The sequence below is a fragment of the Balearica regulorum genome, chromosome 6 (assembly GCF_011004875.1).
Source record: "Balearica regulorum gibbericeps isolate bBalReg1 chromosome 6, bBalReg1.pri, whole genome shotgun sequence".
Taxonomy (NCBI): Eukaryota; Metazoa; Chordata; class Aves; order Gruiformes; family Gruidae; genus Balearica; species Balearica regulorum.
Window position 1 is genome coordinate 20,472,288 of NC_046189.1, and position 116,517 is coordinate 20,588,804.

General features: G+C 37.1%; 3 protein-coding genes and 1 long non-coding RNA gene across 13 annotated transcripts; 2 read left to right on the forward strand and 2 right to left on the reverse strand.

Annotated features, from left to right (window-relative positions):
- Positions 1 to 7,831: 7,831 nt before the first annotated feature.
- HAT1 (histone acetyltransferase 1) lies at positions 7,832 to 29,479 on the reverse strand. The gene is made up of 11 exons (XM_075756675.1): positions 29,346 to 29,479; positions 28,070 to 28,141; positions 25,477 to 25,552; positions 23,530 to 23,650; positions 17,540 to 17,719; positions 17,181 to 17,302; positions 16,576 to 16,680; positions 16,127 to 16,233; positions 13,436 to 13,587; positions 12,008 to 12,124; positions 7,832 to 8,227 (listed from the first exon to the last, which is right to left on the reverse strand). The coding sequence occupies exons 1-11, from the start codon at positions 29,350 to 29,352 to the stop codon at positions 8,060 to 8,062; spliced, it is 1,227 nt and encodes a 408-aa protein (XP_075612790.1). The 5' UTR covers positions 29,353 to 29,479; the 3' UTR covers positions 7,832 to 8,059.
- Positions 29,480 to 31,954: 2,475 nt separating this feature from the next.
- On the forward strand, positions 31,955 to 81,248 carry SLC25A12 (solute carrier family 25 member 12). Of its 3 annotated transcripts, none has more exons than XM_075756663.1 (18): positions 31,955 to 32,049; positions 33,011 to 33,064; positions 38,287 to 38,429; positions 43,592 to 43,707; positions 52,660 to 52,799; positions 55,061 to 55,207; positions 56,253 to 56,391; positions 57,732 to 57,825; positions 58,451 to 58,535; positions 62,489 to 62,573; positions 63,041 to 63,199; positions 66,485 to 66,537; positions 66,728 to 66,808; positions 75,082 to 75,222; positions 77,229 to 77,367; positions 79,660 to 79,818; positions 80,012 to 80,102; positions 80,633 to 81,248. In XM_075756663.1, the coding sequence occupies exons 1-18, from the start codon at positions 32,026 to 32,028 to the stop codon at positions 80,820 to 80,822; spliced, it is 2,040 nt and encodes a 679-aa protein (XP_075612778.1). In that variant the 5' UTR covers positions 31,955 to 32,025; the 3' UTR covers positions 80,823 to 81,248. The 3 variants fall into 3 exon arrangements, with proteins under 3 accessions (XP_075612778.1, XP_075612779.1, XP_075612780.1); XM_075756664.1 differs by lacking the exon at positions 31,955 to 32,049 and adding an exon at positions 32,337 to 32,440; XM_075756665.1 differs by lacking the exon at positions 31,955 to 32,049 and adding an exon at positions 32,619 to 32,641.
- LOC142602358 (uncharacterized) lies at positions 40,630 to 41,724 on the forward strand. Its single transcript, XR_012836107.1, has 3 exons — positions 40,630 to 40,711; positions 41,321 to 41,384; positions 41,604 to 41,724. It is a non-coding gene; the product is annotated as an uncharacterized LOC142602358 (long non-coding RNA).
- A 190-nt stretch (positions 81,249 to 81,438) lies between the features above and the next one.
- Positions 81,439 to 114,582, reverse strand: DYNC1I2 (dynein cytoplasmic 1 intermediate chain 2). Of its 8 annotated transcripts, none has more exons than XM_075756667.1 (17): positions 114,364 to 114,582; positions 112,430 to 112,547; positions 110,453 to 110,567; positions 106,870 to 106,960; positions 102,387 to 102,446; positions 101,071 to 101,186; positions 91,990 to 92,079; positions 91,561 to 91,723; positions 91,369 to 91,468; positions 90,718 to 90,843; positions 89,605 to 89,751; positions 89,163 to 89,276; positions 88,648 to 88,781; positions 87,487 to 87,631; positions 86,499 to 86,639; positions 85,394 to 85,519; positions 83,961 to 84,720 (listed from the first exon to the last, which is right to left on the reverse strand). In XM_075756667.1, the coding sequence occupies exons 2-17, from the start codon at positions 112,535 to 112,537 to the stop codon at positions 84,607 to 84,609; spliced, it is 1,890 nt and encodes a 629-aa protein (XP_075612782.1). In that variant the 5' UTR covers positions 112,538 to 112,547; positions 114,364 to 114,582; the 3' UTR covers positions 83,961 to 84,606. The 8 variants fall into 8 exon arrangements, with proteins under 8 accessions (XP_075612785.1, XP_075612786.1, XP_075612788.1 ...); XM_075756666.1 differs by having other exon boundaries at positions 114,354 to 114,568; XM_075756668.1 differs by lacking the exon at positions 114,364 to 114,582 and adding an exon at positions 114,210 to 114,310.
- Between the last annotated feature and the right edge of the window lie 1,935 nt (positions 114,583 to 116,517).

Here is a 116,517-nt window from a genome sequence, read left to right on the forward strand (position 1 = left end):
GAGAATGATAGCTTTTTAAAAGAAGAAAAGTTCAGCTAGAAATAAATGAAGAAATAACATTGCTAAGCTGCCCAGTTACACCTTGTGAGAATCATTACCCGCTGCTCACTGGTAAGAGGTATACATACATTTCATCTGCAGGGCAGAAATGCACATGTCTTCCTCTTGTTCCTAATTCTACAACATAGTATGGTCTTTCAGAAGTTTGAATCTCATCAGGGATCATTTTATCTTATTTTCTACCTTGGCAAGGCAGACACCCAACCTTTGGTTGTAAGACAACAATGTACAGCGTAAAGCAATTGCACATTATTGCTGCTTGCCATAAATAACGACATGTATGCTGGAGTGGGTGTGCTTGTGTGCGCCCAAGAGATCAGCACACTTCCCATGAAAGTAGCCATGTATGATGAGTAAGTCACCATCTTTTCCAGCACTGTTATTAGAGAGAAACAAAGCGCTCTAAGGTAGCCTAGTCTCACCTTTCTTATGTGAGTCAATAAGTATTTCCTACTCAGTGGAACGAGAGGCCACAGTTGGAGAAAAATAAAGCAAACGTTTGGCTTTTGTCTGCAGCCATAGGACCAAAATTCTATATTGTAACAGCCTGAAGACTGGTTGATGGCATAACAAAATGCAGGAACTGGAGACAGTACTAGTTATGCTGCTACCACCTTTGTAATCACCTTGTCCTTAAGTGTCAAGTTCTTTCACAAATACTTGTAGGTGCGTGCTAGTGGTTAGACTGGACTGATTCCTTTTGCATATCAGAAACCAAGAGGGGATCAATTGAATTACAATCGATTGCATTCCAAGAGAACAACTGTAATTTTTGCAGTCTCTGGATGAATCTTAAACCCAACAACAGTCATTATTCAGCAATCTCTAATTTATGCTTAGATGCAGGTTTTCTTCTTTGACTAAGAAATATAGATAAGAGATACAGGTTTGTTAGGAGCTTTATATCAGTAAAATGAGGATGAGTATCTTAGAAAAGGAGAGATACACCATATCCTAACACAGCAAACCTGAAAAATCATACTCTGCCGCGTTCAAGTTCTGTCACCAAAAGAACATACGTCACTTTTTCCTCACGTATATAATTGTCTTTTGTTCACATTTGGCAAATCCTCTGAAATGTTTAAGATGGACAGTGATGTCTCAAGCTGTCCTGAGCTTCAGGTTGAGAGGCAACTTTGGAGAAATAACTTTTTTTTTTTTTTTTACCAAATCTGAGTGTTATGTTCTTCAAGGAGAGTCTCGCACATCCCATCTCACTTAGATTGGCTCTGTGCTGTCAGAGTCAGCAGGTTCTAAATGTTGAATCTCAACTTTATTTCATCCCAAGATATTGCACAGGCTGATATTAAAATAAGCAGAAGATGTTCTAAGGAAGATATAAAGCTAGGCTTTTTAATGCAAGTTTGAAAGCAGTCTGTAACAGTCTATAAAATAACAGAGTTATGCCTTACTTATACAGAAAATTTTACAGAAAGCAATACAGAAATATGCTTCTTGTTTAAGTGTAGCAGCTGGATACTTCTGGGATTAGGCTTAGATTGCTTAGACTTTCCTATCTAAGATTGTCTGAAAAGATGATTTAGTTCCACAGCAGTTTTTACTGATGAGGCTGGTGCTATTTGGGTCCCGCTCTAATCACAAATAGGTGTCCTTTTTTCAGCACTGGTGTTCATCTGATCCACAGTGAGATGGTTTGGAGCCCTGAACTTGCAAAAAACCAAAAACCTCCTACGTCAGTGATAGAGAATATGTATAATCAGACAAAGCTACACCAACTGTCACATCACAGCTCTTGGGAAAGAAAAATGACATATTCACGGTCCCTACCGTACTGAACTCCTTCCAGTAAAGGTTTTATCTTTTTCAGGAAACTATGAAAGTTTTAAAAGTATGAACATCCCATACAGTTCTGAGGAAAGCTTAACTGGAAGACTGACAAGCATCTAAAAATAGCAGCTATTGAACATGGAATACCTCCCTTATTGCCATAACATTTAGAAACAAAAAAGGGGATGTAAAGCTCTTCCCATTGATCTAGATTTCCTTTCCTCTTCAGCTCAAACTGTGCAACAACTGTAAATGGAACACATACCTCCTATATAAAGAATGTTTGCAGCATTACATGTTCTTTATTTACTAAAGAAAGAAGCTAGTGCTACTCTTGGAAAAAACAAGCGCACAGTACTGCTCCTGGTATATAGATTTTTTGCAATGGCAAAGAGGGAATTCTGCAGTGTTCTTCCCAAGGCTTTGTCTTTATCGTGTTGTTACCTGAGATTCCGTCAATGTGGATGAGAACCTTATGTCTGAAATGAGCTTTGAACAGTGGAAGGAGGAAATTCCCCCCCTCCCTTTTCTCTTTGCTTCTCTAGTCTGGAGAATTAAAAATATTTTGAACATGGAAATCTGGAAATTGTTAGTTTAGTAGTCCTTTTTACACTTGCTTGTACCGTTATAGGTCTATAAGGAAGCTCAGATACAGAGTCTGTAGTCTTGTTTCTTGCAATAGCTGTTACTGAAGGCTTTAGTGCAAGGAACAAAGAACTTGAGTAGTTTTGAGTAGAAACTGGTATTTGCATTATTTTTCTTTTTACATTGTAAAAAAGATTTGAGTGATAGGGAGGCAAGCCCATTCCTACAATTTTCCCTCCACAGATATAAGCCAGTATGATGGCAGATAGCATGCCCTGCCTGAGCAGAGCTTGCACCTGTTCGTATCGCTTTGTGTAACAGCCTTCCTTTTTTCCTGGTTGCACTAAATTTTTAGCCTCACAATTCCAAATACTGCCACTGGTGTGGCTAATAGGCTTTTGTAAATGAAATGTTTTAATAGATAGAACTCAGGGTTTGATTGAAATCTTTCTGATCATTGGAGAAAGAACTAGCAGTGTAAAATGGCTGGAAATACTGATGGCCTGGGGAGAAAGATGTTCCCCATGACTTTAAGTTGATTTTTTTTGAGAAAACTGAAATATCTGCAACAGATACTTGCTTATGAGATACAGATTTTAATATTTTACCATGCTGTCTTTTTGTCAACTTCAAGTCCAAATTATCCGAGCAAGCAATGTTTCACAAAGCAGTAGCATTAGAGAATAATAATTTTCAATTTGAAAGCTGAGATTCCAAGCTTTTAGGCGATAGGCTTACGAATATAACAGGTATTTCTAGCTCTAACAGTTTGATACTGATGAAATCAGGTCAGAACTGACACTGGGAGAAAAGGTAAAATAGCAAAATATGCAACCTAAGATTTTCAAGCCTTCTAGTGTCTGACAGTCATACAATATGATAAAGGAAAAGCATAAAGAGCAACAAAGTCTCAGTGAGAGACAAAAAGGAATTGAAAAAAATGATCTATATAAGCAGACGTAAATCCTTCGTATAGACATTATGGGCTGCTTACCCTCCTGCTGACATTGCAGAGAGAGACAATAGGTCAGTCTTGAATTGCCTAAACTGCCACATAGCAGCTTTGTGTGTTTGTTCATAGGAGGCACGGGCATTTGCTGCCCAAGTTACTGCTTCAGCTGCATAGATCTTTATTCCCCCTACTACAGCAAGTAAAGTGTCCTTCAAATCCTGCAGCTTCAGGTACCTTGCTTTCTCAGTTCCGAAACTATAGGTATTCTGTTGTATTTCTTCAAGTTATTAATTGTTGAGCTAGAAGTTGTTTCCTAGTATCTGCAGTAGGTAACTTTTATGTTCCAAAATATGTAAGAGGGAAGTTTGACCCAGGTTTCTAAACAGACACATTTTTCAGAGCTTGATTTAACTCTTGGGACAAAATCTTGGATTTGCACCATTAGCAATAGCTTTGTCTCTACCAGTTGAACTAAATTCACCATTTTAGATACTCCACTGAATTTCCTTAAAGTAGATTCACCGTTGCTGTGACTGGACTTGTAAGTGATGGAAGGGCAAACCAGCAGCCTGATGCCAGCAGCGCCCTCCCTGAAGAACTTTAAATATACTTACACATCTTACATACATTCTGCAAAGAATATTCAAATGCACAAAATTCTTTTAAATGCTGTATCAGTATGTTGTGCAAAGTTTCACTTGATGTTTGAGTGAAGTGACTGAAGAATCTGGATTTAATCAAAATGCAGAAAAAATTACAGAGTAAATTAAATCACATAAACCCCTTATTAGTGTTTGCTCTAAGTTCCTGTTAGTATGTAATAACTCAAAAGAAGAACAATAACAGCTTAAGATAAGAAACCTAGGATAAGATTTTATGTTTGAACAAAAACAATTTTTATCCAGGATTACTTTAGTGTCCTATTGTGCCCAGAATAGCAGAGGGCTCTACCTAGCGTTCAGCTGCAGCTATCCAATTCCTACACTCCTAACATCTAGAGATGAAAAGTTGCTACTAAGCCTCAGTGTTCGTCAGCTCACACATCCACAAAATGAGATCCCCCCCAGTACCTAATTGCAATTCTATATAGACAGCTGATATTAGTTCACAGGTCCTCTCTCAGCATGCACAAGTCAGACAATACTAGTGATAGCCATGCTGTTTTCTATACTAGACTGAGAACTATTTGTTTAAATATAGTAGGAGGTCCCTGTTTTTAATGACATTAATATGGGTATATAAACAGGACTTACATGAAACTTACTAAACTTTTATAAACAGTATTAAACTTTTTTATTTCATAAATATGTCTGACTGAACAGCTGGGGTTGCTGCTGTGTGTACTTCAGAGACTAGAATCCTGCAGCTCACTTTTAGGTGAAGCCTGTTATCCTGTTGAAAACCACAGAACAAAATATCCAGACTGGCAGGTCAGAAAGCTAGGAGTTTGTCTAGTAGCATCCACTGACACCTGAGTGTTTAGTCAGCTTTACCATTAATGCTTAGCTCCTAAAATGTTAGGTCAAACAGACTCACCCCAAAAGCCAACTGAACTAAACAGGCATATGCTCCCCAAGGAGTTGTGTCAGTAGAACTACGCTGTTCTCTAGCTGTTATAGAAGAGATTATTGCCTTTCTCGCTGCCAAGGGAAAGGATAGTCCAGACACTTCTTAGACCACTTCAGGCAAAGTCAGCAGGGCTAGTTTAATTTGCTGATGAAGGTTGTTTCAGATAATTGGCTTAATTAACTGTAATGGATTAGGGAGTACTCACATGGTCTTTCCTGGCAGCAGTGCTGCAGAAGCTGTAATCTGCTGCCGGATGGCAGGATTCAAAGTGCCTGTATCACAGAATGGTTTGGGTTGGAAGGGACCTTAAAGATCACCTAGTTCCAACCTCCTGCCATGGGCAGGGACACCCTCCACTAGACCACGTTGCCCAAAGCCCCATCCAACCTGGCCTTGAACACTTCTAGGGAGGGGGCATCACATCAACTTCTCTGGGCAACCTGTTCAGGTGCCTCTGTTTATTCATAGCTTAGGTGCCAAGAATTAGTGACAACATAGTTCCTGTAAACCAGGTCATAAGTTTTGCTGTCCAACAGCTTAGAATGTTTCCAGCCCATACGGGAATGAGAAACAATGCTCAGCCCAAGACTGCACCTTCACCACTAAGGGAACTGAAAGAGGTGAGCTAGTGCTTCCTCTAACCATGTTAACATAAAAAAAAGGAAAAAATACCCTGATAGGTTGTAAAAATATTAATCTGCCCTAATCAATGTATGAAAGTTTCACTATTTGTCTGAGGAAATCTCAGTAGCTTCTTTCATATTCATTCTGTACCATCAACTGAATATGGCAACCTTCGTTACCTCTAGCATCAAGCCTATACTTCATGACATTTCTCAGGCCTTTTAGGACATCCGTATAACCTGGGGGTGATAGCAGACAGGATATTTAAGAACCAACCTCAAGCCTGAGAATGGATAGCAGAATAGTCTGGAACTATATAAAGGCATACACTTCCCACAGACATGTATGTTTCTTACACTAGAAAAAGCGCTTCTGGAGTCCTCACAAAGTCTTGGCTGTTTCCCCCTGTGTTGGTTTTGCGTGGCAAGGTTTTGGTAGCGGGGGGGGTACAGGGGTGGCTTCTGTGAGAAGCTGCTAGAAGCTTCCCCTGTGTCTCATAGAGCCAATGCCAGCCGGCTCCAAGACGGACCCGCCGCTGGCCAAGGCCAAGCCAATCAGCGCCTCTGTGATAACATATTTAAGAAAGAGAAAAAAACAGTTAGAGAGCGCTTTTGCAGCCAGAGAGAGGAGTGAGAAGATGTAAGAAACTCTGCAGACACCAAGGTCAGTGCAGAAGGAGGGGGAGGAGGTGCTCCAGGTGCCAGAGCAAGATCCCCCTGCAGCCTGTGGTGAAGACCATGGTGAAGCAGGCTGTCCCCCTGCAGCCCATGGAGGGAGGATGAGGGGGTGTAGCGATTCCACCTGCAGCCCGTGGAGGACCCCACGCCGGAGCAGGTGGAGACACCTGAAGGAGGCTGTGACCCCGTGGGAAGCCCGCGCTGGAGCAAGCTCCTGGCAGGACCTGTGGATCCGTGGAGAGAGGAGCCCACGCCAGAGCAGGTTTGCTGGCAGGACTTGTGACCCTGTGGGGGACCCACACTGGAGCAGTTTGCTCCTGAAGGTCTGCACCCCATGGAGGAGACTCACGTTGGAGAAGGCCGTGAAGGACTGTCTCCCGTGAGAGGGACCCCACGCTGGAGCGGGGGAACAATGAGTCCTCCCCCTGAGGATGAAGAAGCGGCAGAAACACCGCGTGATGAACTGACCGTAACCCCCACTCCCCGTCCCCCTGTGCCGCTGGGGGGGCGGAGGTTGAAGCTGGGAGTGAAGTTGAGCCCGGGAAGATGGGAGGGGTGGGGGGAGGTGTTTTAAGATTTTGGTTTTATTTCTCATTCCTCTGCTCTGTTTTGCTTAGTAATAAATAAGATGAATTCCCTCTCTAAGTTCGGTCTGTTTTGCTCGTGATGATAATTAGAGAATGATCTCTCCCTGTCCTTATCTCAACCCGTAAGTTTTCTTTCATTGTACCTTTTCTCCCCTGTCTAATGAAAGAGGGGAGTGATAGAGCAGCTCTGGTGGGCACCTGGCCCTCAGCCAGGGTCAACCCACCACACCCCCACTGCAACATATTTTCCTGAAATAATTGTCCTGGTTCTGGCAAGGATAGAGTTAATTTCCCAAGGAGCCAGGACAGGTGAGCCAAGCTGGCCGGGGGCTATTCCATACCATGTGACATCATGCTCACCGTAAAAGGGGGCTAGGCGGGCAGGTTCGGTGTGACTCTGGGATGGGTCGAGTCAGAGATCATGTCAGATCGGTAAATTGTTCTCTGTTATCACCCATTAGTTATCAGCACTGCAGTTGATTGTTTCCCCCTCCCTCGCTGTCCCAGTAACCTGCCCTTATCCCAACCCTCGAGGCTTTGCCGTTGTTTTTCCGTTCTCCTCCCCAGCCCGCCGGGGGAGGAGTGAGCAAGCGGCACGTGGCGCTTAGCTACCGGCCGGGGCTAAACCACGTCAATAATGAACCTGAAGACTCAGGGGTTTGAAAAAGAATATGCTCAAGGCCCTTTAGAGGCTTAAGTAGAATGGTGTGATAAAACAGGATCCTGCTCCCATAAGCTAAGAGAAGGCAGAACGCAGGTGCCCAGGAAGCATGCCAGCCAGGCCACAGAACCAGTCTCGTACTCTGCTCACATGACATTAAACTGGAGTACACCGGCCCTACAGAGTACAATAGGATCAAGTTAAGAGCAATTTGAGATGTGGTATTTATATTGCTTAGATTTATGTATTAACTTGCTATTCAGGTATCGAAGTCTTGAGGCAAAAGAGAAGGGTAAAAGAAAATTCATACAATTAAAATGAGACTGTATCTGAGAATCTACATTGTTTATTTCAGCAATAAGTGCCCCCAAACCTAAAGTACAACACTTAAAAATCTACAACACAAAAATAGAAAATATTCAAAATGCACAGAAACACAAGTCACCTTTAATGTGATTAAAACGTCACATGAGTTTTTTTGCAGTTAAGTAGCAATTAAGGATGTGCTTTACAACACTGTATAGAAATTTGCAAGTTTCCTGTACAGGCAGGATCCTCATGCTTGTGCAAGTCGTTCTAGGACTCTTCGGTAATCTGAAACCAGTTGTTGGAAGCTCTCTTCTAACTGTTCATGTTGCATGTTTAGGTCTATTTGGTTCAACTGATTCGTCAGTTCCTCTGGCCTTAGGCACCTTCTCATCTTGGCAAGTTCTCTCTGCTTCTTCTAAGCAATCAAACAAATAGTAGTTTGAATACAACCAATAATCATCAAGCATATGGCATTTCATTAAATTTATTAAATTTCACTATCCAGTTCTTTAAGATGTCCCTAATCCTAGGAAAAAACAGTAACAGTATTTGACTAGGACATCCTTCCTGTTAAAGCCTCAGTTTCTGTATTACCAACAAACCAGTGAAGTGAAAAACTGTTTCAAAGTTTTCCCTTAACCCAACAGATCAGGTCTAGTGATACTTCTACTACTGAAGATGTATGGCATAAAGAAAACTAGACTGTAAAAAATTGACCATGATATTCAGTTCTATGCTGACATTAATCACACTGGTGTCCCATCATATGGTTCTTCAGTCAACTAATTTCCCCATAATTGACTATTAAAAATTAATTTTAAGTCTCCTATACACAGAAAATACTTCACAAGTTGTTAAAAGTTATTCAAAAGTTACCAGGGATTAGCAGTAACAGCACTGAAATGCAACAAGATTATTTACAAGCATAACATTTGTACAGCATGAAGATGAGGAGTTCCCCTGGCTGTGTCACATGTGTGATATTTTTACCTGTTTATTAAATATGAAAGTATTTTGAAGTGATTTTCTTTTCCCCAGACATACTTTTATACAGCTGATATCTATTTCCAAACTGCTCAGTTCCTCAGTTACTTTCTATTCTTCAGTCTTCCCTCGCTTTGTAAGAGCAGACTGTCATTCAACATTTCATTAAAAAAAGAAATATATGCATTATGTATGCCTGGCATCTTATGAATAAATCTTTGCAATGCCAATGGAATCAGAGTTTGTTAAAATAAAATTTTCCCAAACTATTCTACTTCTACCATGAGTCTCAAAATCAAAGCCCTTCTGTACTGTATTTTATTTTACACTTATCTCTCAAAGGAAAATTTGTTTTCTTTCTATGATTGATGCTGAGTACAGTAAACTGTAAACAAGTAAGATCAGTCAATGAGTAAGATCAGAAAAACATTTATAATCTCCCACAGATAAGCAAAGTTCAGTTCAGAAAAGGAGGTCCTGTATCAGAGTCCTGATGTGGCATCCAGGGACATTTCTGGCCAATAATCAAGAAACATTTCCTTGTAGAAAGGATGTCAAAAACAGCATAGCTGTTCATATTGTAGATTCATGTTAGCTCTATCTAGTCAAAATGAGTAAGATACTCAAAATGTGATGAGTTGCCCAAATGAAAATAAAGATGAGTACTTTCTGAGTAACCTTCTGTCAGTAGAAAAAACTAAAAACCCTTATTCTAGAATTAATGCAAGGTCTCCTTAACAGGAATATCTGTTAACATTACAAATATTAGCTCTGAAAAAAGGTGTCAGCTTTTAAATGCCCATTATATCTGACACTGTAGCATTAGGCCATCTCTTTAGTTCCAAGTTCAGGTAAATAGCAAACTCCCTCCACATGTTTCAGGTAACCAGTTGTTTCAATATCATTTCCTTCCAACTATACTACCAGCATATCCAGGTACACAAGATTCTGAAACCTACAATCAGTGACATTTTACCTGGGCAGTTTTAAGAGGATTCTTTGAGAGTAAGTTATTGGGCTGGGCAGAAAAGTATATTCTACTCAAGTAGCAAACACAAACAAAGTATTATGATTAAGAAAAGCAGCACAGCAGAGGTATTTACTTCCAAAAGGGATGACATGAAGAACAAAGACATGATCAAGGAGACACATCTACCAGCACAGTCCACTAATGAGCATAGAAAGCAGAGTTCTTCAGAAATGGAAAAGCCACAGTGAAACTGAAATTTCACAAGCTTCTTACCCTTTGAAATACCTTTAGAGCAATAGTCTGTTCACTACGATACCAACTTTTTTACTTCCTGTATTAGTAATACTTCTGCAGAGAACAACATAGCTGGCTGTATCAGTTATTCCAGTCTAGTGCCACCATATACATAAAAATCTCGGTATTTTTAGCAACAGCCTCCTTGTGAATGTGAAGACTTCAAGGGGAATAGATGTATTGCAGGTTTTTTCATCTGAGGTTTCTGCATACATAGTTTTGTTTCTACTACTGTTAGCCAGGAAATAGCTGTAAGATGTAATACTCTTTTTACGAAATTAAGGTAGTGGCAATTTAAAATTATTCTACATCTGTACAGCACTATTCAAATGAAGCTATCAACTGCTTTATATTAAAAAAATGATACCAGCATTAGAGTATGCAGTAATATTCCTGATTCTTTATTAAAATTTGCTTCTCCTCCCTCCAAATTACTGTACATACACATATTAAAAGTTAGTTTAACTGCAATTCTAAAGTCTTTGAAAAGAGCACCATGACTAAAATTTATTGGAAATACTGTTTAAAACTAGTGCATAAGCTGTTTACTAGGTAGAACTACCATAAACAGAATAGCTTGATTTCAGAACATGAAACAAAGTCAGGGAAAAGGTGTTGGCTGCTTTAAGGATTTTTTTAAATCCTCATTGAAGTAACTGAAAAATTAAAAATGCAATGTTATGAAGCAGCAATACTGCATATCTAGCAATACAGAATCCATTTCTTATTAATGCATTTATTGTATGCAAAGACTGAAGTGGAAATATCTGCTAGAAGCACTAGAACTGAAGCTGCTTATGGAATTTTGGATTTCCCCCACAGGACTTCAGTGCTGAGTGCATGAAGTGAAACCATGTAATGGTCATTAGCTGAAAAACATGGCCTTATTTGTAGTGGACACTGAGTGATATTTAGCAAATGAGACCAGACACTCAAGAAAGAATAGGCAGTGTTTTGATTAAGGTCCTGCCGCTCAGCATGACATGGTGTTATCTCCAAATTAGGCAAGTATTTAATACAGTGCTGGGTTCTCATTTCTGCTAACAGCCCCCCTAAGTCCAACATGAGTACAATCAAAGTTTTCCTATTTTGGTATAACAGGGTAAGTACTGCTTTAGGAAGGCTGGCAAGCTAATCAAGGTACTTCTCATACTTTGTGAAGCTTTCCCAACAGGGTTTTGGGTTGCTTAGCAAGTACTTAATTGAAGAGAGTAGCTAACATACTAGTTATTGCACTAACCCTAGATCTGTTGTGGTCTTTTGACTCTTAACACAAAGACTGATGCCACTAGCAACGAGGATATAGGTTTTTTTAATCTGTATCTCAAAGGGTCAGTTTATGGAACATGGACCAACTATACTGAAGATCCTGAGAAGTGTACTTAATAGGAACTAAGAAAATTACTTTGCACTAAGTTTAGTACTTGCTTGAACTTTACTGCTGAAATTATTTTATATTCCATCTGCACAGAGTTCTATGTTGACATGGCTTGATTACTTCTAGCAAGCTGTTTCGTTAAGACCTAACTAACAAGTAGAACAGGAATCTAAACTACACCTAGTCTGCAGTGTCAGCTTATTACAACATTTACCTCTCCAAATATTTGGCTTGTCTAAGATTTTTTTTTTTAACCTTTTCAAGAAATTAAGGTTTTTTCCCCCTTAAGCCTACCTGGGCATAATGCCACTTGTAGCTAGATAACGTAAGCTTAGTAGTAACTTCCTGCTGGAACTGGGCAGGAAATAGTCAGAAGCCAAACACAAGATCTTCAGCACTGCTATATATGAATGTTCTCTGCATCTGTATACATGTCAGTTGAACACTGCATAACTAATAGTAGTTGATTGGCAACATAATTGGCATCAACTACATTTATGGAAATGAAAGTAAAATCAAGTATAATTAGCCTTGAAATAAATATTAAATGATACTTAAGTCATATACACCTTATAGGGGCCAATCAGTCTTCTTTTAACGTCCAACCGATAGCTTCTGGACTGTTCTGCATCACCCATATCTGTTGCACGCAATCGGAGAATTTCATAAACTCGTCTTGTGTGTTGCTAATGCACAGAAAGGAGAATAAAAACCATGTCTGAATAAGGAAGTCACTCAATAGAACTCAAAGTGGAGAAATACTGAAATATTAGAGTAGTTCCTCAGTTTATTGGCAGTCAGAGGCATGGACAAAGCCTCTGTCAAACCTGTCTTCCTATCTGGTGGGTTAAATGAATAGACATTCCTGTTTTTTCTTCAAAACCATTTTCTTCCACACAGCCAGTCTCTGATCTCTGAGTGCTGCACCAGCTGCACTTCAGGTGCTTCAAGGACCTGCCGTAAATAAGCAGCAGAAAGTCCAGAAGCCAGAGTCCAAAAATACTTCAAAGAACTGAAGGATTGCAACCAGAGTGACATTAAGCAATATTTTACAGTATCTATTTTGCTAATTTTAATAATCTCCAAATACCTACTGCCTTTCACAAGGTCCCCTGGAAGTTCTAAATATGAGAATGAAACCACAATATTTAAAGTTTTCTGTTTACTAGGGAATGAAAGAAAATGAAAGAATTAGTAAATGGAAAAACTGATATGCTTTTGGAACCAGGACCAGCTAGTATCACACCTAGGAAGAAAAAAAAATTATGTTGCTACTATAATACTATTAACTGTTGCATCTGTATGAAAACAGAATTTAAGACCAAGTATTCTTTTGCTGAGCAACAGAACACAAATAAGATTGTTTGCTACACTAGCACATATTTAGATACTGTTAAAAACCCCCAAACTCAACTTACTCATCCTTTCAGGTTTAAGATACCAGACATAGAAGACTGCAGATGTAGTTTCCTTATATAAGCCATACCATTTTCATGAACACATTTGAATATGGCTTCACACCCCCATCCCTCAAGCCTCAAAGTTTTCATTGAGTCACACTGAAATACATTTTTAATGAAGCAACTCTGCCTTTTCACCCCCATACTCACTAATGAGTTTAATCACTTACTGATATTACCAGCAAATTTAATTGTTCAATCTAACCGTTTAGTTCTCCAAGTGTTTAGAGCTGCCTTAATAGCAGTTGTTTGCTACTTAAGTGTTCTGCATTCCCAAAACACTACTTGTTTTTTGCATAAATATACTGGAAACAAATGGAAATCACATCAAATTCTATTACATCAACAGAATTAGTAGGTAAAAAAAGCATTAATCTAAAACCAGAGCTAGGTATCTCCCTTCCAGATATATCCTAAAAAAAAATCTGTTGCAATAAGCCAGAGTGTGTAAATTCCAAGTCTCCATCCCTATGTTTAAATTGTTATTCTACTAGTTTGATAAGAATATGTCCAACTACAACTGTTCTGATTTAATACCTTATTTATTTTCAGTTTTTGTTGAGCTTCCATCACCATTTCTTGACTGAAACCTTGCATTAACTTTCCTGGGGAAAAGCAAAGCAAATCTTGACAGAGCTTTACGTGAACAAAGTCTCTTAGCTTCACATAGTTTTCAGATGGATCTTCAGCTAGAAAGAATAAAGAAAAGCATGTAGTTAGTATCAGCATTATTTGTTTCCTCATCTCTGGTATGTAATTAGAGAACTATGGAAAAGTATTCATCAGTATATGAACAACTGATGATTAAGCATAAGTACTGCTATCAAAGTTTTAGAAGTTTGAAAGTAGACATTAAAGAGCTTGCAGAAAGAAAAACTTCTAATATTTTGTATACTGTACAGTATTATACATGCATTTAAGAGACTGATAATAAACATGTTTAAGCCAATTTAACTCCTTGGGAAAAGACAATTACTCTATGTACAAATGCTTTTTCTTGTATGTTCCATCTATTCTATATTTGACAGAGTGGTAGAACTACTAGAACACAAACTTACTATGTGGAAAGAGACTGGTGAAACTATCCTACTGTATACAATTAAACTAGATGAAGATGTTTATTGACCAAAAGTTATAGTCTTTGTTAGCAAGGAAGATAGGGAAGGGTACAAGGACACAAAGGACAAACTTATCCAAAATTAAAAGGCTGGGAGGGCCTAAGCAAAAGCTGATCACAATTTCAAGTTACTTCTGTTTTGCTTAAAATGGTAGCATAACTATCAAAACTGTAACTTTAGAAAAAACACCTAAATTGAGAACTAGCTTTGATGGACATCAACATGGTCCCGCATGCAACTTTGTTACCACTGATGAACTATATAGAAGGAAAATGCTTACAAGGTTGTGAATATATTTCTTCCTTACTTGTTTAGCCAGACTTACTGTGTATAAGTAGCAGGGTCATGTTCACCCCAATACTCATTTTTCTGTGGACTAGCACTGTGGAATTTATTGCTAAACAGCTTATAACCCAGCTGTGTTTTTCTTTAGTTTTGAGGACCACTGCAAATAGTTGAAATTTGCTGTTTAAGGGTGATCAAAAGCTAGTAAGTTATTGAGAAGAACCGGGACAGAAGTTTTTGCTGTGTATATGCAGCGCTACGCAACTGGCAATTTATTTTTTTGGGTTGGAGAATGCCTATGATTGTATCAGTTAAAGTGTTTTGTGCATGAGTGGCCTAATCTTGTGTGGCAAGTCTTACAGCACTTATTCTGCAAAAGAAATTGGAGAAGCTGTACTAAAGCTATTTGATTCCATTCCTTTTTGCTCAGATTAAAAGAAGGATGAGGCAGTTGCTGTATAGTAAAGCACAATCAACATATATTTTGCTGGTGTCAGTTAGGATGACAAGTTAAGCAGAACAAAATATTTGTTGTAAATGGGAAACTCCAAAGTAATTTTTTTTTAAAGCATTAGCTCTTTCAAAGAAGTTAAATAGATCTTCATTTCCTCTTTTCAGAAAGGTTAAAGGCTTTACTTCACAATTTTAGATGCTATGTAACTAAATATCCTGGCCATATCAAGGTTGTCCAGTCTGATTATTCCCTCAAAAAAGACAATAAGTAATTTTGTAAAAGCCTTAATTTCCATAACTTGAGTCTCATGTAGAACGTTGCAAGCTTTCTCCTGCTTTATTCCATACAGAAATTAAAACTTATTTTAGTGCATATTTACTGTTTGCTGCAACCTTGCATTTAAGGCACTGAGCCATAAACATGTCATATGATTTAGACAGTACCAAGTTAAGACTTTGTTAATCCTCAGCTATAAAAGCTATGTAAAGCTTTGTATTAGTAAAAGGAAAAAAAGTAAATGCATGATGCACATGATTTCCTGTTGCATAAATGAAGTTACATTTCCTTAGGTTCCTAGGAATAGGATTAAAATTATGAGGTGGATTACTTTGTAGGATTATCCTGCAGCAATGCATTATGAAAGCAAGTGTTCTATTGTATTTTAATTAAAATGGGGGAGTTATTTCTAACTAAGATGAGGTCTGAGACAGCACCTAGAATTGAATGGTCAAGTCATGCGTTTGAACTGCATTTCTTCCTATGTTGGACTTAAAAGCCATTTATTATGTTTCATTTAAATGCACATATACTCTTTTTCCTCTCTGCCATTTCCTCAATATTTTTTTCTTTTTAGATATTTGTGCACCTACCTCTAATATCATGGGTGCCTTCAGCCAGCAATACATGCTCCTGGAGCACAAATTCTCTACAGATTTTTACTGTCTGTAAAATTTTGGCCTGCACACTAATATTAATATGCTATTTTAGTTTGGTGTCATCGCCCCCCCCCCAATTTTGAGTTTTGGCTAATAGGAGTAAGTTGAACAAGGAACTTGACAAAGCTTGAACTCTTGGCAAACTCAGCTGTGTATCTCACAATAAAATGGCTAATTAGCTGGTAATCCGTTCATGCTAGGGATTTTAATTTTCCTGGTGTGCTGTTCTCTAAGTAAAGGATTTAAGGAGCTACATTATATACAGTTCTTCTGTAAACCAGGGTACTTTTAATCCTGAACTGAGCTGAAGCTAAATCTTCAAAAGGCCATTTAATTCTAACAAATGAACGTGAAAGTTAGTTTGTAGGCTAACAACCCATGAATGCTACAAGTTGCTTATTAAACAGGTGAACCGAGTTAAAAATTTAACACAAACCTGTTATATCAAGTACTGTAGGAGAAGACATATAGTATCTATGAACTGTTTCAAGCAGCTGAGCACCATGGCCTTCTCCTTGGAATGGGGGCAAGATCAGCATCTGGCTACAAACAAAGGAATTTATTTTCTGTTCAAATGCATGCATTTGCAAACATTATAATGTAAAGGCTTAAAATGAAATGGTATTTCATTTGAGATTAAAGTACATGTAGCAATCTTCATGTTAAAATATTATTTTTAACAGAGTCTTAAAATTGCTAAATATGCAAAACTTGTTTGAGATTCCCTCTGCTTCAAGAAGGGAACAATGAAATAAATCAGTGCATAGCCAGCTAATAATGGGGATTTTTTTAAACAAATCAACACCATTATAAACAAGTATTGGGAACTTCAGCAGTTCCCTCTTCTGAAATAAAAGGCAAGGCACGAGTTACGCCGCCAATTACCTTACACGTGGCCGGGTTTTGTCTGGGTACACATAGTAATTATAGACTGTCATGTAGCCTACGGTCGCAAAGAGCGTAGCTCCATCCTTATTATACTTCTCAAATCTGCAGATAAAACAGAAAGCCAAGCAGGTCAATTACAGTCGCGCTCCCATGCAGTGTCCATTTTCTTTTCCATTCTCCAACTGAATTTTCAGTGTCAGCAAGCTACTCTGTGAGGGCCCAATGGGTACACCTGCTATGTTCTGAATGTACAATTCACTTAATTGGTGTGCAGCAACTTGGATAAATCAGGCCTCTTTACAGCACTTCAGTGCACTTGCCTATTATAAAGATGAATAGGTGGCAAGTAAAAGAAAACACAGGCAAAGCTCATTTTACTGTTTAAGCCTACATTCAGGGCTCTAACGGACAACAGCATTTAATTCAGCTCTATTCTCAAGCTTTCCCAAAGCATAATGGAGGAAAACTCAAGCCTCATAAACAATGGGTTTTCTTTCCTGGGAAAAATATCATTATACTGCTCCAATAATTGGCCAGCCACAATTAAAATGCAGGCTTTGTGGAGGTAATAAGGTCCACTGTTGCTTTAGAACTGTACTTACACTAGAAAGTAGTTCCATCTTTCATCATCTACATCAATAAAGCTAGCAGTTTCAATAAACCACATCAAGAACGTCTGAAGCCTTTCATGATATTCTCGAAAGCCTGGACATGTCATGTCAGCCTAGGGAAAAAGCCAGGAGAAGTCAGGTGAAACCTATCACAGATGTAAGAGGGAGGGGGGAAAAATGTAAAACCTAATTAAATTCTCCAATATGAAAAAGCATGCTTATAATTATTAATAAACCGGTAAAATGATAGTGTTTATATATCATAGTTGAAACATTAGTGAAAGTGCATCACTACAAAATAAAATTTAATTTGGTTGCTCAAAAGCAGAAGTTTAACTTATTTTTCATACCTTGTATATCTGATATGTTATATCTTCACCAGCTTCCTCATTATGGACAGAGTATGTATGTAGCAGCATTCCAAAGGGCTTAAAGTTGACCTCCTTCTCCAGCAAAGACACAAAGTCATCTGTGTTTGTGCAAAAGCCAGGAGGAATGATTTCTCTAATTTTACTTGCAACATCATCTGCCTGGAGATTACAAAAGGGGGCAGGATCAGTAAAATATTAGAAAGAGATAGCATTGATGTCAGTGTTGTGCTATAAGAAATGAATAAGAAAGATGGTATGGCCTAAAGTAATTTAAAAAAGAAAAAAGAAAAAGCAAACATTCCTGTTGTTCAGTAGTGACCCTCCAGCAAGTAAAGGAGCTGCACTGACAAGATCCAGAATGGTCACAATCCAGCCACTGTAAGCATCAAAAAGCTCTTAGTTACAGCTTTTACAGTTCTTGAACATTTTTATGTTTAGAGGTTGTTACATTTGTCCAAGTAAAACCTAAGAGTGTTGACAGCTATTCTGAAAGTGCAGCATATTCAGAAGCCAAGACTTTCCAGCCAGCAATTCTCCAAGACTATGCTACGCAGCCTGGTGGAACTCAGGTTTCCAAACAAGCAGCTTACAAGAGGTATTAGGTGGTGCAGAACTAAGTGGAGGAAAAGGGACGAAGACTAAAAATGGTAGCTCCCAAACAGGAAAGTGACAGCTAGCACACTCTTGCATTCTTAAGTCTTCCTGCTTGAAATGCCTGCCTATAGGATCAGCTGCAGAACACATTTCAAACCCAGAAGACAACATCCCATGTTCTAATCAAAGAACATTTTGAAAATAAAGTTTGACATAAAATAATTAAAAAAAATAATTTAATGATACTGTCAGCAAATCTAACCTGTAGTCTAACATACTGGGGAAGATGAAACATTCTGACACCAAAATTAAATTCAGAGATTAAAATTACTCTTTTCAGGTATCTAAAATGCAAGTTAGAGCCTATCAGCTGAGCAGACTTCATAATCCTTTTCAGACCCCAAAAAGACGACTTGATTGAATACATTTACTACTTCTTTTTAACCATGAATATTTGATGAAGTTTCACAATAACGTATTACTGCTTCTCACCAGGCAATAAAACTTAATGAATTGGTCTCAACTTAACAAAACCGCAGTCCTCAATACAACCCCTAAAAGCCTGACATTACATTCAACAAAATGAGCTTACATTCAATTCAAACTTTCTTCTGGACAATGAATCCAGGTTTTTACTTAATGGAGTTTGCCGTGAGTTCAGCTGTAATGTTTGTATTGTATCTATTTCCACAAGGACTGACACAAGAACACTTTGTGTTAACTTACTAAGCAGCTCTTTCACACCGTTTACATGCATGATGGGTATTAGTTCAAAACCAAGACCCTTGCTACTTAGCATTCAAAACAGGGAAATTAAGATGCTTAGAACAAAATACACTACAAAAGGCTAATACAACATGCTACTAATTCCTGTCCTTTCAACCACAGTCCCTTAAGTAGAAGCAATGCACCTGCAAATGAATAGCACTTTATCATTCAGTATACATTTTTAGTGTAGAGAAAGATGGATGTAGTTCAGCACAAACAAGTTTTATTCTTAATGGTTTGGTACTACCAACATTTATATTTATATGAGAGAACTATTAAGCAGTTAAAATATAGCTCTACAATACTTGGTGTAAGAACCCAGTCAAAATGCATACAATCTTTACATCCATTGCATGCTCAAAACAAAGGAGATGCATTTATTGGAACCTTTGCTATTCTTAAAGCAATATTAGTCAAACATTTTCTTTACACTTACTGATTTAACCGCATTACACAAAGTCAGCCATTCTTTCAGAATCAATGAATTCCATAAAGAAAAAGTATTTTTATGGAACACATTTTAGAAATGTTTGTGTTTTGTTTTTTTTTTTTTTAAACTGTGCGAGTGCATTGTTTACACAGATCTTAAGTCTGCACTGCCAACAAAGCTGTAGGAAACCACAGCTAAGAATCTGTAGTGACTTTCATTCTATGTATCTGAAAAAGGCATGTAAAAATAATCTAGAATTAAAACAATACTTCCAAGCATCAGTTCAATAATTCAGACTATGTGGAAGAGCTCTAAAAAAGGTGAATATGCAGTATGAACTATTATATAAATAACGTTTAAGCAATTTTGCTCCCCTCACATTTTTAAGTTTACTTCATTAGTGGTAAGAAGGAAGACAAACTTTCACTTGCTGAAAGCACATAAGATAATGCATCCATCACTGGCTGCCACCCCAGAAAAATCTTGTTTTCCATAAAATAGAAAGAATTAAATCATGAGAACAGAGGCTAAGCAGATAAAGCAGTAGATAATCCTTCTTAGTTCTATATGACTACAACATTTTCACCTACTGCCTCCTAAAACTTCTCACTCCTCGAAATGGGGCCTAACATAATTTAAGAAAAACTATATTCTTCAGTTACTTTTAGGGTTAACAAGATCTCCCTTTCTTCCAGAGGAAATCCCAGAATCCTCCATTTCAGTGATACAATTTTCAGTTAGTAAGTTCTGTAATACTGGAATCTTGAAATATCAACAGCATACAAATAATTCGTTTCATTAATACTTGTACTTTTTAATGGAAGCAGCCATTACTTAATAGGCATTTTCCAAACACTTCTCTCTGAGGTACTCATAATACAAGGAGTTACCAAAATTTGTTTACTGTATTTCTTTGCTATTGGTGAGAGGTTCACTTCTTATCAGAGCAAGGCACTCCTATCTTACCAATTGGCATGGACGCACAAGATGACACACAAGTTTCTGTTCAGAAAAACAATCCAGCTGACTACTGCAGCAATGTTAAACATAGGCCAAGCCACTTACAATGAAGTGTACAAAAACCTGAATGAAGCCAGCCAAGAGTTGTTGAGCTGATGGTTGCTGGTAGTACTGCCTGCGATATATTACCTTCATAATCAGAATCATGAGAGGTGATGATGGGGAATTTGGTATAGGCTTGTAACTAAACTTGATTTGTAGTAGGACTACTTAAGTTGGCAGTATCTCTTTGTACACTGCATTCAACTCTGGATAACTTTAATATAAAGATTATTCTTGTACTAACACACAGTTATGACATTTGTATATCATACAGATGATGTTTCAACATGACTTAATTTACAATAATTATAGAAACATATTTGAAAGCTGAATTTCTCTAACAATTACATGTATTAATTCCAGTGGGGAGCAATGGAGTGATCAGTAGTATTACTTCAAAAAAAAAAAGATGGTCAACATTAAAATTACAATTTTTCAGTAACTTTTGTGTAAAGCAAACATATTAGACCAGCTGCAAAGCAAGATGAATACATTTACAGTAAAGACTGTTTCAGAGGTTAGTGAAATACTTTCCCCTACCTCATCATAAAATATAGATGAAAAGGAAGATACTTGACCAGCTGCAAATCTCAAAGCAGCAAGAAATTTGGAGGTCAATGCTATTAATAGTTACGCTAGAAGTAGCTTCTCTTCAGATGTTTAAAAGAATCAATTCCACATGATAAACCTGTCTATTTTCATTAAATGAAGTGCCAACTTCTGTTCAAAACATGATCATACTTTGCTGAGCCTTTGCCACTAACATGGTTGAGATCCATCTTTAGGGACATGATATTAAGATGCATAAATATGACTGGAGTTCTGGCTCTTGAAATTTCAGGATCTTATCTTATCTCGTATTGGGATGAATATTTCTGTCAGTCCCTAGCAGAGATTGTAGCAGCTGATTTAGCAATAACAGAACCAAACTTAATATCACAGAATAAAGCCACCTGCTTTTCCTGGGTCTTGTGTGGGTATTTAGATATAAAATATTAAGCTGTGAATAATTTGCAGAGTATTAAAACTAACTTCTCTCTTGTAACCAGTTAAAGGCAAAACTGCTGTCCTTTCCTAAACCCCATCTATTCACAGCACAAGAATTACCTGTCATGTATGGCAGATAGTCCACGTCTTAGTATGATTACCCTGAATGAGCCAAGATCAGCAACCAAACAGTTAACTTAGAAAAGTAAATGTTAATATGCATTTAAATTAACACCCTGCTGTAATGACAGCTTATGTTTTTAATCTCTGCAAATGCATTCATATCTTAAGGTCATTAAACTACTAGCAAATACAAATGCAGAACAAGATTGATGACCACCATGCCTTTCTTCTACTTAGGTTTAGATATAGCCATATGAGCAGCCTATTTGGATGTACAGTGTTAACACCAAGGGAAGCACAGGGTAAGCTACCACATTCTTCCGATTCAGTCAAAGTCTGGAGATACTCTGGAAAGCATACAGAAGCCTTGTTCAAAAAGATCCTCTTTTTTGTCCTCACCTCAATCTCTTACACAACTGGAGGAATAATTCAGTATAAGAAACAGGGTGTGAAGGAAGCAAGGATTCTGAGCGATCAAAAAAATTGCAGAGTGTGCTTAGGGCAAGACAGACCTTGTTTACCTTGCTCATACCTCCAGAAAAGTAAAGCGGCTTTGCCATTTGTACAGAAAATAGACTGAGTAAAAAGGTGCTACGGTGTAGATTCCTGTTGTAACATGATTTTGAAGTTCTATTGCTGAGAGGTTGGACTGGTTGATTTTAATATGATTACTACTTTGCCAACAGGCTTTCCTTTTTCCCTTATTTCTAAAAACCTTCTAAAGATTGAAGACCATGACCTTTCACTCCTAAGACATGTTGCCCTAGCCTCAAAAGTATTTCAGACATGTCCAGGCACTTCAACTAAGTATATTCTAATACAACTTCAGAACAAGGAAGGGCAGATCTTTAAAATTCATTTAGCAAAGTAACTTCAATTTTTTTTCCTTTACAATAGGTTTTTCCTTGAAGATATTTAAATTAACTCTGATGTATTTGAAATTAGAAACTTAAAACACAGCTTCAAGTCATAAAGATGTTTACTTATTTAAAAAAGCTTCTCTCAGGCAGAGTAATTTGAAGTCAGTGCAAATATATAGCCATTTCATGCTAGAGTATTATGAAGATTCATCAATAATCATATCAATAGCTTTTTTGGAAAGAAATAAACTCAATTTTTTCTTCCTTATAACTAAGAAAAACTCAGATGATACTAAGTTTTCTTAATGCATCAGAGACCACTCTGAAAAACTGAGTTTTCTAAATAACTGTACAGGTTAAATACAAGTATTTAACAGTTAAAACCATTGTTAAGAAGGTATTTCATTCCTATAAGTTCCATACACCTTTCTTCAGTTGGCTGAGAGATTGATTAGCTTAGCTTTTGTGGGGTTATCTCAAAAATATTCAAAAGCATATAGGCAGAAGAAAAATAATCTTTTCTACAAGTATTCTATAAGGTTGGAAAACCTGTAGGCAAAAAGAAAAAAGTAAAAACCCAAAAAACTCAAAAAAACAAACAAAACATCCTGCTGGTAATTGTATTCTTGTCCTCCTTTAAGTAATATATAAAACACACATTATACCCAACCAGAAGTTTCTAATCTCTTTTCTGCCTTACTTGTTCTCCACATTTGCCATTTAAAGAGACACAGTCAAGTATCCTACCTCATGAAGTGTTTACAGAAACTTTTATATTGAAGAGAATTCAGTAAAAAGGAAAACACCAATGCTAGTCCTCCTCCTGTAGACAGTTAACACAAAAATACATACTTGGTAGGTTGTTGTGTTTTTTTGTGTGGAACTGGCTTTGCTATTAGCACCTTATGTTTGACTGTACTGTTTGACACAATTTTGATGTTACTGCAGTCAAAAGAGGAACAGTGGGAAAATGCATAGATGAAGTTCAAAGTTTTTTTTCAGCTTAGCAATACAGGAAGCTTTGTTTGTTTGCTTTTAATTTAAATCATGTTTGGGCAGGCAATTACTAAAGCTAGAATTCTTGTCCATATCCTGACTAACTCTTCTCAATAATATTTTAAGTACAGGTCTGGTTCTGTCTTTACCTCCACACAGTCAAACTTTTCATTCACTTTAGATTTATATTCGATGCGGAAGAGTGTTGACAGGTTACCAGCGATATAGTACAAGAGGATCTTCAGTCCCTTGTAGCCAAAGGCAACTTCACTGAAGAAGGAGAAAAGAACAATCAGGAACTCTTTACACGGCAAAACATTAACATCACAGAGCTTTTATTTAATACACTTTGAAGTTCACATCATCTTTCCCAGTGAGGTATATTAAGCTTCCTAATAGGAAAAGGGAATTAAACTGGATGTGCACTATCTAAACAGAGATAATGCTTTACACTATTTCTACCAGTTATTTTGCTCCTCTAGTGGAGAAATAGAACATATTCCTGAACTCAGTCAAGGCAGTGTCTGTGCACATACTATGACAGCTCAAGAAAGAATACCTAAAATAGCTAATACTGCATTTATGTTTTTCGGTATCTTAAGCTCATTAACATTTATTTATATTAATTGACTAATAACATTTATTAAAACTTACTTTGCAGTGTGGTATAGTATTTTGGAATACACTACTGCATTTTATACCGTATAAAACAGACAGATAACCAGTCATAGCGCTAAGTGTGGTTTCGGTGGACAGTTTCTATATAGTTATCCAATCCAAACAGAACTGAGTAAATACCCCAAAAAAAAAAGGTATGGAATACAAATATATTTTCAAAGTGTAAAAAAAGGCGAGTTGCCTGGACATAAATACTACACTGTTGTGAAATATAGAGAATTTATTTTCAGGCAAAAAAAATACCTGCAGAAAATGGTAATGTTCAAAGAAACAGGTTCCTTTTTTGTTATTTTAATGCATAGTTGTTTTTTTTTTTAACTGAGATGTTTCTTTTATGACAGCACATTTATAATTTTAAATTTGAAGTATAAGTGCCAGAACAAGAATTTTCTTGTTAGTTATACTGACAGATTGGAGAGTTCTCCCATTACTAAAAGTATAATTATTATCAACAATAGTTGCAGTGTAATAGTGTAACTAATTTTATTACCATTAATATTGGTAGTTCATCCTACTTGGAGTACTTAGTATGCTTTTTAAAGGAATTGGAAATTAAAAAACTTAACTACTTCAAGAAGTCCACAGATACATGCATGTGGATTTTCCTTAGTGTTTTGTTTGGTTGGTTTTGGGTGGGTTTTTTTGGCTTTTTTTTTAAACTATGGCCAGATTGTTGAATATCACTCTAATGAAAATATAAAAATGACACTTTTGCAGTAGGGATGGAGTGGTCAACTTCCCTACAATACTAATGGTCAACTTCCCTACAATACTAATGAATGTCAGCATACTTCGGGGAGGGGGGATGGGGAGAATAGGACACAACACACCACAAAACCCAAACCCCATACTTTTCTGTAGTTTCTGTAACCCCTGCATGTCTAACTCTTTAGAAGTGCACATATTAGAGAAAATAAACCCCTGAATTCAATACAGTTAACATTCGATGATCTAGAAGAGCCAACAACGTGAGTTTAAGTTAATACTCGACTTATGTTTTATTCATTAAAAATCTCACGTAACCGTAAAAAATAAATTGATATACTGTGGCTAGATATTGGGTTTTTTGTACACATTACTGTGAAAGTTTAAGAAAGAATTATCAGTTCTTGCTACTACCTTAGAAAAATGCCATGAACACAATACCAACTTAAACAAGTAATTCTGATTGCAAAAATAAGGTATTTTATTCTCTGCTAATCTACCTTAAAAATAGCATATAAAATGACTACAGGCTCAAACTCTATGAGCTAGGCACCAAGGCCACTGTTGAACTATACAGTCATAAAACTGTTTGCTGTATCATTGCTGTATCATTTAAAATAGCTTGGTATGACAGGATTTCTTGTTTTCTAACAATTTGGAAGCAACTTCCCCCTTCCAGACCTATTAATTTGATTCTGGATGCTTTAACTTACTCATCTCCAAACACTTGATGGCTATACTCTGGATTAAATGTTGTGTTGTCATCCTCCAAATCCTCAGGAAAGCGAACTAAGCAAAAAAAAAAAGCACACAACAAAGTCATCAGCTTCAGTTTGTTGAGCCATAGATGCCCTGCTAGGTGTTCATGCATTCTTTCACTACAGAGTCAGACAACTTCAATTATGAACCTATCCATGTTAGGCTGGCATACAAATGAAATAAAGATATCTTGTGCAACTTAGGTGCATGTTATCTGATCTGAAGAGATCAAATCATTAAGCAGAATAAAAATGAGAAATTGACACAGATGTATACGCGTAGATATATTTATTTTTATATATATATAAAATCTGAATGTTACTGCCTTTAACTTCACCTTGAACACTGAGGACACTGCTGACACTGCCCAGGTGGATATTACCCTATTAAGCCAGGCTGATCATGTAATCAATGTTGCTTTCTCATTCTGTCATTCTTCTCCTACATGCAGGTGAGAAGACTTCACTCCAGACAGTTTTTAATGGAGTGATGAATGGAAAGAAATGTTTATGCGTGTTTATGTTCATGTTAAGGTTTTGGAGAATCAGCATGTATACCTAGAAAACAGCTGCACCAATAGTATACTGGTACTTGTACCAATATTACTAAAATAATTAATGATTTTTCTTTCCTGACTCTTCCTCAAGGCCTAGTATTAAACAAGGTCTTTTCTGATAGTGTAAAAATACTTGCTACAAGGGCTTCTGCCCAAACTCAGTAACTTATCGAACAAGCATTTTATTCATGCTTATAGTTACAGCAGTTGCTCCACAGTAATTGTGACAGTTGTTCTTCCATCATAAAATATATGATTTATGATTAGTGGATGAAATTAGAAATTAAAGTAGGATTTTTCTAGGGAAAATTTTAGAAGACCGAGATACTTGATTCACAAACATCCTCTGTGTATTTGCAGTTAAACAAATTACCTAAAATTGGAAGGGATTAAAGTGATGGTTCAGCCACATTAATGAGGCATAGGTAGCTCAAGACAAGTTGCACATTTTTAGTGTTGAAAGAGTCAACATTGCATGCTCATGCAATATTGTAGGAGTTAAACTTTTTAAAAGCATGTGGAATATTGAACTAAAGCTCCATTGCTGCTTTACTGTAGTAAAACTGGAGATGAGAAAAAAAGTTTTTTTCTGATAATATTAGAAAGGAATTATTCAAAGAGAAATATGCAAATGAGTGTTCTAGTGACAAGATAAAAATTTGACCCTCTCAAAAGCAAAAGAAAATGGCTGCTCTTGTCTTCTCAATTTTAATTCAGAGAACAACAGATTTGAGGCAAAGTAACAGTGTTAAAAAACAAACAACAAAAAGCAGTTCTGAATTGTCACAATGAAAGAAATTAGGACCCTGAAGAGGCTAGTGTATGACTGCTTTTATATGCATGTAAGAAATACATTTTTTTTTTTTAATGGTGCCACTTCATAGCTTCTCATCTTTTCTCTGAATATAATTTGTATATGGAACACTTACACCCTCTGAAATAAAAAGAGAAGCTAAAAATATTAGCTAAGATTGGCAATGGGTACCTTAATTAAAAACTCTAGCAGTCTCCCTGAAAGGTGATACAGTAGCTCCTCAGATTTTTAAGCAAAATTCACTCAGATATCATTATCTCTCATTCTTTCCTTCAGTTTTAGGAAGGTGGAAAAGAAAAATAAACCTTTAGATCTAGTCATAAAACCATTATTTGAAATAATGTTTAAGAAGAAGAGAAATACTTCACAATTATAGTGGCTTAAAAACTTAAGTATTTTGGTTATAATGACATTTTGGCTCACATGCCAAAAGTGATTGTGTATTAAAAATGCTATTAAACTATACAGAACAGATTGCTAGTAGTAGTTCTGAAAAGTGCTTAACAGGTTCATTACTTTCATTTCCTTAATGAATTATGGCATTTGTACTGCCCAAGGGAACAAAATGCTGAAGGGCTAGAAAGATTAAAACTTAGACAGGTATGCTTTATTCTTCAAGTTATTACTGGTGCATGTAAGTTTGAGATATAAGCAAGTCCACCAAGAATTCAGTAATTCAGTCTGTATTCTGGGTGTCCCAGTAAGCAAATTAGCTATAGAGAGCAATAAGCATTTCTCAGAAGAGTGAGAATTTTTTCTACTTAGATTTTAAGCAATTTTCATTAAAAGCGTCTTGTGTAATCCAGATGTTGGGGGAAGGGCAACAAAAAACCTTACCCAACACCACTTTTCAGTTTTCTTTCTTTTTTCCCCTCAAAGAAAGAGGAAAGGGGAAGATGTTAAAGAAAGTAAGACAAGATATAATTCCAATGCAGTCTGGTAACATGCTAATAAAGTGCTGATGACATTATTAGGCAGAGACAGGACTGAATTTCTAAATTGTACTTTGATTATAATAGACTCAGAAAAATTAGACTATGTATTCCTATTCTTATGTTGGTATGTTTACGTTAATAAGTACATATTAAAACCTGCATGATTTTAAGTAATAAGGAAGTTTCTTAAGGTACTCAAATATTCCAATATCAAATGCACAGTATTTACAAAGTGACATTACCTAATTTCAGCTGAATTGCTTCATTTGTATTACACTTGTATTCAGCCAGCTTCTTCTCCATAGCAGTAAGTCCTGAAGAAAAAGATTTTTTTTTAAAAAGGGTTAAAATATGTGCAATCTATGTGTCACTATTATTCAAGGAACATGCTTAGAAAAAGGTTCTCAAAGCCAGAAAAAACACACAACACAAACCCACCAAAAATGCTGAACAATGAGGTAAAAAAGCTACAGTGTATAAAAGGAATATAGATATTTATCTCAAACACTTTTCTGGAACTAGAAAACAGACCACAGGTACCTCTCTTTTTAATTTCTGAGAATGAAGGGCATTACAATAAAATATTTAAACTTTTAAGTTATTACCAGTAAAACATATTTGAAAGACATAAGTATAAATCAAGAATTCAGTCTAACAGATGTTTCTTTTAAAGAACCTGTTAAGCAACACATTTCAGGGTATTTCAAGTGCTTGCACTAAGTCATGTTCATAAACAGGTGTTCACAAACCACAGTGGCATATATACAGCAGCAATTATCAAGTTACCACTTCTCTTCCAGAGCGGATGTGGAAAGAAATAACAAACAAATTGTATCTAGTCTGTTTTTTAAAGCATAATCCAGGGCAGAAAACACATATCACTCATCATACTATTTTTTCAAGTGCTTTACAAATCCAGCTCCCTCCCTTCATTCCAGAAGTCACATCAGAAAGTTCTTCCTCTAACTTCAGATAATAAGCTTTCCCATTCCCCCTGCCCATACACTAGTGGACATGGAGGTATATACTCTGGCTTACCACTGCTAAGCGTGGGGACCGTGACCCGTGGATGCCTGCCTGCCCAGCAGCAGCATGGCCATAGCAACAGCGGGTGCGGAAAGTCAGCCGCGCTCCCCACCCAGACATCCGATTCCTCGGTCGCCCGAGCTCACCGCCGTCAGCCCTTACCGGCATCCTCACCCGCCGGTCCCGCCACGGCCGCCCCGAGCTCACGCTCCGCTTCCTTGCTCCAGGTCCCGGCCACAGTGCTCTCCCGCGCGGGCGGCACAGGGGCCTTGTCAGCGCCCGCATGAGCCCGCCGAGGAGGCACAGTGTCGACCGTCCCTGGGCCCCACTCCCCTCACGGAGAAGCGACGGCAGCGCCCAGACCTGCTCCCCCACAGCACCCCAAAAGCCCCCAAGGGGCCAGACCGCCGCCTCCCCTCCGCGGTCGAGGTGGCAAGGCGGGCCCTGCCAGTCCCCGGAGCGCAGGCGGGCAGAACAGGCCCGGGAACTTACCCGCCATTTCCGAAGAACGGCGGCCGAGTCACCCGGGCAGAACGAATCAACCCGCGCGCCCACTCAGCGGAAATGAGCGCACGCGCATACACTTCCGCTTCCGCCCGCCGAAGGGCAGTGGGGAGCCAATAGCTGCACTGTGCGAGACACGTGGCCCAGGCACACGCGCCACACCACGCTGAGCACCGCGCGGTCCCGGTGGCAGCCTTTAAGCGCATCCGCGCGATCGCTCTTTTGCATAGCCCCGCCCCCAGGAAGCTGCTGCCGGGAGCCCGGGCTGACTCGGACGGGCCAACGCACATGCGCAGTGCTCCCTACTGCGGCGGCGCCACTGCGCAGGTGTGAGGGGCGCGGCGTGCTGGGGGAGCGGACTGCGCCGGGCCGGCCCCGCCGGCCCCTCGCTGTGACTTGTTTCCGGTGTAGGAGCGCTTTCTCCTGGGGCAGCTGAGCGCCTTGGACGTGGGCAGTCTAACCCGGCCCCAACCCGTGGGCTGAACTGAACGTTAGCCCTTTGCGAAGAGGCCTGAGATACACCATCTTCCCTTCCCGCTGTGGAGCGGGCAGGACAACCTGTTCTACTTGCACTCTTTCTTCACATACAGACGTCATGGCTCAGTGCCGCTGTTACACTTCAACCGAGGGAAAAACTAGATCTTTATCATTAGTAAAAAATAAAGCCATATGCTGAACCACTTGTTACAGCCACTGCTGGAAGGACCATGAAGATCTTCCAATTTTAAAGGTCTGTTTGCTGCAGTTACTCTGCAACTAGCATATACATGGACTTGCAGAGCAAGATGGTTTAGAGGTCAAATTCTTGGTAAATAGGCACATATATAGTAAAACTATTTCTGCTGTTAGCTGGCATGTAGGCACATACATAGTGTGTGAGGTCCAAGTTATCTTCAGGAAGTTTTTGTTGACCTGGAGCCAAAAAAAGTTCTGCTTTCTAGAGAAAATTACTTGGTTTAAACTTAGAGACGAGTCATTGTTTTGTGACTACCATGATAAACTCCCAACTACTACATTGTAGTTTTATATCTCACTGTGTTATCTGAAGTATAACAGAAGCTGTGCTTTTTGTTTTCCAGCAACAAGTGCTAAAAGAGATCTTGGGCCCTTGAAATAGTACAGCAAGACAAAACATGCATTATTATTTAAGTCAGGTTTTATAAGCACTTACTGTGATTGAACTGTCCAAAGTATACATTTCTGCTTTCTTGAGGCTATGGCCTGTATGTTTCTCATTTTGAGGTATAAAGCAAGTCAGCGTGCTCTACTACTAAAGCATTATGAAAATCTGCCAGAAGCTACTGAATTCCAGCCAGAAGTGATTACTTTGTGCCTCTGTTTGAAATGGGCTACTACCACTTTGCAGCCATGCTGCCAGAATATTGGTCTATAAACAGTTTCAGCAGCTGGTATCAACAGGTACAGCTTTGCTGACCCTCAAGGGAACAGCTGCATCTGTTAAGCCAGAAATTAGTTTCAGCAGCATTTTAAAAAGTTCAGTTTTGCACTATATTGGGTTTGCATGGCAAGGTTTTGGTAGCGGGGGGGCTACAGGGGTGGCTCCTGTGAGAAGCTGCTAGAAGCTTCCCTCACGTCCAACAGAGCCAATGCCAGCCGGCTCCAAGACGGACCCACTGCTGGCCAAGGCCGAGCCCATCAGCCACAGTGGTAGTGCCTCTGGGATAGTAGAGCTAAGAAAAGGAAAAAACTGCTGTGCAATGGCAATTGCAGCTGGAGAGAGGGGTGAGAAGATGTGAGAGGAACAACTCTGCAGACACCAAGGTCAGTGAAGAAGGAGGAGGAGGAGGTGGTGCTCCAGAGGCCAAACAAAGGATTCTCCTGCAGCCCATGCAGAAGACCATGGTGAGGCAGGCTGTTCCCTTGCAGCCCAGGGAGGAGGACTGTGGAGCAGATATCCACCTGCAGCCCCTGGAGGAACCCATGCAGGTGGATGTGCCTGAAGGAAGCTGTGACCCTGTGGGAAACCTGCGCTAGAGCAGGTTTGCTGGCAGGACTTGTGACCCCGTGGGGGACCCGCCCTAGAGCAGTCTGGTCCTGAAGGACTGCACCCATGGAAGGAACTCACGCTGGAGCAGTTTGTGAAGAACTGTAGCCCATGGGAAGGACTCACATTGGAGAAGTTTGTGGAGGACTTTCTCCCATGGGAGGGACCCCATGCTGAAGCAGAGGAAGAGTGTGAGGAGTCCTCCCCCTAAGGAGGAAAGAGCAGGAGAAAAAACTTGAGATGAACTGACCACAACCCCCATTCCCCAGTGTCACTGCAGGAGGAACAGGTAGAGAAATCGGGAGTGAAGTTAAGCCCAGGAAAAAGGGAGGGGTGGGGGGAACTGTTTTAAGATTTGGTTTTATTTCTCATTATCCTACTCTGATTTGATTGGTAATAACTTAAACTAATTTCCCCAAATCGAGTCTATTTTGCCCATATGGTAGTGGCTGATCTCCCTGTCCTTATCTCGACCCATGAACGTTTTGTTAGCTGAGGAAGGGAGTGATAGAGCGGCTTCGGGGGGGGGGGGCACCTGGCGTCCAGCCAGGGTCAACCCACCAAATGCCCTATGGCGGTGCTACCAGCAGCCCCCAGCAAGGATCCACAGCCGCGCTCCTGGGGCCTTTGTGGGGCGGGTGATGTGCCGTCCAAACCGCACTAATGGGGTTAACCAACATCCCCGCGGTGAGTCCGGGTGGCGGCTAACGCGGGGGCCGAGGGGGTAAGCGACACCGCTTCTGCCCTGGGCGTCCGCCGAGGTGCCCGGCCGAGAGCCGGCGGGGCAGAGGTGGGGCTCGTCGCCGGCCGAGGTTACGGGTCCGGGGCAGCGGTGTGAGAGTGCGGCGAGCCCCAGGCTGGGGCCGCGGCGATACCGGTGGGCTCCGCTCCCTTGCGGCCGGCGCTGCGGCCGCTGAGGGGAGCCCGCCGAGAAGAGCGGGCCGCGCCGGGCGGGGCAGGGCAGGGCGCTTAATTACCACAGCGCTGCACTGAGGCGGTGGCTGTTGCGGCGGCGCGGCGGGTGGGTAGCGGCGGGCGGCTCCTCCTCCTTCTCGCTGGGAGCAGCATGGCGGTCAAGGTGACTCTCCCCCTCCGTCGCTTGTCGCAGGAGGAGACGGGCGGACCCCTCTCCCGCCTGTCCGCGCGGTGCGGCCCGGTGGGAGGCGGGAGGAGGCAGCAGCTGCTGCTGGGGGCCGGGGGAAGCCGCAGGCGGGGGCGGTGATGGCGAGGCGGCCCCGGGGAAGGGGCAGCGCAGCCTGCCCTGCCTGCGCCTCCTGAGGTGAAGCGGCGAGGCTGCGGGGGCGCGGGCCGAGGGCCCGGCGGGCGCGGGGCGTCCCGGGGCGGGCGGGGCCCGCAGAGCGGAGGGCCGTTACCCGGCGCGCGGGCGGTAACGGCCGGGCCCGCCGGGCGGTAACGGCTGGCGTCGCGTGGGGCCGGGGCGCGGCGCCTCTTCCAGGCAGCCCGGAGTTTGACAGCTGTCATCCGCGCTGGAGGCTGTGGCGTCCCGCAGTAAGCACGGAGGGGTCCTGGTTGAGTTCCGTTAGATACGGGACCCGGCGTTACTGCCCTTGTCCGTGCAGAGGCCGTGTTTTATCTACGTTCTGTCAGTAGCCCGGCTAGCGAAGCATTAACTTGCTTGTGTTTACAGGTGCAGTCAACCAAAAGAGCGGATCCTGCTGAACTACGAAATATTTTTTTGCAGGTAAAAAGAATGTTGTTTGATTGACATACTTTTATTTTTTGGCCTTTCGGCAGTTTGCCATGGCATCATGCGTGTGTCATGCTTGTGGGACGCTTAGAAGTTCACTTTGCAGGCACAGCGTGCTGAAAGGGCCTTCAGGCATTGAGGAGAAACTGCTCCTGATGCCAATTGTGATTAACCATTTCCAAACGATAATCTGAAATAATTTTCAGAGGTATTTTCTAATTTCCCATAAAGCAAATAATTACAACCATAACTAAACATCATTATTTTTTAAATACACGTTTGCAGGATTCTAAAAGACTTCTTCCATGGCTGTATGTTTTGTCCTTGGGGTTTATATATGTTCCTCATACAAATGGATGGATGACTGGCAATGTTTTTAGAACTTAAAATTGATTTCTTAAGATTGATGTATTTTATGACATTATCCCTTGCGGCGCCTTAGAATAAACATATATAAATAACAACATGAAGCTTTCTCCACTCCCCTTAGTTACATTGAAGCACAATCTGAAAGGAAAATCCAATCAGTCCTTAAACTTTGACCATAAGGTTTGAGTTGGGCAGATGACATAAGAACAATTATGTTTCAGGTCCATAGATGGACCATTGATATTTCCAAAATCACTAAAATACCTCTTTTCTTTTTCCTTTATGTTATTACACAGTATATTCAAGAAGCTTTCCTCTATGAAAAGGGAAAGAATATAAAAGTGTTAGAGCTAATAATGTAAATAATAAAATCTATTATTTCATCTTTCACATTTGTCTTTCGGTCCTGAAGTATTATCTAACAGTTTCCACATATGATAGGTAGACAGAGACACCTTTTTGCCTCAGAGAGAGAAGTTATATCCCAGCAATAACTTTGGCATATTTTTGCTTTTGCATACTGGTCTACACTGGTAACAGTGCTTGAGTGCTAAAACTTAGAATGCTGGAATCAAACTGTGAAAGCCCAGGATTTAGTTTCTAGTAAAAAAATCTTCCCTCACAGATTCATTTATTTTTGACATGACATTTAGCTTTTGTAGGTAAGGAATACAGTAGAGTATGTTAATAATATAAGCAACATATAATTATTATTTTTTAAAATATATATTAATACAATACAAAAATGTGTGGTTCTCCAACATCACACAACTCTTTTCCAGCTTTTTGCAAGATACTTTTGCATGTTTGATTACAAAAAAATGAAATGTGGTATCAAAATAGTCTATTCAACTTGTAAATGTGGACTTTTTATGATTCTTGACTTCCAGTCAGTAGAAGTGCTTTCTTCTGGAAATAAGTAAATTGTTTAAAGTCCTTGATTTTGGTCATATAGAGAAAAGTGGAGAGGAAGAACATTGTGCAACTGGATCTTGGAATTGTCTCTCTGACTATGCATGTTTTATTGACCTAAAAAGCAGACAGTCTGGTTTTACAACAGCTTTTTGGTCTTCTCAATGTCTGTCTTGTAATCTTCAAAGAAACATGCAAATTAAATTGTAGAATGTTTTGTGCTCTGAGGAATGAAAAATAAAAAAGCTCTCCTGTCTCCTCTTGCGTATGTGAGATTTGCAGTAAAAAACCCCAAAACAATACATACACCACTGGCATAGAAAGTTTATATTTCTTTTGGATTATATTTTATTATAATTGAGTTTGAAATTGTGTTTTTTGTTTGATAGATAGCAAGCAAACTTTAAAAAAATCAAAAGAGAACTCACTCTTTCCAAGACTAAGTTGTTCCAAGACCAATAGAGTCTTGTTCTGAAATACCGATAGTGTTGCACAGATCAGGGGTCAGGTATGTTGTGCTCTTTGCAGAGGGTGCTGGCCAGTTCTGTGAGCTTCAGCTAAAGGGCGTGCATTCCTTCCTAAATTTGGCTTCCCGTGGAAACGGGCACAAGGGAAGATGTGAACTCTTGGCTTCTTCGTCATCCACCTTATTCATAGAGAGTGTGCTTAAATTTCCTTCTGTTCATGTGTATCCTCTAATGTGATACTTGTTCTCTGTCCATCCAGTTTAAGTTGTATCTTAATGGATGCTTGATATAAACCTTTCTCTTAGAATTTCTGAAGCTTGCTATATATTTCTTTTTATTATTTTGAACTGTTAAAAATTTTAAGTTTTACTTGTATTAAAAATAAGTGATATTGTTTGTATGTAATCCTGTAACTATGAAATGCAGGGACTGAAATTTCATGTTTGTTCACCATCAAGTAAGTTACTTTTCAGGTGTTTGCTAACCCCTGAGTTCAATAACAACCATAAAAGAACAAAATAGAAATTCACTGAAGGATAAAAGAGTTATGTAGAACAACAGTTATCCAATTTCTTAGTGAGACTTCATTCTTTTTTCTTAAGCAAGACACAGTCAGACCTCGGGGAATATAGTTGAATTATTCCCTGCCTGCTGAATGCAACTGGAACCTGTTCCACCAAGGTGGAGAAAGAAACAAAAACAAATTTCCAGTTTTAATACAGGAAACTTTCCTTCCCCCCACTTAAAAATGTCCTGAATCTCTTGCTCATAGCGTAGCTTAATTTAAAAAAAAAAAAATTAAGAGTACCCATAGGTCTCTTTTGTTTTGGAGCTTATTTCTCCTCTGCCCAGATAAAATAATTGGGATAGAAAACCCCTTTAAATTGAAAACTAACCAATATTTCAAAGAAAGCGTTGTTTCTGGAAGTGTGGCGATACCTAGCACTATGTTGTACAGATGGAATAGGGTTATTGTGTGTTCGTGTTATGTGATGATGTTTAAAAAAAAAGTCTCTTGCAAATTTACCAAGTGCTTACCTGAGGTGGTCTATGAATGTATAGTAAGAATTTTATGTTATAAAGTGCCATAATTCAAGACTGAGGAAAATACAGATTTAATTGATGTGTTATGTTTTATATGCAAATTAAGATAGAATTTACAATTGCCTATTTTGTGCTAAAAGATTCTTGACCTAAGTTGTATGGTGAAAAGGTAACTTCAGGACAATTATAAATGCATGCCAGAAGGGAATAGCTTAGCTAGTTTTACCAGGACTTAATTTATTGGCATGCTGCCAAGCTCTTTCAAAATACCATGACCTTCTCATATGGAGCAAAATTTATGTGTCAGTGAAAAATTTTTGAGACAAAAATAATTAACAGAACTTCACATACACAGTCTTTATTGTAAAACAATACACTATTTGTAATAAACTCAGATAAATTGGTGTCTGAAGAAAAAAAGATGATGATGTTTAGATTTTTGACTCTTTCAAATGCACTCTACTGTCATACAATTGAATTCCATTATTCTCTATATGCTCAATACTCTGCATATGGGATGGTCCTTCGTACATAAAACTTTGTTTGGATTGTATGTCTTGCAGCAGAATCATGCTTCGTGACACATTTTTTAGTCACTTGTGTATACGACTGAGAAGAGAACCTTTCTGAGTTGATTCAGTGAAGCCACGGTTTCATTATATTGTCATGTTGGCAGCAGTGCTGAATTAAAGGATTCCTGTCCACTGCTTTGTGTTCCCATTTTTGTAGAAATAATGTATTTTAATTCTGGTTTAGTTCAATAATCTGGTTTACAGTACAGTCTTGCAAACGGCTGTCATCATAGCTGTAGGGTGGAAGAGGGAGAGGTGATGAAGTGATGTGAGGGGCTGGTATTGTGGAAGAGATACAGGAGATGCTTTAGCAGGCATTGATGCTGATGCAAACTCCTTTACACTGAAATACTGTCCTGACTGCATTGGTTGGGTTGCATACAGCCAAAACAAGCATGAGATGTGAACTGTCCCCTTTATCGTAATGGAGTATTACACCTTAACAGGTCTTATTAATCTAATTCCTGTGGGTCCCTGGCAGAGTAAGGTCTCGTTTTATTACTCTTTCACATAAAGCCATGTCAACTGAATCAAGATACTGCACTATATAGTGGAAAAGTTACAAATTGCAGATAAGACCATTAATTGAAGTTTGAATTCACTAGCACAGATGTTGCACTGTAGGCCTTGGGGGGCATTGCCATTTCTTTGTCTGCAGAGAACAATTATGTAGTCATCTTTTAATGACTAGAACCTAGAAAGGCGAATTACATTTTTACAAATTAATTTAAAAACACTACTTTTATTGCAAATCAAAATTCTAATTAAACAGCTGTATAGTTTTGTAACTTCACTTTCTCAGAATGAACACAGTTCTATGTATATTTTTGAAGGTCTGCATCTAAATCATTGTATGTACAAGTAGACTGTACAGTAGAGAATGAACAGAAGAGATGGATTTTAAATTATTAAATAAGCTTGCTTACAGATTTTGTGAGAAAATGCTGAGAAACAAACTTGGTCATCAAACTGGGTTGGGTGAAAGTAGTTAAGGGAACTAGAAGTCTTTTGTGAGCTACTTCCCTGTGTTCCAGGTTGCAAACATACTTTAACTTTGCAATCTGAAAACTTAGGTTTTATTTCTAAGATTACTGTCATATCATAAATAAACTACAAAATTTTTTTCCTGCAGCTATACTGCCATCTTGAAACAAGATCTGAGGGATATGAACTTCCATCATATGTTTCCCTTTTATTTAGCACTTGTGATGCTTTCTACTGCTGCCTCCTCATGTTCTTAGTTCAAGATTAGTATTACACAGCATAACTGGACAGCTGAGGGCATGGAATCTACTCTTTTTGTCTGTGTGTCAATTTTTACTTAAATGAAGAATGCCAAAACCATTAGTTTCAGGATAAAAAAAATAATCTGGAAAGTTATCTTTCACAAAAAGAGAAAAGAAATAACATATATTTTCCAAGCTAACTATAAGAACGATCAGGAACAATTACTCAGAAGATATCTGCTACTAGAAGTTGTAAGAAAATTTATGTGCTGTGTTTTCACAGTGTAGCTGCAAATGGAAAGCTACAGCATGGCTGTAATTTTCATAAATTTATGCAATTACTTGACAGTTTCTGAAAATATGTAGTTGTCTTTTTATTAGAAGATATTGGTCATTATGTGAACACACCAATTCTACAGGGATAATCTGATTGTTGTGGTACGCAACTAGTACAGTGATGCTATTAGTTTAATCAAACCCTTTAGTTTCAGAGCTGTTATGTGCAGACAGTGATGCACCATTTTAAGTGACAGTCAGTAAAGATACTAGTTTGGTAATCACTGATAATTAGCATCTAAATTGATTCCTTTTTGTTTGTGTGGTTTTGTTTTGTATTTTCACTCTAGTATGCCAGTGTTGAGAAAGATGGTGAGCATTACATGACCCCAGAAGATTTTGTGCAGAAATACCTTGGACTTTATACAGATCCACGTTACAATCCTAAAACAGTGCAGCTGTTGGCTGGAGTGGCAGATCAGACAAAGGATGGGTGAGAATTTTGCTTTCCCTAAGAAGCTTGTAATATATTGGTAAATGCATGAGTTAATGAGTTTGATAATTTAATCTTCTAAAATACATCATTGCTTTTATTACACTTCCGGCTTATTTAGATAGATTTTTTTCTCAAGGACAATACACTATAAATTTGTGGAAATGGAGAAAAATAAGGTGTTTAACATGCGTTTTTAAAATTAACATTTGTTTTAATGGCGTTTTAACAATTACTACAAATGCAGAGGAAGTTGAACTGCAAATAGGTTTAACATTGTATGATTGCCTTGGAAAAGTTCTTTTCTGTATACTCACGTCCATGATTAGATACTATGTATTAGTACCTGTAATTAAACATGGAAATAGGAAAAGCTTTCTTATTTCGGTAGTGCGCAATTCAAATCAAACCACTGAGGTCTTTTTTAAAGAGCTGTTAGGAAAGAGAGACACTAATGGCTCTATGAAGGAAGAAGGTGTTTGCCTAATCAAGATAAGGTCACACTACATAAAGCTTTTCCAATTCTGCTTACAGATAATATTACTTGCTTTTAGACAGTTCTCTGAAACTAATTTACGAAATGTCCACTCCACTGACGTAGTACCCTCTAACTCACTCATCTTCAAATGAGTCTTTTCTCTTGCTGTATGTAGGCTTCTAGCTTTGGCCTTGGATTGTAGTAGGAAGTGTGGACATTGTTAAAGTAAAGTGAGAAGTTTAAGATGGATCAGAGAACAGGTCAAGTATGCAGAAGGGATTGGGTATTTCAGAGAGAAGAGAAAGTTGCTGTTAAAATAGTATGCAACATGTTTGTAAATATATGTGTAACTTATTTTAAATTGAAAGCCTCTTAACTTCCTTGGATTTGTGACTCTAAATCTAATCTTTGACATCACTTAAATGTTTTTGTTTTCCTGTGTTCTACTTTAGAATATTTTATTAGCTTGCATAGTATCCTGAGCAGCTTGCACAGTATATGTGCTTTACAAATAAAATTATATATGCTGTATACATTTTACACTAAATGACAAATGTAGGCTCTCCTGTTTGATGTAATGTTACATGATTTTTTTTTAATAAAGCTGCAGCATTTTGATAATACATTTGATGTATAAATACATTTGATAAATCCAAATAACCTGTCTGTTTGCAATACACAGCTGCAGTTTATTGCATTGCTATGGATTGAAAAGGCTATTTTGTATGTATCTGTTGAAATAATAGTCTAATTGAGGACTAGTAAACCAAAACGTTGAATATCTTGTTTCTCTGAAAGGTGTTGGTTATCTTTTACGGTGTGCATTTCTTCAGAAAATGTCTTATAAAAGGATCTTTTTTACAGTAAGAAATCAATAATTTGTTTTATTGCTACAGCAGAACTTTACATTGAGGCATCACTTTTTTGTTGCTTTCCCCATGAATGTAAGTTTTTTGTTGTTTTGTTTGGGTTTTTTTTTTAATGTGGGTAGCATTTGAAGTGAGATAATCAAATACGGGTAAGTGTGCTTTATCTACTTCTGTATGGGAACAGTAAGAATGGGAATTATTACCATATGGTCTGCAGAGCAAAGTGTTTGGCTGTCTGAATACTTGTCTGAAACTTATTTTCTTAAATGTTTTAATCTATATTTATCTCTAATCGGTATTTCATGTGAAGATTTTGTTATAGCCCCATTATCATCATTGGTTTATTTACTTTTACTTTTGCATTTCTCCATTTGTAGTGAGCTGTAATATATCAAAATGCAGACGCTAATAACTGTATCATCTGCACAGAGTTTAATCTGTAGCATGAATATTTATTGTAATTTTCAGCTGAATTCTGGAATGCATTACATCTTTCGAAGCTACTTCATGAAGTCCAAGGAAGTATCAGTAGTCCTATTCCATACATACATTTGTAAATTAAATGACAGCCCAATGTCACACAGCAAGTCAATGAGAAGCTTTGGGTACTGTTACGAAATTTCATTCCTGTATCTGCTATCATATTCTCTTTAGCCTTGCTTGCCCTTCAGATAAATATTCAGTGTTCTTTGTAACCTTTCTTTGTTAATATTTTTTTTATTTCATTTAGGTTTAAGTTTGGCACTTCAGGAAAAAAGCGCATTTTGGAACTGGCTGGTGCTAGTTGTTTTAAATGTTTAAAAAATGTTTAAAAAACCCATTGATTTTACTTTTTTCTGATGGTAACTTGATCCTTACTTAACTGTTCCGGAGTACTATTGCCTTCTCCCATTACTGCAGTACAAGACTGGATTGCTTTAGTGGAAGTCTGTAAGGTAGTTCTTAAAACAAATGACTCTTAACTTTCAAAGTGTTTATTCCTCATTGTTACAAATGCATGTTCTGAGAAATTAATGTGATGAGCTCTAAATTAGAATTTGGCCTAAACTGCCTTGTCTGCTATCTGTTTAATACAGTGGGGTTTTGCTGATGCTGTAGGCATTCCTGTGCCTTCAGACTGCAGGCACCAGTTTTGAAATGAGGATAAGTATTATCTCTGAATAATATATATGTGTGCCAAACCCAGCTTCCCAATTATATAAGTCAATTAACATTAGTAGGTATTGCAGTTTTAAAATCAAAGATTGTCTTCTCCCTTTGAACCTTCAAAATTTCACAGTAGTCATTCAAAATTCTTCATTTTAGTTGCTTGTTTCTGGCTACTCTTTTTATCAGCATATCATTCTTAAAATTTGGAAATGTGTTCTTAAGCTAAGTCATGAAGAAAGAGTTGATGTTTCATGTAATGGAGAGTCACAACAGAGCTATCCGTAACATCTAAAAGCTGTGTTGGGGGCGGGGGGAAGAGCAAAGAGTTTTAGTGGGAAAAAAGGAAGGCTAGAGAAGAATTGTAAACACATGGCTTGCTTTGTGTGCTTTTGAAGGGTAACGGTACAGAAGAAATAAGAGGAAAGGAAATTTTTTAAAATGTTACAGATAAAATGAAAGGTGAGTGATTTGATATTGTTATGGACTCTCTAATGCAGCGGGTTCACTGAATGATACTTGAGGAGCGATTGGGTGGGAAGCTCCATCATTCTGTTTAATCCAGCTCCTGTTATCTCCACCCTGGATAACAGAGGACCACAGGGGATATCCCCACTCTTAGGCATTGCGAGTTGAATATATGGAAAGGAAATTGAATGTGTCTATCTCCTTTTGCTGTAGGCACTGTTAAAATGAGACCTGTGAAGACGGCTTCTTTCAGGTTCAGGCTTCTACAAATGCATTCTACAGAGATCATCACTTGATTCTATCAGTTATAAAGCTTCCTGATTAGGAATTAATTTGTATGTCAGGTTTATGCTTGTATGCGAGGTATATTTTGAAATGATAGTATTTACAAGTATTTTAAGGATACTCTGTTTCTTTGATACTAAACCCTTATTTATCAAGATTATCCTTTGGATGAAATTGACTTTGCATCTGAAGAACCAGATTTTCTGGTTCTTTGATTTTCCTTGTTAAAGCATGACTAATTAATACCATAATTCTGTATTTGCCATATCTTAATTCCTTTCAAAATCACAACATTTGTTCTGTATTTTCTGTATAATGCATATATGCAAGAATGTTAACATATGTAACCTTATTTAAAGTATCTCGATTCTGCTTTATGTGTACTTTGACAGAGAAAGACTAGATAAACTAATGAATAGTGTGGCTTGATTTTTTTTTTTTTTTTTCTTTTTTCCCCTGTAGCGAACAGAATTTATGCTTGGCTTTTTAGCAGTAAGCTGTATATATGTGAAGTAATCTCTATAAGCTAATGATCTCCTATGAAGAGTACTAAATTCAGATCAATTATGTACATTTTCTAGGAAAATCTATCATCTACATTGATATTCTATGTTTTAACAACATCTATAGAACTAGTAATTCTTTTGTTTGATTTTAAAAATGTAATTAAAATTCTTATTCCCATTGATAATTTATTTGATACTAAAACAGATATCCCATCATTTATTTCTATAAACTGAACTCAGGAACCTGTAACTGGATAGAATATTCTAAGTCATCAAGCTAAGTCCCCTATTTTTACAAGGATGAAAACACACAGTAGTTTTAGTAAACCAAGTTTGCTGTTAAAACCTAAGGCTTTTTCTTGCAGTATTCTGGAAAGGCCACAGTATATGCCTGCTCTGAATATCTTTATGGACCTTCTCCTGGCTTAGGGTTTATCTTTCTGCAACTGTTCTTACATTTGGCATTAGGAACCCTTCTAAATGTTTTTTCTGTTAGTCAGAATAAGCTGAGTTCCTCTAGAAAAGTTATTTATGATTATCCTAATAAGTTACCTGTGTCTGACTTTACATGTGTTGAACACAAGGCCATGGATTTCTATGCAGCATTCTAGAGATGATGTGGGAACCCTAGCCGGGGATGTTGCTGCTTCCTTGTCTTGCACAGAAACTGCTTTCCTAATGCATCCTGAGTTGCATTTTTCTGTATGGTGACTGTCTTACACACACAGCTCAGAATTTTGTGATCTGCTGTTACTCTCAAATTTTTCCCTCCCTTGGTCATGTCTAACTGTCCTTATGTCCAAATGTTCTTATAGTTTCTGTCTTTCTTGTCCTCAAGTACATGACTTTGCAGTTCATGTTATATTTGGAGTGTAATATTTTTTCTATATACATAGTAAAGTATAATTTTTTTCTGAACTTGTTTGGTTTTTTATGAATGTTATATGTTGTTCTAAGAAAATACATATATAGTATATTCTCACACTTGCATTAAACTATCTTTTACTTCTCAGTAGAAATACATATATAAATTAGTAATATAATGACAGCCCTGTAAATTTCATAGTGTAGAATTTCTGTGGGTTTTTAATATCTTAATTTTTAAGTGCTGTCTGCTTACATTTACAATTAGAAGATAATAAGTTGTAGGTATTCACTAGGAATTATTTATATTTTGTTGATGGATATGAAGAATTCGGTCCTTTTATAGAGGAAGAAACTGAGTTGCGTAAAGGTTAAGTAACTACTTAAATGTAGCAAATACTTGTGTGTAGACTCTTAACTTTTTTGTATTAGAATTTTATTTTAATATTTGGATCATACAGTTTTCTAGAGCATTAAACACAAAATATCATTGGTATTGTAAGTAATTTTTTGAAATTTTTATAACTTCTGTATTTTCCTTTGTAGGTTGATTTCCTATCAAGAATTTTTGGCATTTGAGTCTGTTTTGTGTACTCCAGATGCAATATTCATTGTTGCTTTTCAGTTATTTGACAAGAGTGGCAATGGAGAAGTAACATTTGGTAAGAATATCTAAAGAAAAACAGTTCAAAAAAGTAATTCTAATAGGATAGATCATAATAGTGGTTCTTCACCATTGGTGCATAGAAATGCATATTGTGCAGTACTGTACTCATTTCCTAAGAGTTTGTGTGAGTAAACAATTTTTTTTTCTTTCAAGCGATACAAGCTCAACAAATACACAGAAACAAATTATATTTTGCTTTGTCTTCTCGAATCAAGATTTTTCACGTTCCTGAAGTAGTTAATACAATGCTGTTTTGTTCGGTGTCATCTTAAGTAAAATTCTATGTCATGGGCTTTGAACTCCTTCAACAATGAGGGATTTTTAAAGTATATTCTGGATCCCCCCATATCTTTGAAGAATTGTCATTAGATACACTAACAGCACAATATAGAAATTAAGGAGGTCTAATCTTTTAAATTCCTCATTTAACTTTCCTTTTCTTGAGGAGCAAATCTTACTTTATGAGTGTAACTTCCAGCTAGATCATATATTTGAAAAATTAGGAAGAAAATGTGGGCTTTAGTTTTGTTACTTTTTTTCCTAATCACATAAATAGTAATTAGATAAAATTCTTTAGGCTAACTATACTGCTTTATGATGTTGATAACTGTTATTAACATTGCAGTTTATGAAGGACTAGATTTTTTTTTAAACTTCATGTTTCTGAAAATTAGATAAATAAATGCTAAGAATTTTAATAAAATGGAATGAGAATAAATGTTATTTCTATCCAAAAGAATAAAGCTCTCAATAAAGAAAATACAAACTATGCTTTGATTTGTAACCACTTGCTGTTTGTACTATTTCATTCTGATGAAAATTGTTGCAACTTGTTGAAAAAAAATGCAAAGGTCTTTTTATGGAAACACACTGCTTGAGTTATGATGTCTATTAAATTACATTGTTAACTGAAGGGTCAAATAATACTAAGCAATTTGGATACACAACACCTTGAAAAGAAAATCCTTTAGAACTTAAGTAAAGGTGAAGTCAGTAAATGTAGTCATTAGGAAGTAGACAAACCACTACAATCAGTGTGACCATGTTAATGATGGTATATTTCATAATCTCACAAAATGGGGATATGCACTTTGTAGCTCTCATGAACATACTTGAAATAGCTGGTTCCATAAATGAACGCAAAGTAATTTCAGATTGTGTACAAATTCCTCAATCAGATTGAGGATTGTTATTTTTATGAGTACATCATTATATTAAAGGTTAAAAGAACAACACAAATGAGGAACAGTGAAACAGAAAATTGCACAAATTTTTCCATATCTTTCTTGCTAAATTTTTTTTATGAGGCTGATAAATCTTGAATAGGAAACTCTTTAGGGAGTTTAAAATTTATTATTGGTTTCTTGTTTTTACAAAATATATTACATTGCAGTTATTACTATATTTAATAGTATGTTGTAACATATAAATGGTGCATATTTTTGTGCTGCAGTTGCCACATTTAACATTGCTTTTTGCTTTTTTGTTGTTGTTTGTAACATGGGCTACTTACTTTTACTTCATAGGTGTATCATACAAATTAATGCTGTGGGAAAAATGTGGATGATGATATATGTCATATTCAGAATTTGGTAACTCTGCAGTCAATTTCCAAGTCAGTCTTGTGGCCTGTAGAGGCCGTTTTATAAATGAGTCCTGCACTCTTTCATTTTCACACCATAAACAGGAAGGCACAGAGTTTACTTCATGTAAAACCAGGAGAATATATAAAATTAGGTCTTAAATATTTTAATAAATTATTAGAAATATACTGAAATTGAGTTAATTAAGCCAATTAGTGTGAGTATTGCTATCAAACAAGTTAGATCTCTATTATGAGCATGTAATATATCCAGTCTGTAGATAAACTATGTTGGTTATGGGAGCAAACATGAGTCAAGATTTTCTAGCACAGATGCAATGCTGTGTGGATGTCATTGCACTGATTCCAAAGCTAACTCAGGCCAGCAAGTCTTGCCAGAAGTGACATGGATTTACTTAGCTTTTTCTGCACTGTGCATCTGGAACAAGGAGTGGAGATGCTGGAGAGTGGAATACAGAATCAACTTGGGTCTGGTAGGCCAGTAACTGGAACCCAACACTGGCCTTGCTGGATGTGAGATAACGTCTCAAAATCATTTGGGTATGACTGGATAGCATTTTCAAAAAATATCCTGATCTAATCAAATTTTCAGTTATTTGGAGAAAGTTAAGCGTACTTGTTGATTTTTAGAGCTGGCTCTGTATTTGAAAGCAAGTTGCTCCAGTCAGGTTCACATCCGCTTTTTAGGATTTATTTACTGACATGGACTTGGACCATACTTGAGCACTCTAGCTTCTTGCAGTCCCCTTGAATGTCAGTCTGCCACTTGTTTCTTCAAAAGTTTAGCTTCCAGCTCTCCAATGAGGAAAATATTAATTAAATTGTGTTACAGAAGAATCTCTGACTTACAAGTTGAGAAATGGAAGAGGACAAAGAATTTGATTCTTTAGAAACTATTTGGTAGAAATACTTGTCAGTTATGCTATGCTAATCAATGTCTTTGTGCAATATCATATATTCATTGGGACTGTTGAAACAGGAAGCCTTCTGTCACTTTAATATAATCTACTTTCTTACTGCTTTGGAACATTTTTCCAAGAGTTTTGGACATCCAGAAATCCTGTATGAGTGACTACCATAAATGTGCAGATGGTACACTGCAATTATTTGTATAGTAGGTCCGTTGCAAGAACATGAAATTGGACCTACGTTGTATGAGCAAACTGTACAGAATGCTCAGTACTCTCTACCTGTTTCAGCTGCACTGGACTTGCTGTCAGCTTGGTGAATAAAAAGCAATAAAATGACTATTTTAATAACCCATTGATACAAGTGACAGTATAGCGTAGCTTTAATGACTTTTTCATCATGGAGAAATAGAAAAAAAAGCATTTCTTTTCCTGATCAAATGCTTGTACGTCTTCATAAATGATTCCTAGGTGAATATTTGATGGGAAATGCGTTGCTGATGAGCCCTTACAATATTGCTTTAACTATCAGATATGTAAAAGGTAACAGCTAAAGCTGATAAAGTGATTTCCCCCCCCTCCCCCATGCATTGTCTTTCTTGTTATGGGTTGCTATCTGTAACCAGAGAAGACTGACAACCACTTTCCTTTTTTGATCATGGGATGTAATTAACTAAAGCTACTTAACATAAGTGAAATATTTAAAAAGACTCCATAAAATTAATGCTATTGTACTAAGGAAATTTCTTTTTATTGCTATTCTGCACAGGTCTTTTGACCTGAATTCAGGTTAAAGCAAACCTGAATGTTAAATCTGCTCAAGCTATTTGGTTTGCTTCAGTGTTGAAGTAGATAATCCTGACTGGTTAAAAGGTGAAGTCTGTGACTGTCACTGAAACTTCTCTCAAAAATAGGTGGTCTAACTGGAAGTAAAAGGATTCTTTGTGATTTATCCCTTTGGCAAACCATACAGTGATCTGGACTGTATCACTTTTAATTGGCATGTACAATTTCAAGGCTTTTTCCAGCTGTTCTTCCTTGTAGAGTCACCACAAAGAAAGCCATTCTCTGATAATCAAACTGGGGAATTTCAGAGGCACTTTTTGAGTTAAATACCCGTGCTGGTATGGATAGAAAGAGCTAAAATAATGAGATTTTGAAACAGTTTTACTGCCTTCATGTTCGTGATTCTTCTGTATTCAGAATTTTTACAGTATTTTGGAGATAATTGGAAAATATTTATGGAACCGAACATAAGGCTTTTAAAAACATCCTGCAGCTCAAAATCTAATTAAAAATATTTTACAGAGTATAATGGCCTCTTCTTTAAAGGCACTAGGGGGACCAAGGGGTTTGGAAGGATCCAATCCTAGTAATGCAACTATGTAGAAATGACCATGATAGTGAAGAACTGAAATAGTAAACATCAATGTAAGAGTTTCTGAAGTTGGATATACAGTGATACTGAAATCTTGTCCGTCTATTTTCTTAAATTTTAGTCTGGGAGAGAAAGCTCAGATTTCCCTTAATCAGGACAGAGAGCTTGAGAACACTGGAAGAAGGTGAATGAGAAGAACAAGAGAAAGGAGTGGAATATATGTTGTTATGGTTCTTTGCTTTTGAGTATTTATTGTTTTTCAGGAAAAAACAGATCACTCCTAGTACTCACTCCTCCCCCATTTCCAAAAGAGCATTTGGATTGAAAATTTGGATTTAATCTTAAGAGTTCTGCTTTATAAAATATTGTTTGCAACCTTAAAGGCTAGAAACCTTTTAAAATGTAAACAGAAAAAAAATCTTGTAATCTCATGGCTACAGATCTGAGGATATAAGAAAAACACCCTGTTTTTATCAAGTGTACCGTAAACTAGAACTGCTATTTTTCTTGGCTTCCTGGTAGCCATATGTTAGTTGTGTGTTTTCAATATGTCTTTTGCTTCCTGCATATAGATAATGTAGGAAGCATCACTGTATGTTATGACTTTATTTTGTCCTCATGTGTTTTGTTTGTTCCTTTCCTGTTGTATGATTATTTCAGGTTTAAACCACAGTTTTAAACACTTGTGAACAGGGCAAGATGGGAGCCCCTAATTTTTTATAATAATAATATAGTATAAGGTTAAAGCGATAGTTCAGCAAGAGGGAACAGAAAAGGAGAACTCCACATTAAAATTATATATATTAGCAATTTGTTGTTATGGCTGTCACGAATTTTAAACAGAATTACTAATCCTTTGAATAGAAATACAATGTAACTATTTCTAGATTAGCTTTCTCACTTTTCCTGCCGCTTGTCATTTTGCTTTCATGTCAAAGTAGTTATTATATTATTTACGTTTGGATCACTCTTAATATACTTCTGTTGCATAAGGTGCTACAAAAAAAGTCTTTTTGCCTTTAACTGTGATTTTTTTTTTATTTTATGCTTGAAAGTGATAATATGTAAAATTTGCTGTTAGCAGAAATAGTGAAAAATAGCAATATAGAATATGTTAAAATGCGTATGTACATTAAGGCTGAAATATGTACATATTGTAGATGACTTGAGTAGACAGATTTAAAAAAAACCAAAACCAAACTATTAAACAACAAACCTTTAGCATACTTATGCTAGTATTTAAAACTATCACATTTAGATTTTTGTGTCTCTAACAAGCACAATTGGTGTTCCATCACTGGTAACAGGGAAAGGCAAACTCCGTTAACAGGCTGATGGCACTGGAATTGAGTGGGGTTTCCACTCTGCTTCTTGGGGAAGCTGATAAGTCAAGATAATAGGTACTACCTCAAGGGTTACTTGGGGTACTGAACTCATCCCCACCATGGGCCATCAGCAAGACATCATAGTATTTGTAACTTAAAGTATTCCTTCTCCTGTGAAATTCAGTATTTCCTAAAAACTTTGTTTTTCTTATATCGTTTTTCTGAGCCCAATAGGTAACAGTGTTTGATGGAGGTTGAGCCAGTCATGTGTATGCTGCCTGCAGATAGCTGCTCCAGGCATCTATAATTGGCTTAAAATGATTGGGTGGGGAAATTCTGAAGCAATCTTGAGAGAATGCATGTCGCCTTGGAGGTAATGTACTAGTGCACTAGAGTAGTAGGTTTATTGTTCCTGGGGCTGATGGTAAGTTGAGTATGTCATCAGGCTGCTGACTTGTATGCCTATCTGAGAAGAAAATGTATTGCTATAAACCTGGAAAGAAAGTTATCAGCTCAGTAGGAAAGAATTCTACTGCGGAAAGGTGAGCAAAGAGTAGGAGAAGACATTAGTAAATGAGCAACATGTATTGACAGGGACAATGAATGCATTCTGTAAAATGTCATACTAAAATGAAAGGGTTTAAAAATAATTCACTGTTTGCCCCCTGCAGAATAGCTCTGTTGGAAATTTGAAGTACTTGTAGTTTATCTTAATTTAGAAGCATTACTGGGTTTTGACTGAGGGAGATAAAAAAAAAAAAAGACAAACCCCACCAGCATCTTTACCTTTATGTTACCTGTTTTCTTTGTTGTCAGTGCTTTGCTTCTGCTGTGAAAAAATAAATTAAAAATAAGACATTTGATCACAATTCAAAGTGGTGAAAGTGTAGGTGATGGTCACATTATGTATAATTTCTGAAATGTGATTGTGTGTTTGCCGCTTCTCATCACACGAGGTGTTAGTTGTGGTGATGGCTATTTCCTTTAATATAAAAGAATAGCCAACCAAATTGGATTAAAAAGGTACTCTTGATATATTGTGAGGAAAGCATCGCTACTCTTGGGTAGAAGTAGTAAATTTTAGTGCTTATCTAGAGATCTTTGAGAATCCCAAATGGCTTTGGAAAATTGTACTCAAAAAGTTTCAATGGCTTTAACCGTGTCAGTTATTCGCAATAGGTACATGGTTTTGCCTCTGTACCCCAAATGTTTAAGAAATGAAGCCAACATGGAATTAATTAAGCATTAGATACAATAGCATATCCTTAAACCCAGGCTACTGTAATACATGCAGTATACGTTACTGATTGTGAGTGATTGCCTGTGGAAGAAAAATTAATAAGGCACCTCAGTTTTCAGAGAAGCAACAGGCTAATCTGGATACTGTTTTTTAAAGCTAGTTAGCCACTACTGGGATTCTTCAGGTGCCAAGACACTCAACTGTTGAATATAAATTTATTAACTTATTTACCAGTATTATTTTTATGTGCTGAACAATCTTGACTTGTGGTGTGTTGATGACTAGTTGTAGATGTTTTTAAGAAGGAAAAATCAATAGTGTAGGGAACCGATTCTTGATTGTTTAAGTAGCGTACAATTAAATGCTTGAATGAGACTTATGTAAAGACCAGGGGCTTAAGTCTCATTAAAAATAATTGGAAGATCTGTCTATATGAGCATGTATGAATAATTTCTTTAAAAAGTGAGACTTTTTAAAGCTTTCTCTAATTTTAAAAGAAGCAATCATTGGAAACAATGGAAAACACAGTTTACATTTTTCTGGCTGCTTCAGCATGTTCTTTCCTAAGTTTTCATTAGGAGAACTCAGTGTGTAGGAGAAGTCCATTTTACAGATGTATAAGTAGTCACTGCTTGGCACCCTGTTTGTACATTAGTAGCCAAGTCAATAGATCCAATTGAGCAGGCCTGTCATCTGTTCTGTTCCCGGTTCAGTGCCATTTTGCAAGCTCAATAGTGAGCTGCACTGATCTGTGTTTGCCATACACGAGTACTCTAGGTAGCTTGTTCAGAAGCTGCCGTAAACCAGTGGTAGGTGGGGGATTTAAATTTACCTCTCCTGGTTCCTTGATCTCTAGCAATGATGAATAAATCTACTACAGACAAATCTTTCAATGGAAGTATGGCAAAATAAAATAGTTCAGCACTATGTATTGGGTGCTTTATCATTTTCTTAACCCTCACCTTGCACATTGATAACAGTGAATAGATATGAGTATGCAGTTATGGTAGTCAGGGTAGTTTTTTAAGTTCTCGTTTACCCAAACAACTCGTTTAGCCTACCTTGGAGTGGAAACTATGGTTTAAATTGCATTTTTTTTACTATAATCTCTGCTTGACCTTTAAGTAAGGGTTAAATTACAGTTAAATCACTTCCTAGCTATAATCTGCCCTTTGAATATGTAATCTCAAACTGTGAAGCAGGTGATCTAGCCAAGGAATCCTACTTTGTATGTCCCTGTTCTGAGACGGACTTGTTCTGAACATTCCCTTTCCTATCCTCACTGAAAGGATAAAGCCATGTAGTGATTTGCCTAGATTTGACCCAGAACTAGTAGAATGCCTATAGAATTGAAAGAATGAATGAAGTAGTCCTCTAGCATAGTGAAAGCAATACATTTACTGCAAGTAGATAGCTCTTGATGGAGTTATCAAATGGCATTAAGTTGTTTTCATTGCATTTTGTCATTTAGCAGAACTGTTTACTCTAAACATAGAAAAGAAGACGTGTGTTTTCAGCTAAAATAACTTTGTACGTTGTTTTAAATTTAAGCTATATGCCACATTTTGTTTTAGTTGTTAGCAGGTTCTAGATTAGTTGCTAAAACACATCAATTCAGGTACTTTGAGGTGGATTTTGAAAAGTGTTCCTGTGGTATGGATAGTTGTCCGGTTATACTGGTTATGTGGTCGGATAATCTGCGCAAAACCCAGGCTTGTTTTGCAGCATGGCAATGCTGTGTATGAATAATGCATGCTTTTTTTTTCAGATGAGGTTTTTGACTGAATTCAGATAATACGTTTGGCATTGAGATTTCAGCATACAGTACAGAGAATTCCATATTCTGAAATGACAGTTTTTTTCTTCATTTAAAAGAGGACATCTCTATCTTCACTTATCTTAAAACATTTTAATAACTGAGACTACCAATTATGTTTTATAGGATTTGATTTTTGTGCTAAGGCCTTATCAAAAGCTTTTAATAAGGTGCTTTCTGCTGAGTTAATGATATGTTTTAGATGGCATTTCTTATACCTATCTTCAATAGACATATTCAGACAGTGTGATTGTAATAATCAAGTTTCAATCAAACCATACTTAGTATGACAAATATTGCATGAGATTGTAGTGCAGGTATTCGTGCTCTTGATAAAGGGCTTAATTTGACTCCTAGCAGAGACTGAGAACCGCTATTGATTTTTATATCAGAATGCAAAATAGCTCTTATTTGTCATGTATGAGGGAAATTGCTTCTTAATTAAAACTAAATAAAACACTCACTCCAAGGTTTTATGCAGTAATAGAGAAAGTATCGTGTTGTGTTGCAAATGTGTTCTTATACGGGTCTATAAAGGTTTGGTTAGCAATTATTCTTAACAAACTAAAACACTTCTTAAACAGCTGCTTAAAACATTATTTGTTTGTATCCTTCCTGGAATGTTTGTAGATTTACTGTATCCCAAAGCTCACTTGTTGTTTTTCCCTCCCCCAAAGCAAATGTCAAAGAAATATTTGAACAAACTCTTATTCATCTTCAAATCCCCTTCAACTGGGATTGTGAGTTCATTCGACTGCATTTTGGACATAACAGGAAGAAGCATCTTAACTATTCAGAGTTCACTCAGTTTCTTCAGGTCAGTTACTAACCTTCTTCCAAAGTAGAACGGAAATTCATTTTCACTTCGTATAATACACTAATACCATTATAATTTTTGAGCTTATTCTGGTAGTGATAATCACTGACTGATACTAATCCTGACAGTTATGATGAACTGTTATTTCTCCATACCAGTTCTATAAGCAGTGTGTACTCATTGTGCTTTAACTATACTATCCTATGACAGAATGCGACTAAATATACTGTTAATGAAATGAACCATTTTACTGATTGTTGTTAAACTAGATTGAGGGTCCACTTTTTCTGTCATAGGAATTTAATAGCAAAACTAACCTCTACCAGGGAAAGATTGCATCCTTAATATAACCAATTGTTACTAACTGTGTAACCTCCCATATAAAGGTTTTAGCTTCCTTAACATTTCTTTTAGTTTTATAAATGTTATCCTAATACTTACCCTTTTTTGCTCTCACTGGTGTGCGTGCTACCACACATATATTGGGAGTTTGGTCTTAAATGCAGCCAACTTTGCAGGAGGCAAATCTGCTTTCCTGAGATGTTGTTGAAAGACCCTCTAGGGATTAGGCTTTAAAGGAGCTTGCTCCTAGAACTGGTCTTTATGCTAAGCCAAAAAGTTACACTAAAATCATATTATGAATTGAACATAATACTAGAAGGAAGTAGAGGAAGACATGAGTTATAAGGGCTGTAGGAAGAGGAAAGCAGGAGAAATGTACATTATAACTCGTGAGAAAGGAGTTTGCAGAATTATGGGTAATTGCACTGAATTCCATAAATTAACATGCAGTGATCGCCTCATGATATTACTTACGGTTTTCTGTCTAGGAGACCTGAAGAAAAAAAAGAGTATGTACTTCCAGAGTTGGCCTTTGGTACTAAATAGTTTTGGATATGCAGTGTTAAAAGTAGGGAGTGACAGATGTGCTTTTGTGTAATCTGTAATTATTGCCAGGGTAAGAATAGATCTAGAGCAGATTCCAGAAAAACATTTCTAACTAGACAGGATCTGAAGTCTATATTGTAAATTGAGATAGTGGAGTTTGGCACAGTCTTTCAAGGCTGCAGTGTAAGTTGATGTTACTTTCAAGGAATAAACTGTGTCCTGCATTTGACACTACGTATTTTAAGTGATCCCAGGCACAAATGTGGAAAAACCCCAGATTGCTAGTGAGAAGAATATTTTTGTTATGAATCCAGAGCAAAGTGATAAATACCCGTTCTGTTTTTATGTTTATTGTTCCAACATATTGTCATGTAAGATACAGTAGCCTCTTACTGTCATCATATAATAAAAACCCTTAGTAGGGAAGGGTTGTATGGGCTGCAGTAATGGATATTGTTGCCTCTCCTTTTAGATCAGGTTGGTTTTCTCATTTGGTCTAACAGCATCTTGTGGGGTTTGGGACTTGGATCAAAGCAGGCTTGTTGCACCTTGATCTAGAAAACCTTGATCTTGAGGTTATAAGACTTGAGAAATTACTGTAGAGGTGATATAAGCTAGATAGTTTGCCCTCTTCTTACTGTCTGTCAGAACATGGTTATTATTTTAGCTGCTTCTAGAGATCTGAATGACAGCTGAATGTGCTTTATTGTTTGCTTGAATAGAAGGAAACAACTTTTTCTGGACATAGAATTTACAACCATCATTATTATGTTGAGGTTAGGTTACTGCAGTGTGCTTTATATGAAGGTTTTTACAGATTGTATAGGAGTTTTAAATTGCCTGAAATGAGTGACCATTTCTGACATTATGGGAGGTAGCTGTTGGGGGCAATCTAAATCTATATTATATAATTTTCACTGTCCTCCTGTTTATTTTCAAGTGCTTTTCAGTGAGTTGGTTTATAATAGCCCAGTCATATTTCATCTTGGATGTGTAAGAGATCAGCTCACTTTGAGTCCTTAAGATCAATATCAGAAGTTTCTCTAGCAGTTAAGTATTTAATAAAGGAACTGATAGCAGACAGAACATGTGTATGTGAAGTTTCTTTCTCAAATCATTTAGTGAAAGTGCATATTTTCTTACAGTTGAATTGAGGCTTTTCTTTGACAGAGGAATGAATCTATGGATAGAACCACTATGCAGACTTCTTGTTTTAGTTGAGCTGGCCTTTAAGTTTAAACTTCAGTTGTGCTGTGGTCTACATGCACGGACGTATTGAGGCATGCTGTAAGAATGTTAAATTAGTGAGAGTTCTGTGAACAGTGAGTTACAGAATTTGCTTCTTATCTGCTATTTCTGAATATTCATTCTAGGAGCTGCAGACAGAACATGCAAGACAAGCCTTTGCATTGAAGGACAAAAATAAAAGTGGTATGATAACTGGGCTGGACTTCAATGACATCATGGTTACTCTTCGCTCACATATGCTAACTCCATTTGTGGAAGAAAATTTAGTTTCGGTAAGTGTAAAGAAAAGTGCCTTGAATTCAGAGTTTAATAGCTGTAAAGTTGTAAGATGTTACTGCTTCTCTCCCACTTTGTCTTCTCCTACCTGTTTATCACTGCCTTGGTGCTAGAGATTATCACCTTCATAATAGAGTGGGCACAGTGAAACATGGCAGCACTCCTTGGCTGCAGTAGTGGGAAAGCTTGGCAGTCTGGTTTACGTGCTTAAAGTGCCGTTGGAAACAGTGTGTTAATCTACTATACTTTCCTCTAAAGCAGGGCAAACTGTACTTGACACAGAAAGAACATTCATTTAGGACAAAAGCGTCTGATTTTTGTATTTGAGTATATGACAGATCTCCAAAGGTGGAGACTACTTACAGTTCTGTCCTTTTATATACTCTTCTTTTCTTTTTCAGATCAGAATTTGGAAAATCAGTATGTAGATTCTAGAGGTAGAATGGTTACAGCCATGATAGTCTGGCAAGATCTGTAGGTAAAGTAAATGACATAAAAGTTATAAACTAAAAATATATATACTATACAAAAATATGTAAGAATGAAAGTTACATAAAATATAAAGTAATAACTTTTATCTTACTATTTTACCTATAAATCTTGCCTTGCCTAACTAATAAGACATACTGTCTTCTGTAAAATGTATAGTATCCACTAACTTTAGACTTTGAAATAAGTGGTCACTGCTGTATGTGATGCAAGAAGTCAGTTAGTGCCTTTATCTAAAGTAGCATTTACATGCATTTCTCTATTAGAAAAATACTCAGTGAGACATTTAGTGTGTGTATCAGATAAATTGAATAATAATCTACTTACATGATTATTTCCTGATCATTTCCTAATGTTGATTTTTTACCAAAAAATACTATCCTGTCTAATAATTCTTCCCTCATGTTTCTATTAAAAATATCTTAAAATTACAGGAATAGAAAGATATCTGTAATTCCTTCCTTATTTGCACAAAGGGATGTTTCTGTAATTTGTAATAAGATGTTGTAGAAGGGCTTAAGGCACTTAACTGCATTCATTTAATTTTTAAAGGTAGCTGGTGGGACTGTTTCACATCAGGTCAGCTTCTCCTATTTCAATGCATTTAATGGCCTTTTGAATAACATGGATCTTGTTAGGAAGATATACAGTAATATAGCAGGTACAAGAAAAGATGTTGAAGTCACAAAAGGTAAAGTATATTTCCTACATTTTATTAATTTTTTAATTCTGTTCAATTTGTAATCTGGTGTTGCATATGGGTTAAAGCAAGTCAGAAGCTGCAATAGTATGCAAGCTTAGGGCTACTGTGAAAATGTTTAAAGGATGATTTTCATCATCACAGGTTAGTAATGATTTTCAGCTAGCTCATTAAGGAGAAGAATTGAGATTCTGGCAGGAGCCATGTTGACCTTATTAGTTTGAATGGATAACTGCAAGTCAGTATATTATTGAGGATTTTACCACTCCTTGAAAGAGATCCATGGCTGCTTAGAGATAGAAAGTTCCTAGGGAATGTGATAGAATGGGTTAAGTTTGAAAATCCATCATCAGTAATCTCCATGTTGTTTTCATAGCTCTAATTACTTTATCCATGATTAAATCTTTTTTAGAAAAATGCTAATAATTTATAACTTCTTAGTGCTTACTTGTTTGAGTGGTTTTATATATCATTTATGTCTGTTAGGATGTAGCTAATCCCTGTGCATATGAAAAGTTGCCATATTTCAGTCTTGCCACAGATATGAGTGGATTGCTTCTGTAGTCATTTTATGACAGATTTTATCACTGATTTTTTTTACCTTTATGGATGGGATCAGCCAAGCCTATGTGTGATAAAAACCATGCCAAGTTCCATTGTTTTTCTTCTTTGTTTGGCTTATGTTCATATGCTCTGTGTACTTTTTGTTTGTAAAGGAAAGCATAAAATGCCTGTCCTCATCCTCCAAATTGTGGTAACAAATTGCCTAGCAATGTTTTTTGGTGCAGATGCATGAATACATCTTGTTTGGATTTGTGTTGTGAAAAAAAGCTACTGTGTTTTCACTGCTCAGACTTCTTTGCTGTAGCTTGCTAGTTATGTCATGTAATTTGGCTAGATGAATACCTAAGCTTGGGGTCATTCAGAGCTAGCAGAGAAAGAAATGTGGGCATGATGGCAATAGATGAGTCAGTTGCCCTTAATGCTGTGAATAATGGACCATTATTGTGTTCTGTTGTGTTTTGCAGAACTTCAAAACCAAGAATCACAAATCGTGGGTGTGGTTTTATTAAGCTTGCTAATATGAGATTTTTTGTTGACTTGGATGAATTCTTACTGTAAATCAGTCGTGGAGTCAGACTTGCTCTGTGTTGAAAAGGCCTGTTCCAAGACAGATATTCTCCTAAAGATATCTTTTCCCTTTGCATTGTGGATTTTGCTTCTCGGTGATAGATTGCGTTTTTATGGTATTAAAGTTATTTGTGAGCATTTAAAGAGGAAATTTGACAAACTACACAATTGCTTTATTTCTCTTTCCCTTTTAAATCCAGAGGAATTTACGCACTCTGCAATACGATTTGGACAAGTTACACCACTGGAAATAGATATTCTCTACCAACTTGCAGATTTATACAGTGTTACTGGGTAACAATAATTTTGTCATTTTACAATCATTATTTTGCTGTTTTCTGTGTGAACACTGCTCATTTTCATCTTAATTTTTAAAAGTTGTGTGTTCCATTGTATTTCGTTACAGTAATTTGTTCAATGTCAACTGTCATTGGTGTATGCATGGGTTTTGTAAGTGAATTGTGTACATCAAGCACAATTATTAGTTGTCCTATTATAGGTATACATATAAAATAGCAAAATACATTACAGTAGTCCCAAAAGGCTGCAATACACTGGTATTATTAACTTGAAGTATTGATGATGTTTTGCATGGGTCTTTAATGCATGTGAAATCTTAGGTGGGAATACCTATAAATAGTTTAATTTGTGTATTATATCCTTTATTACTAATAATCAAGAACTTGCTAGTAATCCCAGCTCCCTTTTTCGCCACTTGTGAGCTACAAGAAGAGAATGCCCTTTTAACTCCAAGGATTCCTTATTGCAGTGTAGCAGACTTCTTAGATGTGCATTCAAATATGACAGGTGGTTTTTTTTAACTCAGGATGTGTTCTGTGGGGTGTGGCCAGGAACACTGTATTGAATGAGTTTGATGTTTTAGCTAACAGTAATTTGCTTTTCTCTGCCTTGTGTAAAGGCGCTTAACTTTGGCAGATATCGAGAGAATAGCACCGCTGGCTGAAGGTGCGTTACCTTACAATTTGGCAGAACTCCAGAGGCAGGTAGGTAGAAGTGATACACACAATAAAATTGTTGAAGTTAAGTGAATGTTTACATGTAGTCGCATATGAAAAATAAGAATAATACACTTTAAACAGATTCCTAACAAGTGAAATGTGCTGTATTGCTAGAAGGATAGAAATGGGGCAGACTATTGAGTATGTGCCTAAACAAGATATTAGATGTCATATTGAAGGATGGCCTGTTTAGATATGAGCATGTATAGACACTTGGATTCCTTACTGTGAGTACATATGTTCACTCCTGAAAAAGCCTTGACTAAGTAATTTAATCATGGAATTATGAAATTATTTTTAGGTGGTAAATTCTCCAATTCTCTCTCTTTCAGTCTGTGTTAAAAGTTTATGGGGTGCCTATCAAGATATCCAAGGCCTCTGATTCCCAAGAGGCCATAGCCTGGCTTGGGCTGGGTTCTGCTCCCAGTTGCCCACTCTGCGCTTGGCATGCGGACAGCTGAGCTTCTTACAAATCAGCTGCTGAATGGCCACCTCTTGCAGCTCAGCATTTATGGCAATCTGACACTGGTGATGAGTTGCGTTAAAATGCTGGTCCTGAATTGCAGTGATTCAACAACTGATTCCCAAGTAGCCATCTGGGCTGTTGGGGCAGGAGGACATGCAGCTGGCAGCAATAACTTTGTCAGCCATTCCAAGCCACACTGTCTCCCCTAAAGTGAAATTCAGATTCTCTATTCTGGTGATGCCAGTGACAGATAGCGCTGGTGCAGGGTGGTCTGAGATAAAGTGGCAGTGTAGTGACAAAATCACCTGTGCCTTGTTCACCATGTGAATGTCCTTTATTTGCCAGTAGATGAGGGGTCTCAGGAGTCTGTCTGAACGTGAAAGCTCACGTTTCTAAAGTCTTTTATTTCTCAGCTTGCTTTTTATGCCTATTGCAAAGAGGTTCCTTTAAGCAATTATATCCACTACAGAATCTAGGTTATGTATTGGTGACAGGAAAATCTTGAATTAGTTCAACTGCTATGGTTCAAAAATTGTCCTATATGGAATATAGCAAGTCTTCCATATGCGGGAAGTGTATTTTGGTTACTGTTACTGTTACTGTGGGTGGATTTGATAATTCAGTTCTCTTTCAAACAAATTGGTCTAAAACTCAGTGTCTGGTCTGTTCTTAATGTTACTGATCTGTTGCCCTTAGGTGATTAGATATATCTGAACCAATGAAATAAGTGTCCAAAACCTGCTTGGTGGTAACAGCCTTCCTATGGATTCCTCAAGACAAGAATGATGGAATGGATTGATGCAGAAATGTGTATACAATGTATATCCAGACTAATGAGAAATATTTTTAATGAAGTTTTGTAATTACATTCCAAACTGCCAACTTTGGTTTTAATTGGTGTCTTTGTGGCACTTACCTTTCTGAGTAGACAAAATACTAACTCGTTTTGGTTTACACTTCAGAATTACCTTTGTAGCTCAGCACTGTTACAAAACGAGCTCATTGGTTAAAGTTTCACTCACCACTAGAACAGAATGTACTCTTTTCACACTCTTGGAGTAATACATAGTATTTTCATGCTATTCTACATTTTGTGTTAAGAGAGCACATCAGAAAGCAAAGTAATTTTGTTTGTTTTGTAAGGAACAGTCTTTTACTAGACCTTATCCTAAGCTGTCTTTATATTACCTTATTTAACTGTGTTGGTAAATTGAAAGATATCTCTTTCTGGAAGAGAGAATATCATTCCAGTCAGGTCCAGCTGTCTATGGAAAATAAAAACAAGTCTGTAATCACTTTTATGAGATTTTAAAATTCCTGCTTAAAGGAACATCTAAATTTTTACATGAACTCACTCAATCTTTGTAGATTTGGTGGAAATGGAAATTAGCCTGCTTTCAACCATGTTTACTTTATTGTCAATTCTTTCATTGTGTAAGATTTTCTTAAAGCCTAGCAGCTGAAAATCCTATGAGTATGACAGCTACAGCAATTTTCTGTTTATAAATATTCATGATTTGAAAGCTATAGCATTAATTACATTCATTTACATATCCATCTGAACACACAAGTAAACTGTAAACTTTGTGGACAGTTATTTAATAATATAAAAGTGCCATTTCCTTCACACAGAGTTTGATTTTTAACATCCAGTGACATATTCATTAAAATTAATGTCTGAATGTAATGATTTGATTTTGATGAGAACTCTGTGGAACTTAGAAGAAAAAGAATAACCTTTAAAACAGCTAAAAGGAAGCAGGTGTGCTAAACTAGGAGAAAATTTTTCTGGAATGAAGAACCAGTCCTGTCTCTAAGCCTTTTGGGTAGTATTATTGCATGAGTCTTTTATTTACATTAATCAAAAGAGAGAGATCTATACTTTAGAATTTATTTTTGTGGTTATTTTGGTTTTATTGTGATGATTTTTTATTTTTTTTAGATCAGAAAAATACAGTGTTTTGAGACTACTGAGGACATTATTCAGATTTATTGCTTCCCTTTGCTTGTAAAGGCAATATGTTTGACTTATACTTTTTTTTTATGCTGTCCACATGTGCAGTTTGTAATTTTGGTGCTGTCCAGAAGTCCTCTGTTCTTTGTTAAGCTATATTGTTGGGGGTGGAAAATGTCTTGTGGAAGGAAATGGAGGTAGCTGTATCTTTCTCTTCTGTGGAAAAAATGTATAAAATATAGTCAATGTTTTTTTACAGGTAAGGATCCCATCTTAATCTCCTAGGCTTTTGTCCTGCATTGCGTACATAGAGTTTAACATTATGCAACAAAGGCAGGTTTTGCACATCCTGTGTGATACCAGTCCAAACAGAGTAGATTACACTGAGGTGCACACTGTCTTTCTGTGGATATTCCACTTTCCAGAGCTTCAGTAAGCTGAATGTAACTTAGTTAAGTAGCCTTGGTGAGTTAGCTGTGAAATGTGCACGTGATAATCTTTGTGGTGAATTCATAATGTGCATCAGAGCAGAGCCTCCTGAGGCAGTCTGAGGTCTGTATACATTCCAGTTGTGCTGTCAGGAGCACATCTGCTAACGATACAGGGTGCTTTTAAGGAAAACAGGTCTGTGGTTGGGAGATAGGCTTTAGTATCTGCTTTAATACGGAATTTAACAGGTAATATCTTGGCCACTTATATAACCCAGACAAGTTATACTGCATAATATAAATTTTTCTCTAATCTCCTTTTTTATGTTTGGAAGAAAACTTGTCCCATCTTGCATACTTTATAGTGCAAGTTTGTGAACACTTACATCTTGTTTACCAGTTACCTTGTTTCTAATAACCATCTAATAATATGATTATGAGTCTCTGCAAATATTTTCTGTGCAGACTTGTATTTATTTAAAACACTAATACACTTATAATAGTGTATGTGATTGAAGTGAGTGAGGTCATCATTGTGTCTGTAAATTATCAATTGCCTGAAAAAGTCTTGTGGAGAATACTTTGGGGAATAATTGACTTTTTGCTTGTTTTGAAGACATGAAGTGTCATGCTTATGCTATGTATTAATGTATATGTAATGTTTAAATATATCCCGTGCTGATAAATGCTGTCTGTGAGATACTGAATTCTTTTTGAGATACTGAATTTTATTTGAGCCAAGAGGGGGTTCCATACCTTATGAGTGCAAAAGCAACAGAATGGAAAGCAGCTAAGTTGATTTGACTTTCTGTCTACTTTATCTTGACCATAGTTGTTTCAGTTATACTAGAAATATCTTAAGGAAGAATATTTTCTGAAAGGAGTATTTGAAAAATGTAGTTCATTCATTAAGTGTAGTGGAAATTAGATAGTAATTTTTTTTTTTTTTCCTCCTTAACATGAAGCTACCAATTTTTATTAGATTCTTTCTGGAACATTATAAAAGCCAATTCACAGGTATCTTTGTTTTCCCATACAGATTTTCAAGCTTTTTTTTTCTTTTTTTTTTTCTTTTCTTTTCCTCACACAGCAATCTTTTGGAGAGTTAGGCAGGCCTATCTGGCTCCAGGTAGCTGAGTCAGCTTACAGGTTCACTTTGGGCTCAATTGCTGGAGGTGAGTAATACCTCTGTTTTCTCTGTTTTCAAGCTTGGGTTAGTTTAACACTGTCTTGCCAGACTACTTGATCTTATCTAAGGTGCATTTCTTGGTTATACATGTGAAGAATTGGAGGGTGGAACTGCTTTTGGTTGTGTCGTTCTCTTTCTTTCCTTATTGCTTCTGTTCTAGTATCCCTCTACAGTCCTCTGAAACTCTACTCCAGTAACGAATTTCCTTACTGGTAATTCAGATTGGTTTTCTTTGTTCTATGCACCTTGTTTTTTGTAAGAGTGTAATCCAGTCTGCTCGAGACTTTTTTCTATACTTTCAGTATTGTCCTTTCTTACTTCCAACATATCACGGATCTAACCAGCTTATATATTCTTTGTGTTTAAATAAATGTTGTAGAAAATCATCATTAGAATTATATACTACACCAAGAATGATGTTGCAGAAATAGTATTCCAAATGCTTTCTTACAGCTGTTGGTGCTACTGCGGTATATCCCATAGACCTGGTGAAAACTCGCATGCAGAATCAGCGCTCCTCTGGTTCAGTCGTGGGAGAGTTGATGTATAAAAACAGCTTTGACTGCTTTAAAAAGGTTTTGCGTTTTGAAGGCTTTTTTGGTCTTTACAGAGGTAAGTGATTAAAAATTATATCAAGTTAGGGATTTTCTGCCTACCCCCCCTTTTTGTTTTTTTTTTTTAAATACCTCAACAGCTAGTTTCTTATGGGAGAACCAGGAAACTTGATATCATTGCTTCTGTTTCATAGAGCTGAATATTTATCTTACCTCAAACACTGTTTGTCATAAACAATTGCTGAGAAAAACTGGGCATATTTTTGTTGTTACTGATTTGCTGTTTGCTGGTTAGGTTGGTTAAAGTCCTAATTTCTGTGATGTAAGTGTTGCGGACATGGTCGTTACCTCACAAATTTAGGATTGTAACATTTGGCTGGGGACAAACATCAGGAGCAGATTTGCATCTGAGGAATAAAGATCCATTTTACTGCAAATATTTTTTTGTTAAAAGAGACAAAAGACAGTCATTTTGAAATGTACCTGTTAAACTGGATGCCAGACCTTATGCCTCATACTTTTGCAGGTAGTGGGACTTGTTTTATGATTTTATCCTGTGAACAAGAAATTGTATCCTGCAATGCTGTTGTATTACGTTGCTCTATTTTACTTTAAAATATCAACAGTGGAACTCATAAAAGTTGTAATTTAAAAAAAAAGAAAAAAAACTCCTCTAAAATACCTGTTAAGAATTCAAAGCAACTTTTTATCAGTTTTATCAGTTAGACTGAAAGCTATGTTACATCTTGTTTTAGCTTAGAAGATTCTGAAAGGGTTTTTATCACATCCTTAAGGTGACTGACATGGAAGGTACATGCTAGCCAGTCCTCTGAAATTGATATTTAGTTGTATTCTCTATTTTTAATTGTCATTTCATATAATGTAATGAAGTGCATGATTTTCATAACGATCAGTAAGGTATTTATTAATTGGCACACTTTTTTTTTAGTTGGAGCCAAGTCACTCACTTCTGTCATGGTCACAGCCTTCTTTTCTACTTTGCAATGTGTTCTGTCAATGAAGACACTGGACAGTGTCCTTTAAGGCCAATATCTGAGACGTTTTTGGATATGAAAGTCTGTGGATTCTGGCTAAAGAGTTTTTTGTAATCTTGCAGGATTTTGCTATGCAAGTGAGTAGAGGGAGGAATATGTCAGTGAAAATGTTAATGAAATAGCTGCAATCTCCGTAAATTACGTCTTACTGGTAAATTGTTTTCCTTTTTTGTTGATAACTCTTTCACAAAAGCAAATACTCCTTGAGTTACATTTATGAGACTATTACTACAGTGCTGTTCTACAGTACTGTTTTCTTCCTTTTCCTGCCCCCCCAACCACATGGTCTTGCACAGCAGATTCTAAAACTGATCGTTTTGATATTTTTATTTTTGTCTTCTAACCTTTCTCAAACATTTTGAAGTCAAGGATGATTCCATTGCTGAGTTAAAAGCAATACTTTACACATGAGAAAAAATGTACTTGTTTGAAAGAATGTCAGCTTGTTAAACTTCTTAATAGTCTGTTTAATAATTGTCTTTAAGGTTGTTTAGCATAAGAAGTTCATGTAGTTGTTTTGAAAATGTTACACTTAATGGTCAGCATGTTACTAAGGTCTTGGACTCAATGAATTAGATGGTCTGTGGAAGTATAAACTTCCACAGAAGTGTAACAACAGAAACATTTATGGAGTTGACTGTGGGTCTGTTACTGGGTTCTTATATTCCTGAGATGGATTATCCTAATTGTATTGTAATACAACAGTATAATGTAGTCATTTACTACAGTTTAAAAATTAGATCTAAATGTCTACTGGAAAGTTCATATTTTTGAATAAAAACTTACAGAAAATTATGATACTTTTGAATCCTGGCATCCACATTCAGAACTAATGAAGTATCTTCTGAGGTCCCTCACTAGACCATGCAGGGTCCCAGGTTTTCTCACACACTGAATGTGTGTGTCCAGCAAGATCAGCTGCATAAATAGAGGAGTGGGGGGGATTGTCTTGTAGTGTTCTGTCTGGTAGTTTTGGGTTTTTAAAATGTAGGCACTGCAGAGTTGGTTTTTCATCTCATGGTAGATCAGAGATTCAGGCTGGGAGGGCAGCATTTCTTTTTGTTATTGCCAACCTTTCTTTGTATTTAATAACTACCTTTCCTCAGCATAGTAAGTCTGTAAATTGCACAGAAAGTACTGTGTTGGAAGAAAACCCTACACTGCATATATTAACTGCTGCAATTTCTATTTAGGTACGTTTGCTCTGAGCTTCCTTTTAAGGAAGTAGTATAAAAATTCTGCAGGCTGAGTACTTTTGGGAATTTTGAACATTCTTTATGAATTTTTAGCTATTATTCTTTTCACTTAACAGATAGCGAAAAGCTGCACCAATATAATTTTGTTGCTGTTACCTGATATTTGATATAATTAGCATGGGATTTTTTGTAAGTTAACTGGCAAACACTTTTGACAAATTGATATTCCCTAACCATGGAATGACATTAGGAAGTGACTACTTCTAATAAAAATAAGTCTTTTAAATTTTATAATCTATACATATGCTGAAGTGACTGTGGAGAAAATGGATTTAAAAATAATGTACTGTTATAATCTTGTATGTTAGAACGTTAAGACTGCCATCTACTGATTTTTTTCCTTAAACCTATTAGTTCCTAGAAAAGTGTATGGTGCTTTTGTCAAATGGCAGTTCATTTTGATAGTAGCTATTTTCCAGGAGCAAGGGCCTTTTCAAAATTGGTTTCTGTCCATTAATACCTCTTCTTGGTGAGATAAAAAATACTTAATAGGTTTTAAAGAAGTTTTTTATGCTACTATGTTTGACTGATCAAGAGAAAATCCTTTATATCCTTAGTTGACTGGTGCCTTCAGAAAACTCAGGTTAGTGAGTCAAATAGAACTGAGTTGGTAATTTATCAGTCATGTGTATATCTCACAATTACTCTCCTATTTTAAAAAGTAATTGCAAACTTTATGGGAGAATGATATTAAGGGGCTAAAAAAGTCAAATGAACTCTTACGTAGTAGACATATCCAAGGTGTATGTTCAGTCCTTGCCCTTTTTTACCTTCTGTACAGCAAAAGCATCAGGTTTCAGCTGGTTGTGGAAGGCAGATCTGGTCACCCTTTTCTTACCATTTTCAAGAGAAATCTTAATATAAAATTGGATTGATGTGAATATGCAGTGCTCTAGCAGCATCACATACATAAATGCCATCCACCTCAAAACATATCCCATGTGCAGAAAGGCATTTCTGTAGATCTCTTATAAAATACTATTTTCTGTATTAGGAGGATAATGTTGCCTTATGATGTCTTTGTTTCTATAGGCTTGTTACCACAGCTGATAGGTGTTGCTCCAGAAAAGGCTATTAAGCTAACTGTACGTATCTTCCCCCCCGCCCCTGGCATCCTTTTGTTTGTTAACATACACAGGATTTATTTCCTGAAATGTGTGAAAGATGACTGCTTACAAGCACTCTAATATATATGGTTACAGATGTTCTTAGTGTATGTTAATAAGGAGGAAAAAATAACTTAAAATTTTGTGTAATGTATTGTGTCTTTATTAGGTTAATGACTTTGTCAGAGACAAATTTACTAAGAAGGATGGTTCCATTCCACTCCCCGCAGAGGTCCTTGCTGGAGGCTGTGTAAGTATCTGTCCTGTATTCCTAGGAAAAATTGATTCTCAGTCACATGCAGTATAGTTGGAATGACAGTTAATAGGTGTGCTTTGTCGATTTGAACAGAACTGTTCTTTTTTTTTTTTCCCCAGTCACAAGAACTAAAAAAAAGTACTTTTTCTCTTTGGAAAGCTTTGCATACTTCTGAGTTGAGTTCCCTTGGAATTACGTGCTTGAACAACTTATTTTGGTACAGTTTCTAATTTTCAGTTTCAGCAGTGGTATTATTCACAAAAGGCTAAAGAGAGGATGGGTGTCTTTCCATACTTTTACTTGGGTTGGCATTCATGGTTAGTTTGGAAAGATACAGGTAGTCCTTGAAAATGGATTATAGTGATCATGTTTGAGTTTCCTTCAGTGCGTTGGTGGTGGGGAGCTAGAACAGTTTAAAAAGTCTCTTTCTGGCTGGAGATTTTAAGAAGGAAAAGAAACACAATCTTCAACTTGCTGTATGTGAAATTTTTCTTTTTGTGAGAATGTGAAGAAACTGAACAGTATAGTCTTATCGTTCAGATAACAGGTATGAGTGAATTTTCTGTTTAAATGACTTTGTATAAAATGTCAGATTTTTTTTTGACAGATTTTTTTGTTTTGTTTTGTTTTGCACATTTGGTAATTTCATTTGTGGGATTTCCCAACAGTTGTTAACCCTATAAAATGTTTAAGGCTTGAGTTAGGTTTCTTTTGTAGCACGGAACACTAATAACTTCCAGTTGAGTAGGCTGACAGGCTGGTATAAAACCTCCTCAGCTTACAACAAAGCCTGGGGCAGAAAGGTTGTTGACCTCTGCAAACTTTTAATTCAAAGAAGCAGCCCTGAAGGGAGGCTGCTTATAGTTCTGCCTGATTGAATTTGGCAGCCTGGTACATGCTTGAGTCTTCACCTGTCAGTGTACAAAGTTTATTTTCTGAGAAATGTGAGAAAGCAGCTGTGATGTATAGCTAGCAGACTATCACAAAGGACTAACCTTTTTCTGGAAAGCTCAGTAACACAGAAAGCACATAGGGGTCATTTATAACAGAAGTGAATATAATTCATTAGTGTCTTTCTCTGTGTTGTGCTTAAATTAAATTCATAATTAAAACATCTGATAATCAGTTTTATTATTTTACATCCTTTTGTACTGAAATGTATAATATTAAATTCAATCTACATTAGAGGCTTTTCCACTTCCTGGTAGGTACTCCTTTTTTAAAATAAGTTTATTGTCTTAGTGTAGTGAACATGCAAAAATTGGGGAAAAATCTGAGTTTCAGATAAGCTTTCAGAAATTTGGATGTTTCTGTGAAGCTGAGCAGATTTATAATCTGTCCAAACACAACCCTTTCTTCTAGCTGACTGTCTTAGCTGATATTCTCATCTCCTTTTTGGAGATAATACTTATCTTGGTCAATCTGGGAGAATTTTAAACAAAGCTGGCTTTTATAGGAGAGGAGTTGGCCACAGTTTAGCAACCTCAGGGATGTTCATTTCTTTGTAGCCTCCTCTGGATCATCTGATACCTTACCAGTTGATCATTTTTTCTGTCTGTATTGCTGCTTAGTTCCATTTTAGTAATTTCACTTCTTCCTAAATACCAGAATCTTTATTAGCAAGCCTGTAAAGTTTATTCTAAAAGTCTGAAACTTCCAGCTGACTAAAGCAGTAGCAAGTTGATACATTAGTCTTTCTCGTCCTCAGTCCTTTTCATCCTCGTTGTGACAGCTCTTTTCTCTGTTGACTTACTTGGAAATAATGTTGATCTTCCACCTTCTGGTGTTCATTGTATACTGTTTTTCTACAAAATATTATGAGACATAACCAACAGTTATATCCAAGGAAGTGCCATAAGTCCATTTCTATGTGCAGGTTCATGCAAGACTTTCTGTTTGGGTGATGCTACCTTTCTTCTTCGTTTTTTCTTTTATTCTATTCCTTCTCTCTTTGTTAGTACAAAATGATGGGTTACTGTGGGACTGTTTGGGTTTTATGTATGCCAAATTATTTTCAGCATCTGGATTTGGGTAGCTTGGTTTTTTGTGGCTTTTCTTTATTGTTTGACACTTAAATATTTTGCTAATTGTACACTATAAATATAGGCTAAATTCAAAACATGCTTTTCACCTTGTCACAACATCAGAAGAAACAGCATTATACCTGTATGTAGTTCTCAGAGATGTACTTATTACTATCTCTGACCATCATTTGCCTGTGTTTAGTGTTGAACCTTCGCCTGATTAACATGAATAATGCACTTTTTCATCATTTCTGGTATGGAACTGGTAGTGAATGAACAAGATGAGCAAGCCATATTTTCAGACGTTTTATAGTTTCCAGCAGAGGCCTTCCTGAGCTTTGACAGCCCACCCTCTTGCAAGCTGTACAAAAGCACATTGTACATGCCACAGTCCTCAACCAGGAACAAAAAAATTTCTTGTGAGGAAGTAGAGGCAGCCTGGGAGAGGCTCCAGCAGACCTAGCAAATTCTCCTCTCTGCATGGCAGTGCCATGTCAAAGCCTGTGTATGGAGTTACAGTCTTCTAGGACCCACACGTGAGGACAGGTGAAACCTTTGACGTTAAGACAGTAGTGATTCAAGAGAACCTGCATAGGCTGTATAGCTCTGGAGTGTCTGCAAGAAGGGCTGTACAATCCAGCAAAGGGCCTACCCACAGGCTTGTGCCTCCTCCAGAAACGGTAACTCCAAGAGACTGGGTCTCTTTGGCCAAAATCTTACTTCTCAGGCTCCTATTATTCTCAGCTCCTGTAAGGTTTATGGAATAAACCCCTGTTCCGAGTAAGAGGTAATGTCTTCATTCTCATAGCTGTTAACAAAGACATCCACCCACGCAGTGGCCTGTTTATACAGTCAGTGTTGTCTTTCCTTGCTCACTGCAGGGCAGGGACCTCCCACAGGCAGCCTGTGCCCTGGGCTCCTTGAAACCTACTTGCTAGCCGCTGGGCAATGTACATGTCATTGGGAAGTGTAGGGTCTGCTCTCTCAGAGCCCAAATATTCCCAGCTGCTCCCAAGCTGTAGCTGTATTTGAAATCTGCAGAACAGCTATATGGGGCAGCTCAGTTACAGCGGTCAGGTCATACCTGTCAGGGAAAGGGCTCTGGTCCCTGATGGGTGAAACTGATATCCCATCTTCCTACCTTCCCGGGAGCATGCTGGTTTGTTAATCATCAGCAGCACTATCCACACTTACACATGTTCAGAGCAAATAATTTCTTTCCCTACTGTTACTGTAATTAATTGAATTACATTTCATTGTAATTCAGTGATTAGCCTGCATTCCTGCTTTTGGAGTTTTTAGCTACCATTAGCTTTGAATTGCCGGGAGCCTGAGTGAGGCTTTGGCAGTGCTTTCCTGTATCCTGACAGCAGCTGGGTAAGCAGAGAGCGCACACCTGATATGGACAGTGCTTCTTAAAGGAACTTATACGCATGACGCATGTGAGTACATCATGAAGGGCAAGGTGCTGCAGGGCAACTGTTCGCCCTCAGTTGGGAAGTGATGTTGAAGTAGACGTCTAATACTATGTAAATGATTCATAAGTACTCTTACAGTAGAGAAAGGTGCTGTGATTTTAAGCTGTAGTTACTGTGAGTTCCACAGGAAGAAATGGATTCTTCTCATCAATGCAATGTGCGTGGTGCTTAGAGTTTTGAATGGATGCATCCTTTTGCATCAGAAAGATGTTTTCGATTTGTGCTGCAGGGAGGAAGAGGATGTGGGGTGCCAGGCAGAAAAAGGGTCTAAGAACCCTTCTTGGAGGTGTAGGCAATGCATCTGTTGATGGTTAGGGGTTGGAGGGAGTGAGTGTGTTTGCACATACATACATCTAGAGATCCAAATTTACCACTGATTTAAAAACTTTTATATATTTAAACAGTAAATCTAACATTTAGTCTAAATATTTTGATGTACTTGTAAAAATAATTTTCATATGTATTTATACATATATATACATACATACACACACACAAACATGTATATAGGTTTATCGGGCAAATAGGAATGTGTCAAATACTTCTTTTTGAAAAATAATTTAAAATGTTTTATTTAACAAACACAAAAATAAAGGCTTATAGTTGTCAGACTACTTTTCCTTCAAAATCTTGAAGATACTCTGCTTCTTTTAATATACTTTAAACAGATAAAGTTAGAAGCAGAATTAAACTTTACTGCTTTATCTCGATCTCTGTTGTGGACATTTAAAGTTAGGGAGAAAATTATTGTTTCAAAGAAGAGACAATAAGCTTCTTGTAGGTGCATGAACAATGACAGCTTTGCCTTGAGAAAGAAGTGCAAGTTTTTTGATGTTTTTAAACCAGACTGTTTTAAGTAACATCTTATTTTAGCTGCTTGTATGGGACATAGTTGTGGTCCAGGATGTGGTGGTTTCAAAAAGGAAGGAAGGAAGGGCTTGAAATAGGCCTCTCCTCCTTTGTAGCATATGCCTCTCGGGTGGAATTGGAAAGGGCAAGAGGTCTCATGTTGCAGGGTCATTTGTGTATTTCCTTCAGCCTTTGGCATGTCATGGGGCGTTTGCTGTGGGATCTCAAACTACATCTTTTCTCTCATAACCTTTGCTGTCAGATTTAGTTCCTTTATTTGCTCCTTGTAGAGTTATTTTACATGACATTAAGGTTAAGTAGAAGCTTTTATTACTGGTATTTTTGATGTGTATGAATAACCTCCATTCAGAAACAAATTTGTCAACCTTTTTTAAAGTGTCTGTTGTAATTTATGTGTGAAGAGAGGTTTTTATGGGGGAAAAATCTAGACTTAGTGCACCTTCTCCGAAAGAAATTCAAGGACTGCAATGTATACCTCCGTGTCTATATACGTGCGCATGTGTACTTAACATACATAGCTGACAACCGAAGTAAGATGGTTTCAAAAAGAATGACGATGATTGCCAATGATTTTCACAGAAGCATGGAGGTTTGTATTGCAACCCTGCATGCTGCCAGTTCATGTTTATGTGGAGATCCTTTGTGTCATTCTCCTCTGCACCCTTCTCGGGGGGAGTGCTCTTCCTCCGCTCCCCAGGCAGCGCTCTCCACCTCACACGTTCTTCCTTAGACAGATAGGCAACCCTTTACTTAAAACACAACAAACAAAAACCAACCCTCATATTCATTTAAAAAAAATACACAATGAAAAAGTGAGTTTTATTGTGTTACATGTTCTGTATTAAAGTCAATGCTTGTCTTGCCTGTACTTGTGATACGTGTAAGGACCTAACTCATTCATGCAACTCCACTGAATTCAGTGCTCCTCTTCATGTGAATCAAATCACTGCTGTGCAGAAAAGTTTGCTGAGCTCCAAGTATAACTGTATGAAGAGTTAAGACTTGGGTAGAAATACATATTGCTAATAGGGAGTATTTAACTATCTGGACACTCACAGCTCTTTTTGAGAGAGCTGCCGGCTGAGAAGTTAGTCGCCACTGTAAATACTCAATATTCAAAGTGTTAATGTAATTAAAGAGCTTTTCTACTGATAATACAAGCATATGTTAGAGTTTTCCTTATATTTTATTGTGTTCAATAACCCAATCAAGTAATATTTTAATATTAATATTGTCATAATACACAATTCTATATTAATGATATACCATTTATAACATTTTATATATAATTAGTGTTGCTACTAAATTATTAAAATGTGTTTAGTGTCTTTTCATTTCTGTGTCAGAAGAGGGCTGTTGCTGATTTTAACAGAAAGGTAGGCGGTTGTGCGCCTAGGAGAGGAGAATGTTAATTGCAGGAAGATTGAATTCAGGGTAGAAAATAGCAATGTTTACAATTGGCCTATTTGTGTTTCTGTGGTGGTGTTAGGCAAATAGGAAGAGTTATTCTGGCTGCTCTGCAGGATGTGCTAATTTATAACATGAAAAATAAAAAGTGGAATTTCACATACATATGTAAACAAAGAATGCATATTTGATAGGCAGGTAGCTGGTAATTGTCTAGAAGGAGTGAATTTCTAGCTTAGTGTCTAAATTTAAAGTTATTTGAATTTTTTGTGTGGTGCATTGTATTATATAGTAAGAACATTCTGCTTAATGTTTTATCTACCAAAACTATTTTAAAAAATGATGAGGGAAATGATAAACATTTGAAATTGGTTTTCTGTTTAATGCAATGCAAACAAAAAAATTGGTTATTGTTTAACAGAATTTGCCAGATGTGAATTATATAAATTTTATTTGGATTGGAACTTTGCCTAGCAGGACAGCCATTTCATCTTGCATGCGTAGGTGTGTATGAACTGGAAGGAGAAGGTGAGATGAGAAGTAAAGAGTCTGAAGAATGATTTTGGGCACGAGTGTGTCAGGTAACTGAGTAAACACAATGCAGGAAGTCCAAGGAACAGAGAAAATGGGATCGGTTTGGCCTGGCTGGGAGTTCCAGTGATCTTCTTGATGGTTGCAATAAGTGTCCAGCAAAATGTAGCCTTTGATTTTTCTTTCAGAGAGGTGAAGAAGTGAGGGAATAAAACGAACATTAACAACCTAGACCCATTATTTGAGTGAGAAGTGTTAAAGACAGTAACTACTACAGTGGAGATAATTAATCAAAAATAGTGGTTGATCTCCCGCTGTTTGGGTCAAGGTGCTTTAGTAAAGCTATAACAATTATGATTTTAAATGTCAATATTGAGTGAAGTAGTAAATGAGGCTTGCAATAGAAGGGTGGCAGTGTGCTCGGGAAAGATTCAGTGAAGTATCGGGTGCTCGGGCAGTGAAGATTGCATGATGCTTCATGCCCCCCATACCATAGATATGCTGCCTGAGCGCTTGCTCATTCTCATTAAGAGCTGTTGAGGTTTGCAGTGCTCTTTTGTCTCAAGTCTGGAATAATTCAGGTTACCAACTACTAAGGCATAACTTCAGGGCTGATCTCAAGTTTATTCTGCCTGCTGCTGGAAGGAGGACGATTCTGCTATAGGCAGAAAGGATTAGCGTTCATTAGTTCTGAATCAATTAGCAAAGAACACCATGCATGCTGTCCAAGAGGTGCTGTAGCAGACTATTGATTTTCCTTCACACACGCACACCCCCAGCATCGCAAAGAGGGTTTATTTCCTGGGCAATTTAGAAGTGGAAAAAAGCTTTAATGGCAGATGTTCTGCATCTTTTTCCTTCACTAAAATTTGGTGGGTTGGGGGAATAGATCAGGATTAAGAGGACCTTTTACATTGTGGAAGAAATGCTTTTTAAAGTTGGCTGTATTTGAGTGGTTATATGCCATAAATCTTAAGGACGTAGTTTTAATTTTTAAGTGAAAAAAGGTGGCTTAGGAAGAGGGGAAAATGAAAGCTTAGTAAAATTTAGCTGGTTTGTGATTAACCACGCACTTCTCCAGAAGTGAATGGTAGTACCTACAGCAAACCAGGGAGAAATCTAAACATGTCATTTTAAATAGGTTTACATGCTTCTGAAACTGAACTGTCAGACTGAATCTCTCTCAAATCTGAAATATGGTTCTTTGAAAGCCTTTGGTTAAAGTGCACAATCTGAAGCAGGTCTTTAACATTATTGCTAGGAAGTATGCAAGAGAGTCCTTCAGCACTGCTAACAGAAAATTTCCTGCATGTAGAATCTGTCATGCTCAGCTCAGAGAAAGATATGACTCCTGTTTCCATCTAGTGTCATATTTTCAAATGTTACTCTTCCTATTTAAATTTTATATTTTGTTTCCACTTAGGACAATTAAAGGCTGCTAAACAAAACTCCAAACACCTTTTCTAATAGTTTTAAATTACACCATTAAATGCAAATTTACCTTTTAAACAGCATCACCACTAAATGCAAATAACATGTCTACACATTGGTGATGGATTATTATTGAATAAACATAAGGGCTTCTTTATATGTGTTTGATGCTCTAGTAGCACAAGTGTAATGATTATTTTAGTTTAGTATTTTGTGTAATATCGGATAGATTTTTAAACATAGCCACGACTCAGAAAGTGATGTCAAGGAGAAAAGCAGAGACAAATGGAATTAATCCACCTCTGTGGAATATAAACATGTAAAAATTATTTCCTACAAACCCATGATTTCTGATTTGGGGTTTTTAACTTCCAGACAGGTGCTTTATTAAGTATCTCTCATGTATTTTTACATGATACTATCAGCCAATGCAGTGAGAGTGAAGGCATTCAGCACCTTGCAAAAGTCAACCTGTCACCACATGCTCTAGTAATGCAATTTACTTTCTTTTTCTTTGGGTTTGCAGGCAGGAGCTTCCCAGGTCATCTTCACTAATCCTCTGGAGATTGTAAAGATTCGGTTGCAGGTAGCAGGAGAAATTACTACAGGACCCAGAGTCAGTGCCCTCTCTGTTATAAAAGATTTAGGCCTTCTTGGTCTTTATAAGGTATGTTTTTTTGCTTTGAGTGGCTTCATCGTTTTGTGTTTTATGCTAAACTTTTACATTGTTGAAACAAAACCTGTTAAAAACAAAGAAATCTTTTGAATTTAAACCCAATCTCTTCCTGCAGGGCAGCCCCATGGTGGAAAACTGAAGAAAACCCACTTCTATATTAATGGCAGTGGGATACAAAAAAAATACTCCCCCAGTGTATCCATTGGGCTTTTATGCCAAGCTACAGGGAGTCCTGTATAGCAGACCTGCTGGCTTCTGGCACTGATCATTTCATTTGGTGGGGTTTTGTGAAAAGTTTCTTTAGCTTTCCCTGTGTGTTTTTCTTACATTTATTTTGAGTCTCTTTTATCTTTATTGTTATCTTTGCAGCAGGATATTCTCTTTGTCTTAATAATTTGACGGCAGTGAAACAGTAGTGGAGTTTAGTAGGATTCAGATTTTTAAGAAGTTAAGTGGTGGGATTTGTCAATAACGAATTCCACTAAAAAAAGCCCATACTGTACCATACTGCAGCAGAATGCCAGTCAACAGATTCCTTCCCTGCAGGTATACTTACTACCATCGCTACAGATCAGATGTAATGGAGCAGAAGCTATTAGTTTTCTTAAACAAGGAAGAGTATTTCTTCCTGTATCTTCTGCCAGTACAAGGGGTAATACGGAAATTCAGCAGTTATATCAGCCGTGCACTGTTTTACGTGCTTTGTCCATAGACCTGCAGTAATACTATAAGAACGTGCAAATTTTCTTTTGGAGCTGAAGCTTTTCTTTTCAATTCAGTAGATGAGATTCATGACCATTACACTTCCTGAAGATCACAGGTGTTTTGGTACAGGGGGCAAAATTACCATTTCTGTTTGCAGTAATTAAACAATTGAGCTTACTAAAAATTCTGCTGGTCTTTGGAATTGCATTGTTATTTGTGAATAACTGTAAGAACTCATTTTAGAGCATAAAGTATCTGTGTGAAAATCACTGAAGGAACAAGTTTCTCTTTATCAGGTCTTCTGCTTAAGCCACATAGTGTTTGTAATGTGTGCTCTCTGTTAATATAGCAACTGGGTGACTGGCCTCAGGTGGGTCCGTTGCATGGAGGCTGCTGGCTTGGGAGTATACTGGTTGGGTATTTAGGCATGGAATGGTGGTTTTGTAACAGGCATGCTTTCAGGGTACGCAAATGGGATTTTTGGACATATAAGTGCTTATTTGAGCTTTGTACAGAAGGAGTTATTTTAGTTGGTTAACAGACAGATGACTGAAGTTACTAAAAGAAGAAAATTAGATATGCTGTATTACAACTATTCCACTGTTTTTACAGCGTGCAAAGTTCTGTTAAGGAACCCTTTAATACCATTTTGTGGCCAGGAGCTACTCCTTGCAGTATTATCATAGGCCGCTAGTTTTGTCTCCCTGTACCTTCCCCTTACTAAACAGCTCCCATTTTGCGGCAGTTTCCCTCTTTTTGCTAACCTTCCAGTGCAGCTTCCTCAGTCAACCAGATCTCCAATCTGTGGAGATCAGTGTGAGGTCTTACAGTCCTCCCTTGTATTTTAGTAGTGCTTTTGTGTTTGGTGGGAAAAATGGCATGCAGGGGACTTGTCTTGCTGCTTCTGTGGTTGTGGGTTGTTGTCAGCAAGACATAAGGACAGACCTTTGTCACTTTCTTCATCGCATTTGGACATAATCATATGTAAAAGGTATTTATCCTAGGTACTGATGTCAGCATGTGACATATGACATATATGATGTCATATATTGCTTACTGAAATTAGACATGAACCTTGAATCTTCCTCATTCTAGAAACTTACTTTAGATGTGCTTTATTTGTTTTTCAAGTTCAACTCTACCTCTTCTGTTTCCTGAGACATTTTCTTTTCTGTGTTATTTACCTGGCAGATCAAGAGTTGATACTTCCTGGGCTCAGGCTGCTTGCTGGATATCAATTTTAACCTTATTTGCAAAATTTATTTGTATTATGCCTCTTTTCTGTGTGACAGGGTGCCAAAGCATGTTTCCTCAGAGACATTCCCTTTTCTGCAATCTACTTTCCTGTTTATGCTCATAGTAAACTGATGCTCGCTGATGAAAATGGCCACGTGGGAGGGCTTAATCTCCTTACAGCTGGAGCCATTGCAGGTAATTCTGCAGAATGTTTTCTAGAAGTAATTTTTTTTCTTTCAGTGAGTAATATTTAATATTCATTTGGTAGCCCCATATAAAGGAAGGGTACTGTACCATTGTATCTGATTTAATCTAAATTTGATCACTGTTATCCTTAGTGGGAGGCGATGTAATTTTGATGAGAGCTAATTACATTTGCATAATGTGGATAAACAGCGTAATGCAGCTCAGCAACTTGTAGTCAAATTTGATCTGTCTGTCTCAATGGGGTTTTACTTGTTACTGTGCTCTCAGAGTTGAAGGCTAATTTGAATCTTTGATGAACATAAAATGAGATATCATAAGAGCTAAGAAGAAAATGACTTACCTAGTTTTGGATTCCTGAATAACTGAGAAGAAACTCTGTTCAAATCTAATTGCTAAAAATAGGGCATTAGTTTGTAAAGAAGCCGAAGTATCAAACTCTGAAATTTAAAATATTTTAAAGGCTTCTCAAAAATCTTTCGTATAAAGAGAATACACAGCTGTGATAAAAAGTTGTTTTTACTAAATGGCAAGTGGCATAAAAATACTAGATGAAGGAACTGTAGCAGTGGATATTTAAAAATGCGGATACAAAAGGCCAGATCCTGCACTGCTGAGTATTAGATCACCAGGGTGAAAACCAGGTATCTGCAGCCTCTCAATCATGAATTATTCAGTGTTGGAACCTGCTGTTTAGAAACATCGTTGGGTGAACAGACCTTTTGTTAGTTGTTACAGTTCTAAGGAATCACTATATATATACATCAGTCCTGAACTGTGTGTAAAGAGCAGTTTCCCATCTTGGACTTGATACAGAACCCAGCCGCACCAGCTCTTTGCCAGTTGGTACGTTCCTCCTGCCAGAGGGAAGGGAGAGACCAGCTAGGAAACGAGTAATGGAGTCGTAGCCATGTTTATTCTCAAGTAATGCAGAACTGTCAAAAATGGAAAATTATTTAGCTTACTGTGCTCATAGAAGCACATACAAATATTTAACTTGTATCTCATATAACAACCTGCTGTTTTTATTTTTAGATTGCAAACTTCACAGCTTCTCTTCGCTTGTTTGGTTACTGTTTCTGGGTCACTCGTACTAAGTCATGAGCCCTATTAAAAACATGTGTAAATCTTGTAGGCCTAGTCTTACAGTGTGTACAGGAATCTGCCTTTCTGAATTGCAGATTTCAAATTCTTGATTGCTTGATCTATTCCTGTTACGCATGTGGAGCAGGGAAGAATACAGTCTGAATGTATCTGCCTGTAAAGGAAAACCTGGGTATGGTTGCTATTAGCGTATGCTTGTAGGGTTAACTATATTGCTTCTGTTTTCCTTTAAAACCTCCTGAATTGATCAGTGACACTTTAGAGATTTTGATCACCTATGGAAATCAGTGACTTAGTAAACTTTGAATTCAATGTTAGCCAATAGAAGTTCAACAGAAGTCACAATCAATTTCAAAATTCAAAGTCAGAAGATGGTTGCACTTTTTAAGAGGTTGGCATTTTTACAGTATTTGGAAATATTCAGAAATAGCTCAGATGACACAGTTAAATACTGTGGAGTACATTTCTGAAAACCTTCTCCTTTCCTTTGACTAGAAAGCTGAGTGGTGCCTTGGAAGTGGAGATTTGTTCTTCTCTCACTGTTGGCTACTGCTGTTGGTACTAAGCAGACTTGTAAAACACCTTCATTGGCCTCAGTCTTTTTATGGCTTGCCTGTTGAAGTAAGCAACATCTATTCTCCTACAGAACAGTCCAAACAGCAGTACAGACCTATTTCTGCAGAATAGGTGGTTTAAGTAGTAGTTTTCTTGTTAACACCTTTAACAAATGGACATGTAGGATTCAAGTTCACAAATCAGTTGTCTACGTAACTTGCAAAATCTGTTGTAGAATGTTAGCAACTACAGTAAGGTTGCACAACTAATTTCTGTCATGGATATCTCTTATTACATACATAGCATATGTGTGAATTGAAAAGTGCCTCTTTTATCTATTTGAAACTACGGTTAGTGACAGACCACTAGAAGATGTTAAGAGAATTTCTGTTGATAAGTTTTTATTTTCATTACTATCAGTTAGGGCCTTTAAATTCAGAAGAAACTCGAAAGGATTATACCAAGAACAACAGTTTATATTAGTATCAAGTGTAAGAACTTGCATTTTTAGTAATGCCCAATTCTTGCAAAAAATACTAGTTTGCAGTTGTATTTTTCCAGTTAGAAGTATTTCATCTTTTACAAGATTCTGTGTGCAAATTAAATGTGGTTTTCTTCTAAAAGGTGTGCCTGCTGCTTCTTTGGTAACCCCTGCTGATGTCATCAAGACAAGACTGCAAGTGGCAGCTCGCGCTGGTCAGACAACATACAGTGGAGTTATTGACTGCTTTGGAAAGATTCTGAGGGAAGAAGGCCCCTCGGCTTTTTGGAAGGGAGCTGGAGGTGAGAAACACACTCTGAATATTGAGGCTGACCCTGAGTCTGCACATTAGCGCTTGCTTTGTTAAGGACTCAAAATAGAGCAGTATTTACAAGGTCCGATTCTGAAAGACATAACATCCTGTTAAAAATGTTTAGCTTCTCTCCTGAGCAACTCTATTCTTTGTTTGACACTGTGATTTGTAATATTTAACAGCTCGTGTGTTCAGATCTTCACCCCAGTTTGGTGTTACTTTGGTCACTTACGAACTGCTGCAGCGATGGTTTTATGTCGATTTTGGAGGCCTGTAAGTCAAATACTTACTTTTTAGCTTGCACAAAAAAAAATGCCAAGTTAAAAATAAATGTTACCTTTTTCATCATGGGACGACTTAAACTTGGTGACTTTGAGCACCTGTACTTAAAATTGCAGTACGCAAAAAAAGCCCCCATCCTTAGATAATTGAAACTTGTGTGCTACTTCTAAACCAGTGAAGAGATAAAGAACCATTTTGCATTTATTTTAATACACTACAGAAAACTTGTATTTCCATTGTAGCAAGATATTTTTCCATTTTCCCCGTGTCACTGGAAGCTAAAAGAATCTACAAAGCTATCAGTAAAAACGTAACTTCAGTTTTGGCCCTGATTTCCCATTAAGTAGTGGTCTGAACTCAACTTTACTTGACCATAGAAATGAATTAATTAAAGTCAGCTTTAACAGTCTTCCATACTCTGACAAAAGCCTTAAGTATTTAGTCTAGATTTCATAAAGTTATTCAGGCTTAAGAAAACACTTTAAAGGAAAGGCTTTTTTTCTTTTTCTTTCTTCAAACAGCAAACCTTCTGGATCAGAACCTACCCCAAAAACTCGCATTTCAGATCTTCCTCCTGTTAACCCTGAGCACATAGGTGGATACAGACTTGCTACAGCTACATTTGCTGGTATAGAAAATAAATTTGGTTTATATCTTCCAAAGTTTCGATCTCCTGGCATTGCCTCAGCTCAACCAAAGACTAGCAGCTGAATCCTGGAAAGATGTTTCAGCCTAACAAAGTGATGCAGTGGAAAAAGTTCACAAGAGTAGTACTGTATTTTTTCCGGTCAGCTGCATGTTGTTCTAGCTGAACTGAGCTTGCAAATCTAATTACTCCTTTCGAATATTAATACATACCTGCATTTATTTGTTTATTTGCACACAAGATCTGATTGAAGCTGTGGTTCTATGCCTTGTTTTAACCAGTGGCATGAATCTGTAGCCTAGACTTTGCCTTGCACAGCTTACACTTAATGTTACTGTACATATTGTACATCTTTGTACAGAGACATCATGGCATCTATCCACGTACATTTATATAATGGGTACTGCAGTTCAAAATAGTTTGAAATGTACAGAATGTTTTGAAAGCGTTTTGTTAACAATCGTGACAATAAAATATTTAAAAACACTTAAGTCGGTTCACTACTTTGTGTTTATAGAAAAGTTGGCAAGTGTGATATTATTTTTTTCCTCCACAGATTAAAATTTAAAGATTAGCTGCACCCATTTAAAGAATGTTCAGTAGAGGACGTAGCCTCTGTTACAGCAAAGGTGTTACAAGGCAATGTGCTGGCTTGTAAGTGCAAGAGAACACAGTAAGTAATTAGATGAGCACAGGCAATATTTTATTTTGCAGCACTACTTTGTAACAAGGAATTCCCTCAAAATACATGTTAATACTAAATGTGTAATAGATCTTACCTCTATGGTAGCATATTTAAAACACAATGAGATATTTGCCAGTTACTAGCAGACTCAACAATTTTTACAGGATTTATTAGTCAGAGTGCTTTTTTTCCAGAATGCAAAACTTTTTTTATAAAAGAAATTGAAGGCATTGTCTTTATTTCTAGATTGTTTTACCATGGAAAGATGAGGTTATTCTGGGAAAAAACCCAAATGAACCCAAACTTACTTTTATATTCTTTTAATATGTAAAACATTGTTTAGACTTCCAGTTGAGCGGAACGCTAAGTAAAAGGGGAGGAGAAAGGAAACGCTTGACCTATTTCTGGCTTAAACTTTTGGCAGATACTATCTGGTCTAATTTTTAAATGCAAAAATGTCAGAGGAAATACGAGAGTCTAGATTTTTTACAGTCCTAGGGGAAAATTAGTTATACTACCCATCCAGCCAGAGAAGAGATGGTTGGGTTTCCAGCCTTGCATACTGAAGTACAACAACCACCTCCAATCTTCAGTTTTACATGTTTCTTTCAGGGCTAAACATCCTGGAGCACAATGTGCCCCACTGGTATGAACTGATGTGAGGTTCTGTTAGTTTCTTGCTTAGGTGACAGCAGAGCAGTATGAACAGTTTTAGTCAGCTTATGAAGAAATGCCTTTTACAAACAGAACACTACAGACACAGACAAGCCCTCCTTCAGTTCTAGCCTCTAAGCAAGATGCAGACTCTTTTGGTGCTGAGTAATATTTAGTGAACTAGAGGTTATGATACATTGAATGTGGGAGTTTGAGCACTATTCTGTATCACGCATCTATACAGCTCCTTTAGAAGGCTTCCTGTCTGTCTCTGTGGGTTGTTGGTTTGGGGTTTTTTTCTGTTTAAACAATTACCTGTTCTGTGCTGTTTTCTAGACACAGGCTTCCCAGGAACTCTCCCCCGCATCTGTGTATTTTGTTCTGTGCTTTTCTAAATAGATACAAAAATGGTAGGTACCCACTGGCATTTAATCTTAGTCACAGCTTGTTGACTGACTTGATCAAGGCCTTAAGAGATTTTACAATGCAAGATAGCATTTGTATTTCTTACAGCTCCAAAACTGGACAGTATGGCTCCCAGGATAATCATTTATAGTATCTAGCATCACTGTTAGGTCCCTAAATGGTGCAGGTATAGGTTTTACAACATTTTTAACCTGTGCTCAACTATTCTGTGAGGGAGGAACACAAGCAGGAATGAATACAGAATAGTTTCGTTGAAAATTGTTAAAAGGTTGAAATTACTTAAAACTAATGCCACATGGCCTATATGTTTATGCCACAATCCACTGAAAGAAAGCCTTATCAACTGGATTTCTGAAAATATGTCTGAAGGAAATGTATTATTAAATGAGAAGTAACAATCTCAGTAAAAAAAACAACCAAAACAAAACTCAAAAAGAAACAGCGAGACAACAGAACATTCTGTTCCTGAAGAATTATTGTGCCTAAAGGGTAAAAATCATCACATGATGTGCCTGTTCTTTATGGAGTTCAGATATTTCTCAACTGAACAGATTGCTGCTGTCGTAAGGTTGAGAAAAACATACAAGGCAAATGTCAAACTGAACAGCATGACTTTACATTGAAAAGAGAAGGGGGGACTTTTGACAAGCCAACACCAATGGAAGCCTCAATACATGTCACTTTCAAACCCTTTGAAAAAAGGGGAACCTCCTGAAGACAGAACTGCTGCCTGTGTCTGAGCTGCTTGAAACAGAACCAAGACGAGGAGGAAAAAGCCACACACTCCCCACCTTAAAACACAAACAATGAAGAAACAGTAAAAATACTTCTGGACATAAAGCTGATTAAGGAAGATAAACCTATTTCCTACTTTTAAGCATATAAACCAGCTCTTTTGGCAAAACATTAAGCTTGTAGCAGATTAAGAATACCAGAAACAAATTTAGAGTCCTCAGTTAAAGACATCAATACTGGCTTAGTACAAGTCAGAATATTTACTAAAAACCTCCACAAAAACCCCAATCAACACAAAACCCCCCAACCCAAAGCCAGTCTTGATGGGAACCTTTATAGTGTCCCAATAAAAATGTACTCAACTTGAACTTTAACAGAGGGGTTTTGTTTCAGTAAAAATGTTAAAAAGCAATGAAAACATCTTTCTTTAACTTAATATAGAAAATTAGTAGCAAGTCTGCTGTTAACAGAATGCACGTCATCATGCTGTAGAAGTTAAGTCAAAATCTAGTACCTCACCCTTTGGAAAAGAAAAATTTGACAACAGTAGCCTTTTCCTTTTGGCTGATTGCCGCAGTAGGCAGTGGAGGTTGGGTGTAGAAAACAACTCTGATTTGTGTAGTAAAATGAAAGCAGCAGCTCCTGGGAACTTTCCACTCTCAAACTACTGAAGGGACACAGATTAGGGGTCAGGGCAGCTGACAAGTGCTCATGTAATATTTATTTATGAATCAGTCTCATCTTTCAGTGCACCAATTCAAACAAAAGAACTTGGTATTAAATATGCATTTTGTTAATTCAGGTCCAATTATCAAATAACTTTGTAACTACAGACAAATTTTTATTCACATATATTACCCATTACCAAAGCCTGAGGCTTATCTATATATAGACAACATACGCATGCATATCCATAGGTAATTTGAAGAGTTCAAATTAAAGAATGCTTCAAGGTTTACTAGCTAATGAAGGTTGGTTTTTGTAATATAGAAAGTTTAGTTTAGAAACAGAAGTTTTACTTTTCAGAAATAGATACTGTTACAAAGTGGAAATTTCAGAAGCCCAGTAGCAAATTTACACCAAGTTGGTGTTTCAGCAAAAGAAGTTCCTTGCAAAGTCAAAGTTAACTGTATTAAAAGTTACACAAACCCAAGAATGTGCTTGTAATTTTATATATAAAAAGTGACAATACAAGATCCGATTTTCAGTGATCTTAATACATTTTCAAAGTCCATAGTTTAATCCATATATTCCTCCCTTAAGCTATTACTTGAACTGACGCATGCTTACACTTTTGAGATTTGCATCAAATCATTCCCAAGTTTACCACTGCCGCCTATTTTAAAGATCTACGCCGGTATGCGGGTTGCAGCTTCCTCTTCTGCATCAGCTCTGTTAGCATTTATTTCTGCCAGTGTTCGACCAAAGCGAGTCCATTCATCACTGCGAGGAACGGCAATTTGCTGTTGACAAAGAGAATGTTATTTAAACCTACTGATAAATAAAAACTGAGCTCATTTTGAACAGCAGAGTGCTTAAGTAGTGTTCAGAATAGGTTCCGATAGAAAAGCTTACCTTTATTTAGGGTAACTTTTAAAATAGTCTGAACATCAAAAGCTCTAACTAATAAGAGAAACAGAATTTCACAATCCTGTATTTAAGTATGCAGTGATACGTCTCCATCTCAGAGACTGCCTCCAAAGGGGAATACTAAGGCCGTGTCCTCAACCAATCAATTAGTTACATACTACCACAGTACACACACTTGTAATAGCAACAGCTTCCCTGTAGGAAGTCAAGACTGCTTCACTGCAAATTTTTTTGTTCAGTACTTCTCAAGCTATGGTCAGAATTCACATGTGCCACAGTCACAGAGAAGATAAAAATCTCTACAAACAAAATCATTGATTCTCTCATCTTATTTCACCAACTTTAAAATAATGTTTTTACTTTTTGATTGGCTGCCAGATTGCATTCTAAAAAGTTATGCTAGACTACCTGAAATAGACACAAAAAGGAAACATTAATTTGAAAATAAAAATTAAACCTTATTCCTCTAATCACAGGGGAAAAAAGTTAAAAGCAAGCTACTTAAATGTTTTGTAATGTACTTTGCACGATACATGGTTTACATACCTCTCCCACGTCATAAATAACTATTTGTCCCTCTGAATCACCTACGGCAATCTCTCTCCCAGAATGTGTCCATCTCACACGGTTCAGAGCAGGATTGCCCTCCACAGTAATGCTTGCAGTTGGCACCTGTAGCCATTTAAAACACATTGCTAAAAATGCATGAGGATTCCATAAGCTACTGACTGCAGAACACATCTAGTCCTTCAGTATTGTATTGAAAGAGGTGTCCAACATTTCAACTGAGGCAGAGGATCTCAAGGACTCTCAGTGGCCTTAAGTGATCACCAGTGATATGACCAAAACAACACATCTTCTGCCCCTTGGCCAAACATCCTCTATCAAAAAGCACATCTGCACCTTTGTCATGGGACAGAAGGCGTAGACATGCATTCAGTCAGACAGCAAGGAGGAGCCTGGGGATCTCCAGAAAGATCATGACAGAGGGCAGGGATGAAATCAGCTGCTTTGGCAGGTCACATCCTGTCCTAAGGCCAGAACCAGGTAATTTCAATTTGAAGCCATAGGCTGGCATGTGGTCCTACAGAACTACTCTTTCTATATGCAGTTTTAAGAAGGTGAATATCTGTCAGGTTCTTCCTCTCACCTACCTCCAACAAGTTTAAGTCTCAATTATAGTATAAATGTTTTTTTAAGTTTATAAATCACCCCAGAAAACCCAAGCATTCAGTTCTCTAAGGTTGAGAAACAAATTACCGTTTCCCTGCAGTATTGCTATGGCAATAGGAACAACGGTGGTGTGTGTGGGTAACAGGTTTGTTCACACTGTTAAGCTACAGGCTGTCAAGGCCATACTGGGGGAGCTCTGTAATCACTTTCACAACACAGGTCAGTGTTACACTGAGAGATGTTTTGCACTTTTGTTACAGGTAAAACAATTTAATTACCGCTGTTATTCATTATGAGGACTCATTTGAGTTACAACCTCACAATCAAAGAGTGATAGCTATTATGCAGAAACTAGTGGAACTACAGAATATTTAAGAACAACAAAATCCCAAACCAAAATGCTATGGTAAACTCTTGACATTGTTTTCAAAGCGTACAAACAGTTTTCCAGCTACATTTGACAACCTGGCTGCCTCACCTCAGTATCATTGTTGAGATTCCACAGGTCAAGCCTGCCCATCCCATCCACACAGGCAAACAAGGCAGGGTGAGTTGGAGACCACATCACATCATAAACATAATCCGAGTTGTCTTCAAAGGAGTAGAGAGGTTTGTTATTCTGAAAAAAGCAAACATAATGTAATACCCAAACTCTGCACTTCAAAATTCTAAAGCTAACAGGTAAAGCAAAATACAGAACTTTGACAGCATTATCAGCAATAACTAAAAAGTGATTCACATTTTGACTTACTTTAAAAAATGCCTCTGCAAAAAGCAGGCAAAAATTAATGCTATTACTAAAGGGATGCTTTCCAAATCATGCAGCGCTTTTTTGCTGGCTGCTACTATAAAGCAGTCAGTAGCAAGCCAATATTGTAAGAGATTGTAAATTTAATGCATTAAGAATCTTGTAAATCAAGCCAATGATAATTCAGTGACATCATTTTGGACTCTAACTGGGAGATTCTAACTCTGCTTCCTCTGCTTTGCATTCCTCAGGGCATCAAACTAACAGAGAAAGGGGTAATTCTGGCAATGGGAATGATAGATACTGTAACTGTGAGTAACTCCCCTCATGGAGCTTAACTGACATCAGTTTTGGTTCTGTCCCTTAGTCCTCCACAAGATTGTAGCAAAACATTTGCTTTATGCATAATATGAAGTAACTGGTTTTACAACATGATTTACATGTGACTACATTGTAATCTTTGATAACATAGGGCAAAAGGATGAACGGAATGGATCAGAAATATACAAATGACGTACAATCTGAAAGCAAAGCTTTATGTTGTTAACTACAGCTTTGTTCATCAGCTACCTTGTCTTTGCAGGACTGCTGCTAGGAACCTAGAGAGCTTCATGTGATTTGACTTCAGTTTACTGAAGTTTCTTAAGTAGCTTACATTATAGCACCACCTTGTGTCAAGGACTATGAAGAAAACCACTGAACTATCTATTTAAGTTACCTTAGTTGTCCAAAGCTTTACTGTCCAGTCAAAAGAAGAGGTGACAAAAAGATGTGAGAAGTCTACAGGTCCAACTGCTGCATGGCAGTTGATACCTGTGATTGGTCCCTGGTGTCCTTCAAACATCTCACTGATTCCAGCTTTGCTGTTTTAGAACATATAACCAAGGTTAATTTATCTGGAAACCACACATCTGCAGACAGAGATAGCACTGAAATGCAATTTAAATACAGCCACAAGAAGATTTTGCTGCTTTGTATGGATGTTACCCTGCTGCCAAAGGCTTCATCACAACAGGATCACAGAAGACCAGGCTTGAATATGGACCTTAACATCTATTTTCTGCTAACCTTAAGTGCCAAAATATACCGCAGGGAGAAGGGCCTCATTCAGCAGGTCCCAGCCCACACATTTAACTACATTGTTCTCCAAGCGACAGCTAAAACTTCCATTCATACAAATAAAAAAATCCAGTCCTCAGGAATGAGCATAAAACTCCCACTGACACTTAAGAGAAGTTGCATGTACTTTACGGACACAGAGTTCAGACATAAAACAGTAACAATATAACCCTAATAGTCTCCTATCAGGAGTGATGAAAAAGAAGGGGGAGAAGAGATGGGAAGGATGTTACACAAAAGTGATACAATTTTGGGTATTTTGGAACCAAAAAGCTGTGTAGCAAGGGTGATGTGTATTTGAGATGAAACCTGGACACTCAATTATATTTAAGAAAGCAATTGATAAGATACAGTCAGACAATTTCAAAATAGATTGAACAGCAGGAGAAAAGCTAGCCAATTTAAGATTGTGCGTGATGTTACTGTACAATTATCTACAGAACTGATACAAAGTTTGGAATGTTCTGCTGCAATTCAAATGAATAAAACCGCAGTGACCTGCACTGCCCTCATCAACACAAACAACTCCTAGTCACTGAAGGCAGCATAGTACCAATTCAATATTCCAACAACTTCTGGTTTTAATGAAGCTCTTATTCAGGAAAAAAAGTGCACACTGGAATTCATATACAGCTATTTTGAACTCCTTCAAGACAAAGGAGTAAAAGTGCAGTATAAATAATTTTAGGAGTGTCAAGCATGCGGGGACTTATCCTTTCACTATTTTTATTTCCTTTGAATAATTAAAGTTTGTATTCACCTGCCATGACGGCATGCAGTGTACACTGAGCCTTCTTCACTGCCTACAACAAAGTTGTTGACATCTCCAACAGGGAAGGACATGCAAGTAACAGCCACAGCCTTGGACTGTTTGTGAACCAGCTCCATGCTATCCTATAGTGAAAATAACAGCAACTTACTTTAAAAAAAAAAAATAAAAAATTGAAATATTAACATCTACAGAGTAATTTAGATTTCCCAATAGTAGGGGGTTTTGTTGTTGTTTTGTATTTTACTTGTACAGAACTGGGCAGGAATAAGAAAGTTATTTCTTGTTAAACTTGTGTTAACACAAGTGCAAGAAAAATATACAAAGGGATCAACAGACAATATTTGATTCCAGGGGTGGGGAAATATTTTATCAAATACTTACTAAGCTACCTTAAGGATAATTCTGTGTGTTGGGAAAATGTTTATTAATGCTTTTTAGATTCATTAAGTTTTTACAAAATATTAATCTGGAATAGATACTACATATAGCAAAAGTTATCTTACCTGCGGTTGGGAAAGCATGTCCAGACTCCAAGAGCATATTTTCCCGTCAGTTGAGATACTAATCAAATTATGAGCATTCTGGGTCCCAACAACATTTACACAGTACACTGGGTGCTAAGAAATGTAAAATACTATCAGAAAAAGGAATTTCCAAGTACGAACCAGTTCTATTATAATTAATATACAGTAAAATACACAACTTCACCATTTAACAAAGCATAAAAGATTGATTACAGTACAGTACAAAGAATACTCCCCCATAAAACTGGTACTTGTTTTTATGACACTGATTTTTATGACTAGCCCAGTTCTTCAGTGATAGCATTGGCAAAATATGGATATAAACATTTAAGCATTATCAATCAAGTGTGTTGGACAGAGTTTCCTAGAGGTTAAATACATCTCAACAGGGAACAGTCCTTGAAGATATTTCACCCCCTACCGTGTGAGCAGCAGCCGAAAGTGGAGTTCTCTGCACTGGGGTTCTCTTATTGCTGCGATTATCCCATAGCACTATCTGGCCTGAGTATGTGCCACCAACCACCAGATTGGGATGAAATTTTGCAAATGTAGCTGACATCACCGCTGACTGAAAAGAACAAAACCAAACACGACACAATACACAAAAAACTATCCTTCAACGATGCTGTCTAAAACTAAAGAAAATGAGACCAAATATCAGAGTAACTTCTTTGCCTAGATTTATTTGATACACTATTTCACTGTCCAATTACTTAAGGATTCACAAAGCCTTTGTGAACTCCCAACACTTTTAGTTTTAATTTGCATTCATAAAATGAAGTTTTCGTCCTTGCTTCTTTCATATGTATACATTTGTATTCCTCCTAGCACAGCCTGTTAGCAAGGGAAGGCCCAGTAATGCACAGGATTTTAATAATGTTTTGCCACATTCTGTGGTCATTTTCTTAGAGAACATACAAATCCTCTTTGATACAATAAAGTTACTTTTGCAATCGGGGCTTTGACTACTAGTATTCTGACACTACAAGATTAAATTCTAATTCAACTATGCAATTTTTCAGAATTATGGCATTTTGAAAATGAAGTGGCTATCCCGGGCTTGGCATAATGGCAGAGATTTGCATACCTTAGCTTTCAGAAAACTACTACAAAACCTCCATCTTCCTTTTTCTTGATGCATATGTTTCTAGTTTTCATCCTTGCTCCATCTCCTCAGGCCATCTTCATTTTATTCAGTAAACTAAGCTCTAGTAGTATACAATCTCACTCAATCCCCTTACATACAAATCTTCTTCGTGGTTCAACCATTACACAAGAAGGTTGTTTGGTTTTTAAATAAATTAAAATAAGAAAAATCAGTTCTCAAACAAGACTGAATTCTGAATGACGTCAGAAATTCTGAAACAGAATAATGTTTCTAAACTGAAATCTCTAGCTATCAACATCTGTTTGCAAATACATATTGTTAAAGTGAATGCCAGCCCAATGAAATCATTATGTTGACAAGTATAAGGAAGGTACTTGTCCAAGTTCATCAACATAAAATCTTTAGCCTCCTGAGACAGAATCATACCTGGCAGTGAAAGACATACTCTGGGGTAGTTTTCTTGTACTTCATATTCCATACAAGGGCCACTCCATCAGGCTCATGAGGTGCATCCTCATTGTTGTTGTAAGAGGCTACAAGTAATTCTGGGTACTGTAAAATAAGTGAAAAACACTCAAAGTTAGCAAGTTGACTAGCTAATGGTCCAGACAATCCTAGAATCTTTGTTCTTTCTCCAAAATAGGGTTAACACCAAAAAAGAAAATCTACCTTACATTTATACATAAATGAGTTGTCAGTTAAAACTGTAATTGTTTCAAATTTAGCTCATAAAACAGCATTAACGTACACATTAGTCTTATTCTTTCATCATAACTTGCTTTTAAATGTAAACCCCAGTACTTTTAAGTGAGCTTTTATTAGTGAAATTAACAGTTGCCTCCATAAAGTAGTCCATAAACCAGAAACAAATATGCTAAAGACTGAATGTCACAATACAAACCTTTTGCTACTTTTCACAAAAGATTAACAGTTCCATTTACTTTTTGCAAACTATGGAGCATGTAAGGAACACATAAAGAAACACAGCCTGTATCAACTGTACTTATAGAAGAGTCAAGCGCATAGAACTAGAAGAATTTACAAAGATAACTATGTAATGTAAGCATTATTTTTTACCTGAGATGACCAGTCCAAACAACTGACAACACGATGTTTTGACCAACGTTCATCAAAAAACTGCCTATTTAAGGACAGTTTTGCTCCTGCTTGAATCTCTCTATAAAGACAATTAGGAGATATTAATCTTACATCGCTTTTTCAGTTACAAATACTGCACGTTCCCAGTAAAGTATTCAACATTCATGTTACCCTTCTTTGTCTTCTAAGTCTCTTCCACTGTAGTCAAAGAAAATGTTGATTTGCTCCGAAAGGGCTCTTTCGACAATCCTTGTGGAGTGGTCGAAGAAACTTAAAAATTCTTCAGAATGCAAAATTTGTTGTTTTTCCTCTTCTGTAAGTTCATGAGGGGCAGCTGGAAAAGAATTATACATACATTGTCTGAACTGCATACTTTCACCAATTCTTTCCAAGAAAGATAAAGAAAGTATTTATCATAATGTTGGAAAATTTGTTTCCTAACATCCATAGATTTTAAATAATTTTTCCATTTTCTATTTTGCTAGCTGATTGTTAAAATTTAAATCCAATTAATTTCAACTTAATGAAGAGAAAATAAGTTAAAAATTTATCAATGCTTTTCTTTACAGCACTCTCAGAATGTCTTGAGGTGAACTGTACCTTCTTCCTCTTCCTCTTTTTTTAATGTTTTTTCTTCTTCAGGTTCAACTAACGGTTTTGGTGCAACCACATCATCTTCATCTTCCTCATCTAAGGAGAAACATTATGGTGAGACTGTCAATGTTTTTAGAGAGGAACAGTAACATTCCATATAAATCTCAAATAAGCTGATGTAAAATGGTATCATTTAGCTTAAAATGGTTATATTTGTAAAATGTAGTCTCCAGGATAACATTATCTCAAACCAAAAGATCGCTGGAACACTGTCTACACCTGGATTTTAGTTGCACTAAATTATGTAGCTGTATAAACTGAAATAAGACACCTAAGAAATTGTAAAGAATCCAAAGTGGAAATCTCTCTTACAAGCATTTATGATTCCCCACAAAACCATGTGGTGGATGCATGTTCTGTATAACATACTGACACGTTAATGCTGCAGAATAAAGAAAAATCAAATGTCTAAAATAGTCTACAGAGCAGCTGCTTACTTGTGATCTGAAACCATCAGAGTCTAATGGGTCTTCACATGGCATGAAGATGGCTTACATTAGCTTTCAGGTTGCTATTCTGAGAGGCAAATTTTGCTAAAGATAATAGCAGGGATATTACATTTTTTCTGTCATTCTAAATGCAAGTCTCATTATCTGTATCATGTTTGGCAATGAGAACTTTGCAGCAAAATGTGTTTTCCCTAATTGCAATGAATAACATAAAATGTTAATGTTCGGGAATACTGACAAGGTTTACAGCACTTTCTCCATTTTTACAGTATTCAAAGAATAAAATGTAGACCAGAAAATAACTTTAAATTACTTAGTGTTGTGGAATATGCATTTCCTGGCTTTTCTTCATCCACTTTCTAGAACAAGCTTCTGAAAAGACTATTTTTATTGGTTAAACAGCTATGTCATCTGTCTATAAGGGAATGGCAGCAGGAGGCTGCTGCATGCCTCATCACAAGTAATGAGACAGTATTCAACAGGGACTAGGCTTGTTTGCTGCAGCCATCTCCCTGACCCATGTTCAAAGTTATCTGACAAAAAAAAAAAAAAAAAAGTAAAAAAAAAATAATAATCCACATGCACACACACACACAAAAAAGCGTGGTCAAGGGATGGGAACCAGCTGCCAAGCCATGGTCCCAGCAGCCAGGCCAGCTGACTAGATAGCAGCAACCAGATGGTACTGCTAGGATTGTCTCTCTGCTATGAGGTGGCAATGGGATGGCACAACATTTTTCTGCCTGACTGCTTCCAATCATGTCTTTCCCCAATGGCAAGCCTGTGCAATTACCAGCACTCCAGGAGGTCTACAGACAAGCCTTTACCCTGCAAACAAAATACAGCTTCTAGGCCATACCAGCTGCCAAACCACACACATAGTGATAGGTTTAAAGAGGTCTGAAAATCTTTCTAACTCCATAGTATAGGCAATAAAAATATAACTGTACCTGCAGGAAAGAAAGCTTTAAATGACACTGTATAATGCACACAATAATACAAACTCCAACTTAATCAAAATGATAATGACGTATGCCAATCCTACATTACTTGAAATTGAGCGATTTTTACGTTCTGACAAGTTTACAGAACTAGGATAAATGGCATGAATGATTTCAATATATGCTCATACTTTTGAACCAAATGGTGAAGGTTAAAATCTTTCCTTTCAAGGGCCTCAATCAGCCACAAAGGAAAACAGTAATCACTGTCTTTTCAGCCAGCCCAACCGCATTTGTCAGCCCTTTCTCTGTCAATGCAGCCAGAGCAATCAACCTGCCAAACATTCAGAATGGAAAAACAATCTGAAAATACAGGGTATAATGCACCTGCCAGTGAAAATGGCCATTTCAAGAAAAGCTAGTGATCTCAGTGACCCTGCTGGGGAGGCGGTGGTGCAAAGGGGAAAGAACGCGTAAAAGAATTCTTAGTGATCTCCACTCTCTTGCACATTGACACTTCCTTACAAAGCATGCCAATTACAGCTTTTGTGCTACTTAAAAAAAATGAAAGCTTTTTTGGGCAAAATAATCACGCAGAGAAACAGAAAGACACTGCTCCTTTTTAGATGGATTCGCATGTACAGCGGACTAGTAATCTAAAAAACTGTGTAACTTGTAGCAATTCTAAAGAATGGAATTCTTAATGTCAAATCACTATAGATGTGAACACCGATTAATTAAAAATGTAATACGAGTTAACACACATGATTTTGGGAACAACAAATACAGGACCACATATTCACATTACAGCCACTTGAATAAAAATCCCTCTCTTGATCACCCTGCCAATCAATCTTGAAGATTTAAATGCCGTCAAATTCAGAAATTTGGTTTTGGGTCACCCTAGATACATTATTCTAGCTTTGAAAGTCCCAAATTAGAAATTTCAGCCCAACCCCCCATTAGTCATACTACACTGATTCTAAGTACCATTTTCAGTGACAGGAGTCAAATTCTTGTCAAATGCAGATGGTCAACCCCTTAGTGCTAAGTGACCTTCTAATCTGCATATTTTATTCAAAAGATCATATAGTTGATTGCTCCTGCCTTTTAATGTTTGAAACATAAATGGCATATATTATACAGAGATCTAAATTCCTTCATAGTACTTTCACTGCATACAGCCAGCTGATATTACTGCATTTAAATGCAGGATACAGCACTTATTTTAATATTCTCAAAGTATCAGACTTGAAATTGAACATGTCATCTCACTGTGATTTATCTGTAACTACATAAGTCTAAAACCTTCTCTCTAAAAAAGAAAAGTCATATGCAAACTTTCTCATTAAGGGATCTGGAGGGAAAAAAATACCCAACAAAAACCAAATAACACAAACCACCCCCACCCCCCACATACACAAGTTTTTGACTTCATTATCCAAAACTACAGTGCTTTCTCACAGAAGTTTACAATCAAAAAAGGCAGCATGAAGCTTTTAGACAACAAAAGAGGTAAGAAATTTTTGTTTTAATTACTTCTCCTGCCTCTCCTTTATGTTAAATTTATTAACTAACAGGCCAGGGGCTGTTATTTGCAAGGAATTGACGTAACAATATTTTATTACCCAGCAAACACTGAAAGATTGGACATACTATTTCTGAAAAAGTATTTCTAGCAAGTCAGGAACCCATGATACAGTGGTGTACTGCATTTATTTCAAGTCAGCTACATGAATTTGGAAACCTTAAAGGCATTGTCTAATTTCATCCTCATTCATTACTGACTGTACCTACTGGCATTTTATGCCACTTCATTGTCAGCATACCAAATACAATCTCACAATTAAAAAAGGCTGCTAAGACTTAGTCACAGGGCTATGAAGACAGGAAATGGGATTCTATGTCACATCAACATTTTGATGAATATTCATTGTAATATGCTAAGGGATTAACTACATGTTATTTCTGATAGGGGCACAGGGGATCTAAGGTTACAAACGGAACAGTAAAGATTGCATAAAAATAACAGCTACTTTAATAGCAACAAACTTCTTGTCAATGAATGCTAAAAACAGGTTTAATGAACCACTGAATTTTTACTTTGAGTTAACATCAAAATTGTGATGTATTTTGGCAAGACAGAAAAGAAAAAAGTGCTGTACATTAGGCTGCACCTAGCAATAACACTATAGAGTGAAGTTCCAGTTGTCTGAGTAATCTGTTGCTGCAGAGTAGGTTAATCAAAGTTAAATCATCTGTGAAATGGGTGGCTTTTGTTAAACCGAATGTCTTCGCATCAAGTTTTCCCATCTATATTTCACTGTACACTTAGGGCATGCACAGGATAACACATGAACATAAGCGTCCATATTTTTTAAAAAGTAAAAATACTACATTCACTGTAACAGCATCCAAGAAGCCAATCCTATACACCAACTTGTTATTACTCTGCTTAAGTCAGAATTAAAAGGACAATAATGCTTAATATTTTCATTCTGTGTCTTGGAGACTTTAACAGACAATAATTCCTCAAAGACTGGAGCTAATGCAATAATACTGTCTGCAGTTAGTTGTGATTGCACATGCACAATATTGTACAGCAGCACTAAATAACAAGTATACCATTAGCCCAGGAGAAGCCTTAATTGTAACAGCTGAGGAGAATCTTATTTCCCCTATATGCCTATCTTTCTTTGGATCAACTACTTCACGGACTCACAACAAATCTTTATTGAGTGTACTGGTGACAAATTTCTTCCCATGGGAATTTGAACAAGACGTTAGCAAATCACAAAGGAAGAGATCAAACAGAGAACAGTGTAGCAAAAAGTACAGATAAGACAAAAAGCTTAGCATCAATGATTACAGTACTCTGCATGGTGGCCAACGTGGAACCTGCAGAACATTAAGACATATACCACAGTTCACATCTGAATTGTATCCCTGTTTCTGAAACTGCTTGTGCTGCCTGATAGGAAGAAATGAGCGTATGAAGGGAACACAATTTCAAATGTATTTTCAGAGAGTAGATGTGAAAATTTGCTGCCTGATAGAGCATGCCAAATAGAGGCTAAATAACAGACCTAATAACCAGTTGACCACACTAACTAAAGAACACATCCTCCAAAATTGGACAATGAGGGAAGCAGGGAGCAGTGTTATACACAGCATCATAGGAAGTGAGAACTGGATTTAGATAGCAGAAAAGGGGATGGCAGAACAAGGATGCTAGGGAATGGAGCAGCCTAAACACAGGATGTTCATGTTATGATGGTGACAAAAGTTAAAGTGTAGTAACGGCATAGATGCTTAAGCTTATTAATTATGAAAAAAGGGAGGACAGCAGCGAGTATGGCACAACACTTATCAATCATAGAATGGTTTGGGTTGGAAGGGACCTCAAAGATCATCTAGTTCCAACCCTCCACTAAACCACGTTGCCCAAAGCCTCATCCAACCTGGTCTTAAACACTTCCAGGGATGGGGCCTCCACAACCTCTCTGGGCAACCTGTTCCAGTGCCTCACCACTCTTAACAGTACAGAATTTCTTTCTAACATCTAATCTAAATCAACCCTCCCTCAGCTTAAAGCCAAAGTAAGTTGATTTGGTCCCTAAATGAAAGTCATCATTACTGTATCACAGAATGACAAAATCCCCAAAATCAGGAACAGGATGTACCAAGAGAACAAGAAAAAAAAAAAAAAAAAAAAAGGGGGTGTGTGTATTTTCTCTGCTATATATCCTCAGAATAGTGAGCCATTTGATCATTTAATTTCATTTCTTTTACATAATAAATACAGCTGCTACAGAAATAGTAGAGTTAGAAGACTAAGCCTATTGAAAATGGTGGAGAAAAAAAAAGTGTGAAAAAAAAAATAAACGAAGTACTGAAGACAGACACATGTCAGTATTTTCATCAAAGCAAGAAGTTTGAGAGCATCAAGACCACCACCCCGACACCATTTCTTACTGTGTTTCTCTTTTTCTATATCCTTAGTCACTCACTTGTATTCATGGCACCTTGAGGAAAGAGCGGCTGTGGGTTGCACCCATTATATGAAAAGCCCATAAAACACGTATTGCAGATTTACCTTCCAACTCTACTTTGGATGTGGGCACCTTCCTATAAGAACTGTGCAATGCATTTATTAACTTCCCTTAATGGGGAAATTTAATATTCCGTACTGTTCAGAATACAGCGAATGACTTCCTGTGGCAAAATACTTAGTGCTCTAAAGATGACTCAATGTCTAATCACAGAGTGAAACTGATTTCTAGGAGAGATCCTGATTTTATTGTTTTACAATATTATAAAAAGAATCAATCTTATTAAGACAGGCAGTTTCTCAAATACTTTGTGGTCAGAATAAATCAACATATTAGTACTGCAATAAAATAATGGAAGTTGTGAGAACTGCTAGCACACTAAATGCCTCCACCTCCTAAGGAAACTGTCTCATTCCAAATTTAAGAGCTGGGCATTGTATAAGAGAAAGACAAGGCTATCTACTATTTTGGATACAACAGTTCAAAGGCGTGGAGAAATGTGGAAAAGTCCTAATTCCAGCACTGATAATTTTTGTCTTAGCATAAAGTGACTATAGTGCCACTAGCACTGAGGTCACATTCTAGCTCTACCATCTAGGACTGCATGCACGCTGGTTGTTCTTTCATTACAAATGGAAAGGATCACTGGCTCAAAACTGCTCGGCTTCAGCTGAGAAGCGTCCTGTCTTAAAGATAGTGGGGGGAGTTACTTCATTCTTGAATATTGTCTATGATGGTGGAACATGCCTGCACTATACAGAAGCATGAACATATAAACTTATAAGTATGGAATTTTCCTGCTTTGGATGTCTCAGTTACTGAATGCAGTCTTTTCTATCAACTTCTGAGATGAGTGACCTTTACATTTTAAAGCCAGAACTATTCAGGTGAAAGGTACTCATTTAAATTTAACTGTTTGTTACACTGAATCCAAAGTAGGCATCTCCAAAGGTCAACCTAAAATTGAGGATATGAAGCCTCCTCTATGTAACTGTCATTTCGTTTTGCATTGCCATCAACATTTCCATGGCAATTCAGAACTGGTTTAGTTTAAGAGTAGTTTTCTCCTACTTCCTAACTGTCGCACCAGACAGATTAGGTGTAGCTTGAATGCTTCCCAGTTTAGGTTACAATACAACTACATAACCATTGTGGCACGCAGAAGTGGAACAAAGAGGACTGGGTTGGTTTTTTTTTTTTTTAGTTTGAGGGGGTGACATTCGTTGTTCTTTTCTTTCTTTTTTCCTTAAAATCAGTGTTAGCATAATTCAACCTACAGCACATGTAGACCTAAACCTGCAGAATGACTGCACAGCATATCTAATAAAACTGCTTCTATTTTCCTTTGTTCAAAAGCATAGCTCCAACAGCATTTTAAAATTTCAAGATATGATAATTGAGACAGGTACAGTCCACTTCATTTTATAAGAAAGCGTGAACACTGGATCTAACCTAGCTGACATGCAACTTGTTGCTGTACAAGAGAGCTACTGAAGATTAGTTGTATGTGTAAATTCAGTTGCAAGCTCAACTTTCACATGTACTTTGTAAGATTATCTTTAATTTACAGTATATTCACTAAAATAAAAAAAAAAACTCAGATTGTGAGAAGAAATAAGAATCAATGAGATTTTAATTAGTGCATCTAACTGCACTCTGAAAATTCAGCATATTGCTTTTGTCAATTGTTTTAAAGACTTCAAAATTTTCTTCCCATAACCGAAATCTCTCACCTAGGGACTCCTTTTCTTGGAGGCTGTGTGATTTTTTTTTTTTTAAACCCATGTCCTATTTCAGATGTCATTATAAATTGTAAATAGAGAGCTTATTTATGAATGTATTTAGGCAGTCTCAAAACAGACCTTAAAAAGATCCTCAACACTGAAATGATGAAAAAGCATCCGTAAGTGACTTTTGTGAAGTATACATGCATAAAATAATGATGATGACCCTCAAGAAAACAGTATTATTTTTAAGATGCAATGGATCAGAAGACAACATCTGTAATGAGAGAGCTTTCTGGTAAAGGCAGTAATACAGATGACCCACATTTCCAGCTCCACTACAGTAAACCTCAACTACAGCCTATCCACTGAATGTGAGACTAAGATCATACAATCCCAGACAATTTCCACTGACAGCAGGCAGAAGTAAAACTCTTCAAGCACAGAAGCTATGAACTAAGTCTTCAGATTCCATGAACCTGACAGAGGGGAGGAAAAAATCCCTGAGAGATTAGAGAAAGGAAAAAGTAGGGGGCATGGGAGAAATGAAAGCAGGAAAACCCAAAACGCCTATCTGTGCAGGCATACAGATAAAACAAAGAATGGAAAAGAAATGTAGTCAGAGAAAAAAAAAGCATATCCTCTGTTGTTCTGGCTCACTGAATAATGAAGTTTGAAAGATCTGTTTGGTGTTCTGAAGACACACTGATCGCTTATACTGAATACCCAGACAGAAGAAGGGAAGAAACTTCTTAACACAGAGTACTGTTGCAATTTCTTCCTTTCTTTCCCCTCCCCTTTCCTCCCCACTTCAACTCATTGACAGTGGCATTTGCATCTCGTTAAACTTGCCAAAGTGACTTCAAGACACACTCCAGACAAGAGCAGCATATTGATGTAGACTGGAGCAACAACAACAATTCTGCATCACTTTATTACAGATTACACTCTTTATTATCTGTATTACGCTTTCAGGTAAATTATGCAGTTTCTGGAAACACCAGCGTAAGATTTCAGTTGAGTATTCTCTTCAGGTTTTAAAAAGTGCTTTTATCTCCTTGCATAAACACCCAAAACTCCACATACTAATGAGCAGGAAAATGCAAAATTATGAATGTAGAAATAGGTCCTAAAAATCACTAGCAAAGACACAAAGTCAGTCATAATAAACTAAGAGATTTTTGTTGTGAAACTACATACAAACTAGGTCAATACAAACTAGGTCAAGATTAGTATTTTCATTTGCAGCTAAATTCAAGTGTTTCAACATTGAAAAGCAAGTTTATTAGCCAACTATCTATGTTTTCTTCAGAAAACTTTCTTTTCTGAAAAGCAAAGAAGTCATGACTAAAAGAAAGCATATGTTCAATTGCTGAGAACAGAAACTGCACGGGTTAATAAAAAAATTAGTTCCTTCTTTTAAAACTCAATGTATAAGCTCCATGTATAAAAAATTCAAATTCTTAAAAAGTTGGGTGGTTTAACTGCTAAGTTTGTTGTACGGATACACAACCTTCAAGTAAGTTGTGTGTGTATTCTTAAGTGTCATAAATGCAAGATATATTCCACTTTTATTTATCAGTTGTCAGCTAATTAAGCAACTCAGGAACATTTAAAAGGAGTGACAAAATACCATGTATTAGTAGTAAGAATAATGTTAAACAAGATGCAGAATGACAGTAACACTCTTAAGGAAGACCTATATGAATTTAATAATAGAATTTATATCAATTACCTCACAGATCAACCTTTATTCTACCTTATTAAGTTTCAAGATCACAAGTGTTAGTTCTAATTCAGTCATCGTTATTATAATAAAAAAAAGAAAAATAACTTAGGTAGTAAGAAGTTAACCATTCACCTTCCTTTGGCTGAGTCATAACAGGTGTTTGCGTCTCCTTTGTATATGTAACAATTTCTCGAGGAGGAAAGTCAACTTGTGTAATTTTGGCCATTCCAAGTTTAACAGGTCCACGTCTAAATAAAATTAATAGAGAAATCAGAAAAAATATTTAACTTTATGAATTACTTCACATTTTGCCTAGAATAATACCCAAGTCATCATGTCACAGCACTGCTTAGTCAAGCTTAAATCCAGCGGAAACTTAACTCTGAAGAAGTCACACGATTATGGCTAATATTTTATCATCATTGTTATTTAAAATCAGCAGCTATTTATACATCTGCAATAAAAAGAAAGGTGCAAATAGATATATTTGGATTATAGGATATAAAGTTTTGCTCTTTGTGGTTGACTAGGGTACTGCTACATATATGACATATCCTTATTTTCAGTGGAACAGATCTGCTCACGAGTCATCTTTGTACAACAACGGTTCTAGGATTTTAAAGCTTAAAAAAACCCCAGCTTAGTTATTCTGAATGAAAAAAGCATTTCCTAGTCCTTTTAACTTTGCTGCCCTTTTTTGTCTACCTCTAAGATATTATTTAGAATGCAGAACTCTAAGTCTCATCTGAAACTTGCACACTGACAAGTGATTCATCCAGAATACATTACTCCAGAATACAATACAGAAAACCTCTGAGCTTTCTGACTTTAGCTTATGGAAGATCCCATAAATGCAGATATAGCTAGGATCAAACTGCAATGCATAATGCACTTCCAAAACCCACACAACATTAATTCAGTCATTGTCACTTCCTCAAAAGCTAATTTCAGTACGTATTGTAGTGATACTGCAATGATCCAACAATAATTTACCTATATCAAATCTAGTTTCTTATTATCCACCTCTGAAAGATAAAAGCAAAAGAGTAACTGCTTTTGAAAAGTTTTGGTGGGTAGAATCATATTTCTTATAGCACGATATGGATTTTAGTAAGTGCTTATAATATACAGCTTTTATAAACATATATTTATAAGAAAAGATGGGAGCCACTGCTATTCTAATCTCTTTATTTTAAAGTTTACATTTTGCCAAAGAAAGACTCAAAGAAAAACATGAGTAAGTTTTATTATTAGAAATAAGCATCTTATGTATATTAAATAATATAAAAATTTCCCATTGCAAGCAAACTGCACTAGGTCTAGGGATAGTGAATTTCTGTTACTTACAGAACAGTCTCTTAACAACAACTTGAAGTCTTAAAGAAAAAATAAGCTCTTATTATCCATTAAGTACATGAAAGAGGGAATATAAGAAATCTATGCAATACCCCAAATCGGAATCAGAGTGGAGCTGAAGAACTGATGGATCAGTATCCCAATGCAGCGTCCTGATACCCCAGGTTGAACAATCATGCAGCATTAGCAAAAAAGGCCAGAGATTAGTGAAGCAAATACACACTATGAAATCTAGAGTTACAGTAAGCTTATAGTTATTTCATTGTTCACAAGAAACAAAGCAATGTAACATCAGTTAAGGGAAATTCAGCAAACATTCAGTGCAATAATACATGCAGTCAATACAAAAGTTAAAAAGCAAACACAGAATTCAGAGCTATTAGAAAAGAAATAAATTATTTTAAAGATTGAAAGTTAAAGATCTGCAAACAAATGTAGTCTTTATGAGAGGCAAATTAAAATACTTTAAATACAGACAAGAACCCATTAAAAACTTCAAATTCCTTTTAAAAGCTGTTCAGATTTGTTCATGTCATATGAAGACAGACTTGTTAACGTAATACAATCTTGCCCAGAGCAGTAAATATGTGGAGGAAACTGTCATATTGGTGAAGGAAATGAGTCAACACATAAGCCTTTTGGTAGAGGGGCAAAAAAGCATTTCCACTGGGATAGAGAACTGCTAGAGTTTCCAAGATGTGACATTGCAGTAATTATGGGTTAAGCACTGCCTTGGGCTTCTAAGTGTCATCTGATTTAGAGCCAACTCCATTTCAGGTATTTAAATCTCTTAGAAATAGTGGGCTTTATATTAATAACACATTTTAAAGTTGTGGAATAATGAACAGAATAGATCTATTTCAAGTCACTTTTGTATCAGAAGAAATATGAAGGGGGAAATAAATCTTCTTTCTCCCTTCATTTTTAGCCTTCATCCCTTCTCCACAAATTTTCATTTAGTCTACTGCCAGCTATCAGGCTCAGGCAGAATTTTAAAACAAGCTTATAAGAGAGATTAACAGATGAACATACATGTTTTTTCTGAAGTTCTTAGAAGCTATTATATTTCTTTTAAAAATAATGTTTTATAACAAATAAAAATAAGGAATATGTAATATTTTAAAATAAGTCAGTAACAGGTAATTTTCCATTTCCATCCCATATCTGGTAATATTCTCATAAACCAGGTGCAACATTTCTAAAGGTAAAGGCCATAAAACTTCATAAACATGGTTGTGTCACGCACTACCTTGTTCTTGTAGAAAGCGTGCATTAGAAAATTAATTATAGTTTAATTAAAAATTACAAATCCACTGTCTTCATGTTTAGCAAGTAATTCTACATAACTGCTATAATATCCACAGCAATAGCTTAATACATAAGTATCTAAAATCTTTCCATATCTTTTGTGGATCAGAAAACACACCATTTTACCATCAAGTTAATTAGTTTGAGTATACTTATTCTTTAGGTCTCTACTATTTTTCTTGACCGAATAGATTTAAGCTTGGAGTTTAATTTGGTGCCTGAGACATCAAGCTGGATATTGCTCATATGTTGTTTGAGCATACATTAAAAAAGAAAAGAGAAAAAAAAGAAGAAAAAAAACCCCAAATCCAAACCACCACCACTCAAACCTTCATGTTGCTTCTGCACAGGATGACTTTTCTACAGATCCAAATGCTGCATTACCATACTTGTCAAATGTTTTCTCAACTTTATCAGTCCCACTTGAGAGGAACTTGGGAAAAGGGCTATGAATTTAAAAGGCTTTGACTTTTGTGCCCGCTTAAGACCTAGCCCTTACTGAGGTTGCTTTCCTGTTTTCAAAGCATTCTTTTAACTTTCGACAGTTGCTTCAGTGGTACCAGGGATAGTCTGCCTTTTAAAATAGTTCAAGTCCACAAGTAGTACAGGATATACAGATAAATCTTTCTCAGAGATACTCTTTTAAAATAAAGAATACATTCTGAGATAAAACTCATCTATTATATGTGTACCAAAATTATGTAAGATTTGTTCCTTTTGATTTCCCAATGGTTATTATGCCTTAAATTAATTTATCTACAAGCTTCAGTGAACACAAGTTCCTATTCTTCCACATATGCCCAAACTTCTCTACATCCAGGCACATTCCTAACACTTACCAGATCTCAAAAAGTATTTTCTGCATTTAAACTAATTCTATGAAGCATCCACCTAATCTGAAAGTAAGCCAACTGTATTAATTTCCAGTCTTGAATTTATATTCTTAACTGAGAAAATGAGAGAAAGAACAGTACCACACTGGGAACCAACACTCTTTACTGATGAAAATAAAGCAAGACAGGTGGAAGTAACAGCAGGAACACAATCTGAACACTGCTCTACTAATTACTAAATAAGTTACTGACAAGATCCAGCATCATAGAGGAGAAGAGACTAAACTAACAAAAGGAGATCATCTTCGTAAAGTATAGTTGCAGCACGACCAGAGAACAAATGGCCACAGACCAAAAACAGAAAAAAAAAAGGAAAAAAAAAAGAAATAAAAATGAACTGAAATAATACATTAATATGAAAGGCTTTGTTTTAAGATTATCAAGCACAGTGGAACAACTTGGGCTTTCTAACACATCTCATATTGATATGAAAGACACCTGTGAAATGCCAGGTATAACGCTAAGGGATATCACACACTCCAACTTTTCCCATTAATGTTTAGGTTTGAGTGTATGTGTACATTAGGAATGCTGTACAAACCTGTACTAATAGACTAGGATATGGACATCTGTTTACTGGGGGAAGTGAAGAATGTTATCCAGTGGTTGGAGAATAAGCAAGGGGATTCTAACAGTGACTCTACACAGTCTTCAATTTAGCTACACATTCATACCTCCATGCTTTCAAGACCACAATCTTTTTACACTTGTCTGGGAAACTGTCAAGAGACAGATTTAGTTTTAAAGTTTGCAAATGTATGAAGCTATAGAGGCTTAGAATGTGAGTTTTCTCAAGGCTTCATAAGAAAATGTATGCATACAACATTATGTTACTATGCCCAAGGAACATACAGTCAGAGAGCACAGTATACCTATGAGGTGGAGATAAATTCAGTACACACCATGGCACTCAATGCAGACATGTGGCCTATAGATATTGTTTCATACTGAATGGAAATTATGTATGAATGGAAAGAAAACATTTTAAGAAGTCATCATCAAATAATTCTTGCTTTTTCTTCTAGATAGTGAATTTGAATATAAAAATCACAATTTAATAAGCAATAATCACATATTTCAAATAATTTAAAATTTGCTTGTTAGTTACTCAGTTAAGGAACAATTATATTCATTCTTTATTAACATGACCAGTTAACTTCAATTGCATATTGTGAATAAGCTATGCACAAGATCACACCTGGGCACTGTTTAAAAAAGAGTTTGGGTTCATATCTGCTGCCTGATGTATTCTCTGTTTTAACTTAATGGTTGCTACTTAGAAACAAGTACCTTGTAACCTTTGTTCAGGTCATTAAAATCTTGAGTATTTTCAGACTAAGATTGTGTATAATTATATATGCATAATCCACATGCATACCAGACATTATTGCAGTCTTTGTAAAAGATGTTTCGAACCAGTTTAAGTATTCACTCTTTCTCCAAAACAGCTACTTAAATAAGCACAAAAGTAAATGATGATCACTGCTTTCGTAACTCTGTTTTAACTAAACTTCTCCACAATGCATATACAGTAAAGTACAGGAATTGAATTTGCTGAGAAAATATAAGTTACCAAAATTAATTAGGCAAATACTGCTCTTATTCACAGATTGTGCATGGGAAACAATAGAAATACCCTTTGGAAGTAGTGCTTCCCACCTTATCATCCATATATTGCCACTCTGAATTCCTAGTTTAACAGAAATGTTTATCTGACTCTCTTTAGAGCAGCATTTATCAAGCTGTCATGCACAAAAAAATGGTCAAATAGATGTGGGAAGTACTGGAACCGAAAAAAAACCCTGTGGCTGTACTAACGCAGTCCTATGTTTTGGCCAAACGAGAGGGATTCTAAGTGGTATAGTTGTGTTACAGGGATGTCTGCAAAGTGAAATAACAAGAAATACTGTTCTGAGTAAGGAAAAAAAAATAAAATCAGAAGCAAGGCAAAGTTTGTAGGCAGTATCTTTTATTAGACCAACTAGAAAAGAGGAAAAAGGAAATAGCCTAACATCCATATACACCCTTCTTTAGAAGAAGCTGGGAAAAGCCCAGAAGTTGGACTTTTCCAGTTCTCTATTGTCCTGAGACATTCATACTTATAAGAACATTACCACAAGACATTCATAATTTTACTTTAAACTTGCAAGTTTAAACAACTCCATGTTAATGTTAGCAATTTCAAATTAGGAAGCGTAGTTGCATTTCAAATTTCAGAGTACTTCTGTAAAATAGTCACTGTTTACAGATTCAGTAACACTGTAACCTCATATTATTATATTATAATCAAGTGATTAACCTTGATTTCTTCTACAGCTTAATTATTCAGAATACAAGTATTAAGCAAAGGAATATGACAAGGAGAGTGACATACCTAGATCCAACAGCGCCATCACCAGAGTCCTGGCTTCCAGCCTCACTTGGCGTACTCACAGATTTGGAAGACGGAGAGGTAGGAGGAGGGACTAAATAGTGAAACAGACAGGTATCCGCTGTTACTACTCGCAGAGGTTGCACAGCTTAGGATGTTTTCAAATTAATTTAACATGAAGTATTAAAAAAAAAAGTGATGGCGAACAAAAAATACATGGATGAAAATGAATAGTAGAAAGAGAGGGGAAAAGACAATGTTAACAATTCATGCTGGACTTTCATGCAATTGTTTGGCATTTATGCATCTGGAGCATACAAAAAGACATGGAGGGAAAGACATTTAAGAGAAACATGAATTGAAAATATATTTTATAACTGAACTTCTGACAAATGATGGCATCAATTTTCAAAGGGTAATTTCCACTAAATCATGTTGCTTAAACATAAAAGGAAGATAGCGGTTAATGTAGCTTTGACATACATTTTTCTTAAAATTTAGACATTCAATGTATTTAACTAGTAATTTTGTTTCAAAATATATAATCATTGAAGTGTCGATCAAAAAAAGTGGCTTTATCATACAGCATACTGTTATTTTTGTTCTAATTTGAATAAAATCAACATAAATCCTGTGTATTACAACAAAGTTTCCAGTCTTGGGTTTTGGGGGATTTTCATGTTTCCTTTCTTTTTACTTGACAAACAGTCTACTACTGTTATAATGAAACTTTTTCTTAAAAGCCAGTTAATTTTCATCATGTAGATGAAGATTGCAATTACCATTTAAAAAGCAACATGCTTTTTGGAACTGATACATAATAGTGAATGATATCATGCAATCTGATACAAACACAAAGCCATTTCGATATTTATTTTAACTTTTCTTTTTCGAAATAGTGAAACTCATTATTTAATGAAACTTTAGTTTATGCTTAAGAGTCAGGGTGTGTGTTGAAGGTCCGTATATGCTTCATTTTTCAGCAATATGCAAAACATTCATAGAACACATTCATTCCTTAGCAACCCTTGAAAAGAACCTTTAACCACCTGAACACAAGATATGTATATAAATTGATATCCACTCTGTCAGGGGTCAGGCAAAGGAGAATTCTGAATTTAGATTTGTAACATTTCTAGAGAGTTTCCCAAAATCACAAGTATGTTGCAAGTTCCGAAGAATGCTTCCAGCCCATCCCAAAACGGAGACATGACTCTGGTTGACAAAAATTCTACTCTAAATTTACAAAACTACAATGAATACTTTGATTTATTAAAAATTCATTCATCCTACAGGACATACTTTTACATAGGTCTAGAGTTACACTTCATAAATTCATACATACACATACTTACAGTTTATACATATATCTATATAAATATGGGTATATATATGTATATATGAGTGTATATATTTATTCTTCAACTCATCATCCCCATCTACCGAATAATTTATACTAAAGGAAATGCCCATAGGCCTTTATAATCCTACATTATATTTGTGCGTTATCAGAAAAGATGACATTTTAATGTCACCCTTTCTTAATTGAAGAGGTGACATTAGAAACATATCTTGCTACCACGTACAAAAGCCAGCCAGCTCTATCTAGCAGTAACCATGGCCAAAGGAATCCAGTGGCTCAGTTTTGATGTCACAGCACCCTCTTGTGGGACAAACTGTTTTCAAGAAAGTCATCTCATTAGTGAGGTGAAACCTATTTAAAGACCAACACTCTTATGAAAAGACCAAGTAAAATTCCACCTGCCCCAACAGAGGATGAAACCATAATACCTTCTTGAAAGTTATTTTGGTTCCCTAACTTATGGCTTCTTATATAACGAGTATGGTAGATATCAAAAACATACTTACATTGTTAATGTCCCTTCTCCTGTAAGAGAGCTACCTCTCTGGCAGTTAACAGGACAGGAACTGCCTTAGGAATTTTTAATAAAATTTTCTATGAAGGAATCTAATCTCAAGCTATCCACCTTCACCAACAATGTGAGCTCAAGCTATCTGCATACCAAGCTGGTCAGCTGTGAGGTAGTTTCAGTTCAGGTGTACGATCACTGTACTATCATACTTCAACAGTATCCAGTTGGCAGATTGGGCCTGTGCCTCAGGCATGCTACTGAGAGGTGGCAAGTAGGACATTTTAGCTTGATTCAGGATCTGGGTATCTTGAAAGGGAACAGAATGAATTCCCTGCAAATCCATATGCTCTGAAGAGTGTGGTTAAGTAGATGCTCAATGGAGTTAAACACACTTGCAGGGGTGTGCCCTAGTCCTGCACAACAGCACCCCAAAAATCTTTTCACAAACAGCTACTTGAAGTCTATGCAATAACTTGCTTCGAGGACTGACTATCCTGTGCGGTTTAGATTCTGTCATAGATTTTAAAAAAACCCCACAAACCAACAACCATATGCATATCTGAAAGAGTGTCATCATCTGCCTTAGCAAAACCTCACACAAGGAAGCGTTCAACTCCTAGTCTGTCTGCCAAACAAGATCTCTAGTAGGTAAGAACTGATTACTTAAAATGCTGTACACTAGTGATAACATAGCCCAAATCCAGTCTCTAAACCATGAGAACAGTTCAAACTACTAAAACTGACCATTATGGCTGTTGGAATGGGAGCAGCTAAACCAGTGTTTATTCCATGTTCACTTTTGAACACTTGAGGACTAGGCAAAAGCAATTATGAAGATAGTCACAGATACACTCTATCAATCACAAATTATTATTATTTTTATTTGCAAACTCAGTTGAAATAGACCCTCACCACTGAGCCAAACTGAAAAATAAGTTTTAAACCCCTTAAATTTCAGGGTTAGAGACAAAAAGTGGAGTTAAATTATCACCCTCTTTGCTTTCACCTCCCAGAGAGATGTGGCTATGTAAAGGCAAAAAGCAAAAACCAATATGCTAACCCATCCAGCAGTGGCATAGATATGAATCATCATGCTTGATAGTTAAATTTTATACTTAGCCTTGCTATTACTCCAAAGTCAGTCAGGTATTTGAGATAAGGAAAATTACAGTGTAAAAGATCCAGAAAGGTAACAAACCAACTCCACACAGAAAAAAAAAAAAAAAAAAAAAGAAAAAGAAGAAATAATTAAAATTTGGCATTATGAAAAAAAGAAAAAAATACAGAAGAATAATGCATGGGGAAAATAGGGAAAAAAAAAGAACAAATACGTGATGTTTATATATTTTAACGAAAAGACTCCAAATAATCCACTGAGTGTAAAACACATCTTTACAAAATAGTACTATTAATGTGTACTGAAGCACATCACCTGACATTTATAACTGAGATCATGCATGACAATAGTACAAAACCCAGACACGTATACCCCAAAAAACAGTGGCCAGAGAATGTTTATGCTAGTTATACAAATACCACAATCCTAACAAAAACCAACCAAACAAAAAGCCACCACCATTAAAAACTAAACCAACCAACCAAAAAACACCCCTCCACACCCCCCCCCCCCCCCCCCCCCCCCCCCCCCCCCAAAAAAACCCCAAACCAAAAACTCCCAAACATTTATCTCAAACTAATATTAACATTCCTACCAACAGGAGACTCAGGTGTCAACCCCATGCTCTGAAGTAATGCTTCAGCTTCTCTTCTCTTCTTTTCAAGATCAGATTCTTCTTGTACAGGAAGAACTTCTTTCTTCTGATCAGTCTAAAAAGAATTCAATAATTAAGCTATGGCATTTAACAGGTATTAAAATTTTTTTTTTTTAGTTTTTTTTTATGCTAATGAAACCTATCATCATACAGGTTAGGTATTTAACTCTAGTAATTCTGATGGCCCTTTCGTAAACTACAGACAGGAATCACAAAGTTTTGTAGCTTTGGTGCTGTCTTAAAAAGACATATATAACATGCAAAAAGTCTCTTCTCATTTGTCAAAATGACCAACACTTCATAAGATTAATAGCATTAATGTGAAAAAGTGCTGTAAAATTTAAAGACAAAAAATTTACCTGTGTATAAAAGTATTTTAAAGACACAGCCATATTTTTCCAGTTTTGAAATGAGATTAACCATGTCAAAGAAAACACTATATGGTTAGAATGACAGTAAGAGATACCCTGCTTTGGTCAAGAAACTATTAGGACGCTTGGCTAGATAGAGGACATACTAAAGTGTGTAGCAATTAAGAAAATATGTATAAGATATAAAAGTGATGTTTGTTTGTACATTGTAAGCTATTTTTTAAATCAAAAACACCAACAAGCTGTTTAGTGAGAAAGCTTTCCTTTGAACCTCAGGTTTAAAAAAAATTGAGAGTCTTAAAAAACCCAAAAACTTTGCAGGAACTTAAAGTTTACAATGCAAGGCATTTAAGTAGTTTTCTTTAAGTTGTGTTATAATCTGCTAGATTTCATGCAAAAAAAAAAAAAATACACCCCCATCCTCATAATTTAGAAATAACACAAGCTCGACTGTGAAAGATGTTGAAAAGTCACAGCTTAAGGTGTTCACAACTCAGTCATTGGCAAGTGAATATTTTTGTAAATATAAATTAATGATACAAATACAAGTCTTTAACAGAAGCAGCAAAATCTAGACCAAGCTATTCTATCCCTATGCCATGATTAAAGATTGCTCCTTGCATGACTGCACATTATGCTTCTAATCTACTACTCAATTCCTTTTAAAAAAGCAATTCCCAAATTTCAGATCAAAGTCTCAACTGATAAACTATTGCATCACATGCAGAATCTCAGATACAGGCAATGCATTATTACAAGATCATCAGAACATAATCTGAGATATCTCCCTCTCCTTTTTGTCTGAATCACGTAGTTGGCAGCTGCTCAGTCTTCAGTCATACGCTAATTTAGAACACCTACAAGATCTTAACCAAAACATAGAGAAGCCTTGAAAAAGTACTCCAAAACATTCCAGCAAAAGTTTATTTTATGAGGTATAATCGGCACTCAGGAGAAACATAGTAATAAATCACTGATTGTCACATACTTCAGCAGAGAGAAATCCAGAAGACTGTTAACAAACCAAGTCTAACACACAAGTAGCATATACATCCCAAGTGTTGCTCTGATGTTAAAATTGAAGCTAAAGATGAGTCAAAGAGCAGAAGAATGTAGCACATTGTTTGTACAATAATAATACTGACAGTCAGACAATTCACATGGATATCTCGGAACTGCACTTGAAATGAGTTCTCTAAACAACACGATCACAACTCATGAAGCAGAGCTTTTATGCAATACTTTACAGTGATTTGATTAATTATGTCCCATGCACACATGTAGTTTTAGAAATCCAAACGTTATGCAAGTGTAGGATTTTAAAAAAAATTAAAATCTAACTTACTATATGGATAATTATAAAGAAAACAGTAGGTGTTTGCTCTTATCAGAAAATGAAAGTGTTACATTTGCATCAGCAACCGACCGTTAGACACTCCCTGAATAACATGTAGCAAATGATTAAGCAAATGATAAACCTACCCTTAAATTTTGGGCAAGTTACACATGCAAACAGTCAAATTTCAAAGAGAAAATTATTTCTTACTTCTTTTTTCTTTCTTTCTTCCTCCTTTCTTTTCTTTTCCTCTCTGATTTGAGCTAATCGTTGCTTCTTACGCTCCAACTCCGCCTTCAGTTCACTTTTGTCAGACATGGCTGAAACACTGATCAACAGAAATCACATCACTGTGCGTGTTTTTGTTTGCCTGTTTAAGATAGCAGCTTTCCTTTAAAGGAGGTATCATTAAAGGGAAACGACACTAGCTTACCAAAACCAGAACTCTGAGAAGTCTTAAAATAATAATTAAAAAAAAAAAAATCACATTCCTATTTCCACATTTCTTTCACTTAACACATTCTCAATAAATACTAAAGATTTAAAACAAACAAACAGAACTACGATATGGTGACAGCATCCATTCCTAAGGTAGTTCTGAAGCTGTTTGAAGGAACTGCTTTGAAAGAAATGTTAGGCACCAAAGATAGGGCTACCTGATCTTGCCATAGGATTCTGTACAGCTACAGAGCCAACTATGGGACTGAAAACAGCAAGGAGAGTACCAACACAACATCTATCTTTTACTTCGACAGCTTAAATACTGGCATGCTATAACTTAGCAGTATGTAAGCTACATATCTTTCTACATACAGTTGCAGAAGTCAAAATACAGATGTATTAAAAGATTTAATAGGATTACTGTAAATTGCAAGGCAAAGTAAGTACAACTGTGAAAGTCAAAAAAACCTGTAAAAACCATGCATTATCAGTTTTTTTCCCCAAAACTTTTTGTACACTGATAAGAAACTGGTGGATCTTTTAAAGACAAAAATTCTGTAAGTTTTGCTATATAACTAACTCAATTAAATACAGATAAGAAGGTCAACAATAAACAAAACATGAAAAAAACCCCACCCACTTCAGAACTTAACAAAGATTTAGAACACAGGTATGAAAAACTGTGTGAATGGGCTGCGTGAATAAAAGCTTAATTTTACTGGTTTTTAAGCAAATCCAAGTCAGTAAAGAAAGCGCAGAAGTGGTTCTACAACAGACAAGGGATCTATAAATGCTTTTACATTAAGCTTGATAACAGAGATACCAGGTTAAGCATTAGTAACATAACTATTCACTAATACAAAATTAGGAATACCTTCAAGTGTTTGCATGACACATCTATGCACAGAAAAGGATGCAAAATGATGCAAGCCTCATACATCTACCCCAATATAGTTAGTAGAATGTATACTGGGGTAAATGTATGTATTTCTCCATTCTGCAAATGTTTAAGTGCTGGTAAATAATTTTTTTTTAAAAAAGATCTACTGGCAGCACTATCAAATAGCATTCCGGTGTCGCTTTAAAACAGCGCTAGGAAGGCGCGTTGTCACCACACCATGGATTCCCACCTCCACCCGTCTTTCTAACGCGAAGCCAGGAAAGCGACGCGGCACAAACCCCGCCAGCCCTGAGGAGAGGCCCGCCCCGCCCAAGCTGACAGCGGTACGAACCGGGTGCCGCCAGGACCAAGTTCCCCACCCCAATCCCGTACCCGGGAAGGAACGAGGCAGCGCACTCCCACCCTGACAGGGCCCTACCGCACCCTGAGGCCCGGGAGAAGACACCACCACCGAACGCCCGGAAGCCCGCCCGGCCCCTCTCCCGCTTATCGAGGACCGAGCCCCGGCGCGGGCCGCCCCCTGGCCCCACCCCTCCCTCGACAGGGCGAGGCCGAAAGACAGAGGGTCCCCACAGTGAGGCAGCGACGCCGAGCCGGGAGGGGCAGCGGCGCCAGGCGCAGCTCGGCCCCCGCGGGACCCCCGCGCACCTGGCAGCGAGACCTCCCTGCTCCGACCGGCCACCGCACCCCGCTCCGCCTCCGCCGCTTCACAAAGGCGCCGGCAGCTGACAGGCAGCGGTCTACGGCGGGCGCCGAGGACCAAACTAGCCCCGACAGCGTTGCGGGATGCACAGGAACTTACAGGAACTGCGGAAGGACACGGAGGCCTGTACAGCACCGCAGTACGCTCAGACACCAACACCCAGCCCGTTCGCACCGTCAGGGAGAGCGATCTGAAAGGAATTCACACGGGCAACGAGCCGAAGCGGCGCGAAGATAGGGTACTTCCAGAGGCCTAACACCGAACCCCTTTTGCAGGGCGCTGGAGAAGCAGCTTTGAGAACAACGACACCCAACATGCAGCGCGCCCCGTTAGGCAGGCCTCATCCTCAGCGCCCTATGGCGTGAGTGTGGCGCGGCAGCGCGTTGCATGATGGGAGCCGTAGTCTTTTGGGGGAGTCCGGGAAGCGAGCGCCACCGCATGCCGGGGGGCGGGCGGGCGCGCATGCGCGCTCTGCTTTGGTTAGCTGGTAGCGGCGGCGGGGAGCGCGCGGCTGGCGATGGTGGCGGGGTCTCGCGGTGTCGCCTCACAGGGGGCCCGGGGCAGCGGGCGGCCCTGAGGAGAGCAGGCCCGGACGAGAGCTCTCGTGCGGGGCTTCACTTTTTCCTTCGGTTTGGCTTCCCGGGGAGCGAGGATCCACACTAGCCACCGCCGTGCCAGCAGCCAAGCAGTGAAACGAGTCAGCCCGATGCGGACCCTGGTTGAACTGATTTTAATCGTAGGCTAGACAGGCTGGTGGCCGTGATCACTTCAGTGACCTGAGGATAAAATGTATAAAAGCCTGATTTGCTGTGGGTGTCAGGCTAGGGACAAAATCACCCACGCTAGATCTGCTTTGCATGGATGTCAGCAAGCAGAGTTAGGTTGTCAGGTTGATACGGCATTATACATTAGCAAACTGCTTCATTATGTGTGCTGAATGGGGTAAAGCTGTGCCAAACACAAACTGCACCAATGAGCGTCACGCAGGAATGAAGTTACCTGGTTAACTTTGATTGATACAAGTATGAACTGGTAGTAGGTGACTTTGCTGTTCTCTGATCATCCTAAATTCATAAGTATATTGCCACTTGTATCCTGTGGAAACATATATCAAGGTTTTCTACCTTTTTTTCCTAACTGCTGAGTTAGTACTACTTGACCACTATCGCAATGAAGTGCTTGATTCCTCAGACTGATGATCTTCCAAAACTGTGCTTACCCAAGCAGAATTAACATCGACAGCTAATATAGTTCAAGTGGAGAATGTGTTCACAACACTCTATGAAAGGAACTTTTTAGAGGCGGTAACTATCAGCTCCAGAGAGGGTTAAATTTTCTGCTACTACAAATTGGAATAATTTCTTTAAAATCACTGGATCTACAAACATTTGTGTCTGGTAAGTATATCTTCTGAACTCTTGCTGACAAGCACTGGAAAAAAACTGCATTTGCAGTCAGGATCTGTCAGGCTGCAATCCTGTTATGTATCATAAACTGAACAGGTTGGTTGGTACTTTGCTGGGATAGCTCCCAGGAGAACTTCAATTGCTGCAGGAATCAGTGTTGATTATTTACTCCTCTGTAGTCTTCAGTGTGAGTCAGGGTTCATACTATACCTTAAGAAAAATTAGAAAAACTGTCTGTTACCTAAATGGCTTCTGATCATTGAATAACCCCCATGCATTTTGTAAGAGTATGGGTGTTACCATTCAGAAAAACTGTAAGTGAAACTGTCAAAGAAAATTGTATGATGTGCAGGAGAAGGGGTTGCATTTTTCTTCGGAGATGGAAATATGAAGATGATAGTAATGAACTTCTAGAAATAGCTGTTGTCTTTGAATTTATTTGCCAGAATTTTCTAATATCACTTGGAATAATGTGTGCATCTGAGAACAGGAATATGATTTTTATTTTATTTATTTATTATTTTTATTTTTATTTCTGTATTTTACATATGCTTCTCATTTGGCCATAAAATATTAATTTTCTATTTGAAGCTTTCCAGTAATATTTTTCAAGTTTATATTTAAATGTATGAATGTAGGAGCCAGATATTTCACATTTGTAATGAGTTTAGCCAATTAATTTTTCATAATTGATCTTCAACATTGACATGTATTTCTTGATCCTGAGCCTACATAAATTTGCTGAAGGTTGTGTTATTTTTTACATTTTTTACATTAATCTTTCATTTTAGAACACAGTAACTACAATAGCTAAATTGCAGCAGACATCCCCCTTTTTCTTTGTAAA

Excerpts from the sequence above, each read along its gene's own strand:
- HAT1 (XM_075756675.1), bottom strand. Across the intron at positions 13,588-16,126 it reads TACAGTACTTGATATAACAG|CTGAAGATCCATCTGAAAAC; the intron begins GTTTGTGTTAAA and ends TATTCTTTCTAG. Across the intron at positions 12,125-13,435 it reads AAAAACTGAAAATAAATAAG|CAACACACAAGACGAGTTTA; the intron begins GTATTAAATCAG and ends TCTGTGCATTAG.
- DYNC1I2 (XM_075756667.1), bottom strand. The coding sequence starts at position 112,537 with ATGTCTGACAAAAGTGAACTGAAGGCGGAGTTGGAGCGTAAGAAGCAA. Across the intron at positions 91,724-91,989 it reads AAAAGAGGAAGAGGAAGAAG|CTGCCCCTCATGAACTTACA; the intron begins GTACAGTTCACC and ends ATTCTTTTCCAG. Across the intron at positions 89,277-89,604 it reads TTTCGGCTGCTGCTCACACG|CACCCAGTGTACTGTGTAAA; the intron begins GTAGGGGGTGAA and ends TACATTTCTTAG.
- SLC25A12 (XM_075756663.1), top strand. The coding sequence starts at position 32,026 with ATGGGGTTAACCAACATCCCCGCG. Across the intron at positions 57,826-58,450 it reads GATTTATACAGTGTTACTGG|GCGCTTAACTTTGGCAGATA; the intron begins GTAACAATAATT and ends CCTTGTGTAAAG. Across the intron at positions 63,200-66,484 it reads CTTTTTTGGTCTTTACAGAG|GCTTGTTACCACAGCTGATA; the intron begins GTAAGTGATTAA and ends TTGTTTCTATAG.